We start from the raw sequence: 144179 nt of genomic DNA on the forward strand, positions 1-144179 counted from the left end.
ACACAAAATAACAGTCCTCTACCTTAGTTATTACTTTGTTACGAAATGACTGCCCTGCATGAAACATTTTCTTGTCTATTACAGATAACTGTTTAAAAAGTACAGGATTGCGTTGTACCTGGTCAAGAGTCTTATGCACAGATTTCAAAAATGAGTCATAATCTGTACTACAAGATCCACCCAAATCATTTGGTTTCCTATAACATTTATACTGTACTGTAACATTACACTTGCTCCATCCCACTTGGATGGTATCATTCTTATAAAAACATACAATTCCTTTTTGTGTCACAGGCAAATACAGTGCTACCTTATCATGTGCTTTAATAGCAACTGTGTCAAAAACCAGATTTTCTCAGGTCTCATTGACCCCTAGGGGGATAGCAGTCATTAATAAACCCACGTATGCTGTTGGTATGGCCGTACAGACCCAGCAGTTCGAAACATTAAAAGTCTCAGCGTACACATGCGTAATTGCCTGATAAGTGTTAAAGTTGGGATGCCAGTCTATGTTTGGTTCATTACGTCTAATCAGTTCAACCTTTGTGGCAGGAAAAAGGAGTGGCCACAACAAAAAGAACAGTGTGATCAATATTGCAATAAAAACTATCATACGAGTTTTCTGAGGTTGCTCAATGTCTCTATTCACTCTGTACCTGGCCATTTTGTTCTTGTTGTACAACAGTAACAAAGTTTTTGTCCAGTTCAAAGTTTTTAACCAGTTTACAGTGCGTCAAATGAATCCAGGAAGATCACTCTGCGATCTTGACTGCAGTGGGTGTCGACAGTAGTACCTGGTACGGACCTTCCCACTTCGGAGAACTCCAATTCTTTCGCTTCACAATCTTCACCCAGACCCAGGTGCCTGGGGCTACTGGTGCTTCCGATTTCAGTTGCTCTTTATCTGAAACAGAATTTAACTGCAAAAGTTTGTTATTCAAAAATCGCCTCATATACCCTGCAAGTGAACTCTCAGCCTCCTGCTCTGTAGACATGAGAGGTTTCCACTGAGGTGTATAATATGCCCTCCCAAACAAAGTTTCAAAAGGAGTTAATCCCTTTGCATTTGGAACAGTTCTCATACTCAACAGTGCTAAAGGCAAACAGTGCACACAGTTTTTCTGTGTCTCTGCTATCAACTTCCTAAGCTTATTCTTCAACACCCCATTATGCCTCTCTACTAGCCCTGCAGATTGGGGGTGATAAGCGCAGTGGTTCTTTAATGATATCCCAAAATAGCGACTAAGTTGCTGAATCGTTTGGTTCACAAAATGCGTCCCATTATCACTATAAATCTTTTCCGGTATACCAAATCTGGGTATAATTTCTTTAACAAGGACCTTTGCAACAGTAACTGCATCTGGATTTTTAGTTGGAAACGCTTCTACCCATTTGGAAAACATGTCTATAATAACAAGGCAATACTTCTTATTCTCACATTTATTCAATTCTATGAAATCCATACAAATAGTATGGAACAGATACGGTGGTGTAGGAAAATTCCCTTTCTTAGGCTTCAACGCCCCTTGTGCATGATGCTTGTTACAAACATGGCATGCTGCACAAAAATTTTTTGTATAATTGGTAAATCCATAGGTTGTAAATACTCGATTCACTAACTGTACCATCCCCCCTGTTGAGACATGGCTCTGCCCATGGCTCAACAACGCTGCATATCTAAACAAATTAGATGGCAAAATTGGTTTCTTCTCCTTGGAGATGTACAGTCCCTTTTCGAGGATTGCTCCTCGTTTTATCCACTTCTGTTTTTCTATATTTGTAGTAAGTGTCTGCATTGTTTTTAACATTTCTAAATCTAAAATCTCAGAGGGTTGTAATTCCTCACTCAAATGAAAAGTTTATGTGGCTGAAGCTGCCTGCTTCGCAGCTGCATCGCCTTTTGAAATCTTGTCCTGTTGTTTTGTATGAGCTACGCATTTGCAAATAGCTACTTTTTTAGGTAACTGAATTGAATCTAACAAGTCTAAAATAAATTGCGCATGATTGATCGGTTTACCAGTAGATGTTATCATTCCTCTATTTTTCCACTGCTGCGCAAAAACATGTACACTAGAAAAAGCATACTGACTGTCAGTATAAATGTTCACATTCTTACCTTTTGCTAAGGTACATGCCCTTGTCAAGGCAATCAATTCTGCCACTTGTGCAGATAAATTGTGTGGTAAAGATTTTGCTTCTAGAGTTTCAGTGTCAGAAACGACTGCATACCCCACTAGGTTCTGTCCTGTAGGACCCCTCCTGCACGAGCCGTCCACATAGTATGTCACCTCGGCATCATCCAAGGGAACATCCATAAGGTCATGTCTAGGTAATGTCATTTGCTCAATCTCCTGCAGGCAGCAGTGTGGTTTGCCATCTGCAGGGGTTGGAAGCAAAGTTGACGGATTCAAAGTTGTGCATCATTCAATTGCCATATGAGGTTGGCTCAACAGTATGGTCATACAGGAAAGATGCCTAGCTGGAGAAAGATATGCTACTTTTTCTTGCAGTAAAATAATTGTGACTGCATAAGGCACTCTCAATGTGAGAAGGTGGAATAGCACTACTGAGGCCGAAGCCTGCACTGCCATTGCAGCTGCAACTACTGCTTGTACACAGTGGGGCAGGGATCGCACCACTGGGTCTAACTCTGATGAATAGTAAGCTATGGGGCGTTGTTTGTCCCCATGTTGCTGTGTCAATACTGATGTCATATAACCTTGCTTACAGTCTACAGTTTGAATAAACTGCTTGTGATAGTTTGGTAATCCTAGAACTAAGGATGATGCTATCAGTTGTTTCAGCTTACAGAAAGCTGCTTCTGCTTCAGGTGTCCATTGTAATAAATCCTGTGCTGCCATCGGCTTTTTAAATATTAAATCGGCCAGTGGATCAGATTCCAAAGCATAGTTCGGTATCCAACTCTGACAAAAATAAGTAGTTCCCAGGAAGGACATCATTTCCTTCTTGGTAGTTGGTCTAGGTGCTTGTAAAATTGCTGTTTTTCTATCTTCATCTAATATTCTACCTTCTTTGGATATTACATATCCCAAGTACTTAACTTGTTTTCTCCAAAGCTGTAGCTTGTCTTTATTTACTTTGTGACTTTGAGTAGCTAAAAATTGTAATAAAGCTATCGTGTCATCTCTGCATTCTTGCTGGGTGGGGGCTGCCAGCAGAATGTCGTCTACATAAAGTAAAATCTGACTACCTTTCGGTGGGATAAATCCCGCCACGTTGCTTGCCATTTCCTGTGAAAATATTGTTGGACTTTCACAATATCCCTGTGGTAATCTTGTATATGTGTACCGCTTTCCCTGAAATGTAAATGCAAACCGATATTGGCTGTCAGGGTGTATCGGTATCGAGAAAAATGCATTACTAATGTCTACCACTGAAAAATATTTTTACTCTGGCTTTAAATCATTCAGTAAGGTGTGTGGATCTGGCACCGTTGGTGCCCTGGGTATAACTGCATTATTTACAACTTGTAAGTCTTGGACCATACACCATTCCCCATTTGCTTTCCTGACAGGAAATAAAGGTGTATTACATGGTGAATCAGGAGATTCTATTAAGACTCCTTCCTTAAGTAAGGCTGCTATAATAGGCTTGATTCCTATCTCTGCATCCTTTCTCAAGGGATACTGTCTTTTCTGGGGTCTAAATGCTGACTTTGGCATTATGGTAACTGGTCCTACTGTTTGTATAAGTCCTACATCTGATATCCCTGTTGACCAGAGAGTCTCTGGTATGTCTCGCAAGGCTTTTTCCTCTTCTTCCAATAAGAATAATGCTCAGTTATTCTCACTAGCCTGTGAGTGCACAGCTGGGTGTGTCTGTGTAATCCAATTCAATTTCTGTTTCTGTACTACTTGTTCAGAGAGTTCCAATTCTGTCTGCTTTTTCCACCTTGTGACTTTTTCACCTAAGTCTGCCCATTTCAAATTTTTGTTCTTAGTTAAACTAACATGTGGCAGTCGATTAGATTTATAAAGTGCTAAAAATTCCTGGGGCAATGAACAGCTTGCTACACTGCTCCCCTCTGCATCCCAGTACAAATTTCGCAATACTAGCCTATTTGCATGGTTCTGAAACAATTCCTGTTCATAATCTTTATCAGGTCCTGGTCTATTACAGTAATATAGAGTACAATGCAACAAATACTGTTTGTCAGTGTCGAGGGAGGGGGACTTACTGATGGCTACGTTCATCAGTTCTTCGGTTACTGCCTCTGGACCAGTCGTAACTAAGTTCTGGCTGTACCAATAATATGTTTCACCCTCCGGTCGCACTACAAAAGTATCCATTTGTCACTGTGCTTCCATACCCTGCATGGTTGGAACTACGGCTATGCCAAATATCTGCATCAAGTCTCTACCCAAAAGATTTACTGGGCATTTTGCAGAAACTACAATTTTACTTTTCTGGGTCATTCCTGAAACGGGGTCTGTTATTGCTATGTCATGGGAGAGTGGCTCCCGATACAGCTGTCCATTAGCTGCCTTCACTAGTATATAATCTGGTGATTCTGAATCTTCCGGTAACTTGGAAGGGTGTATCAGGGTCCGTGAAGCCCCTGAGTCACACAGAAATTTGACTTCCCTCCCCTCTACCAGAAGCGTCACTTCCGATTTTGTGTCTGCTAAGTAAAGCTCTAAGCTCAATAGAGCTAGGTCTAAAATTTCATCTTCTTCTATGTCTGCGAATTCATGTACATCCTCTACTCCTTGTGTTACATCCTCTACTCCTGCTATTATATTTGCACTTACCTTTCCCTGCTTATTCTCATCCAATGATTCCTATCATATAGTCATTCCTCATCTTCCTTATTTTCTGTAGTCACCTTCTTGTTTAGCCTGCAATCCCTTGCTAAATGTCCTTTTTTCCCGCACTTAAAACATTCACCTTTTTCTTTCTTTCTTCGAAATCTTCTGATCGCTTGTCAGATTGTTTATTTCCCTGGGTATTTTTCTTACCCTTTTTCCCAGTTTGTACTACAAATACTTCTGACCCATCTTCTGCTGAAAATACTTGAGTTTTCTTTTTCTTTTTACTATTAAAATGTCTTTCTGCACGTCTAGTATATTCAAGTAATGGCTGTAGTCTACTTGTTCGATGATCTACCAAGTGCTTTGTAATAAATCTGCTAATGGGAGTTATACTACCCTTCAAGAATGCATTCTTTAACTGTTGTTCATATGAGGAATCTTGTGTCTGGTTTTCTGGTATCTGCATTCCGCAGTGATTATTAAAACACTCTAACAGTTTAGCATAATATCTATCAACTGTTTCACCTTCCTGTTGAATGCATTGATTAATGCAAGTCCAATCAGTCCTAGGCTTCCACTTTTCAGAGATTCGGTCTGTCAGACCTTTTACTCTGCCATCCAGTTCTGCATTAGTATGTGGGAGTGGTCTAAGTTGTGCGTCACGAGGATTCCAGTCACCACTGATCATGTGCCAATTTGGACCCACAGTTTGTCTAACTACTTTTTCTACTTCCTCTCCATTTAAATGGTAACTTAATCTCATACCCTGTAAATCTTCTAAAAATTTTCTAAAATTCACTTTTGGGTGGGGAATTCCCTCTGTGGCTTTCCGGATATCTTCCGGTGTCCATGGTCTATAAACTAAAAGAGTCGGATCCTGTCCTGCCTGTCCTGCCTGAGGATTCGGTACTTCTATGAGTGGACATATCTCTTCTTCACTCATAGCCTGTGATTGTCTATTTAATTAATTTAATTCAATCTCCCTCCTCAAGTCACATGTTCGAGACCTGGTCTCGATAGGATCCCTGACAAACGGTTGTGATTTTGCAGGAACAGCTGGGTATAGCGGAGGTGGATCAGCTCGTCCACTCGCTTCATATTCTGGTAACGGAAGTGGAGGGGGCAAAGGAGGGGCCGTTGCTATTACTAAGTTATTGTCTTCTTTGTCTAAGAACATTGTCTTTGAATTTTTAATTCTCTGCTCCCTGCGATTTTCTTCCTCAAGCCACCTATGCGCCTGAGGGACTCCTAATTGTCTTTGCTTTTTTAGTTGACCTTTTGCATCTATTTTTAACTGTTTAACAAGTTTCATAAGTGCAAGTTTATCTAAATTACCCTCGAATTTATACTTATCAACCCATTTGGTGTAGTACTTAACATTGTCGGCATGCTGTAATTGCATATACTTCGCGTCTTCAGTTAGGGGTGGGTCTCGGGAACTTTTTGTGCACTGATTTCCCATTGCTGTCTTAGCTAAGCTGTAAATTGTTACGTAACCCTTTCTATCACGTAGTACCACAAATCTATACCTTTTCACAGTTTATCTAGAATAACTGCCCACCTATTCTGTTTCCCTGATCTATGACAAAAACAGTAACCCCTTTTTCTGTCCCTGATCTGCACATGCAAATCTACCTGACAAAAAACAGTTCTGTACTTAGTCCCTGATCTTAAAACAAAAATAAGGTAATTCTTCCTTACCTGACCCTCCGTGAGTTGATCCACCGGATCGTTGACTCTTCCTCCAATCCCAGATCAGAAACAGTGGCTGGCCTCTTTCGAATGACAATTCAGTCGGAGGTCTTTCAAAATAGAAAAGCCGATTTGGCCTCTTATCCGTATGGATGCATGCCACTGGGCCCAATACTGACCTAGGCCTAGAGCGAGAGGTACTTTCCGGTCCGAAGGACCAAACTGTCAAAGGAAAAATATACTTTAAAAATGATCAAAACACGGTAGGTTCAGGTTAAGGCACTTTAATCTTGCAGCAAGGAGACAAAAACGTGATAATACAGAGTTTGTCTAACTAGAAACAGGAAATACTTTCATTTTATACATTCTTAAACTGGTTATGTCCTACCATGCTGATGAAACAGATTACCACCTTTTTCATCATCATCTGTTGACCATCTTTCCCATGAATTTCTGCTGATTTATCAATTTTTATGTGAAACTTCCTGAGGAAAACAACATGGCCTTGGTGACTCCCAGTTAGATACATGTTATGTTACATTCAAGATACTAGAGCTAAATCAAGCACAATGCTAGCAGTTCATTTCTCTAATAATCCTTTGTCTACTTTATCTCTAAATTACTACAGCTGCAGAGGTTCCGCTCCTCTGGACAGAGCTGTTTGTCTGAAATCATTACATTTCTAACATAAGGCATTGTTCATTCATTCGCTTCTGACCTAGCAGATAAAAACCTGCTTCTCAAGTACATTTTCACAAGGCTTAAACAAGAATATTGCTGTGCTAGCAGTTACTAGGTCAAAGGGCAACTTGCAAGTTTCAGAAAGCATACTGCAGTTTTCAAAAAGCATCTTTTTCAGTCTCATATGAAACTCAATTTGTATAAAATACAATGCATGAAAAATAGAATGAAAAGCGTATTAAAATACTTGATTATTAATTTGGCATTAAGCATACACACATTAATACATATTTTTCTAACAGGAACAGACCAAACAGATAAGGCAAAAATCTAGACAATCAGTGAAATTCTGGAGAGTTGAAACTTATTCTTGGTATACAAATATGAAACATATAGCTATATGGGCTCTACAATGAAATGCTGACTTCCTGAATGCCAACCAACTAAAAGGACAAAAAAAAAAAAAAAAAAAAAATTCCAGAAACACAGAGTGGAGCAAAAATACAATTTGTTTTTTGCAGGAAGACAAGCTTTCCTGCAACCTCTGATATAGAGGACAATTCCTCAAACCCTGCTCCAGCAATGATTTCTTAGGGGAAAAAGTGTTGGGCATTAAGCAATCTCTCTGTTTTTTTTTCATGCTACTGATGCTCAAGCAGTGTCGACTTGAGCAACTGTAGGGGATCTAGCCTTGTGCCCTTATAAGGTAAACATGTCATCTGGGCTAATTTCTCTCCCTATCACCATATCTGTTCTTTCTCCCATTGTTTGCTTGTGCAGATTTAATTGCTGCTTCTTATACACAGTTTCAATGTATCAAAGACTATTTTCTCAACAGTAACATATGTTGCGATTTTACCTGAGATATATCATTTGGTCTACCTGCCCTATTGTACTATCCCACAAACTTAACAAGCAATATACTGTTAGCTGAAGCTAAAATATTTTATTTGTTGAAGCATGTCTTTTCTATTTTAAATTCACTTGGGTTCAGCTGCTATTAAAAACAATAAATTTAACTTTACACTTGCAGTTAATCACACAGGCAAGCATATACCAACAATTTGTTATTTCTTCTCTGTATACTTAATAGTTATGCAGTGAAAGTGTAGACACATCACAACTGATCTGTTAACAGGAAGTGGAGGCATAATTTGTCATTTGAGGACTTCATCATACTGTGGTGTGCTGCTGAGAGAAAGTACTGTCAAAATGGCTTTTAAAAATGTTGTACACATTATAGATTAGTTTCACAAAGCTGTCATGAAAAATGACTATGTATTAGACTTAAGCTGTAATTTAGTCCATAAAGTCAAATGATAAATAGAAAATATATACTTACATCACTGCATTCTAGTATTAATGATATTAATACTGTTAATTGCACGATGTGCAGTTGTTTTCTTCCACATCAGTTGAAACAAGATGCTGGACAATAACCAGTACAGTCAGAATGGCTACTATTAATGTAAACGGGCTGGTATTAATGTAAAAAAGGAAATGGGTAAATAGTTACGGTACTGAAGCACTGTTAAAGGGAATGCTTATCTTCTTAAATGTAGAACAATATATCAGATGCAGCCATTTGCAAATAATTTTCTTTTAAGTTTAATATTCTCAACCATTTTCTATTAAGAGGAAAAAATTCTCAGGAAGCAAAAATGTAGAAAACGATACATTTATTATTCAGTTTATACACAAAAAGAAGAAAGAACAATTTTCATCACAATGGAAATGTGCATCCCTACCTCCACCCAGGTATCTTCAGTCTGAGAACATACCCGTGAGTAAAAGTATACTTGCAGAGTTAAGAACATTGTGTGAGACTCCTTCCTTTTGCATTTTGTAAATAGGCTTAAAACATTCTCTTTTTTGTTGTTTAAATGAATTACATTAAGGTTTGTAGCCTACAAATCATTACATGTTATATCACATATTTTTATTCTGACAGTTAAGTATCATTAAACTGCAGTGGGTGTTGTTGTACCTAAGTCACTGCATTCACAGAAAAAAATCTTCTATTTTTGATCTTGTTCAAAGGCAAACCATCCAAAATGCATAGCAAAAGAGCAAATATTCTGTCTGCCATTAAGTTCTAGTTCTTATTACATTGTGGCAGTAATCTATTGCATTTATTATAACAGAGCAGGACTGCCTTAAGTACTTCAGGTCAGTGTCTTATGCCCCCTATTTGATGAATTTTTCAGCTTCTGTGTTGAAGCCGAAATAAGCACAACATTTGCTCTCTGCATGCCTGAGAAACAGAGTGTAAAACTCTCATGGAGAAACCATAGGAAACAAATTATCTATTACTCAAAATAATAACTCATTTCAGTGAAAATTAGCAAAGAAGATTCACAGACAAAATATAGCTGGTCACACACTGTTCCTGACCACAGTAGATCACCTTTAGGTACATCTCAAGGACATGGGCTCAGTTTAGGAAAGTGGTAGATAAAGTCGGTGTACATTCAGATAATTTTCTCTGATGGTGTTTATAAACTAATAATAGAAACTACTGTCATCAATAAACAAAGAGATAAATGAAGCAGTAATGATGATATTTGTGTGTGTGTGTGTGTGTGTGTGTGTGTGTGTGTGTGTGTGTGTGTGTGTATATATATATATATATATATATATATATATATATATATATATATATATGTATATATGTATATGCATATGTATCCATTACTTTCTATATAATCATGGGTCTTTTAACTTGATCTAACCTGGACTGCCTAGCTTTCCATTTTTAATATGTATTTGGCTATCATCAAACTACTTTATGATTACAGAAAGAAACTGTGTAATCAAATTCTTATGAAGGACCCATTTTGTATGCCTTTTGAAGTTCTGCCAAAGGTCATTAAAGTAATCATTACCTTCAAAAAAAAAAAAAAAAAAAAGACTGTTAAACATGCACTTATACCGCATACAGTGTTTGTATTCTATTATATGTCTGAATGTATGAGCAGACCCTCTGTTTATGAAAGTTATCTTATGTTTTAGAAATGTGGGTATTTTGTCTACTCATTTTTCTCTGCTGCTAGCAGTCATTTTGCATAATTTGTGTTTTACATATCTAGTACAGCTTTATGAATTTTTAATTTTTAATTGCACTTTGCCTAATTCTAAGAAGTCAATAGATGCAATTACTTAAGACAGAATACTGTTCATATAGCTGAACATATGACAGTCCCCAGGATTCAGAAACAAACAATGCGATGCACAATACAAAACTGGGTAACAAGCAGTGGTATACAAGATGGGTACATTTCAGATACACAGTGGGTTTCACTGGGCTGTAAAATATCCCAGCTTGCATAGGTTGCAAATCAGCATGCAATGAAATGCAAAAGAAAAAGAATATTATTATGAAGATGATGGTGAATCTAAACATAGGTAAAAGCTATGATGGAGTGATTAAGAAATGTATAAATTTTTTTTATTCATTTCAATCACCAATGTAGCTCTGTGCCATAAGATCCCAATAAAGAGAGACAGAGACTATATGATCATATTACAGGTTCTAGCAGTTTAGTATAAATGTACATCTACATAGTTGTCCTTGCAGCTAGCAATCATGAAGGAGTGTGTCATTGTCCAATGCTTTGCAGAACAATCTGACTGCACCTAACATTTCAACCCCAACATGGCTCAGAAATAGTGGACCACTGTCATGTGGACAGTGACACCATGCAGGAGCTAGCAGATGTGAGTTACTCTCATATGTAGGCTCATGGAATGCACAAAATTCCTGGTCACAGGGACCTTCCAGCAACCAGCAGTGTTTCCGTTGGTGTGTGATATATGACATAACACATTTCTCTAAGGTAACAAGAGCCATTAGCTGCACCCGCATTGACATCAAGACCCCACCTGGCACACAAGGACAATATTATGCCCTAATTAATGTTACTCAGACATCCATCCTAGCTTATTCACAGCTAATACCTCTGTACTATTCAAAATAAAAATTCTACCTCTCCAATGACACCCCCATTATCACACCCTCTACAGCAACTATACCATTTATAGGAAAAAAACTGATAAGTATAACCCACATAACTTGCCAAAGCATTATATCCCAGTGAGGTGATATACAACCCAACCCAGGCCCAACCACCCCAGCCGCAGCAAACCTAGCAAATCTCTCATGCTATCAACCATAAATCTTCAAAGCCTTAGAAACAAGACACCTGAACTCCAGACATGGATTTCACAAAACAATCTGATATTATAGCAACTACCGCAACCTGGTTGAAATCATATGTAAAAGACACCAAATTTCTTTCCCCAGGCTACTCATGCTTAAGAGCCGATTGGCCCCAAAAGAGAGGAGAGGGAGTAGCAGTACTCTTCCCTAGCAAATATACTTAAATTCCCTACTCAAAACCAACACTCAACTTCTCCCCAGCCGAAGTACTAATCTCTATATTAAAACTTAATCATAAAAACATTTGCATAATTGTTCTGTATATTCCTCCAGGAAACAACATACCAATATTAGAGAACATATTTGCCTGGACATCCCAAAACATAGATAATGAAACCATCATCCTAGGTGATGCAAACATTGATTGGCTAGACATTGCCCAAAACAACCCCTCAAAAAACATAAACCTTTACAACTTCTCCCTAATAATTCAAGACATCACCAGACCCCATAAAAATAACAACTGGGGCTTCACAATAGACTGGATATTAGCATCCCACCCTAACAATATCACCATTGCAGGCATACTACCTAATACCATTAGTGACCACCACCGAGCATATCTCCTATGCAAATCTACCTCAACCCCAGGCCAACACGAATACAAATCAACCAGAAATTTGTCTAAGTTCCAACATCCGTATTTAATGAAACCTTAGCGAAAGTAATTTGGGAACCCCTAAAATCCCTACCACTTAATGAGGTTGTTGAATTCTTTAACTGAACATTCCTAGACATCCTAAATAGGCAAGCACCCACCTACCAAAAATGAATAAAACATAACCATGCAAGCTAGCTCTCAAAATCCACAAAAGAAGTCATGTTCATGAGGGATAAAATCTGGAAATCATTTCAGAAAAACAGACCTCTCAACTCTGCTACAATACAAGCAGCTCTGTAACCAGGTAAAACGTCTAATAACCAGAGATAAAAAACACTACTTCCACCTACAAAGCCAACATAAAGAAATCCCCAAAAATTCTGGTCCTCCATTGACCAACTGTTATACTCAGGCTCTCAAAGCAACCCATCCCCTGACCCACACAAACCCCCCCACCAAACTTGCCACCCTCTTCAATTCCTACTTCATTGATACCATCACTAACCTAACCACCACCTTTCCTACAGTTAACACCACCACCACCAAGACAGCTGATGACCAACTCATCCCAGAAAACAATCCTACCCTTGATTCCAAACTAAAATTCTCCCCCTTTCCCTCCACCACAATAAAAAAAACTTTTACTTAAGCTAAAATCTGTACTCTGGCCCTTGACAATCTACCCCACACTTCTTGCAGCTAGCTGCAAACTCTAGAGCTTATCCCATCAGCATGCTCATTAACAGATCAATTAAAGAATCCCTTGTCTCAGACATCTGGAAAAAAGCATTCATTCTCGCCTTACACAAAAGCAACACCAACAGAGACACTACAAACTTTCAGCCCATAGCAATTCTCTCACCCCTCTCTAAAATACTTGAAAAATGAATCCATGCTCAACTCCTCAACCACCTGTTTAAAAACCAAATTCTGTCACCCACTCAGCATGGTTTCAGACCAGGGCACAGCACCACTACTGCCCTCCTTTCCTTCCTTTATACAGGTAACCAGGCATGGGATTTTGGCAAAATAATTGCTTCTCTTTTCCTCAACTTCTCCAAAGCGTTTGATACTATTTCCCACACCATCCACCTCTCTAAACTATCCACCCTACATTTCCCCACCTACCCTACAATGGCTCAATACCTATCTCTCCAATAGGCAGCAATCCACCAAATGGCAATAATCTTATTCTCTCTCTTCCTCAGTACTTCCACAGGGGTATCCCAAGGCTCCATACTTGGTCCTCTCTTATTTAGCATCTTTATTAACAACTTTCACTCCACTGTCCCACAATGCTCATTAATCCAGTATGCTCACAACTGTACAGTAATATGCACTGCAAATTCCAGCTCTGAACTCCAGCAAATCAGTCAGAATGCCCTAACCTCTACTGAATCTTGGATGCTTAACAATCATCTTGCCCTAAATCCAAAAAAAAAAAAAAACTAAACTAGTAATTGTTACCCCTAAGAAAACCACTCTCCTAGATAAAAAAACATTTCACAATACAAGTTCAAGACCATACCACTATAGAAGTTCTTCCACACACTAAACTACTAGGAATTATTATAGATGAAAACCTTAACTTTGACATACATATAAACAATAACATAAAAAAACACTCCAAAAGCTTGGTATGCTCTACAGGCAACGACACTTTTTTAGCCTCTCTACTAGACAAACCCTTGCAACCACCTTTTTATTACCCTCTCTCCTTTATGGTGTCCCTCTCCCCACTAATATCCAAAATTTTACAAAATCCAGACTTGATATATGTTACAACAGAATAGCCAAATTTGCCACCAAGGCCAGATTCTCATCTCACCACTGTAACTCACTGAAACAATTAGGTTGTCTGGAACTCCCCCACCATCTGTCATTCACCCAACTAACTACAGCACACAAAATAATCTAAAGACCCACAGACTGTCCTGCTCTCGACACTACTTGCCAAATACCAACCGGCAGGCAACTAACATCTGAAAATCATCTACTTCTAAAAGTAGAAAAGCCCATCTTACCTGCTGCTCAACTCCTCTACTCTGTCACCATCGCCAAACTATGGAACTCACTTTCACTTCTATAAGAAATACAGGCAGCACCACCACCTTCAAACAAATACTAAAAAATGATGTCAACTCTTCCTGGCTATGTACCTGCTCTATAACAACCCTTCCTGGCTAGGTACCTGCTCTATAACAACCCTTCCTGGCTATGTACCTGCTCTATAACCTAACCTCCTACTTCTCCTTATATAATAACTAAACTCTTATGAGTTTTCTACTGCTGACTGATGATATTTTCTCCATAATTATTATTTTTTCATCACTTGTTGATGCTGGTACAATAATATATCTCTGTTTATACCTCTCTGAATGAATTCATCTGGCAACCAACTAAATTCCTACTTATAGGCGAATGACGTATCATCATGGAACTCATAAACAAAGACATTGGTAACCTTCAAACTCTGGATCCCACCCAGTTTGGGTTTGTGAAAGGCAGATCATGCCTCCTGAACCTGATCAACTTCTTTGAGGCAGTCACCAAAGCCGTAGATGAGGGTAAAATGGTTCACACAGCCTATCTTGACCTTGCCAGGGCTTTCGACACCATCCCCCATTCTGGAATTATAGCTAAACTCATTAAACTAGGTATAAATGCCTACATCACAAGATGGGTTGCCAACTGGCTCACTGACAAAACCCACACTGTAAAAGTTGCAGACTCCAAATCTGACCTCAAAGCAGTGACAAGTGGAGTACCACAGGGTTCCGTCCTGGGACTTCTCCTGTTTGGTATCTACTTCTCTGAAGTACAGGCTAACACAGAAGGCCTCTGGCTAATGAAGTTTGCAGATGACTGCAAACTAGGAACCATAGTCAAGTCCCCAAATGATGTGGACATCCTACAGAAGGGCCTCGCTGAGACAGATGCCTTGTGTCCATGCCATGGCTTCAAGCTCAATGCCAAAAAGTGCAGCATCATCCCCTTTGGTAAAAACTCTGTACCCATGAACTACCACATAGACAGCAATCTACTTAACACCGAATGTGTGATAAGAGACCTTAGGACCCAGGTGGACAGTAGTCTCTCCTTTCATAGTCACATCGCCACAGTAGTCAGGAAGTCCTTCTACATGGCACACCTCATCATAAAAGGGTTCTCATCCAGGAAAAAAGAGGTCATGGTTCCCCTCTACTCGACACTCATTAGACCCATTATAGAGTACAACGTCCCTTTAGGAATATACCTCAGAAGACATCTGCAGCAGCTGGAAAGGCCACAGAAGTACCTCACAAAGAGGATTACTGGCCTCAAACAAATACCCTACACTGACTGCCTCAAAAAACTCCAGCTTTACTCCCTAGCATATCGCCTACTCAGAGGTGATCTCTGCCTAACATATAAAGCTATGTCAAACCCAGAGCTGTTGGACATGTTACACCTAAAGAAATCCCAATCCTTTCGAGCTACATGCTCTAGGGAAATAAACCCTGTCACCACAATAAACCGGACATGCTGGAGGGATAGATTCCTGTCCCAGAGACTTCCCATACTCTGGAACAGGCTACCCATCTATGTCAAACAAAGTTCTTCATTAGCACTCTTCAAGAAAAATCTTGATGAGTGGATGGGAAATAGGAAATACACCCCGGGAATCACTCCTGTGTTTCTGCTCAACAGTGGCACAGGAAAATAACTTTCTTGGGTGGCGTAAGCCAGGGAACCTTTTTGCTAGGCTTACATAGGCCCTTCGGCTGATAGCCTAAATACCTACCTATGAACGTATGAACCTATGACCACTGGGGCCTTTATAAGCCTAGCTATGCAACCCAAATGTATCTCAAAAGTTATTGTGCCTTAGAAGTTCTTTTAAGAAGCGTGTATTTGTTAGGACATAATTTAACAGTTGCCTCTGCCCGTCAGAGACATAGGTGTCAGACCAGGGGGAATTTCTGATTTTGTTTAGGGCTGTGCTTCACATGGGTGGAAAGCCTATTCCAGAGAATGGGGATTCTCTGAGATACATACCCGTCCCTCCAACATGTCTTGTTTAAGGTGCAAGCAAACTTTAAATCCTTAGATCTAGTAGGTCTGGTGCTATTTGTTTTGCAGATATATAAAAGGTCCATCAGAGCAGGATCCAAGGATGCCTTGTATACCAGGCATAAATCACATCTCATCAGTCTCTAGGAAATAGAGTATAGAGCTTGGGCTTTTAGGCAATCTACACAGTACATTGTGTTTACACCATGTATTCTTTTTGTGATGAACCTCTGTAGTTTTTCCAGTTGTTGCATGTGCCTTGTCAGGTACATACCCAAGGGGGCATTATACTCAATGATGGATCTGATGAGGGCTGAGTACAGTGGCACAATGACTTCCCTGGACCTAGATGGCAAGTCCATACTTATAAGTTGAGTGACATAGAATGTCTGCTTCTGCTGTTTAGATGACTGTGGTGGTACCCAGCAGTATGATGTAGAAACAAGCAGCAAAATATTTGTTGTATGTGCAAGTGTTACAAAATATGTTGGTATACAAACAAATACAGCAGAGGATTGCAATTGGGTAGGTGGATGTGTCAGAGGCAGTAGTGCAGGAGATGCCTGATGACAAATGCGTGGAGGATCTAGTTACAGGAACAAGCATGGGTAGATTCAGCATGTACATCCCATCCAAATCTGCATTCTAGATGCAACAGAGTTCCAGCAACACTGGTGGTAAGCATGCAGGAGGTGGTACTATGGCACCTAGACTATCTCTTGACCACCCCACGTGGACTTCCCCAGAAGAAGTGGAAGAGGATTGGCAATGAGAATAGTGATACCACGCTGTGTGGCTGCACAGAAGTACATAAAGATAAAGAATTGCCACGGAACCTTTCAAAAATTCTGCACAAACGAGTAAAGCCTTCACTGAGATAATGATGCAGACCACATACCACTTCAGTCATCTCTGGGGTGACTGTGATGGTATCAGCCTATGCCTGTATGGTGGCTCTGCACATCCACTGTATGATGACTGTGGAGATACTCTGATCATGTGTTGGGTGGGAACCATGTCATTGATAAAGACTTGCACTCTAGCCCCTGCTTTCTTCTGCATGCTTATGGGAGCTGACAGCACCTACTGATACTTGGGCTGCAGAAAAAGAAGGTGAACCATGGGCTTTTTTATTAGTCAGCTCCTGTCTTACTGTGATATCCTGGGATTGAGTGGGGTGGGTTAGACAGACATTAGTGTTTTTGGAAGGGGGAGGTGATATGTCTGACAATACCCATGCCTTATTAGCCCATTGTGGATACTGACTGTACCATGCTGTAGCAGCCATCATCATAATCAGACACAGAATCTTCCCTGATAATAGGCCTGACAAAATTGACAGTGGAAGACACTGAAGCCAAAATACCCATAAAAATAGTCAAACACAACTAAGTATATCAGTGCAGTTTTGTGCCACTCCCAAATCCTACAGAGTCTGCAGATATGAAACAGAATGACTTGCAAATTGTATAGGCCATATACAGTATGCAGACTGACACTGTGACTGAAGCCCTGATGTACATGTAAGAACAAAAAGACCATTGCATTCATTATAGATACCATTCTGCATCTGGATGGTTGCACTCTCTCTTGCACTCTCTCGCTCTGTGTGTGTGTGTGTGTGTGTGTGTGTGTGTGTGTGTGTGTGTGTCTGCAAGGTAATACCCACCAGGGGCATCATCCATTGATACCCATGGTGATGTCAAGTTCTCTACCAGGTATGAGGGACCTGTGGTGTCCCCCAGACAGAGATGGTAGGAACTCCTCTATGTTTGTTAGTGATGACTGTGGCCCTCTTCTCCTCTGCTGCGTGGGGTGCCTTGTAATGTATGTGACAAATTGTGTCAATGGCCTTATGTTACACTTGCATTCATGTACAGTTATAGCCACCAAGATCATTGACATGTGCAACAAAGTCCCACCAGACAAGTTGACAGGAGGCCCGAACACTCTTAACCATAAGAAGCACCTGACAACTGCATTCATGGATGGCCTAGAGCTTGTCATCCTTTTCTGTGAGAACTTCTTCATCCTTTTCCTCTCTGTATTAGGTATCCTACACTGTAAATATGAGGAAATACATATGGTGTGCTGTTGTCCTGCTATACCCCTTGCACTCAAAACAAAGCAACCTACCACAACGTCTGCAGTTACCATGGAACGTGCTACACCTCACCCACTATAAGAAAACCTGTAAAAGTGTCATCCATGTAGCATTTGTCTGTAGCTGAACATAGGCATGCATGTAACACACCACAGAGCAGGATGTACTTGTGAAATATGCTGTTGCAATCAGACTAGATATATGTAGCATGACTAGTGGTTTGTATCTCATGGTCCCATAACATCACATGTGTGGCCTCCACTACAGTTGTTGATGGCTACAACTGTAGTCTTTTATACCCCTTTGCCCATCTTAGTATTGCATTGCTGTGTACTCTCCTGATGTAAATGTATGCCTTTTTGTATCATCTACCATGTCCATGACACATGCTGTCAATCAGAAAGCAGATATTCTAGCTGCATGGCCACAGCCCACTGTTGTGAACTCCCAGATATTTGCATGTGTGGAACAGCATCTCCTATGATGGCCCCCACATAGAAAGGTACATGTATAACAGATCATTGCTCTCCACCCCAGCCCAGAGCAACATATAGCATATGTATTACACCATATTTCACATAATTGCTATAGAGTTCTTAAACCTCTCAAAACAAAAAAATAAATAAAAAGAAGAAACTCATTTGGAAAGGGGATTCCACTCACCCCCAAACAGCAGTACCAGACTTGTAGATGGACATGCAATTAACCACCTAAAAAAAAAAACTAAAGTGAGCAATGATAAAAGGAAATTCCTTGTATCCCCTAAGCAACATCAAAACAGACTAAAGACATTCTGAAATGAATTGTCACTATCACGCACACAACCTGGAGGCATAAGTTAAAAAAGCAGTCTTCCATCCCTTCTAATCATAGCTATAATTATATATTGCATTGTGAAGAGTATAATACACTGTATCACACAGTAACAACTCCACTTGTTTCCATCTCTCCACAGTCTAAAAATAATAGTGGAACAGCAAAAGATAAACCAAGCCACCTTCCCAACATTACCTCAGATTTAGAGGTTGTGAATGTCCAACAGTATTTCACTCCTCTTCACAGCAGTTACTTTGCAGTGTGTTGCAAATTCTGTAGTTTGATGAGCACAGCAATGGCTCCAGCTGTATTTATTATGGCTAATAGTGAGATACTTATACTAATGAGCTAATTTCAAGTACATCTATGTGAATCACACTTTTTAATGTATTGCATGTTTGACCAAGACTGCGGTATGAGTCTCATATGTGGTCTCAAACACAGACACACACAAGTAGCTATAGATGGGTGGGACACTGACCCCCAGTGGTAAAGTATATATATTTAACATATTTTGTGGCCCCTATAGGGTGCTAAAGTTCAAGAAGAGAGCAAGAAGTGAATTTCTTTGGGCTATGCACAGTTATATCATAGCAGTACTCCCACGGACACACAATCTGGCCACTTTATGCATTTACATACAACTATATGGAGGCAGTGCAACATGTCATACTGCATTATTATCCACTGTTGCTCATGATGGCAGCAATATGTGTTGACATGAATGAGCTGACACATTTCCCTGGACTGTGACCTGTGAAGTGGCCATGGCTTGCAAAGGCACTGAAAATGGTGGAGATCCCATGTGGTGTTCTAAAGAAAGTAGAATATTTCTGTACATAATGTACAGAGGTCAATGAAAGGTTCTGCTATTTCTCATGAGGGTCTCCAGTATAGGATGCATGCCTGGCACTGCTTTGCCAGAGTGTGGATTTCTGTGACTGATGTCACATGCTTTGGTGAACAGTGCAGGAGCCACTGTTGTGACCTCAGGAGCTGCACTATTGATCTTCTGAACCAATGAGAAGAAGCGGTCAGAACGCAAGCACTCAGGTCTCTCAACAGCAGGTACAAGTACGACTCAGTCATTGTCCACGCTGGTGTCAACGACCTGAGACGTACCTCCTTGGACTACATGAAAAGGGACATCGAGGAGCTCTCTGATTATGTAGCCCAGGCAGTTATGACCCTGACCTTGAGCAGTATCCTACCTTCACCTAGAATAATGCCACAATACAGTGATAAGATGATCAGCTTTAATAATTGGCTTAAATTCTGGTGTCATTCAAAGGGGATCCAATGTCTGTCTGCCTGGGATGACATGCTGGACAAGCCACGCTGCCAAGGGACGGCTTGCACCTGTCACCCTGGGCTTCCGGATATTGGCAAAGGCTCTTGCCACCCCATAGTGCCTTTTTAGGCAAGGCTCAAATTCTAAACCTACCACCCTAGAACACCCAAAAGGAAAAAAACTAAGGGTAATGCTGCTCAATGCCAGAAGTCTCAATCTCAAGATGCACGCACTCGAGGCCCTTCTCAATATGGAGAACATCGATGTCTGTGCTGTGACAGAAACCTGGTTCAAGGCTCCTGAGAGCACCCCAGCACTAACAGGTTTCACCTCATATCATGCGTTCGGCCCCAAAATCCGGACAACACCAAGAAAGGAGGGGGTGTCCATATTCATAAAGGACACCCACACCTCAAGGTTGGTGGCAACGCACGATGCATCGGAGACCATCCAGGTGCAATTAACCATAGGCAAGACTGCTCTGCAATTTGTAGCATGTTACAGGCCACCCTCTCAAACTCAGGAAACTCACATGGCCTTCCTGAAAACATTGGAGGGATAAATGTATCTCCAAACACCATCATACTAGGTGACTTCAACTACCCTAATATAGACTGGGAACACTACTCAAGCCTGAACACTCTAACCCAAAGATTCCTGGAGTTCATAAACTCAAATGCCATGGAACAACTAGTCACCATCCCCACAAGAGGAGAAAACATACTTGATCTCATCATCACGAACATGGGATCAAAATGTTCAACACCAGAAGTATACCCCTCACTGGTGAGATCAGATCATAAACTAATCTCGCTGGAGGTCCTCATCCCGCCCCCACCTGAAACAAAAAGACCACAGTGAAAAACTTCTCAAAAGCCGATTTCACACTTCTAAAAACTAGTGTGGTCTCCTTTAAGGCCCCTGAGCCAGTGGTAAACATTACTCAAACCGCTGAATCACTTACAAATGCCTTCTACCAGCACCTACAGGACTGCATGGATCAGGCAATCCCAAACAAAATTAAGACTCTCTGTACCAAAGGCAAGCGTCCAGTCTGGTGGACCCCAGCCATAAACAAGCTCTACAACAAAAGGAGGAAGCTACTACAAGATAGAGCAAAATCCTTGAAAGGTAAGACACCTTTGATCATTATAAGTAAAAACTAAGAGCTCTCATAAAATCATCCAAGGCAAATTTTGAGAGAAAAATCGCCAAGGACTCTAAAGACAATCATAAGGCCTTCTTTAGCTATGTTAGAAACCTAGGAGGAAACTCCCAGATATGCTCAGAATTAGTTCAAAATGATGTGAAAATTACTGAACCTACACACATTGCTAACATACTGGCTGACAGGTTCAGTGCAAACTTCTCTCCTCCCAAAAGGAGAGATAGCTATTCCAGAGGATTGTAGCCCCCCAAACATCTCCAACGCCCAGGTGAGAACTGCCCTCACTAAGGCAAAAAACACAGCATCCATGGGACCAGATGGTGTCCCCGGCTGTGTGCTTCATGAACTCAACGAGGAATTAAACCCACAGTTAGGACAGCTGTTTAATCTTAGCCTCACCTCAGGATACGTACCCAAGGAGTGGTGCACGGCGACTGTGGTCCCACTTCATAAGGGCAGTGCCTCCACAGACCCTGGAAATTACCACCCCATTAGCTTGACAAGCCTTATCTGCAAAGCCATGGAGAGGATCATAATGGAACTCATAAATAAAGACATAGGGAACTTGCAGACTTTGGATCCAACCCAGTTTGGCTTTGTCAAAGGCAGATCCTGCCTCTTAAACTTGGTTGACTTTTTCGAGACAGTCACCAAGGCCATTGATGAGGGAAAGGCAGTCCATACAGCCTACCTCGACCTGGCAAAGGCCTTCGACACAATACCCCACTCAGGTATCATCGAAAAACTCATCAGCTTGAATGTAAACCCATACATCACAAGATGGGTTGCAAACTGGCTAAGTGACAGAACCCACAGGGTCAGAGTTGCTGGAGCCATGTCAGACTCAAAGCCTGTCACAAGTGGTGTCCCACAGGGCTCAGTCCTGGGTCCACTCTTGTTCGGCATCTACTTTTCTGAAGTACAAGCAAACACAGGAGGGTTATGGCTGACAAAGTTTGCAGATGACTGCAAACTGGGCGCCATAGTCGAAAACACATCTGACACAGATATCCTCCAGAAAGGCCTCACAGAAATGGATAACTGGTGCCAGAGCCATGGCCTGAAGTTAAACGCCAAAAAATGCATAGTCATACCCTTCGGGAAAAACAAGGTTACCCCTAGCTACCATATAGGTGGCAATCCACTGAGCACAGAAAAAGTCATCAGGGATCTGGGGACCCAAGTTGACAGTAGCCTTTCGTTTGACACTCATGTTGCTAAAGTAGTTAGGAAAACCTTCTATATCGCCCACCTGATCATGAAGGGATTCACATCTAGATCAAGGGAGGTCATCGTCCCCCTGTACTCATCACTCATTAGACCTATGATTGAGTACAATGCCCCGTTCGGAATGTATCTGACCAGACACCTGATGCAGCTTGAAAGGCCCCAAAAGTTCCTCACCAAAAGGATAAAGGGTCTCAAAAATATGTCTTATGCTGCCCGACTGAAAGAACTCCAGCTCTATTCAGTCTCATACCGCTTGCTCAGAGGTGACCTGTGCCTGACATATAAGGCCATGTCAAACCCAGATTTGATGAATATGCTTCACCTCAAAAAATCTAGATCCCTCAGAACCACAAGGGCGGGAGACTTAAACCTTGACACGGTTATAAATAGAACGTGCTGGAGGGACAGATTCATCACCCAGAGACTCCCTATGCTGTGGAACAAAATCCCGGTACATGTAAGGCAGAGCACCTCGCTGGCCTTGTTCAAGAGGAATCTTGACCAATGGATGGGAGATCGCAGATATACCCCAGGGATTACTTCAGTGTCACTGCTTGACAGCGGCACAGAAAAATGATAGGCATACTTTTTTATTCAAACTAAAGGGGTGGCGAAAGCCACATAACTATGGGCTAGGCTTATAAATGCCCTTGGGCAGATAGCCTAGTATGAACCTATGAACCTATGAACCTATGAAAGAATGCTCCTGAGTTCTACAGTAAGCATGCATGAAAGGTGCATAGCAGTGCAATGTAATGCATCACTATCAGGATAATTGCAGGGCATAGAATTCATGTAAATTTTCTTTTTCTGTAATGTTTTTCAGTTTCTAAGCAGATTGAGGAGAGTCAGCTCCTCTTTTAAAAGTATATGGTCTGTCTCTCCAGACCAGAGGGTAAGTACGTAACTGTATTAGTATTAACTTATATAGATGTCATAGTAACCTGCTTCTCTAACTAATAGCAAATTGTGGTTACCTGTAACACCCACTACCCATAGGACTACACACCCCAGGATATAGCAGCACTGTCAATGCCGTCAAAGGTGCTGCCCACCCACTCAACCTGTGGGAGGTGCCTACATTATCAGGGTAGATATCCTATGCCTGGTACTGATTGACCTTGCAGCGTCTCAGGTAGTATGACTTACCACACACTGTGCATTTGCTTCTCTACCATGATGCAAGTCATGCCACAGTGATGCCAATGCTACCTAATGTGACAGATTCTTTACACCATATTTCGCATTTAGTGCCCCAAACAAGGCACATGGCAGTGTCATTTATACATGCCATGCCCAGGGCATGCTAGCTTTATTCCTACACTATCTTGCACTACTGAGTGGCATATGTCATAATATTTGTCTGTGATTTGCTGACTGTTGCCCATGGTTTGGCCACTGGATTTACCATTGTTTATACATAATACTGGCATGTTCAACATGTTGCTCTGCAACTTGGACTTTCTAAGATGGCTGCATATGGATTAACAGCTTAACTTCAGAACTCCTAGTGAGAAAAAAGAAACTGAAAGATGACAAGGACCAGGAACTCTATCACTTTTAGTAAATTCAGCTACTGGCTAGTAAGGACACTGTCTGGATGCCATCAAAGAAGAAACTAGGGGATCCTGAAAGAAAATCAACTAAAAAACGTGAAGAGAAATCACTGACTGGGAAGAATCCTGTAGCTGTTCAGCAAAATAAGCAGTTCAAGCTCCATCTTTGGTGCAAAACATGGCTTCCAGTAATCTAGAGGAAAAAATAAGTCAAATGTGCTCAGAGCTGATTAAAATAAACAAAACTCTGAAGGAGTATATCAACTCAGATAACAAAAGACTGAACAATGGAAGAAGCTTTAAAAAGATATTCAGGTGAGCTGATAAAACTGCAAGAATCGGTGGATGAAATGAAGAGAAGGCTGGCTGAATATGAATCAGTTCAAGAAGAGATGTTTCAAAAAATAGTAGAATTAGAACACAGGGCATGTAGGGAAAATCTGATATTTTCTGCTGTACTATAGAAACTAGAAGGAATCGAATGTATTAATTATATGAAGGCACAAACAGGTACTTGGACTGGTATTCCACAGCAGGAACTGTTAATTGAAAGGGAGAGTGTACCATGTGTATGCTCCAAATCTGACCATGAGAAAGCAGCCAAGACCTGTATTAGTAAAGATACAAAGTTGAATAGAAGAATCAGGAGTACTTTGGATTTAAAGCACAATATGGAGCTGGGAGATGAAGATGAACAGGAAGAAGACCAGCAACATAGAAATTAGTTAATAAATGTAAGACTGCAAAGCATCAATTGCATTTGTGCGAGAAGTTTGTATAAGAAAAGTGGAAATAGTAGACTCTTGACTTGTTAAACATGTGGGGAACTGAAATTTCATGTCATTAATGTTTGGAAGGACACTGGGAACAGGGAAAAGGAAAGAAAAGGGTAACTGTAAATAAAACAATTTCTGTTCTCAACAGTATTTCTATGAAACTTTTCATTATATAAATTGCATATTCTCTAGTAAAACATTTTAGTTGTTCTTGTATGTGATAAAGATATTAAAGTAAACAGCTCATTCTCTCTCTCTCTCTCTCTCTCTTTCTTCTGTTTTAGTATTACAAATGTAGGCAGTACAATGCAAAAGGAGAAAAAAGGCTAGACAAAAGCATGTTTAAGTTAATAGGCTGTATTCTTGGGTTGTTAATGTGGGGGTGGGTGCAAATGTACACAGATCATAATATATGTAGAGCTGATTTGTTTTCTCTACTTTTGCATACATGAATTCCTGGATTAAGACCCTTGGCTTAATCTTATAACAAGTTTTAATTGGAAACAAGTAAATAAGAACATTGAATATAATGAAAAAATTACTTTTAGCAATACTTGTTTCAGCTTGTCTTTAGAAGCCTGCAGCTGATGACTACATTTTTCTTTTACATTTCCAAGGAGACAGGCTTATAATATGGGAAAATACCCCCCCCCCCAAAAAAAAAACAAACAAAAAAAAACATTGGTTTCTTCAAGGCTAAAGGTTAATGTTTTCTGAAAGCATGTAAGTTGTTTTTTACATGTGGGTGGGGAATAAAGATAAAAAGAAACAGATACCAATTAGTGTAAGTAAAAGAACAGGCAATAGCATGCTTCTTAGCATGGATAATCTCAATTATAGATTAATTAAGGCCCGTGTTTGTAGTTATCTAGGGTTAAACATCATTATTTGAAGATGTACATAGTTTTTTGTTTTTGTATTAGGTTAACAGATTATGGAATGTTCTAGGAGGGTTTTTTGTTGTTTGAAGGTTTTCATTAAAAGAAAAAGTCTTGTAAAATGTGATACAGGTTCAAATTTTGTTGAAAAGGATAAATGGTATAAAGAATTAACCTGCAAAACATTAGTGGGTGCATCTATCACAAAATTGGAAATACTCATTTAAAAAAGCCTTCATATATAATAGGTGGGAATAATGACTTTTTATTATAAAGATGACACTTTCCTTATTATCTTGGAGTGTACGTGGTCTCATGGGGATGGCCAAAAAAGAAAATATATTTAATTATATTAAGAAATGCAAATTGCAAATAGCAATCCCACAGGAGACACATTTTGAAAGAAGCGAGCATGTGAATTTTATAAAGAAATTATTTCAGTATGGAAATTTAACAGAATATCAGACACAAAGGAAAAAAATCAGTTCTTATATTATTTTTTAGAGGAGCTCCAATAGTGATCAAGAGGAAAAAAAGATAATAATGGCAGCTTTGTGGTAGTAAGGAGCTACTGGGAAGGAATGAGGATTACACTGGCATTTATTTTTGTTGCACTTAAAACTGCTATTATGGAGGTTTAAAAATTGGGAAAAATAGCTATATTTCACCAGGAAGTATTACTCATAGGAGGGGATGGAATTTGATTTGCAACAATGAAGATGTATCTAGGAGACCTAGAAAGGACAATATAACAAAATAGGCTGGATTTCTGAAGAAATTTATGAAAATATTTGGTATTTAAGAGATGAATGCAGTACTAGGAACTTAGAAATAATTTATATATTATTCCCCCAGGTACAATAACTGGGCTAGACCAGACAGAAATTATATTTCACAGGACTTTGACACATATCCAATAACCATTTCAGATCATGCACTAATAATTACTAAGATAAAAATGCGGGGTAATTAAGTAAAAATGAGACACTGGTGCTTCCCCGCCTACCTGTTAAAAGAGAGGAATTTAAGAAATGGGTAGTAGAAATTATTTGGGAGTTATTAGTGAAGATAGAAAGTACTCCAAAAACTTATAGCTAGTGAGTGGGATAAAATAAAAGTAATGTTTAAAAATAGGGTAGAAATAAAAGAAAAAAATATGGTTAAGATGTAACAAGAATTATTTAGAAGGGATGGCAAAGGTTAAATTATTACAGAACAAGAGGATCTCACAGAATAGGAAGAGACACAATTACAGAGTGCTAAAGAGAAAATAAGAGAGTATCTTGATAATATCCATGAGTTTAGAAAGATTGCTGTTAAGGAACTTTCGTTGATAATATGTCCAGAATGTAAAAAAAAAACTGTTGGTGAAATGACATAGGCAACAGATCAAAAGGGCTGTTGCTAAACTTAGGTAACCTGTAATAAAAACAATAATCAGTGATCCTATAGAGGTATTAGAGATATTTCAGACATTTTATGAAAATGTGTATAAAGCTGAGAAGTGGGGAAATTAAGAAAATGCACAAATGGAAGAATTAAATATGCCAATGTTAAAGGTAGATTAGGCTCAACAATTAACAGTTAAGACAGGAGATGAGATGAGATGAGATGAGATGAAAATGGAGCTGTATATCCAACTTGCAGGAAATTTTCCAGGAATGGATGGTACCTGGAGGAAGTTTGGAAGCTAGGAGGGAAGACAGTGATAAAAATCTGGAAGGTTAAAAGGAGGATGTACCAACATCCTGGAAAAAAAGTGTGGTGGCTGTAATAATTAAAGATGGCAAAGACCCATCAGATCCACATCTCACAGGCTCATTTCAATTTTAAACTATGACTATAAAGTGTTTATGTCTATAATGGCTAAAAGAATGGCAAAAGTATTTCCAAAATTGATATAGATATGGATCAATGTGGTTTTGAGGAGGGGAGGCAAACATTTGACAATATTAATAGAATGATGATGATCCCTAGGGAAACAATGCAAGAAAATGCAGCTGTTGGTGGGTTTTGATGCAGAGAATGCAGTTCCTGATACAATAATAAGATTAATTAGGAGGATGGGTGAGGGATTAGAGGCAAATTCAAAGTGGGAAGATTCCTTTCTGATAAGTTGTGTCTGAAAAGAGGAACCAGGCAGTGCTGTCTTCTTTCCCCTTTTTTACTTGCATTATATTTTGAACCATTGGCAAAGAAAAATAAGGGAGTCAAAAATTCAATGATATAATTGGTATGGTATTCAAGAAAAGTTGGCTTAATTTGCAGATGATATTATTTTGTACCTGACAGAACCAGAGAAGGACATTTCAGTGCTGTGGAACATTCTCAGACAGTTCCATTTTTTTTTATATAAAATTAATGAAGAAAAAACAAAGGCTATAGCTGTAAACTATGAACCCCACACTAACTGGTTCAGCAATACGCATATTCATGGGGACATGATAAAATGAAGTATTTGGGAATATAGGTGAGAAAGGATTTTATTATGACAGCTAAGGATACGAGGTAAGAGAATAAACAGAAGATAGTACAAAAACTGAGGAACTGGAAGCTCTTGCCTTTGGATACAGATAATAAACTACAAGCAGCAAAATGTTTTTAGTCTCTTTACATTTAGGCATATTTTTGTAAAAACTAGAGGAACAGTTGTGAATAGTAATTAATACAGAGTTGAAGGAATTTATCTGCGAAGGGAAGCAAAGAGTAAGTGGGATAAGCTGATCTTTCCACTAGAACAAGGTAGTTTGAGATTATCTGATTTCAAGGGATATTTCAGAGCCATACGATTAAGGCTGTTATACACAACAAAAGCAGAAAGCTACAATTCATAATGGAAATGGAAAGAGTTAATGATGAAACTAGGGAATAATTCAAGAAATAAGGAAAGAGTGGGATTTTTGGATGCATATCCTTAAGGAGAATAACAGCAGTCATACAGAATGGAGAGATGAGGGGTCTGAATAAAGAGATGATAAGTCAGCAAGCAAAGGAGAGTAGTATTTCTAAAAGTGAATTCATCTTCAAGTCCTGGTGAGTACCTTCATGAGATGAACCCTGTTTTTCACAAAATCTTACCAAGATGACAGTGGTGTATAGACTCTGTTTTATATAGCATATATCATGGACAGCAGTAGTTCAAAAATTAAAAAAGATAGCTGGGTGCACAAGACCCAGGATAAAAAAGTGCCCCATTGTGGTAGGCACACTGGTGCCAGGATTGGAGAAAATTACAGTGTAGAATCCTCAAAGTACGGAAACATTCCTACAATGGGGCTAGGCCAGGCCCAGGAGGAGGAAGGCCCCCCTGTTGTAGAAGGAAGTAGCAGTCCACAAAAATAAAAAAAAAACTGATAGGCCAAAGAACAGCCATAAAGATGATAGAGTGGACTATTGAGGATAAGAAAGAAATTATGTATTGTTACTATTTTGCAAAAAGCCCAGAATTTCCAGATACAAGATATACAAAAAGATTAAGAGAGAAATTAGAGGAAAGAAAAATACTTCCACAAGAAAAACTGTCAGAAGCCTCAAATAAAAATTTGTGTTCATTAATGCAACAGATTTGTGAAAAAAACATTATATAGACCAATAAACTTTGACCTGTTTGGAAAAAGAAGCATCTGAGGAAATGCAAAAATATAAACACAAAAACTAGAGATTTTTGAAAAGTATAAAAAAGAAATATGGATGTGGGAAAAAAAGAGAGATTTGATATGGTATAATATTTATGCAAAGTCAAAAGCCAAACTGATCACTACAAAAAAGACAGCCCCAAAGATATTTGAAGAGAAGCATAGGCAAAGGCATCCAGTAATGGAAAAGTTCACAATAAAGAAAATAATATCACAAACAGGGAATGCAGAAAAGAAGATTAGTAAAGTAAAAGTAAAATAAATAGAAGCTGAAGTTACAGAATGCCTGCAAAGTGAAGGATTTTGTGTAGAAGGTCTAACAAAAGTTACATCATAGCATAATGGAATGAGTCCCCAAAGTAAGGAGAAACAGGAAGATCAGGAGACATCTGAAGAAGAAATATGAACATGGGAAAGAAAAAGAGATTTAATATGGTGTAATATTTATGCAAAGGAGAACGCAAAACTAATCAATACAAAAAAGAACAGCACCAGAGACATTTTAAGAGTAATACAGGCAAAAGAATCCAGACATGGAAAACTTTACAATACAAAAAATAAGAAGACTAACAGGAAAAGTAGAAAAGAACATTAGCAATGGAGAAGTTAAAGAAATAGAAACTGAAATTATGGAGTACCTGCGAAATGAAGGATTCAGTGTAGAAAATCTAACCCAGAAAGCACCACAGCAGGATAGAGCAATAGACATCCAAATTAAGGAGAAATCAGTGGAACAGAAAGCAGCCAGTCAGTTGCCATATGAAGATATTTTGGAGCCTTACCACAGGTAACCAGTATAAATGTTCACTTGAAGCTGGACAGCAAGGAAAGCAACAGAAAACTGTGGCAACTCTGGAGCCATCAATGTTGAGGAGTGATAGGCCAGTCAGTCCCCATATGACAGAGCAACAGATGACGCAGGATGAAATTGAAGAGAATGTGTCACGGGAAGATGCTATAGAAGTTTCTATAGAATGACCGCAGAAAATGGAGAACAAAAATGTGCCCACAACTTAGAAGAAAATGAGCTAAGAGAAGAGTTGATGATTTAATAGAGATAGATAGATATATTAAGATCAATGAAAGAAATAGACTGAAGAAGGTCAATAAAACCCAAAAGGTCAGAAGTTTGATAAAAAAATGAACACAGTAATTCAGACTGTCCATAAAGATCCATGCGATATAACAGAAATAAACAGGATATATTACTGTGCATCTAAATTAATAACAGATAAAATTCTACTACAAGAACACAGGGTAGTAGGGGAAAGGAAGGAAATTGAATACCATCATGGAAGTATCAAATAGAGAAAACTATAAAGCAGTTAAGACAAGAGGCGTCACTGTTAGAGAAGTATAGAAGAGGGAACAGATCAACAAAATTACTCAAAAAGATGCATGTGATAAAAGCAATGCTCAGTATTATAACGGATCAGGATCCATCATGCACTATCGCAAATAAATTAAAAATAGCAGCACAGGCAGAAAAACTTGACAGATAAATATAAAGGAACAGTACAAAATAAGTAATTTATTGATGACTCCAAAAAGTTTTATAGAGAACTGGGAAACAAGGTAAAAGGAATTGAAAGACCACCCAAAAAAGAAGAAATAGATACATTTTGGAGAAGTATTTATGAAGATCCTGTGGAACATAACAAAGATGCTAAATGGATAGAAGATGTAAAGGAAAGTATAAGAAGTTTAAGGGTACAGAATATGAAATGGGATGAAGTAATGGCCAGAGAAACTGAGATAAATTTAAGAAAAGCCTCCAAATGGAAAACATCAGGGCCAGATGCAGTACCTAACTTCTGGTTAAAAGTTTTAACATATTTGCACAAAGATTTAGTCATGAGTAAGAACTATTTATATGCACACCCTGAACAGACACCAATCTGGCTAACAACAGGAAAAACAATGCTTCTACTTAAGAGTGAACCTGAAAACTACCCTACAAATTATAGACCAATAACTTGCCTTCCAACTATGTATAAACTATACACCAGAACTGATGCCCATGGAGGTTATAGCTGTTTAGAAGAAAACTCAATCATGGCAATAGAACAAAAGGGCAATAAAAGAAAGTTATATGGAATTAAGTATCATCTGTTGCTAAATAAAGTCATAATGGAGAACTGTAAAAGGGGAAGAATCTAAGCATGACATGGATTGACTACAAAACGAAGCATATGATGGTATCCCACATTCATGGATAAAAGAGTACTTAAAAATGTATAAGATGTATCCTACAGTGATCAACTATATTACAGTGACCACGAAGCAATGGCAGACCATCTTGCAATTAAGCCATTATAAAGGACAAATTATTATTCCAGGGATAAAAATCAAAAGGGGGGTACTCCAGGGTGACTCTATGTCACCTCTGCTGTTCTGTCTTGCTCTTAACCCATTAAGCTGTCTACTTAACAGATCAGGCCATGGCTATAATTTGGCTCCTAGAAAACAACAAAGTGTAAAGATTTCTCATCTTTGTTGATGATTTAAAATTGTATAGCTCAAAAGATGAGGAACTGAAAGCACAACTGCAAGTAGACAAAACTTTTTCAGATGACATAAGAATGTCAGTTGGTCTTGATAAGTGTGCAGAAAGCAACGTTTAAAGCAGGAAAACTGCAGCACCAAGAAAACATCAGTTTGGGACAAGAATGTGATATAAAAGAACTTGAGTAAGAGGAAGTGTATAAATATTTGGGAATTGGTGAAGGGTCAACAATAAAACATGAACCAATGTAAATAAAACTCAGTAAGGAATATTTCAGAAGACTTAAATTAATCCTGAAAACAGCATTGACATCTAGGAACAAAATTCAAGCTATATAACAATTTGCTCTTCCTGTCCTAACTTACAGTTTTGGAGTGATGGACTGGCCCCAAAACATGTTGGATAGATTAGACAGGAAAACAAGAAAATTGCTTCATGCTCACCAAATGATTTATAAAAATTAGTGCATACCAAGATGATATATTCCCCGTTCTGAAGGAGGTATGGGCCTCCTTGAAACTGATTACATGTATAGATCTGTAATCGTGGGACTTCACACATATCTGCTGACCACACAAGACTCAAACATAGTGAAAGTTTTGAAACATGAGGAGAATAAATCTAAGATGACTTCCCTGCTTAGTCTAGCAGAAGTATATCAACGTCAAGCAAGAATGGAAATCAAACCAGAAGTAGATAAAAAGCAGGTGGCAACTGAATGTGCCAAAAAACTAAAGAAAGAATATAAGATGAAGGATCAGATGAGATGGCAAGAAATGTGGAAAATGAATAAATATAACTGCAAGTATAGAAAATTTCTGAAAGAATCTCATGTTGGTCATGATCAAATGCAGGAATGGTTAAGGAGAGAAGAATTCAACCCAAAAGATGAAAGGTTAATATTGGCAGCCCAAGATAGTGGGCTACGCACATGTTGGTTTACAAAGTCCATTGAACATGTGGGAGAAACAGACAAATGTAGGTTTTGTAAAACAGAACTGGAAACAGTCACACACCTTGTTGCTGGTTGTGACATACTAATGGTAGAAGGACTGTATACTGAAAAGCATAATAATGTGACGAGACTGCTGCACTGGAGAGTGTGCAAACATTATGGTATTAAAGTAGCTGAAAGACACTGAAAACATGAGCCACAAAGCATCATAGAAAATTATGAAGTCTACATCACTTGGGATCACCCATTATCAACAGTTCAAAAGAGAGATGTGAGAAAACCAGATATAGGTCCATGAAAAGAAGACAAAAGTAGCATTGATCATTGAAATCACCACACCCAGTGACTACAGTGTCTTGCGTACAGAGAGACACAAAGTCATATATACAACCATAAGAAACTTGTTCCTCACAGCAACACAGTTCCACACCGACACCACCAACGAAAGTTTAAAACTTAATAAAACTTTGCAGAGAACAGGTAGATAGACACAAAGTCATAAAATATCAGGATTTGCAGGCAGAAATGAGAACAATGTAGAAGAAAGATACCCAGACAGTTCCAATAATAGTAGGAGCAACTGATCTTATAAAAAAGAATTTACAATCGTATTTAGTTATGTTACCAGTACATGTAACTCCATATGAATTGCAGAAAGAGTCATTACTGGGCACATTACCGGTGCTGCAAAGAGCACTTCTGGCTGATATTAAAGATTGAAATAATACTAATTTCATGAACTGTAATCATACTTTGACTTAGGAATGGGGTCCATTCCCATCATGGTAACAGAAACCCAAAAAACTTGGAGAAATTAAAAAGAATATTATATTCATAAAATAGCAGAAAGTATGCTAGGAATTAAGAAACATGGGAATAGAGAAAGGAGATTATACCAATAGGGATGACTGCACTTAGGGGTACTGAGAACAGGCAAGGGGGGGGCCTGAATTTACTGGAGGAAGCTGGAAAAGGAATCAAGGTTTTGGGGACAAATAATTAGACTGGGAAAGGTAATAGAATGGAAAGAGGCTAAGAAGACATTTGGAGTGCAGGGTAGTGATTGCCTTCCCTACCGGGCTGATATCAAAGTATAGAAGATATAGGGATAAGGGAATAATAAATGAAAGACCTGCACTGGCTGAGTTTTTAGTTGAATCTAGAACAGAAGCTGATGTTTAAAAAAGAATAAATAGTATGGCATATAAAATATTGTACAATAACTATAGGAATCAATCAGAGGAGGTCAGAAAAGATGGGGAAGAGAGATTAGATAAGTAATTCACAAAGAAACAATGTGAAGACATATGTATGGCTCCGAAATATGCAACAAAATCTAGAAGGTTTAAGATATTTGCCTGAAAATGTTTGCATAGGTACTTTTATACCCAAGTAGACTCCAAAAAAAATTTCCTTAGGTAGATGGTAAATATTGGTGATGTATTAGATAAGAAAGAGATACCTGGGAACATATGTTTTCAGAGTGTAATGAGTTGTCAGACTTTAAAAATTCCCTACAGGTTACTTTGTCAGGAATAATGGGGCAAGCAACTGAGTGTAACCAAGGCACTGATTTTTTGAGCTGGTATACAGGATCTGAATTTTCAAGACATAGTACAACCTTGTTAAGTTGAATTCTGGTGGCTGCCAAAAAAGCAATTGCTAGAAAATGGAAATCAAAGTCTAAACCAACCATACTTGAAACACTGAATGTTGTAACAGAGATAAAAGAGCAGGATGTGGGATGTTTAGGAAGGGTAGGAGTAAATTGCATAGAAAAAATAGAAATTGTGGGAACAATACATGCATAAAAACATTTTGAAGGAGGTATGATTTTTAAGAGAAGCAGGAATTGAACACTTTATGCAATGTTGGTTTTACTATATTACAATATATGTGATATAAATGCTTGTAAATATGAACTTGTTGATATGGTTTGATTACTTTTATATAAATGTAAGTTTGCTTGTGTTACAAGTGATAATTCAATAAAGGTGTTAAAAAACAAAAACAACAAAAAAAGAAATATGACGACTAGAAACAAAAAAGAAACATGTTGCCTGTGACTTATGAGCAGTTGTCCATGTCTCTATGCCCTTTTTTGTCCCTTTGCAGAAACACATAGTGATAGGGAGATCCCCTCACACCTTCTACGGCCCCTGCTGAAAATACTGTACCTCCCAATATGCATCAGGAACATGAATAATATTCAAATCCTACTGCCCTTGCAACCCACTTCCTGCAGCTGTACTTTACCCTGTAGTCTGCCTTGTCAAACATATCCTCCAAATTGCCATTGCATACCTACTGAAATTTTGTATTTCTCTAGCTACTCTGATGCTTGATAGTCATACACGGACCTGCCTGATATCTGTGTTTTCCCTGTTTTGTCTCTGGCTGGGATTCAATAAAACCAAATCACTGTGTCAGAATAGCATAGCAGCTTCTGCACGGAATATGGCTGCCGAGCAATACAGTAAACAAGGCTGGGGGCGTGCATGAGCCTGCCAGCACTATTCTGACATGGACACCACTAAATAATGCTAATTACCTCATTTGCTGGTGAAAACCATGCAAATGAGGTGGATTAGCGATTCAGTAAGCAGGCAGGCATCTGAGTCAGAGCAGTGTCCATTTGCAGAAATGTATTTGGTTAGTAAGCGAGTACATTTCTACAAAAATCAAAACGAGGGCATGATGGCTCAAAGTAAAACATGTATTTTGACTATTAGGTATGCCAATGGACAAAAATATGGCCATTGGCATGGAAAACAGTTGCAAAATTATGAAAATCAAAGTTTTTTTTTTTTGGCCAATTTTGGCCGTTTAAGCATAGTGCATACGAGATCGTGCAGAAAACAAGAAAAACATAAAAAGACAATTTTATGGGAAATATGAATTTTGCCATTATAGTGGGTAGCATGCAGAACCAAAACAATAACAGGTAACACTGGTAGCTAAGGAGATAGGCTCCGGTGTAGTGGTGTAACAAGGGACAAAGTAGTGGGGTATGCAAATGAGCTAAATTTACTGAACAGTAAAATGGGAGACCGTGTTCGCCTGCACCTAACCATGTAGGAGCTATAATGCTGTAGTGTGAGCAGGAAAAGCAGCTGACATGAAAAGGGTGTGTGTCATGCTTGGTGTAAGCGCATTGGAGCTCCGCTGCCTCTATTTGCACTCAGCTAAGCACAGCTAAGCAAGGGGGCGTGTCTGAGCTAGTTCAAGAAATGCTGAGCATATTCATGTCCCTGGGAGGATCCTTTCTGCTCAATACTGTTTACTATAGCTGCAGAGGTTTGCACAGAGCAATGCAGAGCTTAAACACAATGGAAATATAAAAAAAAAATAAAAAAAAACAGAGACTAGCAGAAGTGTTTACATGTGAGAAGTGGGTTTTCTGCGGCGTGCTGTGGGGATTAAAAGGGGCAGAAATTGGAAGAAAAAAATTAGAAATAGCAGAATAAAGGCACACAAGTACAAATAATATAGCTGAGAGGTGGAATGTATCATAGTCAGCCAATCACACAAGCAGCATTTGCAGCACAATAATATAAACTATGCAAACACATTTCAGTCTATTTTTTCCCACAAACTCTGCACCATTGGTGTACACACCCAGGGGTATTTTAACTGACTAAATGTTAGTGGCTGCTGTCACTTTGATACATCAGTATGTGCTAGAGGCTGTGGGCAGTGAGAAGGATAATGCTGACAACCGTCCCAGACTGAGGAGGAGGAGAAGATTGTTCAGACCCAGGGTAACCTACCAAGGACTACATGATCTGGAGATACTAGAGCACTACAGGGTGGACAGGAATTTACTTCAGGAACTCTGCGAGCTGTGCCAGCCTCACCTCTGACTCAGAGGCACCATAGGGGAACCCATCCCATTTGAAACCAAGGTATGTGTAGCCTTAAGAATACTAGACATAAACCATGCAGACTCCACACACCAGGGTCTTGCAAACACTAAGGCCTTACCCCAAACCCCAAACACCTGCCCAACATAGATAGGCTAACAGCAATGTCCCTCTACCCTGTTCCATACAGGCTCTGCTGAGGTGACCCCTGTATGGCATACAAAGCAATCCAGACCCTGCATTGATGCGACTGTTGCACATCTGGAAGTCAATTCCCACTCGATCAACCCGTAGGTGCAGCATCAACCTAGTCTGTGATATCAGTACGACTTGTTGGTGTGACAGATCTGTGTCCCATACACTCACACATCTGTGGAATATGCCCCCTGTCCACATCAAGCCAAGTGCCTCAAAACCCCTGGTGATGTGCTCCCTGTATAAGTGCATGGGAAATACAAAATACAGTCCTGTGATTCCACTTGTGTCCCTGCTGGATAGGTGCTCTGTGTGCTGACATGTCTTAACATGGGCTACACTTCCATATGTGTGGGTTATAAGGGCTTCAGGGTCAATACCCTACTAATGTCATATCAACCTATACATAACTGTCTGTCAGTGGTTCAATACAGTACTCTGTACTGCTCTGCCACTGACATACCTGGAGGTCACATAGTGCTATGTGGAATATACTACACATATAATGGACATTTCTGCAAAGTAGAATGGACTCTGTACCCACACCCATACCTTTCAACCTCTGACAGCAAGACATCTGGGCGAGGTCATAAATAAAAGTGGGAGAAAGGCCCAATGATAGGTATGTGTTGTAAATATTGCTCTTACAAGCTGAGAAAGTTGGTAGAATAATGGGTTTTGCATTAGCAGGCATTGTCTGAAGGTTATGAAGCCTGAAACATTAATGTCTGTCATTATTTTGTAACATCAGTCTTTAATTATTTGCAACTAACTTGCCATAAAAAAACAAGTTTATGTAGACTGGACAAAACTTCTAGACAAACACCTGGACAATCAGTCAAAAACTGTACAGTTGAGAGGTATGGCCACACCAGGATATGACTTTTCAGGTAAGAAGAATACCACACAAGCAGGAGATCCCCAGCCAGTATATCACCAAGGTGCTGGACTGTTTACACAGCTTTATCAGTCAACCGGCTGTAGCCACACCTCTCAACTGGCCTTTTTAGGCAAGAATGTCTATTGTTGGGCTCATAATATTGGTTTGTACATCATACATCTTGTATTCCCCTGGTAAAGCATTGTGATGATCTGAAGATGTCTGTCACTAGGTAATGACACAATACATTCCAGTGTCAGACTTCAGATAAAACAAACCCTGTACCTCTAGCCACTTCCTGTTTACTCCTGAGAGGTATGCCTGTAGCACACAAAACCCCAGACTGGAGTACAACTACCTCTGGAATGGAGTCCCAATCTTACTATAGAAGGTCATACTGGGCATGCTCCTACACTTAGAGAATCACAGCCCATGCTGGAAAGCACATTGGACTATATAACTGTATTGCGCATATATGTCTCTGCATACAGACAGCTATGTACACCTTAACTATCCTTACACACAGCCATCAGACAGGATTACTCTCAGCTAGCTGTAGGTAGCCCATATGTGATATATCTGAATCTGTTGTGTGTGATACACAGACGTATATATATATATATATATATATATATATATATATATATATATATATATATATATAGGCAACATATAACAATATGTCAAGCATGCACACATAAATGTGGGGAAGAGAGAGACAGACAGTGATAGAGAGAGAGAGAGAGCGAGAGAGAGAGAGAGAGAGAGAGAGATACACAGGGAAACACACAGAGAGTGAGTCATACACAGGGATACCCTGACTGGCATAGAGTGGTGTCCTGCTGCGAACAGTGGCATACTGGTTGTAACCAGTCGCACGTGCCAGCATGAAGCTGAGCTCCATTGTGTAATAGTACTGTGTGTGTGTGTGTGTGTGTCTGTGTGTGTGTGTGTGTGTGTTTGGATGAGAATCACATCCTTTGGGGGTGTTTTACAATTTTGAGGCATGTACCACCCAGTTCACTTCCCATTGCCCTACTTTACAAGCCCTGCTGATGTCATTCTCCATAGATGTAACTGTATACACTTATCAGACCTTTAAGCTCTGTGGCATGTGTAATAACTGCATAATACTAGTACAAATAGTTAGACAGGTAGGGGTTCTAATCTCAATACTAACAACTATAATAGTGTGTGTGAAGCCTATCCCCTGTGACTGTTGTGTATGTAGGTTAGAACATTTTAAGGCCTGTTGACCCCCTCCCATGACATTACTTTAAAGAGCCTGTTAATGGCATCTGCCTCACAGCCCATACCAGTCATCTGTACAGATGTACATGGAATATCCACATGTTTGCAACCTATATGTGGTCTGTGTCCCCTAACAATGAGCATTCCTGTGATATCATTTCCAAATATGTCACAGTTACCATAGTGACACACATGCCAGCATCACACATCATACCTGACTGACACATCATGCTGCTACAAAGTCTGACACTCTATCACTTGTGCAGGTTTGTAGGAGCAGTAGATAAGACCAATCACCATTTCTGGTGGGTTATCCCACCATCCATGAAGGCATTTGCAAGATTACTTGCTATAAGAGGTTGAGTGTTATGTCCCAGGCATATAATCTATGGGGAGCATGTTTTGTGTACGTAGCACTATAGTACATACAAGTGGATATGTAGGGTTACTAATATGTCTATTGGCAACTGTGTATGTGTTTCTGTATGCACAGCCCCTGTGGCTGTCTTTACTGTGTGTATGTGATGGTTATACCATTTTGGGTGCCTCTTCCACTCTGTGAATGTCCCCTTTGCCAACCTAGTTTCAGCCCATACAGATGTCATCCACCTTTCTAACACCAAGCCATTGTGGTGCATGCAATAGTCGTATCACTGTGTATTGTACATAAATAGATGGGTAGGTCATCTACTCTGAGAAGTGTCACCTCCATGTCCATATGTGTTTCAATGCATGTCCCCATGCAACAGTGTGTGTGTGTGTGTGTGTGTGTGTGTGTGTGTGTGTGTGTGTGTGTGTGTGTGTGTGTGTGTGTGTGTGTTAGATGGCTCTACCATGTTAAGGGCCTCTAAACCCACCACTGGCAATCATAACAGCCCCTGAAATTGTCACCCACTTACATAGTAGTGGCAGACACTGCAACACTACATTACCTCTGTGCTATTTGTGTTATGTATCTAGTGCTATCATTCATAAGACTGTGCAGGTAGGGGCTGTGCTCAGCCCTTTGACAGCTGCCCCATGTACAGGACTATGACTCTGTGTGCACTACCAGCATGAGAGACCAGATATGCATATGAGTTATCAGACATACATAGTGGTGATTGTCAGGTTAGACTAACACAGGCTGACCTGTGTCAGGAATACATACCCCAAACCTGTCATACACGGTACCGGGCATACCCTCATCAACTGCATAAAGGTTGAGTGGATGGGACAGAACTGGCAGGGGCAACAGGTGCTGATTAGTGAATCTTTTGCAGTTAAAGTAATGGCTAAGCTTGTGAGGGCCCTAGTGCCAGTACTCAAGTAACCTCCTCTGTATGTGTGAGCCTGCAGTCATACAGAACACCCAAGTGACATGTATGAAGGCTAGCTGGCTGTGTCAAGGGTATGTATGCAAGGTCACACTGTCTGCCACAATTGTCCCTCACACACTGTTGCATGTAAACACACTTGGTAAACATGTACATATACAGCTGTACCTTGGCTATGAAAGGGTCACTGTGTTTCCACTCCACCATAATCATCATTGCTACTGTCAGCAGGCATACAGCCTGCAGACACAGAGACACCTGGAACACAAACAGAATACAGTACGTGACACTACAGTCAGTCAGCAGTACTAACAGCAATAATGCATCATGGCTAACAAGGTACATACACTTCGATGTGTACCCATAACAGACAGCATCTTACACAGCATTACATTACTACACTGTACTATAGTCACCCTGTGCATCAGACCCATATAAGTATGTCCCTGCATTGATGGTATGGATAACAGGGTTCTGGCACAGGTATCATCACATACACAGGGTGTGGTGTGGGATTGCCAGAGGCTAGGTTGGGCCATATGGTTGACATTTTGTGTGTGTGTGTGTGTGTGTGTGTGTGTGTGTGTGTGTGTGTGTCTGGAGGGGTGGTGTTCAACTGGGCCATGCATAGGAGCTGTGCGTGTCTGGTGGTAACCGGCCTGTGATAGAGATGTGTGAGTGCTTGTCTGCACACAATCAAGCCATGTGGATGCCCAGCACAGGGCTATGTTGGACAGCCATGAACCGTACATGGCAGGATGTGCGGTTAACCGTTTCCTGGCAGGGATGTGGGAACTGGTTCTGCCAGGAGTCTCACTGGCACCACCAGACCCAAGGACAGATGCAGTACTACTCTCCAATGGTGACTTCTGTCTGCTGGATCCACATCCCTGATGGGACTAGACAGGACCACGTGCCTATGGCCTGCTCCGGTGTGGTGTGGACAGTACCCTCCCTTCGGTAGTGCTGGTGGTACTGTCACTAGGGGACTGTGAATGTACATGGTCACATGGTCTCTCAGCTGATCATGTTGCTAACCTATGTCCACCTGGCCGATGCCCTACTCCCACCACATACTCAAGCACAGACATTACACAGTTGATCAGTGACAATGTCTCACCCCACTGTCTATCCACGACATTGGCAGAATGACATATGACATCACAAATTCTGTAGAGGTCATCACTCATGGCAGGAAGTGCTGCATTCATGACCCTGAGCATCTGTCTGGTTGGGGTCAGTACATGCTTGTGCCTCCATGATGAACTGTAACAAGCGTCTGGTGACACCTGCTGTGGCACTTGCGACAGGGGCTTGATGGGCAGCAGTCCTCTGTTGAGCACCCCAGTCCATCTGCCTGTGTGTGACCTCGCCTGCTGTCTGGCTATGGCTAGTGTCTACACTCACACTTGCCATAGTCATCACAATAGCCTGTTCCATGCCACCACCCTCCAACTGTCCATTATCTGTGGCTGCTGGGGACTGAGTATGTGTGGGCATACTTACTGTGTGTGGGGAAATTGTGAGTGAAAGTGGGATACCAACCAATGGCACAGATTCAGGCCCTGACAACCCCACATGTGCCTCACTATGACCACCATCATCGTGAGAGTCCACTAAGACACTGACATCAGGTTATCATGGGGAGAGACACCAACCCCTACATTCACCTGCGAGGGGAAGACAGCATATGTACATTAATACCCTGCAGTATTATGTTTGCTGAAACACACACACACACACACACGCACACGCACACACACACACACACACACACACACACACACACACACACACACACACACACACACACACACACACACACTCACATTCCTGGTAAAGTCTGGCACAACTTTGCCACCTATGGGCCTTTCAGGCCAAACCTTACTGTAGTTCTGACTGCCACAATCCATCTCTTTAACAGCTACTGTAAGGCCTTCAACAAAGGGTAACAAATCCTACTGCATGATGGGCATATTAGTAGAATGGTAAGTATGACCAAGACCAAGGCTATTGGAGTGAGCTATACAGTGTCACCAAGTGCATATGCAAGTACTGCAAGAGATGACTTACTGCTATATAGACCAGACACAATGACAAGGTTTAACGATATGTGATAATAACTAATGAAGGAACAAGAGAATACTGTATCAGTGCAATACCTACACAGTTCAGACTCACATGGATTCATTTCAGACAACTTTGCAGGACAGTCTGCAATACATACAGGAAACATGTAAAGTACTAGGTGCATAGCTTCATAAATTTGATACCAGGCTATTGGCCCAGATGCCTTCATAAGCCTAGCCCAGACTTTCGCCCATGTCCCTTCAAAGCCATCACTTGCATTCCCTGTCCAGCTAGGACACATGTGGGATCCCAGAGGTGTCTTTTCTGTTTCTTATGCAGTCGTCCAGCTTCTTCTTCAAGAGGGATATACACATACTCTGCTAGACATGGGGAGAGAGCGTATTTTACAGACAGTGTATTGTGTGGAACACTACACTGTCCCGCCAACAAGTACTATATATGTCACAGACCAGGTGAGGGCCTTGCATGCGTGTTGCATGAGTGGGGTTTGCCTTATGAATATGCAGAAACACCATCAAGGCTGGTGTGGAAATGGCCTTGTATGCCAGAGACAGGTCATCTATGAGCAGTCTGTATGAGACTGAGTACAGGGACAGGGCTTTCAGCCTATCTGTATAGGAGTGGTATTGCAGACCCTGGATTTGCTTGGTCTGGAACCTCTGTGGTCTCTGCAACTGCTGCATTTGCTTGGCAAGGTACATGCCAAAGGAGCCATTGTACTCACTAATACATCTGATAAGGGTGGAGTACAGGGATGTTGTGGCCTCCTGGTTCCTGGATGACATACCCATATTTGTGAGGTGGGTCATGTAGACAGCCTTCCATACAATGGTGCCCACATGGTGGGAAACTGTCAGGTTGCTACCAACCTTGGTGCACAAGTCACCTCACACCTGATTGCATGCTCAGCACATTGTTCTTACTGTCATAATTAGTGTGGATGACATCTACCACAACAGGGAAAACTATGCATCTCCTGGGATTCAGTTTGAGGCAATGCTTCTTGCACCAGTCATTAATTTGGGTAAGGCCCTCTTGGATGATGCTCACATCAGTAGGTGAATATAAGACAGTAGCCAGCTTGCAATCATCTGTAAACCTGGTCAGCCACAGACCACTGCTTTTGTTTTGTACCTCAGAAATGTATATCTCAAACAGTAGAGGCCTCCAGACCGATCCTTGGGGTACACTACTCTGTAAGAGTCTACTACTAGAGGTGGCTTCCACTACTTTGACTGAGTGGGTGCTATCATTGAGCCAGTTAGCTACTCATCTGGTAACATATAAGTTGATGCCTAGCTGTGTAGGCTTATGTATCATGGCTGCCTGGGGATTATTGTGAGAGATTTGGGCTAATTGAAGGTAGGCAGTGTGCACCATCTTCCCCTCATCTTTATGTTTGTTGACAGCTTAAGAGACATTAACCAGGTTTAACATGCTGATCTCCCTTTGACAATACCACACTGTGTGGGCTCAAGCATTTTTAGGTTGCCCATGTCCCTGTTTATAAGGTCCTTGATATAGCCTTCCATGCACTTGCAGATCAGGCTAGTTAGGCTGATGTGCATATGATTGGCTTGGTCAGTGGATTGCTCTGCCTTTGTGTATAGGGATGACAGTGGCTGTCCTTGGTGCAGATGGGATGACACTGGTGCTCAGGCTTTGGTTGACTACAGCATGTAATGGAGCCGAGAGCTCATGCCTGAGTTCATGTAGGTCACAGCCAGGCATGATATCCAGCCTATGGAGACTTCTGTGTGTTGCCTTTGAGAGGGCATTATGGACCTGCTTCCTGATGATGAGGGGAGGTAGGTGCTGTGCATGTCCATGTGTACCGATGGAGGGACAGGGTGGTGATGTTTACACTTAACTTGTCTGCAGCAGGTTGGCTATATCTATGCCATATGTGTATGTGGTGTTATTGACCATTACTACAGAGCAGATTTGGGTTTGCAGCCATATGTGTGGAAAGCCAAGTGATCTGCCTTGGTGGATGTGTCCGATTTGCACTCAAAGATAACCTTAGGGTAAATCACCTGTGAATGTATTTGCTTGTTCAGACCAAGGTGACATTGCTTTATATTAGGCACCTGCTTTTTCTTGGCTCCGTCCAGCAATTATTTCCACCTATTATGGTATTTGTGTATTGCTTCTGTCCACCACAGAGGTTTACCCTACCTTGAGGGAGATGATTTTGTCCTGGCAGGTATTGCTGAGTCTATACAGCTATGTAGGTGCTCACGTAGTATTGTGGTGTAGGCTTGGACACTACTGCTAGTTCCAACTGACGGGACAGTGGCTGTAAGGCTACGTCTACCTGCTCTGAGGAGATTTATAGTCAGTTTTGGAAAGTTATTTTTGTTTGACCCTGACAGGGGGGGGGGGGGCAGTGGAGATGGTGACCTCAGCAGTGATGGCTATGTTATCTGATCTAACCAAGGCGGATGACATTGTAGGAGTGCTGAAGTAGCTACTCATGTTGGTTAGGACTGGGTACAGGATATTTCCACCTGTCTTAGGAGTGCTGACCAGCTGATCCAATGCATTGTCATTGACAAAGCCAAGGGATCCCTGTGCATTCATGTTCAGGTAGAGTAGGTCATGCACACTATGGTTGGGTAGCAGGGTAGACAGTTGATTCTTGACAGATTCAACCAAGTCCAGATAGGTGTAGTGGGTGTCCAGAGTTATGGTTGGAGGTCTGTAGCTAGCTATGATTTGAGTAGGTGTTTTGTCAATGGTGTATTGCACTTGGCATGTCTCCCCTGCATCATACTGTTTGGCCAGCCTGGAGGTTTGTATGTATATGATAATGTTTAAAACTCTACCTTCTGTGACTTTGCAGCCCTCCATTTGGGGTTTAAACGTATGGTGGGATTAGTAACCTAGCAAGGTTAGTGTGCTCTCCACAGCTGCAAACCAGGTGTCAGTGACTGCACAAATGTTAGCATCCTCCAGGACAAGGTACGCTTACAATGACATGAGTTTCATGCTAAGTCTCCTAACTCATGTAAGAGCAAGATATCTGCACAAAGGCACACATCAATGGTGGGCAAAGGCCGGAAAATAGTGACACTTTAAAAATCTAGCTGTAACATACTTAGTTGCTAGCAAGGATGGTTTCACATTCACAGGAATACTCTGCAGGCTATGACATCTGACATTCAAATATATGCTATTATGTTATGACTTCAGTCTTTACTGGGTTGCCAGTGATTTGCCAGACAATACACAGTGGTATGAGGCATTGACTGCAAATATGAGGCAAACATGGTCAGTCTGCAACACTCTGGACAGTTGAAAGGTATGTGCTCAGTATATAACATACAGTTCAACACACACTTCTGGGCCTGTTGTTTACTATGCACATACCCTATATAAGTTTCTTACATTTGTAAGACAAGCATATGTATCATAATAGAATTCACAGGTGACATATGAATATTTACAACATCCCAGGTAGCTGGCCTAGCTGTGTCACAGTCAGTACTGGACAACAGACATTCCAGTAGTAGTCATACATGAGCTGACCTTTGCTGGGGTGACTCAGGGGGCAGATCTGTGATCTATGTCACTGCAGACAGGGCCGGCAGGAATGACCATAGGTGCCGGACAGCAACATGTGAGTCCAGCAAGTCTTGTTGCGACCTAGAGTTTAACTTCCTATTTCATTATTGCATCCCCCCTTCTGCATTCCATTACATGCTTAACTGATTGACATACCTGTTATAGTGCTGAAGAATTTCCTCAGAATAATGCAAATGTTTAGATTTGTGTAGTTGCAGTCTGTCTTTGTGTAGACAGATTCAGACCTGTTTTGCATAGGCAGCAGCTTGCCTTTTGTAGGTAATGCTCATGAGCAGGTGATGGCCCATGCTCTAACTGGTGTTTCCCACTTGCTACTTGCATCCAGAGCAGCTGTGTTGTATTTCCATTAGCCAATGCCATAGCAACACAGTGCTATAATTAAGTCCTTTTCTTTGCCTGTGAGGAGGACGTTATGGAGGTGTGGGGGCTACAGCTTCACAGAAGGTAAGTGGAAATATCTTTTAGAACAAGAAATGTGGAGACAGCCCAACAAAATGGGGGACAATGTTCCAGAATTGGGTACAGATTGTAAGTAAGTATTGCTGTTATACATATAGAAGATTGCTAGATTAACAGGGTTTTTCTGGATATGCATTTTCTGTGACTTGACGTCTGACAGTGATATGTCTCTGACATACCTCTCAACTGTCCAGATGTCCACAGAATGCCCAGAGGTTTGCCTGTTATGTTCGGTCTGTTCCTCACACAATTTCTGGTTTTGAGAAATCAGTAGGATAATGTGAGGAGTGAAGTCAGTAAATGTTGACATCCATTTGTGTTTCAGACATCATATCTGTCAGGGATATTATGTTACAACACATGCTGTAACACCAGCAATTGTTTCAGTTTGTGACACCATTATGTGAGATATGTCCCTTTTTTAACAACACTCTCTCCCCCAAGTATGTCAGGCTTTGTCCAGATGTCTTGCAGTAAGAGGTTCAGAGGTATGGTATAGCATGATTTAATGATTTCACTCCTGATATCATCCCAGTGACTTAGCAGACTCCTGGAAGTGGTATGCAGCAGTGGCCATGAATATGGTCCCACACCCTGGACATTCCATGGAAATCTGTACAGTTGAGAGTTATGTATGTCTGGCCATTATTAACAGACTGTCAAGATCGAGTAGCAGTGTAGTGTGTAAATGTTTGTTGGCCTGAGTAGGGAGAGTGGCAGATGTGAGTGTCATAGATCCTTTTCTATCTGACTGTGCATGCTGCTACAGTTGCTGGTGGTCTATCAGGTGTATATGTTTGTAGGAGCAGACTGAGAAATGTCCTGTAACACAGTAAACTGTGACTTGCTGCAGTATATGTCAGTTTAGTGTGTGACTGGCAATCAGGATATGTTTGTTCAGTCATTATACTCTAGAGTTCAGTTGGAGTACTGGTATGTTGCTGTGACTGTGGTGAAAATGGTTGTGGGTGGGCAATTTCTTACTGATGTCTGCTTTTCCCTACAGTTACATCCCTGTGGTGCATGATATATTTGCAAATGCATGAGTAATTCCCCCAAGCTGATTTGGGGTAGTGTTGTGTTGGTCTGACTATAGTTCAGAAAGTGCTGGGTGAAATGGTTGGGAGCTCTCAGTGTTTATTCCCTTCTGTTACATGACTACAGTCATACCTCTCAATTGTCCAGATGTCTATACACTGTCCAGCTGCGTGGCTCATATGTTTGGTCTGTTCCCCATAAGAGTTGTGGGTTTCTGACAAATCACTGGGATGATGTGAGCGTTGACATCAATAAATGATGACAATCATTTGTGTTTTAGACCTGAAATCTATCAGAAAATATATGTTAAAACAAACCATGCTACTCTAGCAGACTTCTACTCTTATAACATTTCAAATATGTCACTATTGTTTGCCATTTATCCCCCAGTTTGTCAGGCATTTTGCAGATGTCTTGCAGTAAGAGGTTCAGTATATATATACTATCTATATATATAGATAAACTTCAGATGATCGAGTTTCCGAAATCTTGAAACTCATATGGTCATATGATCGAGTTTTCAGAAACTCGAACATCTTAAGGGGGGGGTTAAATAAAGTGTGAAAGTACCTTAGGTGAGGGATTCTGCAGGGGGGGGCAAGCCCTCTGCATCCCTGCTACTTAAATATATGAAGTCTGTCATTGTACTACAGCAGGGAACAGGGAAATCTCTCATTCCGCAGTGTCTGCAGAAGCGCGGAATGGGAGATTTCCCTTTTCCCCACTGTAGCGCAATCTCAGAGTTAGTATATTTAAGTGGGGGTGTGTAGGGGGCACAGGGGGACTTAACCCCTGCAAAAACGTCTTTAAATGTGTTTTTTTTATTTTCACTTCTGATGTTCACCAAACTCGAACATATGGTCTCGATCAATCTGGGTTTCAAGCTCCCCTGCACCCCCTACTTAAATATACCAACTCCGAGACTGCACTTCAATGCAGAAAAAAGGAAATTTTCCCATTCTGCATGTACGGAGCCATTGCCTTTCACCTGTGAACTTTTCAAAGTTCGATCATATGGTGTCAACCATATGACATTTGAACTTTGAAATGTTCAATAATTTATTAAGGGCCCTATATATATATATATATATATATATATATATATATATATATATATATATATATATATATATATATATGTGTGTGTGTGTGTGTGTGTGTGTGCGTGTGTGTATAAGAGTACTACAGATATGTATTTTTCTCTTATGTTGAATGACTGTAGTGCCTGATATGTTTGCAAAAGCATTATAAATTCCTACAGCTCAGCTGGTGTACAGGTACATTGCTGTGATTGTAGTGCACAGGGTCCTGGGTTTCAAGACTTGGTAGGGATGACTTTTTTCATTAATGTTAAATGACCGTAATGCATGATATGTTTGTAAAAGCAGTACAAATTCTTATACTCAGATGGTGTAGTGGTATGTTGTTGTGGTTATAGTGCATAGTGTTCTGGGTTCGAGACTTGGCAAGGCTGCTTATTTTGTTGCTGGGCAGAACAAGGGCTGATGGAGACAGAGTGATTAAAGCACTTTTAAGGAGTTGTAAGCAGGTTTGCACAGTTTTGCATGAAGCTAGGCAATGCTAACAGACAGTTAAGTCCTCTTAGCCTTGCTTAGCACCGCTTACACCCAGGCTAATTTTAATTAAAGAAAAGAAAAAAGGGTGATAGGAAAGTGATGAAATGGGGGCAAGCAGGGGGTAAAACAGTAGGAAAAACAGCTAAGGATGTACAGGATGGGTGTAGTTAAGGACAATAGCTCTACATTTCTACTGCTGCAACAGCTGTGACTGATGTGGAAGATTTGAAATTTACAGCCTCACACCCCACGTGGAGGGTTGTTTGCAACATACATTTGTAGAGTAATTTTAGTGTTGATTGATTTATGTCACTGGACATGGGGTGAAATGTAGAGCTATGTATGGGGCAATGATTTTTTTGTGGGACAGATGCCCTTTTTTTATTAAGGTGAGAATGGGATGTTGGGAAAGGGCTGTAGGTATGTTTGTGGAGGTTGGCTGGGTAGGATAGGTTACATTCACAGACAGACAAGACACATAAGACAGCAGACAGGGGAGGTATATGACACATGAGGGGGGTAAACACCTTGGATGGGGTGGGTGGTTGGGAATCAGAGGCCCATGAGCCCCCAAATGGATACAGTGGGACTGAGGTCTCCACCCATGTGAAGTCATCACTGCACCTTCACATCCTTAAAGGTGGCTGTGCTGGGGGCTGGACAAGAGGGGCAGCCTGCCCCTGTAGATGCACCAGGTGGCCCTCCATCTGGTGCAGCCATCCATCCAACTCGGAGTGGATGATGCTGTGCACCTTACTCTGGAACTTGTGGCGGGTGGCAGGGTCCTCTCTGTGCCTGCACCCGGGGGGGGGGGCAGGCCCCATCCCCTGAGGCCGTTCCACCTGAAGGTGGTGCAGGACTAGCGAATGAGGATAGGTTGGGTCCCAGATGTGCTGGGGCTCAGTGCCTGGTGCCATGGCCAGATAAGGCAGGACAGGTGGAGCTGCCGGGATCTGCCTTCCCAAACATGCCATGGTGTTGAGGTTATCCAAGATATATTGGTTAGTCATGAACAAAACATTTCAAAATTAGTTATGACAGCATGCATGGGTATTCCAATTAACCCAAGCCAACAGATTTGAAACAGTTGACTAGCAAACAGAGCACATGCATAAATGGAACAACAGTAAGCATTGTAACAGCATGCCAGTTACATTGACAGCAGTAGGCTGCCAACAATGGTATTTGAACAAGGTATGTTAATATGCAAACAATTAAATATATGAACAATAATAGAACACAAGTCCCAACATTAGGTTTTGAGAAAAACATACCTGTAGTATATGAATAATAATTAGTGATGCAGATGAGGGGTGGATGGTGAGAAAAAAGTCCATTAACAACTGCATTGGCTTCTATTTTTTACAACAGTACTGCTCAATACTCTACAGGTCTGCCCTCTCTTTACATCTACCTATGGCCCATAGCTTCTGTAGCACATACATACGTGTTAAACTGCCAACTGTAATGGTATGGGGCACACTGCGACAGCTATGGGTACATTACTAGAGGGGGCTTGTACATGTCAGGGTTACATATCTACAAAGAAGGGGTACCCTACACTGCTGTTATGTGAGTCTGCTACTGGCATATTTCCCTGGTTTCCTATCTGTGTCTAAGGTGAGTGGCAGCAGTGACCACTAGCCATGACAGTGTGACACTTGAGGGACATGTATTGGGGAGAGTGCATGGTGTATGTACCTATCCTGCATATGGGTTTGAACAGTGGAACAGTTATACACGGTGTATTAGTATACCCTTCATACAGCTACTATACACATTTCCTTACCTGTAAGACGTGTAGAAAATATCTGTTAACACTTTCTGACTGTTTCTCCAGATAGTCAAGATTTTTTAGTGTATATCTGCACACATCTCAGTACCACTCCCTGGATTTGAACCGTGTTTGGGTGTGCTAAAAGGAACCACAGGGCTATTTTTTATCACACAGAGCTACTGAGAAAGGATTTCTCTTGGTTGACTGATTTCTGCCAAATACTCTCTGGGTTAGACAGTCTGACATTGTAATCCTGAAATTTGTGCATGGCAGTTAGTTATTGTACTGTGTATTAATCCTTTGAAATAATACACTTTGGAAAGCAAAGGTTAACACAAGAATGCAATGCTGCAGAGGACACACTGTAATACATTAGACATTACTATTCAGGGTTCAGATCTTAGTGCCTAACATATTACATATGTCCTTTATATCTTTGTTTTACACCTCCACATTATACTGTTTTGCATACTAGCTGGTTCTCAGAACAGCCTCAATTAGTTCATGCTGTCAATGCCATATTTGCTGTGAAGAACCTGTATACATTCTATTTCTACAACAACATACCAGAGTAAACACAACAGTTTGTGGTATAAATCTTTATTACAGTGAAATAACACTTTTATTAATGGATATCCTGTGGATCATTATTAGTGTGACAAACGTAATTTATTCATTAGACGCAGTACACACTATACCTACTAGAAGTAAACAATGTACTCCTTATACTTTATGGCACTATATACTGCAAGATAGATCTGTACTCACCAGCCTGTTGGCGCATCAGTGTCAGTCTGTTGGCATGGGCCTCAATATTGCTAGCCCTCTCTGCTACAGCTGTAGGGGTGAGAAACAAACATTATGCATACCTGTCTCTCACATATTCAGGCTAGAATTTGGTACAGTTATATCTGAGATACTTACAAACTGCTGGAGCATGGTTGTCCCAGGTATCTTCGATTCACTGGGCCAAGAGTGCTCCCTTCTTCCACTTTAGGGCAGCACAGTGATGCCATACCTGCTCACCAGTTTGGGGGATATCAGTGGCACTGGTGAGGTCACATGCCAGATGGTCCCAGGCCTCCGCTTTATACTGTGAGCCTTGGTATTGACCCTGCAGCAGTCTGTTGTCATGGTTTGATGTGAGGAGCCCAGCCATGACCCTGGAATCAAAAATGTCCCAGCACTGCACCTGAAAGCACAAGCCTTCTCCAACACCTGACAGTTCCTGCACAGATCAAACTACAAGTTCTGGCTGTATTCCCACCTGCATGGTTTAAATAAGGCCATATTCCCACCCATTGCCGTAATTGGACCATTTCAAAATTTTCTGAGCGCAGCTTAGCAACTCGCAAATCCACTAAGTGGAGGTCAGTTGTGTTTAAAGGGATAGATACTGAGCAGTGCTTAGCGGTGTGCAATTCCGCTTAGCTGATTTGACCGCCGCTTAGAATGTATGTCTAAGCAATACTTAAACTGGCTAAGCAGAGCTGAGCACTGCTTAGCATTGCTCAGTTTTCATTTAAAAAAAATATCAGGATTGTAGATTAATTCATCATTACTGACATATTATTAAGTGTATATGATTTACTTTACATGCCATCCCCCTATGTGCTTTCATTTCATTACCTTAGGGGTGTGACTATACTGTATGGGACACTTATGTATACATGGGTGATTTCTCATGTTATATGCACTCACACTTCCATTTAGGACCAGCTACATTACCCTGGGTGACAAATATCACTTACTACATAATTTAACATAAAAAAATTAGTTTTAACAATGCTTTCCCATGTAAAAACAATACTCTGGCTACACTTAAACTTAACTTAGAACAGAAAAAAAATACTGAATGAATTTTAATTACATGTATTTTAGGCTTTTTCCAGATTTTTTCCTCTCAGAGGTTCAGAGGTATGGTCATATCTCTCAACATCTTAGAACAAGAAATCTGGACAAATGCAGATTAACAGTGGTAGAATGGGAAAACATAGGGCACATTTTAAATATTGCTCTTACAAACTTACAAGTTGATAGAATAACAGGTTTTGTATTAGCATGGATTTTCTGATGGGCATGCAATCTGGACATTCTGCTGATATCTGTACAGTTGGTAAGTATGGCCTAGTGCCATACGGCATGTTGACAATGCAGGGGGTGTGTGACAGTACCTCTCAAACCCCCCTCCATTGCTTCCTATTGAAATTACTGCTTTGAGTGTCCGCAGACACTGAAAGCAGTTAGAAAGTGCCATATGGCACTTTAGCAATGCAGGTGGTATGTGACAGTACCTGTCACACACCCCCTGCATCGCTTCCTATCTGAATAACTGCTTTCAGTGTCCGTAGACACTGAAAGCACTTAGAAAGTGCCGTACGGCACTTTGCCCGCTGCTGTTAGGGCTATGTGGAAATGGACACGGTTCACTCCATGCAGGAATAGCACTATTCCTGCATGGAGTTTATTGAATCCTATCCGTTGTCTTTTTTGAGCTCCTTTCTTTATATATTTTTGATATTTCTTGCTTTATTTTTCTCCCTGTATATTACAATTTTATCCAGGGTCAACCACAGCTGTGTCTGTGGAGCTAAAGTCTTGCCCTGTCTTCAGGGCTGCTTTTCCACAGGATAATGTAGATCATTCAGAGGGAGGCAGTAACCTGATGAGTTCCACTGTGGTCTCTGGTGGTGTGTTGTTATATCCTCTGCTGATATCACTGGTAGGTGCAAATATGCTACCCAAAAGAAGCTGAAGGGAGTGGTGAAGGGGACAGTGATCCATTGACTTGACATCTACACTGCCTGGAGAATGTCCTTCTGTGACCAGCAGAGTCACTGTACTTCCTGGCCATACCTAGTGTGCCAAAATAGGTGGGACCCAGTGGAAAGAGTTGTGGAGGAGATTGACATCTGGCTGTGTTTTGCCCTGGGTAGTACAAAAGGGAGCCATCCTGCCACCCTGTCTCAAATCATGGCATATCCTTTATGTGAGTGTGTTCCCTCCCCAGTTTGTAGTCCAGTCCTTCCTATCAACAGTTGCCTTTCCAGTGTCCGTCTGTGTCACTCCATTGTATCCACCACTTTTCTGTCAACACCTCCCCTGTTGGTCTTTATCTGTGTTCTGTGCTTGTTTGTCTGCTTTGCTAGTTCCCATGTGCTCCCTTTCCTGGCTACAACTTCCCCTTCCACCTCTACACTTCTTAAAAAAATGGGCACCCATCCCACAAAAAAGATTATATTTCTTCCCTCCATATCATACTGTTTTCTTCCCTGTGTCCTTCTGTGTGTTTTTCTGCTTTTTCTTCCCCCCCTTATGACTGTCATATTCACCCATTTTCTCCCATTGGATATTCTCAGTATTTCCTACCAATGCACTCGAGCAAATCGTAAAACTACCCACTAGAGGCTTTAATATGTGTGATCAGGTCCTTAGTAACCTAGCCCCCACCTGTACCCTGTACCCCACCCTGTAGCTCCTCATTATGGGTTAAATCTGACTGCATATCAGTCATCTTCTATGTCAGGTCTAGCAGTACCTCCCCCCCAACACACACATCAAATGAGAACCTTTCTAGGGGCTTCTCTAGATCAAACCAGCTTCAGCTTGTAGAAGACATACACAAAATTCCCAACATTCCCATACAAATGCACTAATTTTAGAGGACCGCTGTATTCACCTCAGACTTTTACCAGCAACTAAACAGCAGCATATAAAAGACGATACCCATCTGCAGTAAATATAACAGTAGGTTCAGGAATAAACTTCTCTTCTGATGGGGCTCCCATATTAATAAGCTGTATAACAAAAAAGGAAAATAATGAAAGATGTAAGAAATCACAATTCCCTTATCTTACGATCCAGTGAAATGTGCCAGCAAGGAACTTAAGTGTACTATTAGAAAATGTAAAGCAGAGTATGAACTTAAGAGCACTACAGATACAAAAGGAAAATGCAATTCTTTATTTAGTTATAACAAGAAATTAAAGAATAGCAATCCAGAAATTCACTGCATTCATCCATAATAACATCATGCATTTTGATCCCATGGGTGTATGTAGCCAGTGTATTGGCAGACAAATTTAGATCTAACTTTACTCCACCAACAAACATTGTTGCTTCTTCCCATAGCTCTGAACACTAGAATCCCTGTCAAAGACTAACATAATGCCTCCATGGGACCTGCAGTATACCAGGTTGTATTCTCATCTGTGCCAAGTATACACTATCTGAGCCTCTACTCAAACTGTTTGAGCTCAGCCTATCCACATGGTTTGTCCTTTATAATCAGGAGAATAGCCCCTATAACTCCTCTATACAAGGGTGGCCCCTCTATAGGCCCAGGTAACTATAGGCCCATGATCCTCACAAGTCTTATATGCAAAGCCGCTGACTGTATCATAGCAGAACTCATTTACTGAAACATAGGAAAGTTCTCTGAACTTGATTCCAGTCAAGTTTGGCTTTGTGAATGGCAGGTCCTGTCTCCGGAACCAAGGAAGCTTCTTTGAAAAGGTTACTGAGGTTGTGTGCTGTGGTCACTCCATGTTTGCTGCTTATCTTGACCTACTCAAGTCTTTTCCTTCACTCCTCAATGCTGATATTATTAAAAAATAGACAAGGTTAATGTAAATCCCTATGTTTTCTGCTGTATTGCAAATTGGCTATCCAACAGATCCCAGACTGTGAAAGTTGCTGGTACCCTCCATGAACATTGGTAATTAGTATTCATTTTACGGACATCCAAGACAATATCCTATAAGTGTGGTTGACCAAGTTTGCCAATGACCACAAGCAGGACACTATTATCCTTTCATACGCTGATACAAAACAACTCCAACAAGGATTGGAGTATGTACATACCTGGTGTACCAAAAATACAAACATTGCTGTAAAGTGCAGTAATGTTCTGGAAAAAGGCTGCACCCTCATCATATGCTATAAATGGTACTTTTTTTAAGACAGATATAGCCATAAGAGACCAAGGTACTTATGTGGACAACTCTCTCTCATTCAGTCATCACATTTCCACCAAAGTGAGAAATCCTTTTATCTGGTTCAGTTAGTTGCCAAAGGGGCTATCTTCAAGATCCAAAGAAAACATTTTGCTACTGTACTTTTCCCTTATTAGAACCATCACTGAATACACATCCCCCTTTGGTATGTACTAATCCAAGTATATTGACCAACTGAAGTGGCCCCAAAGATTTCTAACTAAGAAATTAAAGGCCTTAAATTCTACAACTGTCCTAATAGATTAAGACGACTTTTCTTACTCAGTAGCCTATCACCTGCTCTGAGGTGAACTGTGCAATGACAGATTCAGTCCTAACTGTGCAATGACACATTCAGTCCAAACTGACCACTTATTTCTTCCTAGAGTCACTGGCTATACAAACACATTCACTAGGGTCCTAAATCTATACTAACTAATAGTTAAAAGTTACTGGAAGGATAGAGTCCTAACCCAATGTATTCCTTGCTTACTTTAGCTACCTTTAAAGTTAGTCTTGATAACTGGATGGGTAGAGACAGATTTACATCTGGGTTATCGTGTACAGCCATGTTCAGTTTTGGAGGTAAGTGTTATTAACTGTTTGTAAAGAATGGCAAGAACTTTTAAGTGAGTCTTCTTAAAGGTGAACACGGTTAGGTATCTTATGGTATCCATGGTTGCTTGCCTAATATTGCTCGTATTCTCCTGTTATAAGAAATAAATCGGTAGGGACTTTGCTGTAAGGCCATTTTTATGTCTCTCAGCAGTTATCTTAGTGGGATGACTTTGTCCATGAAGATGTGCAGAGGTGTTGGAATGCTACATCCTTTCTGTTGGGATTCATGGGTGACATGATCACAATTGTGGTATGTCCCTCAGTTTGTAGACAGCAGAGTTATTGGCAGTGGATTCCTTAAATAATTGCTCATCATTGTGTTAGTTGCCTTCTATAATAGTGTTAATTAGCTTTGGGCCAGACTATGCAACTTCAGCTGCTGGAATTAGCCATTGTGTGGCCATATAAGCAATGTTTCTAAAGCTCAGGGAATTATTTTAGTTTGACAGGAATTCAAATATGTACTAACTATTGCAACAGAAGTCAATGAAGGACAAAATGATTGGTTAAAAGATATATTTGTTTACTTTATTACTGCACTTGCCCACACACACACACACACACACACACACACACACACACACACACACACACACACACACACGCGCGTGCGCGCGTGTGAGCGCACAACAGAAAAACACAGACACATATGATAAGTCTGATTTACAGCTGACTCTTGATAGGTGTTAAAGTTTTCAGTAACTAGAGCATATTTTCTTAAGATGCCTTTACTCATTTTGACATTTTTCATTTTGCCTACATGTCCATGTTATTTTCTTCTGAAATTAATGGTAGGCACATATCTAAAACTTCAAGGATCTTTCAAGGATCCCTATGAATAATTGCATGCCATTTAAGCAACACATGATTATTCATTGCCAAAAGAAGTCTAAACTTTCAAAATGTTCCTTATCCAAATAACAGCACAGCAAACATCTCATAATATTTATAAATTGTACTCCCCCAAAGTGAGGACATGCTGCCACACCCTTGATCTGTATACATACCATCACTGAGTTTGCACAAAAACAGAGAAAAGTAAGAAATTGGAAAATAAAAATAAAGCTAACCTTGTCCCCTTTCTTCTAAGTTCCATAACACTAAAACTGAAAGCACAGCATTTGCAACACAGCCTGTTCCAAAGTACTGAAATGTGAACTACAAGAACACATATTCTTCCTTGGGTGATGTTCTGAGATTTGCTGAAATACTGCACTATTAACCTCTCGTAGTATACTTTTGTGAAATACATTTGAGTTTACATAATATTTTTAGTTTTATATATATATTTTGTGTTTGCCCTAGTGTAGGCCTCCCTGTTTATTATCTGCCTACCAGAACTTAATTTTTTAAAGAAACTGAAGCTTTTTAGTTAAAGAAGAAATAAAAATTGGATGCAACAGGACATAGTGACATGACAAAACATCACAACAAGCAGTTAAATAAAACAATCTGTGCAAAATACAAACAAAGACAAACAATCCTCAAGCTTTAGTGTGGCCATAAGTATGTGATACTTATCTGTGCCTCATATCTAACAGCAAACATTTGAAAGGGATGCTCGTTATGGCTGTGTTTTTTTTTTTGTCTTAAAGCACAACTCTCCAGACAGAGGAGTGTTAGATCAAACAGCCAATATCTGCTCTTTCTCTTGGTTATAAGGAAGACATTGAAAGTTCATAGAAAAATACTCATTATATTAATTCAACCTTCATATCCAGCTTCATTATATTGTTTAATTTATCTAAGCACTGTGCAATCAAATGTTAGAGGAAACAAAAACATAAAGAGAAAAGATAAACATTTGGCATGCTATAAGCAGAACACCAGGCTTCATACAAGCAAAGTCATATCAATATCATGTCATTCTGTTGAAAATAAACAGCTTCCAAAACAAACAAAAAAATATGAACAAACACTGTACATGGATGACAAATACAGAAAATCAGCTAATACGTCTTCAGCGCTAACAGGTAATCTTCAGTGTTAAAAATGTGGACATTAAATTATATATCACACTTTAATACTTATGACAGGTGATGCAAATTCTGAACACTGTAAGTCAAAGAAGAGATGTCACCTCCAGACTTGGAAATGCATCCCTGGAGGCATAACTACTGATGGAGTATGTCACTGATGAGAACGAAAGATCAGCTATCCAGCCGTAAGCCACGTCAGGAAAAGATGGTGGATCACTTTTGCCCTTTGTTGATTAGTATGGAAGCAATTTAGGTTTGTCAAGTAGAAATAGCTTAAAGGAAATCTATAGAACGGTAAAGTGAGATACTTCATGTATGTGCGTTTCCAAATTCTTTTCACTTCTCTTTAGTGTGACAACTTGTATTTCCTTTCAGAGCTCTTTATTCAAGATGATAAGTATATTATAACTGATTGATTTTCAGTGAGAACTATGTCAACTCCGTAAAGTCTGAGTATATAGAATCAGACATGGCATACATCATTACTGACTATATAAGCTCAATTTTTTTAGACTTGAATGACAGAGTATACTTTATGTACCTATTTTCATGTTTTTTGCAATCATCTAGCTTAGAATTATTTATTTGTTCATGGCATAGGCATAACTCTCACACATGTAATTGCACTCCTTCAATGTTCTGCTACTGCTCTATAAATTAAGTACTACAATATTTTCCTAAATTCATCTTACATGGCAGCTTTCTTGATGACCTTGTTACTGTAACAATAATTAAATAAATGAGTTGTGATGGGAGTATGCCTTAACAGTGGATTGAGATATTCTGGATCATTTCCCTGATACTTTTATTGATTTGTTTTAATTTGAAATTCTTTGTAATAGTGTGTGTAAACTTGACTGTACAATATAAAATCTGAGTTACATTACAATATTATATTAATATTCATACTGTACAGATTGATGGAAATTATGTGCCAAATTGCTCTTGAACACCAACATTCAGAATAATTTAATTTGGTTACCTATACTAGCATTTCCTTTTCACAATATCATACTTTAGTGAACAGATACTGCATGCCTACTGACCAGATATTGTAATATTTTTCTACCTTGTACAATCAGTATATGTTTCCTACCTTAACACTAATTGATCTGATTGAGTAGAACTTTAAGAAGTGGTAAACATTGCTATAACCATCCAGTTTTAATTCAAAGTCAAACTAAAAAGACAGGCTGGATTAATAAATTATGTGCAAGACACCATAGGATCATTATTATCATGTCCCTCTCTATCAATAGCAGTTTTAAATCCATCTGAAGTTTATTGTATGGCTTCTTTTAGTTAGCTCTCATTTTAGTTAGGGTTATTTTAATTTCTCTCATGTGTCTATCTCATTTTTAAGAAATATGTGTGGGTTATTATCTTTGTATAGTTGTATGCAAGTTCTGTACCGAAACAATGCATTTTTTTACACTCCTACATTTGAAATTTATTAGAAATAGCAACAGTTAACCATACTTGTCTTAGCTGATATTTCAAGTATTTGTTCATTAAGTAGTTTGATACTGATTAAAATGAAGTTATTGATAATGCTTTTAGTTTTACTTCTGTTTATTTTAAATGCTGCACACTGTATAGCAATTTTAGTTTACTCAGATATTTAAATTTTTGTCCAAACAGAGCTCATGTTTAAATTTTCTTATAGGAGGTTATATTTCTTAACCCAGCACATTATTTGACAAGAAATGTCTCAAAACATTTGGCCTGAATTGTTTATTTATTCATTTGATATTTGTTAACCAGGTTGGTCCAACTGAGACAAAAGCCCATATTCAGTGGAGATCCAAGGAGAAAAGCTCCAGTACAATAAAATCAATTATAAATGTACATTTAAGATAAAAAAATAAACAGTAAGAGGCTGGTGACATGATGTAAACAAAGGTGAGACATAAGTTGTTACATAGCATGGCAAATACAATGAAATACAAAACTGAAATATAACTTAAGACATATGTTGTTACATATCATGGAAGAAATACAAAACTGAAGCATAAATTTTTACATAGATTGTAGGAGAGAAAGAAGCAAAAATTTTTGTGCAGGTTGATATGTTGAATATGTAATCAAGTGGCCATGTGTAACCAGAATGAACAGAATGGATCTAGGATGCAGTATTGTAGGCTTTATCACTGAGGCCTCAGTAAATGAACTCTACTAACTGAAAACACACCCACAATGAAAATTCTGTACAATAACCCATATATTTGTGACAAGCATAAAGCAATAAAAACATGAACAAGTGTTTTTGTAGGAGAGAAGTCTTCATCCATGTAGGTAACTCTGCCTCCAACAAACCTGCTATTTAAGTGCATTAATTCCAAGATTACAGAAACATTAAGAAAGGGGAAACAATAGTAAATATTTGAAACAGTTTCCCATAGTCTGGCTTGTGCTATATCTTTAAAAAGTAATAGCCTCATTACAGTCAATGAAAGAGTCAGTGGGACATGATCAGTCACTTCAGTGACTGGACATGAAGTAATATGCCTTCAGTCCAAACATTACAAAGTTTCATCTACACTGGTTTATTGTTGTGAAGTAAGCAGTGATAGTTATACAGGTGAGGAAATTGTCCAGTATATAAGTAATGGATGCACTCATGCACTCATTAAATTGTATAACACCCTGTACCACATGGCTATATCTTATTAACTAGACAAGTGTGAGACACACAGGCAGTGGTTAGTAATAACAGGAAATGATTAACATGAAAATTATAGCACAGTGTTATAGTGAAAGGGAATAACAATTCTGCACCATTATCACAGTTTGTAGCTTTCTTTTACTGACTTCAATTGTTAAACTTTTCTTTTCCAGCTCTCCTTGTCATGTAAAGTATAAAGTAATAGACGAACACAGTGACACACCTTTCGAGTTTAAAACAGCAATAAATATAGTATCAGTGAAAAGATGCAAAAGATGTGTGTTGTGCGAGTGATAACATGGCAACATAGCAGTGTGCACACGTACATCAAGTAATGCTGTCACTACAGAACTGTAGAGCAGTCAGCAGTTTGATATTGTGGTGTGCACTTCAGCAGTGTGCATGCTATGAATATAACAAAGGCTATGCCAGCCATTGTCTATGAGATATATATTATTCAGAGGACACCATTATTAGTGTCTTGCAGAAAGCACTATCAAGGCACTGATCAAAACACATACTAGGCCTGTAGTGTGATTGCTATAATATCATCCTATGAAACCTAAGCTGTCTGAGTATAATTTATAATTATTTATTTATCCTTTGTTGATGGGGCTAGTCCCACTAAGTTAGTAGTTTCTTTTCAGGGGAGACCCAAGGTGATATTTATACTACTAGGGCAAGTTTGTCCAGGCACCAGAGAACTTCCTCTACTCTTTTTGATAGTGCCACTTGAGGGGAGGCCTTCAGTTTAATTTTTCATCTGAAGGATGGCACACTCAGGGGTGCATCACCCTTATTATGCTACACGGCAGTAACAGCAATAGATCTACCTGATGTGGGAATAAAATCCACAACCTTTTGCACCAAGAGTAAGTGTGCTACCTACTGCACCACTGACAGTGTGAAATATTGTGCAATCTCTTCTGGTATTTTTCTGTATCCCTATCAGGTGCTGTACAGAAACACTTCAACAATCTGAGATGTACTCTTAAACTTTAAAAGAATCATAACAATGTGTTATAAGCACTGGAAGAGGACAGCTTCTAGTTCTTTTCTTATAGCTTCTATAATATTCAGAAACAAGTTTTTTTCTGTCTCAAGATTCTAGAGCCATTTTAACTACATTTACTCACCTTACAGCACAAGAATAGGATGTGTAAAGTTGTTGTGTCTTTCGGCTTATCCCGGTTAGGGGTCGCCACAGCGGAACTCCGGTCCGCTCATGTTTGGTAGTGGATTTTTATGTGCCGAGTTACCAGCCCTGACGCACAACCTTCAGCGAAGGCACATCCATTCACGTATGCCTCCACACAGAAGACGCTCTAGCTGAGAATCGAATGGGACAACATCTTGCCGTGAGGCGACAATGCTACCGCAGCACCACTGCCACGTAATGCTAATAATATGGATACACAGCATATAAGCAAAGATAATACTAAATAATCTACCAAGTCCTCCTGTTTCACTCTATGAAAGCTAGACATTTAATCAACATGTCTGACTACGTGCAAGATGAATTCTAGCAAGTACCTTGCATCCTACAGTTAAATTGCTGGTTCAAAACCCATAGCTTTCGATATAAATGTTCCATTAAGTGAAAAAAAATGTTTTGTTATACTTTAGCTGAACCATCATCCAGCTTTGAAATATGAGGGCCTGTTTCTTGTTTTTTTTAAATAACACTAAGAAATGTTTAAAACTACTTATCTTAATTCAACAATGTGCATTGCTGAGGGTCCCATATGAAAGAAATATTCTGGCAGTTGCATCTATTTCAACTTACTGACATCAGCAATTAGTTTGCCCATTGGACTTGCAGAGCAATATGAATCTCATTTTTGTCATAGATGGATGTATAGGCCAGTATAATTATATGAAAATAGTGTGATACACAACATTAAAAATAGAATTAGATGTTTCCTTGACTAGAAATGTGTATTTGTCAGTCATACTTTTTCTTGTGGGAATTGTATGGGTATTCATTAGTATTTGCCATTCTGCTTTTTTAATATTTTCATTTAAGTGGACATTATCTTTATGCTAGCCTTACCACTATTTTAACAATTTATTCTAATTTCTGTTCATGGAACCTAGTACTTACAGTACATGACCTCAAGCATGGTGGGGGATTTGTTTGAATTGAACTTTCTGTTTATGAAATTGTATTCTCTTTTTCTTTTTCTGATAGGGGTATCATTTCCAGAACTGACATTTTTGTCTTAACCTGGTTCATATATATTTATATGTTTCCCTCCATGTTGACCTAGAGTTGCTATCACATGATAGCCCATTAACCTATTCATTTCTTTCCAGAAAAAAAAATTCTGAGCAAGGGCTAGCATACTCATCATAGTCCAAGGCTTGGGAAGTAATACCGACCCATCTTAATCCACCAGCTAGCATTGAATAGCCTGTCTGGGCAGTCATGTGGCTGTATGGACATGCAGCACATGAGTGAAGCATACTGCCCTCTACTTACAAGCCTACACTTACACATCTCCATGACAGTTTCTTCATGCTTCCTCTAACTAACAGGGTGAATCATACTCTTTTTCAAAGATGGTGAAAACCACAACTTTTCTCTGTTTCCCTAATTGGGTCTACAGCCTCCCAGACTTGATATGTTTTTACATTACACCCTTTTGTATTTTTTACATTTAACTATACACTTTTTTTATGCATTGTGCCATTCTAATACCACATCATTTTCTACACTACATGTTTACAAAAGCATATTACAATTGCAGCCTTTTAGGACTCTCATATTGCATAGAACCCTCTACATAGATAAAAATACATAAAAAGTGCACACACACACTATATATATATATATATATATATATATATGTGTGTGTGTGTGTGTGTGTGTGTGTGTGTATATATATATATATATATATATATATATATATATATATATGTATATGTATATATATTGATCTAAGACTAATTCTTGATGACACTTTTCCAAGGATCGGAATGGCTAAGCACAGGTTTGCTACAGTGCTTTTTCACCGAAAAAGCACTTTCGCGAAACTCAAGTAAAAAAAAAACACCTAACAGCATAAAAAAAAAACAACAGTAATTATGTTTACGCAGGGGGGCAAGCCCCCTGCAGCCCCTATTTTTATATTCTCACTCCGAGATCCCACTACAGTGGGGAAAAGGGAATTTTCCCTTATCCCCACTGTGCCATGATCTCAGCAACATGCCTTTCCTTATTTTTTTTTCTTTAGTACAGTTTCATGAAAGTGCTTTTTTTGGTGAAACTTTCACGAAACTGTGCTCGGGCATTTCTGATTCGTGGAAACGTGTCATCGAGCATTAGTCCTAGACCCACACACACACACACACACACACACACACACACACACACACACACACACACACACACACACACACACATATATATATATATATATATATATATATATATATATATATGTATATATATATATATATATATATATATATAAATGTCCATGCATAGAATATAGAACATAGGTGCTTTTGTGTATATATATATATATATATATATATATATATATATATATATATATATATATATATATATATATATATATGTATGTATATATAGACACACAGAATTGAAAGCATTTTCTGTTTTGAAATAATACATAATAGGGCCATTTGTAGCCAGGGTATGTGGTGCTGGAATGCCAGCCATCCAAAAGGGGCATCATATACAGACTAAATAAAGAGGAGAGGACACTTTTTCCAAGTACTGCTCTAGTAACCAAGATGCCTAGAAACAGTCCTTTATCTTTGTTGTCTGTGCCATGGAGCAGCAAGAGGTAGGTACAGACATGGGCATCATTTAGCTCAGTGTATTTTTATTAACTCGGCATCCAACATTGAGACCTTCTTACTTTGCTAATCCTCCAGATAAAATAAACCACCTACAATACTGTTTACTATTTTAAGAATCCATCAAAGATCAATGGGGGGTTATTTTGAGGGAATTATAATGTTGCTCTTTGCATTTTAACCTTTAGTGACTTTGTTGTACTGCATTTGTTTACATATCTGTTGTGTGCTTGTCACATGACTCTCAGGGTGAACTCATTTATGTGCAGAGTGTATAAAGTGAAACAAATATTTTTTCTCTTCTTCCTGCTACTTTAAATGTACTCCCCTCACCTTTAGTTCTTACATTGTTTGCTTTTCCTCTCTCAGATATTTCACAACTTTGCCAAACTATCTGGGACTGTGATCAGACTGTAAAAAAACATCAGCTGTGCAGTGAATTCTATCCAAACTCTTCCCACAGGCACCTTAGCAAAGGAATAGCAAGCAAAAAGAAAAACACTTAGAATGTCCCCCCACCTTTTTTGCCAATTGTGCTTTATGTCTTATACTTCTACTTTTCTGTTTGATAACGTTAATGCAGGAGGACTATATATGGCTGTTCTTTGCTTCATTCTTCCTTTCAAAACACTTCCATCTCCATCGGTAGATTCCATTTAGGCTTTTATAGCTATAGTCTGTTGTTTCAGCTGAGAAATACCCAGCAGCAGTTATCCTCATGCTCTGTGGAACTACCCTACCCAATTAAAGTAGTGGAACAGCATACCCACGGGTTTACTGTCATACAATTATTAACAGTGCCCTTTTTCTCCAAGCTTTCATTCCTGAATAACTAATCCATTTGCACATACCTTTTTTGAGCTTACTGCTAGGTCCAGGCCTTGACAAGAAAGAGGGAGTTGTGTCCCACTTCGCTCTCCTCCCATCGCCAGTTCCCTAACTACTCCCCAGACCATCCCATATATTTGCCCTGATCTCCACCAGCAGTCACGCCAACAAAACACACCTCTTTAAAGAGGCAATGCCATAAAACCATATACCCTCTTCCCACTGCCCTCCATGTCAGTACTATAATACCACTAGAAGTTACAACTCCCACTTACAACTTCCTATACAAACGCAACATGCATTCAGTTAATAAAATATTCCTCCTTCCACATCTTACCATATTCAGCCTCTTTCTTCTTACCCCTTTACCTCTCTCACCCCTAAAACTAATACCAAACTAGAGACAGTCTACTGAGGAATTTCTTACATATAATGCTGGGGTTTGTACTTCATGTTTTATTTAATCATCAACAAAAAATACATTTGTGGGTTGTATTAATTCAGCCACACAAAGACACACTCCCAAACTCAGTGTAAGCTTTTTCTTCCTTTTTCTGTCAAGAACAGATGATTATTAAAGTAAAAAGCTGCTCTGTAACTCACATGAGCAAAACTTTGCAGTACTATGGAACACCCTGACTATACATTAATTCTGCTCTTTGCACACTTGATTACGCATTCAGATTTACAAAGTATCATATGTAGAACCTGTGCTAATTCAATCATGTAAAGTTGCATTACTGAAGGAGTCTTTTTTTTTCCAAGTACCAAATGCAGTATTTTGCATTCCCATGATTATTATTTTCCGGTTAATATTCACTGTTCCATGGTGCTGGCCTTTCCATGCTTAAATTCTGTATTCATTCAAGCATGCAAATTATGGCATCAAGGGCCAGTAAATGTGGCAGCTGGAGGCTATATTAATTTTAATATATAAATGTGCTTGTGAAAAAAAATGATCATTTCATACAAACATACCAAATTATTGCATTGGTTCTCTGACTAGTTATATTTTCAATACCCATTAGTAATTAGTAATAGTAAAAACAGAGGCAAGTTGTTGTTGTTTTTCTTTCGGCATTTCCCGGTCCGGGGTCGCCACAGCGGAACTCCGGTCCGCTAATGATGACAGCCGATTTTTATGGTGCCGAGGTGCCAGCACGACGCCCAACCTTCAACTAAGGCACGCCCATTCATGCATGTCTTTTGAACACCACTCAACCGTGGGGAGGACATGCAGACTCCACACAGAAGGCGCTCCAACCGAGAATCAAATGGGAGAACCTCTTGCTGTGAGGCGACAACGCTACCGCTGCACCACCACGGCTTGATTTTGCTTTATTTTACACAAGTGCAAATATAATTTGGAGGCATGTATGCTTGTTGGTGGAGAAGTTCACATTTTACTTATATTGCAGCAGGCAAAGGGAAAGAATTATGTGAGAAGGTCTTAGGGCATCTGACTGAAATCCCCTCACTGAACCCAACTCCATGATGCAGCATTTTAATGAAATGGGCATATCATTGACTGTGCAGTACTGCAAGTTCTGTGAACAGACAATTGCAGGCACTTTAACAAGTGACAGGTGTATGTGTGCATCTGAGAAACTTGTATGCCCACACAAGGGGGAGCAGCAGGGTTAGCCACAGAGACTTGAAAACAGACATGTTTTGAAAAAGCATGTATACTGAGGTGCATGCAGAATAGTATTCAGTAAATATTTTGTGTACAAATATCTTCTATGGGGTATATTGTGTCCTGTAATTACAATGAGGCTTTGAAATTTGCATTGGTATGAAGAAGAATTCAAATACTCAGCAACATTCACAGCCTCACCATTTATTGTGTGATCTCTAACAATGTCGCCACATCAGCTAGTGACCAGCCATTACTAAGGGATCATCTATGCTATTAATTTTGCTTTCTTTCTTTCTTTGACATCTTTTTTTTTCATCAGTTGATATGTAGTCTAGTGGTTTGTGATTTTTTTTTTTCTCTTTTTTTTGCTTTGCCGAATTTGACATTTGTGGGCAGGGATCCAGCAAGGTGTTCAGAAACCCAAAATTGTGTTTTATTTCACAGGTTTACATATGTCATCTGGTGCTGTGTTCACATGTGAAACATCATTGCTATGATTCTCCAAAGTCTGCAAGATGTCTCTGTGACTGTGTGATTGTGCCTTACAGGCACAGAGTTTTTTCCATCCTACAAATTTATATTAAACTCTATCAAACTAAACACCCTAGAATATTAGGAGTATTATTATCTAACTTTAGTGCTACAATCTGAACCAGAATCTTGAACTTCACATTTTTATATTCACACGTCAATAAATTTTGACCAAAATGGGCCCAATTCTAAAAAAAAAATGTCTCTCAGTATGTGTCTTACTCTGATGTAAGCTTGCTTTATAGCAAAAAAGAGAACAAGTATTTTAGAATTGGGGCCATTGTCTTTTCTTTGTGTCCCGAATATTATAACTACAGTAGACTCCCTCTTATCTGGTCTCGCAGGGACTGGACCTTAGGCTGGATAAATGAATGGCTGGTTAATCAGAAAATGCATATAAAATAGCATTTATAGGTTATAAATCACCTAGAATAAGAGGATTTGTGCTGGTATGCATTTTTCTAATGAATATGAAGTCCAAAACTCAAATGTCTGTCATTATTAAGCCCAGAGGAAGTGGAATTGTTGTCCTTCTCTGTTGTCTTTTGCTAGGCTACAGCAGAAATTTGATGGCTGGTTAAAGAGGAGGCTGGTTAAAGAGAGGCCTGATAAGAGGGAGTCTATACACATGCACATAGCAGTCATTTTAATGACCTTTCACCCCAAAGCTTCAAAAGTAACTTCAGAAGAAATATAATTTTCTGAATCTTTTTCTAGTTTAAATTCAGCATAGCTTTCAGAATTTCATATCAACAATCTGACTTGTACTTGTGTCTGACTTTTTCTAAGGCATTTTCAGACTTTTATTTATTTTATTTATTTATTTATTTATTACATTTGTTAACTGGGTTGTATCTGACTAGGCCAGAAACCCATTTTCAGAGGAGGCCCGGGGAGAAAAGCTCCACACACGGTCATAAAACATACAACAATAATAGTGGTTTATAAAACAGTATTTAGTTCACAATATGTACGTTGTAGACAGTATCCAAAGTCTCCAGTGAATGACAAGTTATTGTTAAACTAATACAGAAGTATAAAGTGTAAAGACAGTGTGTACAGTATCAATTCAGAGACAGTCAGTTAGTGACAGTGAGTTAAATGTTATTTCAGCTGTGAGTACAGTATGAGTCAACAGAGATAGCAGATGGATGGAGGGAGTGTAGTAGAGGTTAGAGTAGAGGTTACGGTAAGATATAGGGTGGTAGGAAGAAAATTAGTCCGGACGATAGCAGGAAGAGATCCAGTGTTTGGCAAGATAGTTTTTTAGGAGTTGTTTGAATTCATGGTGGTTAGGATTTGTGTAATGGGTTGTGAAAGGGTATTCCATAATTTGGCAACTTTGTGGGAGTAAAGTGAGTCGCCATGGTAACTGTGGGTGCAGAATACCTTTAGCATAAGCTTGGAGTGGGATCTGAGGGAAAGGTATTAGTACTGGGTTGGACAAGGTTTGAGAGAGCGGGGCAGTCGCTGGGTTGGTATATAATTTTGTGGGCCATGGCCATTTGGTTGAGGGGATAAAAGATTAAGGAGATCTAGACAATTAGGTTGGTAGAGTGCTGTGCAGTGGTGAGTCCTGTATGGCTGATTGCTGACAAAGTTGGCTATTTTGCTGTAGCAGGATTTTAGGTTATTGAGCTCAGTCTTACATATGTTTGTGGATATGTGAAATCCATATAGAAAGGTGGAAAGTCAATGTGAATGAGCGGTGGCTAGCCTAGCACTTTGAGTAAGGTAGGGTTTAGCTCTATATAGTGTGCCAAGTTTAGCGTGAATTTTTTTGATAGAGAAATATGCTTGTCAAATTTTAGATTCTCATCGACTGTGACACCTAGAAGTCTGATGTGGTTAGTGGGTTCAATTTTGGTTCCATTAGAAGACAGGATTGTGAGAGGGGACTGAGTAGGTTTGGATATTTTGTTTCTGAAGACTATAATCTTAGTCTTGTTTGAGTTAAGAATGGGTTGGTGTACAGAGAGGTGGTTCTCTGCATCTTGAAAGGAGTTTTGCATTTTTAGTTGAAGTTCATGAAGTGAGGGAGCTGAGCATATGTGAGTGGAATTGTCACTGTACTGGACAATGTGTGCCAGTTGAGTTGCTGAGCTGAGGTTATTTGTAAATATGGTAAAGAGGATGGGTCCAAGGATGGAGCCTTGGGGAATACCTATTGAGATGGGGAGTAGGGGGAGAGATTGTTTGCCCTTTTGGTTGCTTGCTGATGATCAGAAAGATAACTATGAAACCAGGTGAGGGATGCAGTGGTGAGGCCATGGGATGCAGGTTTGTCTAAAAGTACTAATAAAATAAGTAACAAAGGGTTACAGCTCCAAAGGCAAACCAAACCTTTAATCTGTGAGCACTTTTGTTCACTCAAATCAAATGAACTTCTTCAGCTGAAAGCACTATGGCCCTTTGTTACTTATTTTATTAGTGCTTTATTTGTTGTTTTTTCATTTGTCTAGAAGTTGTTGGTGAGAACAGTGCCACAGGCTTTGGACATATCGAGAAAGATGGAAAAAGACATAGTGACCTTTGTTTAGGAGATGATTAATGGTGTTGGTGAAGGATATTAGAGCAGTGCTAGTACTGCATTTAGGTCAAAAGCCATGTTGGGAGCAAGATAGCAGGTTGTGAGTAAGGAGGTGGTGAAGGAGCTGATTGTGGATGTATTTTTCTAGCATTTTAGCTAGGGGGAGAGGATGGCTATGGGGCAGTAGTTAGTTCTCTGGAGGTCCACCTTTGCGGAGTGGAATGATGTGTGATACTTTCCAGAGAAGAGGGATATATTGCTCTGTAATGGAGTGATTGATTAAGATGAATATGGGGTAGTTGATAGAAGGTGCAGTAATCTTTAGAAATTTGTTTGGGAGTTGGTAAGCTGCTAGACAGCAGGGTTTTAGCTTGGTTAGGAGTTTTTTTATGTAGCTAGTTTGAATGGTATGAAAAGTTAGGGAGTTTGGGTTGTCTGGGGTTGGAGTGGGAAGGGTAAAAGGCCGGGAGTTCTGGGAGCCACTAGGGTGGTTATGGACTTGATAAAGTGGGAGTTGAATTGAGTAGCTATAGGGTCGGTGTTGTTGGGAGTGTTAAGGGCTGGGGTTGAGGAATGACTGGGGCAAAGAAGGTACTTTATGTTCTGCCAGAATCTTTAGGGATTGTTTAGGTGGTTTTGTTGACTGTTTTGAAAGTAGATTTGCTTGTCTTTTTTATTTGTTTTTTAGCTAAATTCCAAATTTGTTTATATTCTAAGAGGTTGGATGCATCTTTGGTAATCTGGTAGGTTGACCAAGCTCTATCTCCACGTTTAAGGAGTAGTTTGGTGTCGTTTGATAGCCAAGGTAGTTGTTTGTCTTTTAGACATACTTTTCTAGTGGGAGCAAGGTTAAGCATGCTAAGGTAGGTATTGTTAAAATATTGGACAGCTAGGTCTAGTTGGAGGTGCTTAAGTGGTGTCCAATCACATTGCTGAAGTAATAGGTTGAAGGTAGGGGGGGGGGGTTTGTGCTATGGATGTATTTGTAGGAGGACTTGTTTATCAACTCTTTTGAAGCATTAAGGCTGCCAGCCTAGCTAGATAGAATTTTGTAAATAATTCTGTGTCATTGTAAATATTAATATAATCCACAGGTGTGTTTTTACAAATGTAAGAAAATTGAGTTAGATGTTCTGAGCTTCAAAAATGTAACCACAGTGCACCCTGTTGGAAGAAAGCTGACAAGAGAAGCATTTTGTGTCTGTTTGATCGCAAGCTCGGAAACAGGATGTCTGGACTAAGAAATTATTTCTATTGTCTTAGGACAAGAGTTAATTACTAGGTTTTATATGCAAAGTATCCTTTATTGCTGTGATTTCCTGGCAGATGCAAGATTACAAACAAATGTTAAATTTTGAGTTATGTGAGCCTGGGAAACTTCAGCAGAGGCGTCAAAAATGATGTGATGTGAAATGACTCAGCAGTAATATGCATATCAATTTAAGACTATCTCAGAGAGAAAAATTTGAACATTTTGTATCTTGATCTGAAAACATTCCACTCACCAGCACTTGCTTGCTCTGTATGCAAGTAGTTATTTAGAACTTAGTATTTCTCTTAGAGTTAGAAATATAGCCAGATTAGCCTAGCTGTTTTCTATATTTATGTTAGACTGAATTGATGAGATTTGTCTTGTGTTTCTATTATTTATTATTAAATATTTTAAGCCTTTCAACTGTGGCTGTTTTTTGTAGAGATAATTTAAACTCTTAGAGAACATTGCATGTATTTGGTGATACTGTCTAAGCCACTCCAATAGTTGGCACATTTACTCTTTGGATAGCAGTAATATTACACAGTGAAATTGGTCTCCCTTTGGGAAGGGCCTTATAGTAGCTGATATTATGGTTGGTGACAGTCTGTACTACCTTATAGCCTGGGAAGAAAGGAGGCATAGCTGGAAAACCTGTGCCAGCCTTCCCAGGAGTGTCTGTGTCTTTGTATATAAATCAAATCTTAAAGTGTGTGTGTTTCAGCTACTTGGGCAAGGACACAAAGCACTGGTTGGACAGAGAAGGTGCTGGAGGTTTTAGCTTGATCACTAGGCTGAGAGCTGGACCCTATAGCCATGCCAGTGGGGAGTCTTATTGGGGATCTGGAGAGAAAGGGAGAAACCAGCCTCAGACTGGCTGTGATCTCTGTGTGCTCTTAAGGGAAATTGTACTTTACTGTGTGTCTACTTGTTATCTCCACAATGTGCATTGCCCTCACTGGTGCTAGTGGTGAGGATTGAGGCTTCTTGATTTCTGGGAGACTCAGTCCCCTTACTGGGATTAGTGCACAGGCGTCACATGAAGTAATAGTACAAACAAGCAGATCATTTTCATATTTCTGTCAAACATTCCTCTGAACACACATCTTTCTGTTGATACATTTTTGCAAAATGGTTATTTCTATTACATGTTCTACATAATTCATTAAAACTGAACTTTCAGGCATGCTTTTAACCACACCTAGTGTTTCCAGCTTGTGTTTCAGTAGGGCTGTATTTCGTGCATCTCATCATTATTTTCATTTGTTCTGCATGCACCCAAAGATTTTGATAAGGTCGTATCTATTTTTCTTAATAGACTTGTCCCTTTTTTCATTTCTTTTACCACAAAGTGTTCTGTCATTTATTAATGAATCACACAACATATTCAAATTCCCAGTCATGATTTGCATTTTTTCTCAGTAACTTAAGCACCACCTAAAATCTTTGCATGAACTTAAACCCTTATAAAGAAACAATGGGAAGTAAATGGCAAGTTCTTTTTCTGCTTCACACTGATTACTGAGATTCTCTCTAACTGTTGATATTTTATCTTTCCAACAAAAATAAAAGAATTAAATATTTCTAAAACTTATTTTCCATGGATATGCAGAAAGATGGCATACTGTACATTTTCAATATTTTCAGTGATTCCACACACAACAAAGAGATAACCAAATTATTTCTGGACTCATAGTTTGCAATTTCTGCACAGCCACATTGTTATGAGAGACAGAGAATTCCTTGATGTTGCAGCTGCAGTATTTGTTCACTGATAATTATAATTCTTTTTATTAGAGTGGTACAGTGGCACAGTGGAAAGTGTTATCACTCACAGGAAGAGGTTTTGTAGTTCAGTTCTTGGCTGTAGTACCTGTGTGCATAGTCTGAATGTCTTCCCTGTGTTCACATGTTTTTTTCCTGGGTGGTCTGATTTCCTTCAGCATTTGTTCATTGATAATTATAATTCTGGTTATTTTGATGGCACAGTGGCACAGTATAAAGTGTTATTACCTTACAACAAGAGGTTCTCCAGTTTGATTTTGGCTAGGGTGCCTCTGTGTGGAGTCCCTGTGTTTGTGTGGATTTTCCATGGGTGCCCTCATTTCTTCCCACATTCCAAATACATGTATTAGGTGCATCGGACAATCTGAATCAGGTGTGTGTATGTATGTGTGTGTGTGTGTGTGTGTGTGTGTGTGTGTGTGTGTGTGTGTGTGTGTGTGTGTGTGTGTGTGTGCGTGTGTGTGTGGTATGGAAGAACAGCCATAGCGAGCATTGGTTCTAGATAATAGTCACTTTTGGTGTGACACCCCCATAAGCAAAAATGGGAAAAAGGGTGTGATGGATGGAACTATAATTCTGTACTTCTAAACAAGACAAAGACATTTTTACTTTTGCAGATAAAATTCTCAAATGTGACAACATGAAATGTATGGATGGTTGTCCAAATTCTCAGCTGTCAGCATGCCACTGTGGATGAGCTTGTGGCCTGCATGAAGTATTTATTCACACTGCCTTTCTGGAAGGAATGTGTGTCACACAGCACACAGCTACCTATAACTTGTCAATGCCATACCTAAAGCTGCATACTCTGTATACTGGCTGCATGCTCTGTATACTGGTTGCATACTCTGTATACTACAGCCTGGCTTGATCATTCTTATTGCACCAACCAAGGATGCTCCTAGCCTGATAATTCTTATTAGACTAACCAGGAATGTATATTTATTTATTTTATTATTTATTTATTTTTTGCATTTGTTTAACAGGTTTGTCCAACTGAGTTTAGTCCAAAAAAACATTTTTGGAGGAGACCCAGAAAGAAAAGTTCCAACATATTGCAAACATTTTTAAACAGCCATTTAGTAAAATACCTTAACAGTTATACATTAATTTGCTAATCAGATTAGATTTCATATGAAATAAAAACAACTACTACAGTATAAAAGACACTTATGCATTAGTAGATGCTGAACATTAAGCATTTGAAGATGTGTATTAGAGGGTTTGTCAAGCAGATAATAGATCATGTGATATGTGCCTAAAAATTAAAAGAAATGGTGGTGAGGAAAGGAATTAGGTAAGGTGGAAAATGTTAACTGGGTATAAAGAAGGTTCCTATGGAATTATATATATATATATATATATATATATATATATATATATATATATATATATGTCTATCACAAACCTGCATTACCAGGCTATAAATCATACCACACTTTTCGGCAATCTAACTTGGACCAGAACACCAAAGGCGGAGGTGTGTCTATATTCATTAAGGATATCCGCACCTCCAGGCTAGTTGCACAGCATAATGCAACCGAGGTTATCCAAGTGCAACTAACTCTGGGCAAAACTGCAATCCAGATTGTAGCTTGCTACACATCCCCCCACCATGCCCCAGAAGTCCCACTCCTCCTTTCTTGATATACTGGAAAATATTAGGGTTCAACCAAACATCTTAATAATGGGCAATTTCAACTACCCCTCCATTAACTAGGAAAACTACTCATGTACTAACTCCTTCACTCAATGCTTTCTGGAATTCATAAATTCTAATGCTCTGGATCAACTTATCCACACCCCCACCAGGGGCAACAATATCCCAGACCTAGTCATTACCAACATGAGTGACCAGTGTTCCACACCTGAAGTCAACTCCTCGTTGGTCAGATCTGATCATAAGTTAATCACCATAGATATCCGCATCCTGCCCCCACCCACCATTAAGGAAACCATGGTAAAAAATTTCTCCAAAGCCAACTTCTTGCTTCTTAAGACAGAAGTGGTGAACTTCATGACACTCATGCAGATGGACAATACAGTTATGACTGCTGAATCCTTCACAAATGCAGTCTATAAGCACTTACACGAGTGCATGGATCATGCTATCCCAAACAGAACCAAGACGCTATCCTCCAAAAAAAGGAAGCCAATCTGGTGGTCCCCTGCTATAAACAAACTCTACAACAGAAGGAAGAAAGTGTTGCAAGAGAGAGTAAAATCCCATGTGTGGAGGAGCTCCCTGATCAGCCTCAGTAAGAAGCTGAGATCCATTATAAGATCTGCCAAAGCTAGCTACAAAAACAAAATCACCACTGATTCTAAGGGCAACCACAAAGCATTCTATAGCTATGCCAAGAATCTCAATGGCAACACCCAGATCTGCTCTGAGTTACAGTACAATGGCAAAGAAATTACAGAACCAACTGATATTGCCAACATCCTGGCAGATAGGTTCAATGCTAACTTTACCCCCCCCCCCTCTAAAGGGTCCATATCTATACAGGAAGAATGCAGAGTCCCTGTAATTACATCTATGCAGGTAAAAGCTGCATTCTCTAAAACCAAAAACACAGCATCCATGGGACCAGACAACATCCCAGGCTGTGTTTTACACAAACTTCAGAACGAACTGACTCCCTACCTAAGCACCATGTTCAATCATAGTCTCACGTCAGGCTTTGTGCCCACTGAATGGCACACAGCAACAGTTATCCCACTCCACAAAGGGGGAGCCACCACTGATCCTGGGAACTATTGCCCTATTAGCCTGACGAGCCTGGTCTGCTAGGCCATGGAACATATCATCATGGAACTCATAAACAAAGACATTGGTAACCTCCATACACTGTACCCCACCCAGTTCGGGTTTGTGAAAGGCAGGTCATGCCTTCTGAACCTGATTGACTTCTTTGAGGCAGTCACCAAAGGTGTAGACAAGGGTAAGGTGGTTCACACAGCCTATCTTGACCTCGCCAAGGCTTTTGATACAATCTGCTATTCTGGAATTATAGCTAAACTCACTAAACTAGGTATAAATCCCTATGTCAGAAGATGGGTTGCCAACTGGCTCACTGACAGAACCCACACTGTAAAAGTTGCAGACTCCAAATCTGACTTCAAACCAATGAAAAGTGGAGTACCACAGGGTTCAGTCCTGGGAACTCCCCTGTTTGGTATCTATTTCTCTGAAGTACAGGCTAACACAGAAGGCCTATGGCTAACACAGTTTGCAGATGACTGCAAACTAGGAGCCATAGTCGAGTCCCCAAATGATGTGGACATCCTACAAAAGGGCCTCACTGAGACAGATGCCTGGTGTCAGAGGCATGGCCTCAAGATCAATGCCAAAAAGTGCATTGTCATCCCCTTTAGTAAAAACTCTGTACCCATGAACTACCACATAAACGGCAGTCTGCTTAACACCGAATGTGTGATAAGAGACCTTGGGACCCAGGTGGACAGTAGTCTCTTCTTTGATAATCACACTGCCACAGTAGTCAGGAAATCCTTCCATGTGGCACACCTCATCACAAAGGGGTTCACCTCCAGAAAAAAAGAGGTCATTGTTCCCCTCTCCTCGGCACTCATGAGACCCATTATAGAGTACAACACCCGTTTTGGAATGTACCTCACAAGACATCTGCAGCAGCTGGAAAGGCCACAGAAGTACCTCTCAAAGAGGATTACTGGCCTCAAACAGATGCCCTACACTGACTGTCTCAAAAAACTCCAGCTTTACTCTGTAGCATATCACCTACTCTGAGGAGATCTCTGCCTAACATATAAAGCTATGTTAAACCCAGAGCTATTGCTGCTGAAATGCACTGTATAAGCATATACACGAGTGCATGGATCATGCCATCCCCAACAGAACCAAGATGCTATTGTCCAAAAAAATGAAGCCAGTCTGGTGGTCCCCTGCCATAAACAAACTCTACAACAGAAGGAAGAAGCTGTTGCAAAAAAGAGTAAAATCCCCTGATTGCAGGAACTCCCTGGTCAGCCTCAGTAAGAAGCTGAGATCCTCATAAAATCCTCCAAAGCTAGTTACGAAAATAAAATTGCCACTGATTCTAAAGACAACCACAAAGCATTCTACAGCTATGTCAAGAATCTCAATGGCGACACTCAGATCTGCTCTGAGCTACAGCACAATTGCACTAGATATACAGAACCAACTGATATTGCCAACATCCTGGCAGATAGGATCAGTGCAAACCCCCCCCAAGGGCCCATCACTGTACCGGAAGAATGCAAAACCCCTGTAATCACAGCTGCACAAGTAAAGACCGCACTCTCCAAAGCCAAGAACACAGAATCCATGGGACCCATCAACATCCCAGGCTGCGTTCTGCATGAACTACAGAACGAACTGACATCCCACCTAAGTACCATATTCAATCATAGCCTCACTTCAGGCTTTGTGCCTACTGAATGGTGCACAGCGACGGTTATCCCATTCCACAAAAGCAGGTGCTACCACGGACCCCGGGAACTACTGTCCCATTAGCCTGACAAGCCTGGTCTACAAGACCATGGAACTTATCATCTTGGAGCTTATAAACAAGAACATAGGTAACCTCCAGACTCTGTACCCCACTCAATTTGGGATCGTAGAAGGTAGGTCATGTCTCCTAAACTTGACTGACCTCTTTGAAGCAGTTCCTGATGGTTTATTACAGTCAACTCATTTTTGGCATTCTTTGAAGCAGTCACCAGATCTGTGGATGAGGGTAAGGTGGTGCACACAGCCTATCTTGACCTCGCCAAGGCTTTCAACACCATCCCCCTCTCTGGAATTATAGATAAACTCACAAAACTGGGCATAAATCCCTATGTCACAAGATGGGTGGCCAACTGGCTCACTGACAGAACCCACACAAAAGTGAAAGTAGCCAACTCCAAAGCCATCTTCAGACCAGTGACAAGTGAAGTACCACATGGCTCAGTCCTGGGTCCTCTCCTGTTTGGTATCTACTTCTCAAAAGTCCAGGCTAATACAGCAGGTCTTCGGCTAATGAAGTTCACAGATGACTGCAAACTAGGAGTCATAATAGAATCACCTAATGATGTGGCCATTCTACAAAGGGGCCTTACTGAGACTGATGCTTGGTGTCAAAGTCATGGCCTCAAGCTCAGTGTCAAGAAGTGTATTGTCATCCCCTTTGGGAAAAACACTGCACCCATGAACTACCACATAGGCGGTAGCCTACTAAACACTGAAAGTGTGATAAGAGACCTTGGGACACAGGTTGACAGTAGTTTCTCCTTTGATAATCACATCACCACAGTAGTCAGGAAATCCTTCCACGTGGCACACCTCATCACAAAGGTGTTCACCTCCAGAAAAAAAGAGGTCATTGTTCCTCTCTACTCATCCCTCAACAGACCCATTATACAGTACAATGCCCCATTTGGCATGTACCTCGCAAGACATCTACAACAACTAGAAAGGCCACAGAAATACCTCACTAAGAGGATTACCAGCCTCAAACAGATGCCATACGCAGACCATCTCAAAAAAAAATCCAGCTCTTCTCTGTCACTTATCACCTACTCAGAGGCGACTTCTGCCTAACATACAAAGCCATTTCAGACCCAGAAATGTTGGACATGCTACACTTAAAGAAACCCCAATCCCTCCGAGCCACATGATCCAGGGACCTAAACCTTGCCACCACAATAAACAGAACATGCTGGAGGGATAGAGTCCTGTCCCAGAGACTTCCCATGGTCTGGAACAGACTACCCATTTATGTCAAGCAAAGCTCCTCATTAGTTCTCTTTAAGAAAAATCTCGACAATTGGATGGGAAATAAGAAATTCACCCCAGGGATCACTTCTGTGGCTCTGCTAGACAGGGCCACAGGAAAATAACTTTCTTGGGTAACAAAAGCCAGGGAACTTTTTTGGCTAGGCTTATATAGGCCCCAGGGCCGATAGCCTAGTACCTACCTATGAACCTATGAGTGGCTATGGTATCATGTTATTTCTGTGTGCTTGGTGTTGGCTGGGTAACTTTTCCTGGACTTAATAGTTTATTGATTGAGGCAGAGAACAGTTTTGGATTATTAGTGTATATGTTTTGACTGGTTGAATATTAGGCCTTCATAACTTTAGTGATAAGTTGATTTTTTTTAATTTTGCTGTCTATATGCTAGTAAAATGGGAGATGGTTTATTTTTTTGTCCAGAACTTTCATGCTTTGTCTTTTTGTTTCATGAACTGTTTAGTTACTAAAGGTAGCTGACAGGCAGAGTTGGCTTTGACTTTTTTATTCTAAAGGGGCTAATCTGTTTAGAAAACCTAGGAAGATTTTATTGATCTCGGAGACAGCATCATATATGGGGAGAGTCTTCAGTGACTTCCAGTCAAGGAAATGTAGTGCATCAATAAAAGTGTCTTCATAAAAAGTAGTACGTTTTCTTACTGGGATGTAATGATGTGCAGTGTGGTTGTTACTTTGGAACCTTATGGTGTAGATTGGTAAGTGATCTGTCTGATGGAGTTCCTTGGAATGATATTTTATTTAGAGAGGCTGTTAGGATCCCATCATGAGTTGATTGTCTGGCTATGGCTTTGTGATATTGAGTTGGCGTGGTTATAAGCTGTATGAATTTGTACAGACAAATATCATAGACTGGATTTTCAGATTGTATGGTTTGCCAATCTATATTAACATTACCCAACATTATGGTTTTATGAGGGGTTTTTTTGAGGTGGTCCAGCAGTGAATATCTTTGAGTGTTTTAGCATTGCTCGAGGAACATATATGCCTGTAATTGGGATTTTCTTGTAAGTGTTTAGTTTTACTATGGCTAGTAGGATTTCCAAATTAGAGAAAGTTGGTAGGATGTGGGTAGAAAAGGATATATCTTGTGTGTTTTGTAGCAAGACTGACCGACTTTTTGTTGGCTCTGTTTAATCTGATAATATTTTAGTTTGGTGGGGCAATTTCTTCATTTTGTTTTTTTTTTTTTTTTGTTTTCTTATGTACCCAGGATTCCCTGGCAACTAAGTCTGGAAAGTGTACTGCTATCTATGCATGCATTTTAGGGCATTTTTTATAAATACTTTGTTAGTTGGTATGGTATATATGAAGGTTTGGGTGGGACTGTGGGTGAGGTGGTCTGGTAAAGGAGCTGATGGGGATATGCTCTTTTGAGCCTGAATATTATAAGCTGGGACTTTATTTGTGTGGGTGTCACCACTAAGTTTTATGGTTATGGACATATAATTGTACAGGCATTTTTGCTCGATTTTATGTTTAATACCCAGCTTGTGAGTAAATGGCTTTTGCTTTGGATAATTGTACTTGAATAGCAGGATAAATACACTGTGATATAGCTAGGGTGTGATTGGGAGATGAGGTTCAGACGTATTTTACTTGGAGGACACCACAGAGTTTTTTTGAAATTGTGAGGGTAATGGATATTGTTAGGGTGCTAAGTGTGTAAGTAGGAAAAAGAGGTATTACTATGAGGAACTGTAGGAAAAACATGTTTCTGAAATGTAAGAAATAGAAGTTTTTGAAGGATAGAGGATGAAATTGTAGTTAAGACTGGAAATAGGGAGGGATTATTTAACAAAAGAAAAGGTTCAAATGTAGAATAATAGATTGTGTTTAGTCTGTAAGCTTAAAGGCAATTTTGAGATGTGTGGGTATTTAAAAGTACAGGTGTGAAGAACATTGATATGAATGAGGATGAATTTATGTGGTAAGAAGTCTTCTAATATTATAGAATAGCTATGGTAAGCACGGGTACTATGCAGAAGGATTTAATTGTGTATGGATGTAGAAAGGATGAGGGAAGAAAAGTATATGCAGTTCAGAGAGATAAGGGGAAGACTGTGAGATATAGTAGAAGAGATGAGAGATACATATTAATCTGATTGTAGTATAGTAAAGACTGGTGCGATGAATGGAAGAGGTACTTTTCTCATGAATGACTTAGAGGCACTGTTGGGAAAGGGTCTGAGTAGGTGTGGATATAGTGCAAAGCAGTATGGGAAGGAGAATATCTGTTGGGAATGATGCTAAATGCTAGATGGAAGTAGGGAATATGTGAATAGAAACAGGAGTATTTCTTTGATAGTACTAAAGTTCTTTGGTGAGGTATAGGGAATGGATGTTTTGAGTGATAGCATGTGGGAAGAATAGTGGTAGAGTAATGTGGGGTATGTGGAAATTGGGGATAGGTAGAAGAGTGAATTGAAGCCAAGTATAGTGATGCTGAATGTAATGGGCTTTCAACCCTCAGGCCGTTTATTACAGAGCAATCAGTTTATAACTTGTTCTCAGCAGTTAGCAAAGGGCCACAAAGTAGAATAGGTTTTCTTTACTGAATGCAGACACTTTATTACACATTACTTATACACTGTAATCTAATGGTCAAGAAAAAAGACAACGGTCAATTTGGTATATGGTCCTTAGAGTGCAAGGACTACTCCTTTGGGGGGAATGTCACAGACACTTTCCAATATAGGGCAGGCATGTATTTGACTAGTTAAAGTTAATATACAGCAAGGCTCTTCATGTTAAACTTAGTTACACTGCAAAATGACAAAGTTTTCAGTAACTTTCACAAAGGTGTGCCTTGTGGCAGAGCTGCTGCTATTTTAGGGGAAGGGACCAATGTATTGTTCACAGGCACTGAAAGGAATGCAAAAGAGAAAAATTCTACTAAACTGAAATATTATATGGGGCAATAAAGTTAATGCACAGGTATCTAGGTTATTCCTAGAGATGGAGGAAGGAACACAATAAGTCAGAGCAAGAGATGGGTTATTCTAAGAGTAGCACAAACAAACCAAACAGTAGGTGAAGTGTTCCAAAAAGAAAACCAAATAAACAAAAAATAAGCATTCCTCAAGAAGTACTTGAGAGAATTTAATGAGTAAGCACTTTCATTCCTATTACAAGAACTTAATTAGAATAAAAGACATTCCTGTAAAACAAACTGGAATATGCTAAAAAGGTAGGTTTGGCAGGAACTGTTAATGCTTCATCCTATCAGATCTTTTCTTTAAACCTGCAGCAACAGATGCAAATTAATTCAGGTCAGGTAAAAGATCAGAGTTTAAAAGGTTTTGCCATGATTCTCTATAAAGTAAAGTAGTTTCACCCCCACCTCCCACTGTCCTGGAAGACCTTTCTCAATACAGAAAAGTCAACTTTTTAAAATCCTTATAAGAAAAGCAATATTTAAATAAAGCTTTATTTTCATCACAATTTTAATGTATTGCACATTTGCATAGATTCTTTTATTTAATCTTTCTTTTTTCCCAGTGTAAAAAAACATTGACATGCAGAACAAAGGGCCAGATAGGCCACTCCATTGATGTTCAATGCATATTTGCCTTGGCAAGGAATAACCCTTGGATAGTTTTGAATAACACTATGTGGTCCCTCAAAGATGCAATGACACTGGCTGCATGCACCGCCCTTGCTTATAAGACCATAAGCAGAGGGAGTGGCCATAATGTGCTCAAAAGAGATACCAGTATTGTTCAATGACTTGTATACGAAATGTGGTGTGATGCCATTTTATTAAGACCAGGAAAAATACTAGAAACCTTGGAAAATTTTTCTTAGCAATGGAGTCTATGCCACCATAATCCAAGAAATGATGTAAGACCATAGATAATGCATGGAGAAATAATATTCTTGTTCTGGGGACGTTCGATAAAGGTTTTCTTAAGCTGGGTGCATAACAATCTGGTCTACCTGACCAGAAAACACCAACTACTTCCACCAATAAGGTGTTGGGGAAAGCATAATCAAGAAACATATTCTTAAGCAAACTGCATTCCTTAATAAAATGTTCATCCTCAGATACAAGTCTGGAAAGCTGGATGAATTGACGCTTCATAATTCCCTTTCTTTGTCTGAAAGATTGAGCACTACGAAAATCTAAGTAGTTAGTAGAAAAAGTACCCTTCCTGTAATATAGACTCATCATGGATGTTAGCAAAGTTTTTGTATAAATATGCATCAAGGAAAGAAATGTCCCCATGTTTAATGTTAAAATAGAATTCCAGAAAGGATGTATCATAACTAAAGTATTGAAAAACTTGGTTAAGTCCGACCAAGTCACCACTACAAAAATGAAATACCATCCAAAATCAAAACTATAACTGAATGAAGGTTCAGAACTCATTGGTTCTTAGAAATAGGTGCTCCCAGTGGCATAAAACCAGATTGGCAAAGGGTGGTGAGCAGGATTCCCCCAATGCCACTCAAGAAGATTGCTTAAAAAAGTTGTTAGTACCAAATCCATCATAATACAAATAGTGTTTTACAGCAGAGAGAAGGTAAGAAAGTTTGTGAATGTGTTAGGTAAAATGAGTTTAGCAGGGGGTATTTTGATAGAGAATCACATTAATATACTGTACAGAACTGTATGGTGCAAATTATCAGTACATAGCACTATACTGCTGAGCACATTACAAAATCATTGAATTAATCAGTGAATTAAAGGAATGTTGTACATTCCAAAGAATCAGCAATGGAAATTGCATAAGTACTTGTTAAAAGGCACAGGCTCATCATACTGAAAGTTCAATCAACTAGATTAGAATCAATAAAAATACAATATAATACCAAGGTCTTTTCAATGTTCTGTACATGACAAGATACCTGCACTGAGAAGGAAGATGGTGACTGAGTGGATGTAGAGATATTCTACAGCAGAATTCATTTTTGCAATGAATTCATTCAGTGGTCCATGTCAAGGAAGGGCAGATAGCAATTTAATTAAAATTGTCTTGGCTTTTTTATGGGCAACACATCCCAGAATGGAAACTTTGAAAGATTTAAGTGGGGAAGCTGAAATGCTGCTTGCAACCCACATGTCAGACTCATTTTTTTAAAGTCATCCCTTGATATTTTCTTAAGACATCCTCTTTTCTATTTATGTATGTCATATTTTTACATTTAATATTAGATGTCAGGAGCTTAGATTTTAGTACCCTCCCCAAGGTACTTTATTAGTATCTCTTTTACCTGATAATATGTGCACTTGGCTATCAGTACTTTCATGGCAGTGCACTACTGTAGTTAGCTTTGAAACTTAGCCATTACTTACTTTTATGAATTTGTGTCCTAAATGGCCCCTAAATTGGAATGTTTGTTGATTTTCCTTTCTCTCATTGTTCTTTTTTGCCAGGATGTTTTATTTGCCTCTAGTAGTCACTTTAACTCGCTTACAATTGGTTCACATGGAACCTATTTTTAAAAAAGTATAAGTCTACCAATTTCATTGGCTGGTATGAAATTGCAAATATTTCCTGCTGTCCTCTCTATCTTCTACTTAAAGTCCAAATGGGCACTTGCTTATCATGTTCTTTGGTCACCTACAAGGGTGGCTACCGAAGTATTGGGTTAGTTGATATTTCCCTTGTAAGTGATGATCAGATAATAACTGTAATTGTCTTCCACTCACCTTCTATGGCTCATGTATCATATGGCAATTTGCTACCATCAGCCATGCATGTTCAAGCTCATTTCCTATTATTACTTCATGAAGTCAACTACACTACTAACCAAGTTATCCCATGATAAACAGAAACACTTGCTCTCAGAGCTCTTTCTAGTCCTAGTCAGTACTATTGTAATATATATTTTCTTTTCATGTTATTCTAGGAACTCTTTAGAGGATTCTAGATCTACAAGGGAAAATATGTCACCATATTCCTCTTCCAGTTTTTGTGCTGGCTTCAGCTGATGTGGAAACACATATTTCTTTACTCACCAAAATGCTATAGCAGAACAGAATGGTAATGAACAAAAGGTCAGAGAAGACTGATAAACAAATGAATAAAAGATTAATATAATATGCCAGGTCCCTATTGGATTATCAAAAGTTTCAAAACTTCGAAGATCATATGGCCAAGGCCATATGATCGAAGTTTTGAAACTTTGAAACTAAAATAAAAATAAATAAATAAATGTTTTACATTTTTGCAGGGGGCCCTCTCTTCCTGCTAATTAAATATACCATCTACAAGATCACACTTCACTGAGGAAAACAGTAAACGTTCCATTCCGCACTGTACAGCGAACTCCATTCAAAATGCTTGAAGTTTCAAAACTTTGATCATATAGTCTCAGCCTTATGATGTTTGAAGTTTTGAAACTTTGGTAATTTGATGGGGACCTGATATGCCACAGGTAAGAGCAATGCTTCATGAATTGCAATGAGCTTAGACGTAGTAATAAAGGGGCATGTCTTGCAGTGCTATAATGAAAGTAAATCAACATCTAGTAAAAGTATATGTTCAACTGTCATGATGTATTCCTTCAATGTAATACAGTAGTAGTTTAGTAAAGCAAAAAAAAAAGACTGATCTTTGAGAAACTGGACATTATATACCTTCACTTACATAATGTACAGAATCAAGTGGTGGCACCAATTTAATCGTGTAATTGTAATTTATGTAATTTTTTTCTTTTCCTATTTTAAACAAGAGTAAAATATTTCCTAAAGGGAAAATCTGCCACAGCACTCTTCTGATCAAAGCCTGTAGTACTTGGAATACCTTTAATGTACTCTAATATTGGTCTTTGCATGGCTGAATGCCATATTCAGTCAACCATGCAAAGTAATTAAGGCATCTGGAGGTTGCATGATTCAAATGAGAAAAGGAGAACTACTGAATGCAATGTATATTTCTTCCCAAGATCCAAACAGACATTATATCTGCATGCAAACATGACTTCCTATGATATTTGACATTGCAATTATATAATAGAAATGTGAAATATTCATATTGTCTACATCTGGATAAAATCCTGGTAATCAAATGGGAATACATAAATAATAAATAAATGCATAACTAAATAAATAATTACAGCATTTTGTTTCCCCATGGTATTTTTTCTTTAGAACATGCAAAACTACTTCACCTTGCTTGTCCAATGATGCTGGTCTTTGCACAGTTGAATGCCATTTTTGCTCAACAGAGCAAAATACAGCATGAGGAACCAGTAAAATATGACATGTGGAAACAATACTAATTCTCCTTCATAAATTTACTTCTGAAAAAAAGGTGACAGTGGAAAAGAAACAGTACATTCATATACTGATTCTTTGACAAGCATTATCTACTGATACATGATAGTGAGAAGTAGTTGCCAAATACAGACAAGAAGTATATTTTGCTTTACTTTACATGACCATAAATATCTTTTGCTGCTGTCCTAGTATGTGAATGGGAGGAGCTCACATATTCTTGCTTTATCATCGGCAAGGTTGTTTTACATTATTGCAAGTATGATTTCAGATGGTGTTTTGCAGATGGATGTTAAATTGATGCAGTGCATCTAAACATCTAAAAATCCAGAGTCTGCATTAATTTTGCTACATAAAACAGTTGTGAAAAAAGAGGACTATGTGGAAGCAAAATGAAGCATCTCTGTACTGATTTTTTTTGATAAAATACTCAATTGTGGAATACTGTAGGCAAGAAGTATTTATCACTTAATTGCTCATAATTACAAATATCTTTGAGTGTAATATTTACATGTGAATGTTACAGCAAAGTGGAACAATTTAGCATCTGGAGGCTATATTAAATGTACTCTACAAGGGAAGCAAGATACCACATTATGTTCTTGATTCTTTGACAAGGACTATTCATTGATATGGAATAGTCGAGTTTATACAAATGTAGACAATGTGAATATAATGTTCATTTTTAATAATAAAAAATGTATTTCTACAGAAAAAAGATGACCATAGAGAAGAAGTATACAATATTAAAGTATTGATGCTTTGATAAATGATTTGTCTTTTATCTGAATATAGTTGATTGTGGGAAAGCAATATACAAAGTTATGGTCTTGATACTACCATAATCACTAAATTCTAATTTAGATAGTGAGAAAGTGATCGCCCAATACAGGCACAAGGAACATGTCACTGTAGGATTCCAAATGTCACCTGTTTCTCTGGTTACATGTGGATATTACAATACTGTGGAATACATCAGCACCTAGAGACCATGTTAATTCTATTGTGCAAATATGCTAGTGAAAAGTGATCATGGGAGATAAGTGCATTATTATAATCTTGATTCTTTCACAAGTATATTTTCTGATGTCCATCAGTGAGATGTAATATCTATATCTATATCTATCTACATATATATATATATATATATATATATATATATATATATATATAAAAACCAGAGGAATACGTCACTTTTTTACATGTCTAAAACACCATGGCTGCTGTGTTTTGTGTTTTTTATTTGTCTATTTATTGGCATTTGCATGTGGATGTTACAGTACTGAAAAACACCTTGGTAAAGGTTATCATGGGAAAGCAACATTTACCATTACAATCTTGATATTTTCATAACTGCTGTGTTCTTATACCCTGTAGTAGCAATTAATAGCCAAACATAGTTAATCATATTATTTTACGTTATTCGCATAATTGCAAATTCACTGTCTGTGATACATTTTAATGTAATATTTTACTCCCATCACTGACACCCCAATATATTTACTAAAGCACTGCAAGGCAACATTTGGCATTGACAAATTCTTCCTTTTTGTGTCATTTGCTGGATAATGTGTAAGGTGTTTGGATCTGCCAAAGGTGACATGAGGAATAATCTGTCAAATCCTGTTTTATCTGTCCCTCAATTTTAAGTTCTCCTTTAGCACTATATCAAGATGATTCACAAAACCCACTTAATTCATAGTAGCTAATTAAAACAGCTATACTTGTGCTGTATAAGATAAAAAAATAGTCAACAACAGGAAAGATCCAATTTTATGAATGTATCGAAGATCACCTGCACTCAGCACCATTTGGTGACTGTGACTCACACCATCACTGCTAACTCCAAACTTACTCAGCCATGAGGATAAGTGGAAAATGTCTTTTCCCAAATTTCTCTGGTTGTAGGCTAGTAAAAGGTGGATTAGATGTCTAAAAGTGGGTTTGGCTAGTAAAGCACAACTATTCCCAATTTGGCCAAAGTGAAAGAAAAACCCCCCAGATATTCCTAACCCACTGTACATTCTTGTAATATTACCACCGCAGAGCCATAATATTAGCAGTTTAAACACTGTCACACACTATTGCCATTGAATGAGGCTGAATCTCTGACTCTGTGATCACCACCCATGGAATGGGCACAGGATCAGTATTCTCATTTTTATCACTTTGGGATGGACTTCCTGTGATACACCTCCCCCTTTTCCTGCACTAATTTCCTTTTGGTGTTTCCACTTTGAACCTGTTGTTGTGAGCCTTTATCTGCTATTCTGTTCCTGAACAGTTTGTACCTAATGCATAAACTCATATAGCCACTGCAGTTCCTGTGCCATGACTGAGAACTAAGAGAATACAAAGAACTGTGTTACTTCACTGTTACTTTATACTTTACATTCCTTGAATTAACTTGTCCTTATTATCATAATGAGGATGAATGCCAAATTGTATTCCCCAATATATAACCATTCATAACTTAGTTTTAAACAATAATCAGTAGTAAAAGTTTGGGATGTGTAGAATTTACCCATGGGTGGAGGAGTTAAGCTGTAGCACAAGTTGTAAAATACGACATAGCTCATACCCTCATCTTTGATTATTGGAATTATACATTGATCCAACATTTGTAGGTATGCTTTACTGAATTGTAGTGTTGAATATAGCTGTGGAAGAATACTTGTTAGAAAATAGTTTGCCAAATTTTCTGAGTAATATCTAGTCCTTTCAGTTGACTTAGTGTGGGATTTGTTTAAAATATTTCATGAGCTATTGTTTGAATTTTCAGCTCATGTTGCTCTCTGCTTCATCCTACAGCATCTACTCCAATGCCCCATGTCCGTCAGAGGGTATGGCAACTCCTGCTTACATCCCAGATTTTCTCAGATTCAGGCTAGGGCAAATGTGGAACTTAACTTCTTTCATTGCATATCAAACACCTCTAACAGGATTCTCTCTTCATTTCAAGCACTGTCATCCCTATCTCCCTATCTATATACTTCTGAGTATCCCATTTAGTCCCTACATAAACCTACTGCCATCAATGTCTCCCATTTCCCATTGCATCTACTTTCACTGGTTATTCTCCAGCCTTTTCAATCTTTGAATCATGTTTATTGTTGTCATATACCTTACAAAATCTAGCAACCCCGCCTTTTTTTTCTTAACCATTCTCAGCCTTTTTGCAATCTGCCTTTCTTCACCTTCATACAGATTCATTACTCAGAGCTTGAATCCTCTTCATAACTCTACCTCGAGAAATTATACCTAGAAACTTATTCAAATAAATTGCATGTGAGAGAACCATTGCTCTTATTACTTCAGTCATCCCTCATATAGAGAAAAAAACTCATATTTCACATATCGAGTAATTTACTAGTCCTTTACCTTAGTTCCTCCCAGTTCCTCTTCCTTATGTCTTCTACCTGTCTATAATCTTTCAGACCTGAATACATATTCCTCCCCTTTAACCAAGGTAGCCATACCATGTGCTGGTTCCACTTATCTATTCCTATCACCTCTGATAACAAGACCCTGAGAAACCCACTGAACTCCTCAAAAATCCTTGCTGCTGCTAGAAGGTGCCATTGTACACTATCCAAAAGAAGCATGCAATCATCTGCAAAGCAATGAATGCTGCTTCTCTTTCTGTAAGGTCCTCCACACATCCTACAACTATACATCATGCTTCTTTCCAAATCTACATACCCTGATCTATCCTTGTTTACCAATACCCTGGTCCATGGACTGTTACAGAGGGCCTTCAAATCTATAATGCATTTTCATTTTCTGACCACCTGCTCTAAGAGTTCCCATTCTCTTTCATTAGTATATTGAGTAGACTACACTGTATTGCACCTTCATATGGATTTCTACTAAACTTAAAAAAGCTTATATTGTTTCGGTTGTGTATCAGTGAAGTCAGGTAACATGATAAGAGACACTCTATACATTTGTTTTTTGACTGTTGCCTGCCAACCTTCAAGTTCTTCTCTATTAATTGGTCCCTTACTGTCCAGTGGGTGAAAGTTGATTACCAGAAGTGTTATTTAGACAGCCACTGGGAAGGTTATTCCTTAGGCCTGATAGTGCCATGTGCATGCCCATAGCATCCACGAGGTGGCATGCCATAGGTCATGCTACTGAGGTTCATATCTCAGTGAGCAATATAATTATGGTCCTATATCATTGTAGACAGCACCTTTGTGTGATCTTCAATTTGCACAGGCAGATTCTAGCATGGACCATGTGCCCTCTCACACACTCCCCTCCCGCCCCACAGGGACATGTAAGTTTTGACATTCTACACCCCCGCCCCCATATCAGTGCCAACCTGCATCTGTTCCAAACCTCTACTTGAGCCTGAGTCGCTGTGGTTGCAGTCAAGGCTTTGTCCCTGTTCCAACAGAACTGGCATAAGGGACACAGAATCTGGTATAGTGTTATACAAGCCCACCTGGTACCACATAGTGAATGTACAAATAATCAAACAACTACAAAAATAAAGCAAAGGCAGAAGCCATAGCTATAGCAAGTAAAGGAAAGGTGTGTTGCCAAGGCTGAAGCTTGAAATAAACTTTTCTGCATATGGTACTTCATTATAAAATACTCCACAGATGTAAGAGTAGGTTTAAAAGTAGCATCAAAAGATCAGTGACAGGGACAGGATTGACTTGCTTACCCTGCTTTCCCAATTGTATAGGTCTGTCCAAATCCAAATCTGTCCTGCCTCACAATTTTTTTAGCGTGATGACTAATGAAGTTTAAAGTTTCTTACTGTATTTGCCTTGTATTTTATTGTGATTTAACAACATCAACTCCAAAAGTTAAGGATGAGATACTTTGTTATATGCCATCAGAATATTACAGGCATTTTCACTTACAATAAGTTATGGGGGTTCTTACAAGCTGTGAAGAAAATGTGATGATTTTTTAGTGTGCATATTTGTCTTTTAACTTATCCAGGGATCTCTTAACATATATTAAAGCTGTTAAAATGAATGTCATCAACCGAGACCAGCCAAGTAAGAATGTTCATTACAGCTGTCTTACTTGAAGTCACCAAAGGGTGCACACACACTGGAAGTAAAGTATATCAAATGCATGATCCATATAAGGTTATTTGGCTTATTTAAATATTTCTTGTTGTTTAGCCATTTAATTGAGTCTGACTCTTTGTGACCCCTGGGACTTTAGCATTTAATACCATGAGTTTTAGTAATACTAATTATAATGTTCCAGACACAAACACACACACACACACACACACACACACACACACACACACACACACACACACACACACACACACACACACACACACACACACACACACAAAGATAGTTACTGTGTAAAAATGTTCCTCCAATTATGGAGCTTGCAAGGTTTGAGTTTAAAAAATGTATCACACTGTGATGTAATTGTGCATGTTTTGTATCTGTTTTGCATTAACACTTCACATAACTGCAGATTTCTTTGTATATGAGAACTGAGAAGTAGATTGGCAGTCACGTTACTGAATAACTGGAAGGCTTTTGCACAATGGTGACATTTTCATTTCACGGTGATAATGCAAAAGTAAATACTGTTCTAGACATAAATTCTGAATAAGGTAATGAATGACACCATGAACTGGATAGTATAATTTAATTTGTGCCGTGATGCTTTTATGGCTAAATTAATAATCAATGGCACAGAGACTGAGAGAATAAATATCACAATTACACGCCCTAGTATGATAAAATATCCTTGTGCATACAAAGCTTATTAACACAAGCATAGGCCACTGTTATCTTCAGTCCACTGCCACTTTTTGACCTCATACTTGCAGCTGTGTTAATTCACGTAGACAGAAGGTGTTAATGCACTGGTGGCAAATCTACTGTAATAAAGTGCTGAAAATGCAGCCAGATCAGCACATCGGTCACTCTAAGCAAAGAATGTATAAGCAGGGAGTGCAAACGACCAGTGTCAGGCAGTGGATATTTGCTGAAACACATTGAATATGAGCATGCATGGACAAAGATCAGTGCTTTGATCAGAAGGATAAACCCCACTACCCTTCTTTACAGGTATGTTTCTTAGAACATTATATAATAGTAGATATAGCACACTTAACTCATTAAATCTAGTGACACCTTCAGGCATTTCTGCAATTACATCCTAGTGATGCCTCTAACCATCAAATGTTGTTTGCTCATATTTGCATTAATAATTCACAAAGTCTGCGCCATACAAGGTATCAGAAGATTCAATCTTAAAACTTATGATGGCAAACACATTTGTATTGATAGTTCACTTTTGTGTAGTGTAGCTAAAGATATGTTGAGTATTATTTGTATTCTATTTATTTGTACTTTAATCATTTTCATATTTCTCTAAATCTCTCAATAATCAGTCGACACATAACTGCTTAGCCTCATATGAATGCTTAGAGCTGTATAAAGAAACTGCTGCTGGCAGTATGTTTGTTGCTTGAATCATTCCTGAAATAGCTAAGCTGTTTATATAACATTACAAAAAGTAATATTTACTGTATTTATTGTGGCTTATAAAATCAAGTACAAAAGGAAGAAACTGTTGTCCAAGGGTAAAAGGGAATAATTTCCAAATTGGAAAAACTCCCTCCTTAGCCTCAACAAGCAAATTAGATCACTAGTGAAAACCTGCAAGGCCAATTTTGAATCGAAACTAGCCTCCATAACAAAGGGAAACCATAAAGCCCTCTTCAGTTACATCAGGAACCTCCGTGGCAAAGCCCAGGTCTGTTCCCAATTAGTACTTAACAGTAGGACTTACACTGATACTGTTGACTTAGCCAACCTGCTAGCACATAGGTTCAGTGAAAACACCTCACATTGACTTAGATCAAGTGTTACAGGCCCTATCCAAGGCAAAAAACACAGCTTCAATGGGACCTGATAGTATCCCAGGATATATTCTGCACCATCTCCAGCAAGAACTGGCTTCACCATTGAGCACCCTTTTCAACCATAGCCTAAGTACTGGCATCATTACAGCAGAGTGGAGAACTGCCATTGTTATCCCCTTGCACAAAGGTGGTGCCACTACTGACCCTGGAAACTATCACCCCCATTACCTTAACAAGTCTGATCTGTAAAACCATGGAGTGTATTATTATGTACCTCATAAACAAGGACGTAGGCAATCTCCAAGCACATGACCCCACCCAATTCGGATTTGTCAAGGGCAGATCTTCCCTGTTGAACCTGGTTGACTTCTTTGAGACTGTAACTAAGGCCCTGGATGAGGGAAAGTCAGTACATACAGCTTACCTTGACTTGGCCAAGGCCTTTGACACAATCCCCCACAAGGGCATCATCAAAAAGCTAACACAACTTGGCATAAATCCCTATCTCATCAGGTGGGTGGCCAACTGGATCACCGACAGGACTCTCAAAATAGACACCTCCACCTCCAATAGCAGTCCTGTCATTAGTGGAATTCACCAGGGATCTGCCCTGGGACCCCTACTCTTTGGCAAAAGGCCTGTGGCTGACCAAGTTCGCTGATGACTGCAAGTTGAGTGCCGTCATTGACTCCCCAAACAATGTTAACATGCCACAAGAGGGTCTCCCAGCAACTAATGACTAGTGCCAAAGTCATGGCCTCAAACTAAATGGAAAAATGTATCATCATACCATTCGGCAAAAACATGACACCTACTGATTGCCACATCAACAGCAACCCCCTAAGCACACAACCTGTGGTGAAAGACCTGGGCACTCAGGTTGATAACACTCTCACATTTGACCATCATGTAGCAGCAGTGGTCAGAAAAGCCTTTTATTTGGTTCATCTCATAAGTAAAAGGATTGCATCCAGAAAGAAGGAGATTATCACCTCTCTGTACTCCTACCTCATTTGACCAATAATTGAGTATAACGCCCAGTTTGGGATGTACCTCTCCAAACATTTGCACCAACATGAAAGGCCACTGAAATACCGCACAAAGAGAATCCATGGCCTTCAGCACCTGTCCTATGCATACAGGCTAAAATCCCTATCACTCTACTCAATGTCATACAGATTTCTCAGGGGTGATCTGTGTCTCACCTACAAGGCAATCTTGGACCCTGCCCTACTAGAGATGCTCCATATCCATAAGTCTAACTCCTCATGCACTACCCGCTCAAAAGACTTGAACCTAATATATGACATTAACAAAACCTGCTGGACAGACAGGTTTGTCTCCCAGAGGCTGCCCCATCTCTGGAATAGGCTTCCCATACATGTCAAACAGGGCACCTCACTGACCCTCTTCAAGTGCAACCTTGATGGGTGGATGGTAAACCACAAATTCACCCTAGGGATTTCACCTGTGTCCCTCATTGACAGGGGTGACAGGTGCTGATTGAGGTTTATTTTTGGGGATAAACTCTTAGCTAGGCCTGTAAGGGCCCCAGGGGCATTAGCCTAGTAACCTCCTATGATCCTATAAAATCTAAAATAACATGAATGTAACCATTGTAAAGATTAATTTATGATGAATAGTTTGCCATGTATAGTTTTCTAGTAACACTTGTGATTTTAGACATATGAACATTAGTCTGAACAGTATGGTGACAATTTTATTTTTTTAAAGGCCCATGACACATCAATTGGAAGTTAGCATACAAGCTCAAAAGACCTCTACTGAAAGGAATGCAGGACACCAAAAGCTGAATGACATCAGCTTCCTTACAGTTCTATATGTAGCAAAGAGCAAAATAAACCAGATCCAAACTTACTATTATCTTAGCCTATATGCAGGCCCCACACTTCCATTTGTCCGCCACACTGACTATATCACTGATACAGCCCTCAGTCAACTGAAAGATTTCTGTTTTGTATGTAGGCACCTCACCCCTGAAATCAGAGAATCTCTTGATAAGGGTCTACTACTACTCAGAATGGAATATAGATATTCCGTATTATTACTTAATTTCACCAAGAACACCTCTTTACTCTGTATTACCTCTAACAAAATCTACCGGTTCCTTAATTTGTCTCCAAAGGCAGAACACTATAGTGAAATGCTCTGGAAAGCTAAATGACTCCATGTCACTGCTAGAGTCACCATTTTTGCTATTATAGCTCACCTTCAAATGTATAAACTGCATCTTCTGCCCCCCCCCCCCATAATAAACTTGAGTTAAAAACACATACTTATGGCTGAAGAGACAGTATCGACAGGTCAGTTATTGTTGTTGGGCCACAATTTATAAAAACACATTGGGAAAAGTGTTCTTAAAAAGAATTTCTTCCATCTGGAATCTATTATACTCAGAGCAGAAACCATCTACACCAACTTCAGAAATAAACTTAAATCACACTTTAATGAAATGAACACATTTATGTGTTACAGAGAAACAGGTGACTGACACAACTAAATGCATCCTACCTAATAACATGTTTATTTATTTACATTTGTTTACCGGGAAATCCGACTGGGCGCAGGTCCTTTTTCAGCGGATGCCTGGGGAGAAAAGCTCCACATCATGTACATGATAGAGATACAAAGTTGCAGCAATAGTAAACAACATTACAGGTTGTTGGCTTTAATACAATAACAAGATATTGATTATCAACAGTATATACAGAAAGTGTTGCAAGTTAAGATAGTTTCTTGTCATTTATAATATTAGTGACAAAGTTGTCAGACAAGATATTAAAATATGTAAAGACAACTAGCTATTTCTGACTGTGGTTAGTAGTGGTGGTAGTATAGTTGGGTTAAGAGTCTAGATGGAAGGGGGATAAGTGTGGGGTTGTTAGTCTGGATTAGAACAAGGACAAAGCCAGTGCAAATTTAAGTGGAATTTGAGTGCAGTCTTGAAAAGGCTGCTGGAAGGTAGAGTAGTTATAGTAGGTGGAAGACTGTTCCAAAGTTTACATATGGTACATGAAAATATGGCTTCTCCTGCTGAGTTTTGGGGTTTGATAACAGTGAGTTGATTTTTGTTGCTTGATCTTAGGGGCCTAGTGGGGTGATAGGGTTGGAGAAGGGTTTGAAGGGAAGGGGTGTTAAGGGGGTGGTTAATAAGTTTATGAGCGAGGGTGAGTTGATTAAAGTGAAGGAGTTGTGGGAGTTCTAGCCATTTTAGTTCTTTAAGGGAGATACAGTGATGGCTGTGGTAGGAGATTCCAGTGGCAAATTTAGCAATTTTGTTGTAACAAGCATCCAGCTTGTGTAGGTCTGCCTGTCTAAGGTTGGTAAGTATCGGGGATGCATAGAGTAGGGTGGAGATTAGCTGGGAATTGGCTGTGAAGATTCTAGCTGTCTTGGTTTGGAATTGGTGGCTTTGATATAATGCACCAAGTTTCTTGTGAACTTTTTTATTGCGAGAGATATGTGGGTGTCAAATCTAAGTTTGTTGTCTATTTCCATACCAAGTAATTTTGTGTGTTCTGATGTAGAGATGATGGCATTGTCTGTGGCGAGAATGTTGAAGTGGGGGGTGTTTTGGGTGGCTTTGGAATGTTGGAACACGAGAAGTTTTGTCTTACTTGGGTTGAGTAGGAGCTGAGCATTGGATAGCCAGCTTTCTACAGAAGAAAATGATTCCTGTGTGATTTGTTGTAGTTCTGGTAGACTGGGGGCAGAGCATATGAAAGTAGAGTCATCTGCGTATTGTATAAGAGATGCTTGTGTGGTGGCAGTATGTAGGTTGTTAGTGAAAAGTGAGAATAGCAGAGAGCCAAGGATAGACCCTTGGGGAACTCCAAGAGTAACTGGGAGGTGAGGTGGTGATGTGTTTTGTCCAAGATTACTGACTGCTGGCATCCATGTAGATAGCTGTGGAACCAGTTGCAGGCTGGTTGTGAGAAGGAGAGGTTGGGGAGAGTAGTAGCTCATGAGATACCATGTCAAAGGCCTTTGAGAGAGCTAGAAATACGGCAGTAGAGAAGAGGCCATTATTTTTGTGATGAAATATAGTGTTGGTGAAGGAGAGCAGAGCGGAGGTAGTGCTGTGATATGACCTGAAACCAATTTGGGTTTTAGAAAGGAGATTATTAGCTAGGAGGTAGTTGGAGACCTGGGTGTTGATACATTTTTCAAGTATCTTGGATAGAGGGGAGAGGATAGCAATGGGGCAGTAATTGGATAGGTCAGTGAAGGGGGTGCCTTTGTGGAGGGGAATGATGTGGGATATTTTCCATATTGAGGGAACATAGCCTTCTGTTATGGAACGGATGACTAGAATTGAAACTGGGTAGGTTAGTGTATCAGATGCAATTTTCAAGTATTCAGAGGGGAGGTTGTCAGCTGCGAGTTTGGTGGGTTTAAGTTTTGACAATAGTCTTTTTATGTTGGAGGTAGGTACTGAGGTGAAGAAAAGAGGAGTGGGGGGGTTAGTGTTAGGAGTTGGGGGGGCTCTTATAGGGAAGTGTTATTTGTTTAGAGATGTTATAGTTTCAGTGAAGTGTTTGTTGAAGGATTCAGCAATACTGCTGGAGGAGGGGGGAATGGAAGGCTGGGAGTATCAACCTTCCCTGGGTGGAGGATATTGTTTATAGTGGACCAGAATTGATTAGGGTTGTGGTTGGTAGAGTTTAGGGTGGATTTATAGTAGAGGGATTTGTCTAATTTTATATGCTTTTTGGCTTTATTGTGCAGCTCAAGGAATGATTGCCTATCTGAGTTATTTTTTGTTAATCGCCAGTGCTCCCAGGCCTTATCTCTGGATTTCATTAGGGTTTTGGTGGTCTTTTGTAACCATGGGGCATGCCTGGATCTGACTGGCATTTCTTACAGGAGCATGGGTGTTTAGGATGGAGAGGAAGGTACTGCTGAAGAAGTGGACAGCCTCATTTAGGTTGAGGTATTTTAGTGGTGACCAGTTAACTTTTTGCAGGGAGGAGAAGAAGGAGTTGGGGATGAAGCTGGACTTGTTCCATATTTGCCTGTGGATAATGGGCTTCAGACTGTTTGTGTGGTGCCGAATTAGGAAAGTGGGGGAGTGGTCACTAAGGCTGTCAGGTAAGCAGCCTGCTAGGTAAGAGTGAGGGGCTTTGTTGATTAGGATCCAGTCAAGTAAGGTATGTTTGTTAGGGTTTTGTTGATTTGGGTAGGGGACTGAATGAGTTGACTGAAACCATGGAGATTAAGGTGAATGGTTGGGAGACTGTTATTACAGGATAGCCAGTTGATGTCAAAGTCACAGAGAATGATGGTTTCCTGGGGTAGAGATAGAGTAGCCCAGCTCAGGAGATTTTCTAGGGGTGTGATATTTTGCCCTGGTGGGAAATAGCATCCTATGATATTGATTGTTTTGTATGGGTTAAGTTTGAGATTGGCATAAAGGATTTCTTCATTGCTGTGGTGAGGGGCAGATGAGTTCAGGAGATGAATATCGAGGTGGTGTTTAAATATCAATGCTACACTACCTCTTTTTTGGACAATCTGTCTATGCGAAGGATGTTGTATTCAGGTGGAAGTATTTCCTCACTTTTGATGTGAGGTTTGAGCCAGGTTTCAGTTCGGAAGAGAATATCTGGGGAATGTATGGTTATGCTGGTGTGTAGTTCTTGGATTTTATTGAATATGCTTCTTATGTTTAGGGACATTATAAGTAGGTCTGTTGTTTTCTTGTTGGCAAGGAGTTGAGTTGTGGGGGTGTTGCTTGGACTAGGGTTTGTGGTTGGGTTGGATTTGGGAGGACCAGGATTTGGATGGATGTTACCAGCGAGGGCTAGTTTATAGAGTGTCTTTAGGATATGTTTTATATACATAGTAAATTGCTTATGGTATCTTAGGGATATTTTATCTTTGAGTGTGTTAGGCGTTTGGTAATGGAGTGTGTGTATTGGGAGGATGGTTTTGGTGGCAGGGGTTGTGTGGATATAGTGTAAATGTTTGAGGGAGGGTGTTGAGAGAGTACAGTGGAAGTTGTTGGGGCATGTGACTGTGGAGTCTTGGTAGGATGTAATGTGAGATAGAACTACGCAGGTTAGGATTGTTATTATATTAGGTAGTAGCATGATTGTGTTGGATGTAGGGGGAGGGGGTGAGTAGTGGTGTAGCCTAATTGCTGGCAATTAGGGGTGGGGTTAAGGCTAAGAATAAATGTAGAGGTACTGGGGGCGGTGGGGCAGAGAGGGGAGTGAAGTGAGCGTAGTGAACGGAGCGGGCTAGAACCCCCCCAGGCTAAAGATTGCAGGGTAAGTGTCTAAATAGCCAAGTTGTTAGGAGTTATTAGAATCTAGTAGGGAAAAAAACAATCTATAGACCTGATTTCAGCTGTGTCCTTTCTGGGTAGATACCTAGTTTGAAGCAGACAAAAAGTGGCAGTTTAAGTAGCTTCACCAAAATGCTTTACCATGTTAACAAAAATATTGTCCTTAACTAACTATAACCTCCCTTCTAATGGCCTCTCACTAAATTAACTCCTCCATAAATTCCAAAACTATGTTTTTAGCTTTATAATTTTTTTTATTATACTAAAGCCACAAGGATTACTTTAGATGTGGTTCCTTGCTGCTCATTTATTACGAGGTGTCATTTTGGATATTTGGATGAGAGACCACATGACTTCCTGCTTCATTTTCATGCACAGTTTTACACATTTCTCACTATTCAGTTACAGACTAACTGCACACTCAATGGTTAATTTGCAGCATACACGACTTTGACTTTCTCCATGGTCGAGTCAGATTGTTGTAAAAATCTGCATCTTGTTTAATTATTTCTTGCACCACAAAATTATTCTATTTGATTTAAGAATCCCACAGATGCCCAAAATTCACAGTCATGCTCCTTGTGTCCCAGATGACTACCATATGCATTAATGCTATCCATTGATATCTACACATGTGCATTTACAGAATCCGGGCGTATGTGTACAAACAGTTAGTCAATGTTAACAAACATTCCCTCAACAGGTATACCAGGTTAAAGGTGTATACTTTAGCAGGTAAAACCGGTTCATGTGTAATGATGACGACAGCCATATCACTGTCCAAAATAAGGTTATAGGGTAGTGTAGTAAGACTTGTAAGGTACAGATAACAGCACTGATTAGGAAAGCAATGTGGACTACAGGAATATACAACTTGTTAATTGACATCTTTCTCTCCCCCTCACCTTATCTCCAACAATAATCAACATACCCACCCCAACTGGTATGAAATGACTCTGTTAATGTCCAGTTGTTTGATAAATATTTTGATGGTTCCCATGCATGTGCCATATTGAATTATTCCAACATTGCTGGCATGGTGCCATCAAGGTACCTGCATGCTGTTCTTATTACCACTGTGGTCCCATATATGCATGTGTTTTGTTTGCTATGCAACTGTTGTGTATCTGGTGTCTGGGTTAATGGGAATATCTATGCATACTGTTATACCTAACCCTGGAATATGTTGACTATTACTAACCCATATATGATGATGAAATTTAAACACTATAGCACGTTTGGGAAGGGCGGTCCCATGGGACCCACCTGTCCCACCTCAGCTGGCCATGGCACAGGACACCAGCATGTCTGGGGCCCAACCACAGACCTCCCTGTCTGTTGGTCCTGCACCACCTTCAGGTGGAACCACCTCAGGGGATGGAGCTCATCCCTCCTGGGAGTGGGTGTGGACAGGCACCTGTCACCCATCGCCAGGTCGGGGTCATGGTGTGTAGAGCGATCAAGAAGCAGTTTGTGATCGTCTACGCCAGCTCGAGGGCCACATGTCCTAATTAGAGAGTCAGCCTGGCTCTGTGGCTCAGTCCCCAGCATAGCCACCTTCGGCGCTGTGAAGGTGCAGTGGTGACTGAACATTGGTGGGGACCTCAGTCCCACTGTTAGCACTAGGGTGCTTGTGGGCTTCTGATATCCCAACACCCCTCCCCATCAAGGTGTTTACCCCCACATGTGTCATATACTGCCCTGTATGCATCTTGTGTGTCTTGTCTGTTAAGCTACCACACCTACCTCCCCAAATATACCTACTACCCCTTCCGAACATCTCACGCTCACCTGAAAAAAAGAAAAAAAGGGCAATCTGTTCCCACAAAAAGACTCTCCCCATACATAGCTGTCCATTTTGCACACATGTCCACTGGACACATGTAATCTGTTCTAATTGGCATCGCAACTTATCATTGTTGTCCTCACTCCTCTCCCAGGGGTTTGAGGGTCCAAATCTACCTCCAAATTCAGTGTATATACATAGCTGTTGCTGTAGAAGAAATAGGCAGCTATGGACCTTCCCTCACCCTTCCTGCACATCCCTAGCTATTTTTCCTGCTGTCTTTCCCTCTTTGTGCCCCTTTTTCACCACTTTCCTATCAACCCTTTTTTCTTTTCTTTTAAGGAAATTAGTACGGGGTAAGCAAGAGTAAGCACTTTTAAGCAGCAGTAAGCAGGTCTAAGCCTGTTTGCACAGGGGTAAGCAATGCCTACACTGGTTAAGCAATTTAGAAGCTAACTGAGTATAAGAAACTATAACAGGAAGTTAGCAGTGCTTACCTCTGTGCAACCCCATGCAAACCCACTTACAACAGCTTTAAAGTGCCTTAATCACTCTGTATCCAATGGCCCATGTTCTGCCCAGCAACAAAATAAACAGTCTCTGCAAGACTCCAACCCAGGACCCTGAACACCATAGAGAAAGTGATTTACTACTAAGCCATGCCAGATTTACATAGCCCTGATGATTTCAAAAACATGTCATCAAGCCCAGTCATTAAACAGTACAGAGAATGTAGTCCAACATGTAGATGTATTTGTGTGTAAATATATTAATATCTAAACAGATACAACATATCTATATATGTATATATATATATATATATATATATATATATATATATATATATATATATACATATATATAAATATATATGAACATATATTCATGTGAATGGCTACATCAACACATATATATGTTTACACTTATATGTCTACATATACACAGCGAGTTACATATATGTAAGCAGATATATATCTATGTAGGTATATACGGACATAGTTATATATATGTAAGCAGATATATATATATATATATATATATATATATATATCCATATAGGTATATATGGACATACATGTGTAAATATCAATGGGAGATTAGCTAAATCATATGTGTCCACATGCACCGTTAATGGGGTTGACAGGCCCAAATTATATATGTCTTGTACGAATAGGTATACCTACCCACCCACCCACAGCCAAACATGTCTGCCCTGCAATACACTACCAAGTGTTGCAGATACCACAACCAGGTCCTGACACAACATGGGCACAAGATGTTAAAAGTACTACATCCCACCTGTATGATGTCAGGCTGGTATTGGTAACATATCATGCAGTACAGTCTGGCTCCCATAGGAAATGTTAAATGTGGAAGCTATCAACATCCCCACGATACATATACACAGACACATATATGCAGATACAGATATACACACACACACACACACACACACACACACACACACACACACACACACACACACACACACACACACACACACACTCTCACACACACACACACACACACACATATATATATATATATATATATATATATACATATATATATAGATATACATGTGACTACACATACACACACAGAGATATGTACAGTAAGATACTTATGTAGTAGGGGCACACAATATGGCACAGCTACTATGCCTACAGTTGACACCATAACAACTGGACCCTGGATGAGCCACCCATACAAATGATTTTCAGTGCCTACAACATATACCCACAGAGAGGTCATAGGATAAAACACCACACACAGGTTTGCAGAAATGGAAAACCTTTATTTGTGTACTATTACAGGTTTATATGCCATGTCATATAGCTGTTCAGACACTGACATCCATATAAACAGAGTAATGCAACTGTGAAACAGTTATACTAATACAGTAGTCTGGAAAGGTTCACAACTGTTGCTGTCTAGGTCAAGCCCTCCAAATTGTACAATAGTGAAGACAGACTGGGCCACAGTATACCACACAATCAACAGTAAGTGATGCAGGTGCATAGTCCAGCAGCCTCTATCTACACTCTGTACTTAATCACTAGGTGGTAAAGACGTCAGTTGATCAAATGGGATGTAACTGTTACATAACAAGGCATATGTTATTATCAAACATAGTTTCAACTTTTCTAGGAAATCTACAGTGTCCTTAATTACTGTTTTACACTTAGATAGCAATGGTTGTAATTGCTTCTGCAGGTATAAAGATATTGGCTCGGTAATCCAGCCTTTGCCGGATACTATCGGCCTCATAGGAGGTTTGTCTAAGGATTTGTGTACCTTAGGGACACCATACAATTGTGGAATTATAGGACATGGCACTGTGAAAAAATGAAATAAATCAAGAGTTATATCGTTTGACAATTGTAACTCATAAATGCACATGTTCACATAAGCTATGTGCTTTTTAACATCTAGATTTGTTATATGTTTAAATGCAGACTGATCTTCTAACAATACCATGACTGACTGTCTATAAGTATAATCATTCATAATCACTATGGCACCACCTTTATCTGCTGCTTTAATGACAATATGAGTATTATCCATAAGTTCCCTTAGTGCTAAATGTTCAGAGTAAGTAATATTAAAAGATTGATTAGTTTTCTTATTAGCATATAATCTTCTAATATCATATTCACATAGGTTATGAAATGCCACTAGTACAGGTGGATAACAAGGAATAAATACACTGCGTCTTTTACAAATATTCATATCATAGTCATTGGTTTTAAAAATTAGCTTAAGAGCTAAAGATCTAACAAATAGTTTTAAATCAGTTAAAACGTTGACCATATCTTCCATTCGCGTAGGTATAAACCCCAGTCCCTTTTTTAGTATAGCAATATGCTCCATACTTAACGTGAATGCTGATAAATTGATTATACCTGCCATTACCTCCTGGCTACTTTCTGTTGTTTTTGCGGGCTATCGCTTTTTCTTTTTAAATCCACACGTGGACTGTTATATCTCGTAGTAGTTCTTCCCCTTGATATGGATCTATTTCCAACTCTTTTATCTTCTTTTTCCTTTACGCGTTCTGCCTGCTGTAACTGGAACGGCTTGGCGAAGTAGCTAGTCAGGGTTTTCTGCGTAGCAAGTGTTGTCTGGTTTGACCGTTCTACCTGTTCACCATCCGCTAATCCTACATGGGTTTCATCCACATCATGTTCCAATCTCGACATCCCCTCGTCAACCACTGATGACGTTGCTGGCTTCAGAGGGCCACCCGCCTCAACTGATGAGGTTTGTTTGTCAGACGTTGCTGGAATTAAAGGTACAGTTACCAATTCTGGGAAATCATCAAGTGAATCTAGCGCTATGGTATTTGATGTTTGCTTAACAGGAATAGATGTATCGTTTGTTATCAAATCAGAGGTCACATTTTTATTGCCTCTGAAATTTGAAGATGTGTCAATCTTCGGCCAAGAGAAGATGTTACCCGACTGATAGTCGGAAATGTCTCGTATCAATTTTCTCTTTTTCACGACCTCCAAACGGTCGTCTAATCCACTTAGTCTGTCCATCATAGAACTATAGAGTGTTTGCACATTTGAAAAGCCCGGTAGTGCTAGCAGTTCATCCTCCTTTGCTATAATCTCAGATTTTAACTGGTTTTCGATATCAAGGAAAAATTTGTTCATTAAAAGCATATAATCTTTACTTAGATTTAAATTTAAGGTTTGCCACTGTTTCAAAAGTTCGGGATATGCATTCCCATAGGAAGGCATTTTCGTAATTCTTAGTCCTCGAGGGGCTATGCCCTGCTCCATGTATGCATCAAAACTAAAGCGCTGCCACTGCAGGCGCTTATACGCACCAACCTTCCTTTCTAGTGCCTGTATCCGACGTTCAAAGTCTAGCATACTTATAGAGGAGGTATTCTCTTTCATCACAGCTGGAATAGCGTTACATGTAAGCTTCAGAAGTGGATTTACTTCTTTCTCGAACAAAGATTTCAATCGGTTTTGATAATCCATGACTGGCTGGCTGCAGTGGGCTGTTAGAACACCCAACCTCAGTGCAAAAATAGAATCACAGTAGAAAAAGCACTGAAACGAAGTCCAAAGGAATCCAAACAACAAATAGTTGAGTTAAAACACTTACATAACAAGGCATAATTGACACCATCACAGGCACACTGGTAAACAGAACAGTCTGTATTGCAGGAGGCAGTAGGCCTGCAGTAACCCACTTTATGTAAGTAATGTCAAGATAGGTGAAATGTATGGTACTGTACATTCAGATACCTTAAGGCAGCTCACCCCTGATACCCCCACATTTTGTAACAGCCTAGGTTATATATGGTGCATCACCCCCTAGACTCAATAATACAGGGCCATATACCACTGTTACATACACTGGCCTGCTGAGTGCATATGGGCACACATTTATTGTGTAGGTGAAGCCCACAAATATATGACCCCAGCCCCACCATATGTGTGGAGGATACAACAGCAGTGGACTGCTGGCAGGAATGGCAGCGTGGTATACGTATATGTACATATGAATCACAATGTGTATATGAGTAGACATATAATGCTCTGTATATGTATATATCTGGGTGTGTATATGCATATCTATGTACATATACACACCCATCTATATATATCGATATGTACATGTGTAATTATCTATATAGATATCTGGATAATCATATGTACATATATATTTACCATATGTCCTGAACATGGGGTGTAGCCCTACCTCAGCCCCTATAGTCCCAACTTCATAGTGCAAGGGGATGTCAGGTATGTACAGCAGGTTTAGTAGTAGACTATTGCCACTGTAATAGGGATTGTCTTCACAGACATGGTGTGTGTGGGAGGTCACATCTGCTTTTCACATGTGTGCCATTGGCTACTGACAGACATCCTAAGGACTTCATAGTACAGTACCGCTGCAAGCATGTAATGCTCCTGTAGACTACAGCAGAGATATTGGCCAATAGATGTGGACATTCTGACACACTCTGTACAGTCCAGAGTTATACACAGAACCCGTTAGTGCAGAACATGTGGACCAAGCCTGACAATATTAACAACCATGTAGATGGGTATAACACATAACGACCGGTATACATTCACCCCCATAGGTTATGCATTCACACACCTCTGTCTGTCCTGACACATAATAACTTCTGGCACAGAGGTACCATGGCTAGATACTACCCACTAGATGTTGACATACATCTGTACAGCATCCCGCTGCTCTGTCTGACATACATGACTGTTAAGGGAGGCCTGGCAGCAGTACATCTGGCAAATATCTGGACATAAAATCTCACTGGGTAAATACACTAATCTGCTAGGCATGTAACAAAGCACTGCAGGCTACAGGCAGACTGGCTCAATGCTGGCCTACATCTCCTATGGGGGAATGCACATGTACCTGCATATATAGCAGGCTCTACAGGCATGTCACAGCACAGGGTAAGATACACCTGTGTGAAAGTGCATAACCACAACCAATGTGAACACAGCCACAGCCACATATGGTAAGCTAGCATAATATTACAGTATATGGACTATCTGTCCAACACAATCCTCATATGTGCCACTCACACACTAACCCTTACATATACTGGGCAGCTACACAGTGTGGTCTGATGCCTGTCTGTGGTGTGGAACATGTGTGTGTATGGCCCTACAAACATGTAAGCCTATACAGTAACATACAGTGGAGTAGCATGTAGCATCAGATAGGACAGGACCTAGAACGATGACATCTACCACAGTCTATACACAGGCCAAGGTACATATTAACACTACACACTGTCGACATTCACCATGTGTGTGTGTGCGTGTGTATGAGACATGGGTTGAGAGTGTGCTCTGGATAATACTGGGGTTGCTAACTGTGATTGCCTGGCCTTGATGTCGCATGTATGGGCATGGATTTGCACTCCAGCCTCTCAGCTATTTCACATCTGTTATCCCTGTATGGTGGACATTGTGATATATACTAGGGCCACCATATAAGAAATTTGCAAAATCCGCTCCACATTGGGCCCAGGTGTCACACACTCACACCAACTCCACACAGGATACGAGTTACAAACAAACACACACACACACACACACACACACACACACACACACACACACACACACACACACACACACACACACACACACACACACACACACACACACACACACACACACACACACACACACACACACACACACACACACACACACCTGTCATGTCTGGGAGTAGAACCCCTACCTAACTAGTTTATTACACTACAGCACTATGCAGTTATAGTATGCACCACAGAGATTACTGGAGTACTCTTTCCCCAAAGGTGTATATCACATTGGATGACATCAGCAGGATTGCCAAAGTAGGACATTTGAATTGTACTGAGTGTGGCTAGGCTAAAATGCATTGCTCCCTACACAGACATTGAAATGCACAGAAAACATACACAACCGACATGTGTGGGTATAGAACCCCTAGCAGAGGTCTATATCACACTCACACTACAGCATGGAGCTGTTATAGGATGCACCACAGGGATTACTGGAAAACTCCTTCCCCAAAGGTGTATTTCACAATGAATGACATCAGCAGGATTGCCAAAGTAGGGCATTTGAAATGTACTGAGTGTGACTAGCCTAAACTGCATTTCTCCCTACACAGACATTGAAACACACACAGAACATCCAGAACTGCTATGGGTGGGAATAGAACCCTACCAGAGTTCTTTATCACACTACAGCAGGACACAGTTATGGCACACGTGGCAGAGATTACTGGGCTACAACCTTCACAGAGATGTATTTCTAGGTAGATGACATCAGCAGCCTTGCCAAAGTTGAGCATTTGAATTGTAGAGAGTGTGATTACCCTAAAAAGAATTGCTCTCTACACAGACAGAGTCAGACAGACAGACAGACACACACACACACACACACACACACACACACACACACACACACACACACACACACACACACACACACACACACACACACACACACACACACTTGCCAAGTCTGGGATTAGAACAACTACCTAATATATCACATATCACACAGTAGTACTCAGTTATAGGATGCGCTATGGAGATTATTGGGCTACACCCTTCACAGAGGTGTATTTCTAGGTGGATGACATCAGCAGTCTTGCCAAAGTTGAGCATTTGAATTGTAGGGAGTGTGACTACCCTAAAAATCATTGCTCTCTACACAGACAGAATCAGACAGCCACACACTTGGCAAGTCTGGGATTAGAACACCTACCTAATTTATCACACTATAGCAGTACGCAGTTATAGGATGCACTATGGGGATTACTGGGCTACAATTTTCCCAGAGGTATATTTCTAGGTGGATGACATCAGCAGCCTTACTAAAGTAGTGCATTTCAATTGTAGGCAGTGTGACTGCCCTAAAAAGCATTGCTCTCTACACTGACAGAGACACACACACACTTGCCAAGTCTTGGATTAGAACTCTTACCTAACTAGTTTATCACACTACAGCAGTAAGCAGTTATGGGATGCGCACAGAGATTACTGGGCTGCAATTCTCCCAAAGGTGTATTTCACAGTGGTTGACCTCAGCAGGCTTGTCATATTAGGGCTATGGGGAGAGCAGTGTGTGTGCATGGGCCATAACCCATTCATCTAGAGGTTGACACACCACATGCGGGCACACATAGGATCATATTTCACAGGTACATATATACAGATGCTAGATGACACCTTCCTTGTACAGTCATGTTGCACAGCTAATACGTGCACCACATAGTCTGTACTGCTGACAGATACTGGTGGCTAGTATCTACAGTTTGTGACATCTGAACCTCATGTGGTTGTGGCCCTTTGGCTGTGTACTGGGTGGGACAGGCCTGGATGGCTCCTTATCACAGTCACCCACTTCCACACATCTATGTATGCCTACCTGTGGCTTATTATAGTGTGTTGTTCTTAGATATATGTCTGTATTCCTGTCCACTGTGTGTGCAAAGCATGTGTGGTGCATACTGAGGAGTGTCTGCACTAACATCTGCAACTGCCAGTTATGTCTGGTCCACTGGTGTTTGCAGACAGGGCCTTCATGTGTTTAAGTGTGTGAGCATGCCCAGTATGACCTTTCAGTGTGTTGTTGACTGACATTGCCTTCAATTTGCCTTCAATTCTCTAAGTGAGTGAGAATGCCCAGTATGCCCGTCTGTATTGAATGTGTGTATCAAGTCCAGGTAGTCTGTAATGCAGTGCTGACCTATGTGTTGTACACCTACAGGTAGCATACTGTTTCTGCATGGTATCTGTCGATCACATGGCATTGACTACATTTCTACATGGGATGGTGGCGCACACCTGACTGTTACTGCATTTCTATGTAAGATGGGGGGCACACCTGACTATTTCTACATTTCTATACAGGCTTTGGGGGGGGCACACCTGACTGTTACTACATTTCTACATAGGATGGGGGTAGCACACCTGACTATTTCTACATTTCTACAAAGGATTGGGGGGGCACACCTGACTGTTGCTACATTTCTATGTAGAATGGGGGGCACACCTGACTATTTCTACATTTCTACACAGGCTTTGGGGGGGCATACCTGACTGTTACTACATTTCTATGTAGGATGGGGGGCACACCTAACTATTTCTACTTGTCTACACAGGATTGGGGGGGCACACCTGCCTGTTACTACATGTCTACGTGGGATGGGGGGCACACCTGACACTTGTGCACATTTGCTATGACTGCACTGGTAGGTCAGGTGCTCCATTTCATTCTGTAGTCTTAGCTATGACTCAGTCATTGTCCATGCTGGTGTGAATGACCTGAGACGTACCTCCTTGGACTACATGAAAAGAGACATAGAAGAGCTCTCTGAGCATGTAGCCCAAGCTGGTATGACCCTGACCTTGAGTAGCATCTTACCCTCACCAAGAATGATGCCACAATATGAAGACAAGATGATCAATTTCAACAACTGGCTTAAGTACTGGTATCATTCAAAGGGGATCCAATGCCTGTCAGCTTGGGATGATATGCTCGACAAGCCACGATGCTTCGCTAGGGACGGCTTGCACCTGTCACCCCTGGGCTTTCGGATATTGGCAAAGGCTCTTGCTATCCCCATAGTGCCTTTTTTAGGCAAGGCTCAAAAGACAAACCCACCTCCATAGGTATCACAAGGGATAAGAAACTAAGAGTAATGCTACTCAATGCCAGAAGTCTAAACCTCAAGATGCACGCACTCGAAACTCTCCTTAGCATGGAGAACATCGATATCTGTGCAGTAACAGAAACCTGGTTCAGGGCTCCCGAGATCACCCCAGCACTACCAGGTTATACCTCATAACATGCTTTTACCACAAAAGGAGGGGGAGTATCGATATTCATCAAAGATACCCACACCACCAGATTGGTGGCAAAGCACGAAGCATCAGAGACTATCCATGTGCAACTAACAGTGGGTAAAACTGCCTTCCAGTTTATAGCCTGCTTTAGACCACCCTCCCAAACCCAGGAACCCCACTCGGCCTTCCTGAGAATACTGGAAAATATGAAGGTCTCTCCAAACACCATTATATTGGGCGACTTCAACTACCCAAACATAGACTGGGAGATTACTCTAGCTCCAACACCCTAGCCCAAAGGTTCCTAGAATTTATAAACTCAAATGCTATGGAACAACTTGTTACCACTCCCACAAGAGGGGAAAACATACTGGACCTGATCATCACCAACATGGGGACTCTATGCTCCAGACCAGAAGTGTATCCCTCACTGGTAAGATCAGACCATAAACTAATCTCATTGGATATTCACATCCCGACCCCACCCGCTGCCCATAAAACCACAGTGAAAAACTTCTCTAAAGCAAATTTCACACTCCTCAAAACCGAGGTGGAATCCTTCAAAGCCCCCGGGCCTGTGGAAAATACGGCCAAGACCGCAGAATCCTTTATAAACGCATTCTATGAACACCTTCAGGAATGCATGGATCATGCAATCCCAAATAAAACCAAGACCCAATCCTCCAAAGGCAGACATCCTGTCTGGTGGACCCCAGCCATAAACAAACTATACAATAGAAGGAGGAAGCTACTAAATGATAGAGCAAAATCCCAAAAAGGGAAGGCATCACTGATCAGTATTAACAAAAAACTACGGGCAATCATAAAATTGTCTAAGGCCAGAAGTGTATCCCTCACTGGTAAGATCAGACCATAAACTAATCTCATTGGATATTCACATCCCGACCCCACCCCCTGCCCAGAAAACCACAATGAAAAACTTCTCTAAAGCAAATTTCACACTCCTCAAAACCGAGGTGGAATGCTTCAAAGCCCCCGGGCCTGTGGAAAATACGGCCCAGACCGCAGAATCCTTTATAAACGCATTCTATGAACACCTTCAGGAATGCATGGATCATGCGATCCCAAATAAAACCAAGACCCAATCCTCCAAAGGCAGACATCCTGTCTTGTGGACCCCAGCCATAAACAAACTATACAATAGAAGGAGGAAGCTACTAAATGATAGAGCAAAATCCCAAAAAGGGAAGGCATCACTGATCAATATTAGCAAAAAACTACGGGCACTCATAAAATTGTCTAAGGCCAGCTTCGAGAGAAAAATTGCACAGGACACTAAGGATAATCACAAGGCTTTCTTTAGTTATGTTAGGAACCTGGGTGGTAATTCCCAGATATGCTCAGAATTAGTCCAAAATGACAAAAATACACCAAACCCACAGACATTGCCAACATCCTAGCTGCCAGGTTCAGCAACCCCCCACCAAAAGGGCAAATATCTATCCCAGCAGAGTGCTGCTCCTGACATCTCAGATGCTCAGGTAAGAGCCGCCTCCAAAGCAAAAACACAGCATCAATGGGACCAGACGGTGTCCCTGGCTGCGCCCTACATGAACTCCAAGAAGAGCTAAACCCAAACATAAAACTACTGTTCAATCTCAGCCTTACTACAGGATATGTGCCCAAAGAGTGGCGTACAGCAACAGTGGTCCCTCTCCATAAAGGTGGTGCCTCAATGGATCCTGGAAACTATCGCCCATAAGCCTGACTAGCTTGGTCTGCAAAGCTATGGAAAGGATCATCATGGACCTCATAAATAAAGATATTGGGGACCTACAGACACTGGATCCTACCAAGTTCGGCTTTGTTAAGGGCAGATCCTGCCTCTTAAACCTGGTTGATTTCTTTGAAACAGTCACCAAGGCCATTGACGAGGGGAAGGTGGTCCACACAGCCTACCTGGACCTCGCAAAAGCCTCCGATACAATAACCCACTCGGGCATTATAGATAAGCTCACCAGCTTAAATATAAACCCCTATGTCACTAGATGGATTGCAAACTGGCTCAAGGACAGAACCCGCATGGTTAGAATTGCTGGAGCCATGTCAGACTCCAAACCAGTTACAAGTGGTGTCCCACAAGGCTCAGTCCTGGGACATCTCTTGTTCGGTATATATTTCTTGGAGGTACAGGCAAACACGTAAGGACTGTGGCTGATCAAGTTCGCAGATGACTGCAAACTGGGCGCCATAATCGACTCTCCAGCCGACACAAGCATCCTCCAAAGGGCCTCATAGAAACAGACAACTGGTGCCAGAGCCATGGCCTCAAGCTAAATGCCAAAAAGTGTATAGTCATCCCCTTTGGCAAAAACAAAGTGCCCACAAATTACCACATAGGTGGTAATCCATTAAGTACAGAAGAAGTAATTAGGGACCTGGGGACCCAAGTTGATAGCAATCTCTCATTTGACAACCACGTGGCCAAAGTGGTTAGAAAAACATTTTATATAGCCCACCTAATCATGAAGGGATTCACATCTAGATCAGGGGAGGTCATCATGCCTCTTTACTCATCCCTCATCAGGCCCATAATTGAGTACAATGCCCCTTTTGGGATGTACCTTACCAGACACCTGCAGCAACTGGAAATACCCCAAAAGTACCTCACCAAGAGGATCAAAGGGCTCAAACAGATGCCATATGCTGCCCGGTTAAAGAAACTCCAGCTTTACTCAGTGGCATACCACCTGTTCAGAGGCGATCTGTGCCTGACGTATAAAGCCATGTCCAACCCAGAATTAATGGACATGCTGCACCTCAGAAAATCCAAATCCCATTGAGCTACGTGCTCGAGAGACTTGAACCTCAGCACTGAAATAAATAGGACATGCTGGAGGGACAGATTCATAACCCAGAGGCTCCCTTCACTCTGGAATAAAATCCCAGTCCAGGTTAGGCAGAGTCCCTCATTGACTCTCTTCAAGAGGAATCTTGATGAGTGGATGGTAGATCGTAGGTTTACCCTGGGTATCACTTCTGTGTCACTGTTAGACAGAGGCACAGTATACTAATCTCGAAAAAGGGCATAGCAAAATAAATTTAAAATGGGTGGCGAAAGCCAAACACATTCTGGCTAGGCTTATAAATGCCCTAGGGCAGATAGCCTAGTATGAACCTATGAACCTATGAACCTGTCATGCTGCCTAGAGGCATACCAGAGTACTACAGATCTTAGCTTTTATTTACCTACATATTAGTTTCAGACTTCCTACTCTTCAGAACTGACATCCCACTGCCTGACCTGCTGTCGTCTGCCTGTGTAGGCTGGGGGTTACCCATAAGAATCATTCAGAGGCCATAGCACAGCCTTTGTTTGTGTTTGTCTACATCTGTCCTGCTGGCTGTGACTGTTGTTGGGTATGTTAAACCCACTGATTGGCATGTGTGAGTCAGTTACCTTGTGGATGTCCCAGTATTGAGGGTGGTGCTGCAGGGCTGCCTATGTCGGATGCACATAGTACACTCCCTACACATGGTTGAGCACAGGTAGTGTAATGTTTGGCATCCCTTTTACTGTATGTGAGAGTCAGACAGAGTTGTCATTCCCTGGGTTCCTCCTGTGTCAGTGTATGTGCTATGTGTTGCCTCCTTGCCAAGGCCAGGGCATACTGGGCACGCCTCCTTCTGCCTACTGGGGCAGGCTCAGGTTGTTCCTCCTCCGAGTCACTCTGTGCCTGTGCAGGCCTTGGCAATGGTGGGGGGGCTGTGTGGCCCTGCCCTGTGCTGTTCCTGCTGCAACTATTTCCGCAGGACCATATTGTGTAGTATGGCACATACGAGGACAATTTGGATACATGTAGTTGGTGAGTACTGCATGGCTCCACCAGATGTGTCCAGGCACCGGAACCATGAATTGAGCATCCCAAACACATGCTCTACTATAATTCTGGTCTGTGCATGTGCCTCATTATGGAGTTCTTGTTCGGGTGTTTGTGCATTTCTGATGGGCGTCATCAGCCATGGCTCCAGTGCGTATCCAGCATCCCCCACTAGGTGACCGGCAGGAATGTCCCTACTGGCAAATCTCTGGTACAGTTGCATCAGATGCCAGATGTGAGAATCAGGATAGCTTCCAGGGCAGCCAGCAAACACATTCATTACTATGCCATGGGCATTGCACATGACCTGGCAGTTGATGGAGGGAAAGCCCTTGCGGTTGATGTAGACCCTACCCTGCTCACCGGGTAGTGCTTTGATGCGTATGTGCATGCAGTCTATAGCACCCACTACCTCAGGGTATTCTGCTATTTGGTGAAACAGTTGCATATTGCTGGCCAACATCTCACGATTGTTGAGGAAATATATGTGCTCACCGACATGTGTTGACATGGCATCCAGGAACTGGTGGAGTACCCCGGATGCTGATGCCTGTGAAATCCCCATCATATCCCCAGTTGGCCTTTGGAAGGTACCTGTAGATAGTATTGTTAGGCCTACACATACCTTGGTCATAGTTTATAGTAGTGTTCTGGGCTGGGCTGGTCTGCTACCAGTGTAATTGGCTGATTCTGATACATTTCACCTGCCAGCTATGCTAGTTCTCCTTATTTACCTTCCTCCTGCTGTTTTCCCTTCCCATTGCCTTCCTGTTTAAGCTCGAGGGTGTGCCGCGCAAACAGAGTGCACAAATGTGCACACTGCTGCTATTTCCTGGTTTAACTGTTTTTTTTTTTTTTTGCCTTTAAACCTGATGCGCGGTGCACACATCTGCTTAGGCATTGTAAAGAATGCTAGGCAGGTTTAGACACACCCCCCTAGCTTAGTTGTGCTAAGCTAGGAGCAAACCCGACCCACAGGTCTCCAATCCGCTTACAGTATGCCTGACACCCCCCCCCCCCCATGATGTCACCTACCTCCTAGGCTTGCACCAAGCTATTCCTACTCTTACACTGTTGGGACCTGACTCACATGATGGGGAAAACAGGGATTCACTATCCTTCCCCTCATTTGCATAGGATTGCCTGCTAATGCATAGTTACATGTCTCACACTGAGCCTCCCCCCTTAGCAACCACTACTCACTGGCCATGTTGTCTTCTGCCTGCCATTGACTTGCATGGCAGAATACTGATTTTAGTTAGAATGCTTAATTTAGGTTTATTTTGTTATTTTCTCCCCGATCCCATTTGCGCACCACTGTCCTATGCTTAAACAGCTGAGATTGGCTACAAAAAAAAAAGTTAATTATTTTATTTTTTTCACTGTTTGCAATGCCAGTGGCCTTATACTTGGCCATTGGCATGCTTACTACATGATATGCAGCATTTATTTGGAGCTGTCACAGCTCTGTTTTGGATTTTGCAGAAATATACTCAGTTATTAACCAAGTACATTTCTGTAGATTGCACTAGTCCTGCATGGCCGGGTGCAAGCTTCCTGGATTGCTAAAGAACCTTATTTGCATAGATTTCTCCTGCAAATGGGGTGATTTGCATACAGGGGCTTAGTCCATGCAGGATTAGTGCAGGAGCGCTTGTGCACGCCCCTGCAGGCTGTTCCTGGACCGCACGGCAGACATATTGCTCCTGCACTGATCTTGCATACCGTGCAAGCTATAGAGAATCCGGGGGATTATTTCTAGTGCTGAGTTTATTTCTCTCCACTTCCTGCATGGAAAATGTATTTAAATTCATTGATGGCTTCCCCACCTGATCATGCGTTCCGGCCCCAAAACCCGGACCACACCACAAAAGGAGGGGGTGTATCCATATTCATAAAGGATACCCACACCTCCAGGTTGGTGGCAACGCACAAAGCTTCGGAAACCATCCAGGTGCAACTAACCATAGGCAAAACTGCTCTACAAATTGTAGCATGCTACAGGCCACCCTCTCAAACTCAGGAACCCCACACAGCCTTCCTGAAGACACTGGAGGGTATAAATGTATCTCCAAACACCATCATATTGGGTGACTTCAACTACCCGAATATAGACTGGGAACATTACTCAAGCCCTAACCTTCTAGCCCAATGGTTCCTGGAGTTCATAAATTCAAATGCCATGGAACAGCTAGTCACTGTTCCCACGAGAGGAGAAAATATACTAGATCTCATTGTCACAAACATGGGGACAAAATGCTCCACACCGGAAGTATATCCCTCATTGGTGAGATCTGATCATAAACTAATCTCACTGGAAATCCACATCCCGCCCCACCCCAAACAAAAAGACCATAGTGAAGAACTTCTCTAAAGCAAACTTCACACTACTCAAGACTGGTGTGGTATCCTTCAAGGCCCCTGAGCCAGTGGAAACCACAACCCAAGCTGCGGAAGCCCTTACAAATGCCTTCTATGAACACCTCCAGGACTGCATGGATCAGGCAATCCCAAATAAAACCAAGACTCTTTCCACAAAGGGCAAACGTCCAGTCTGGTGGACCCCAGCCATTAACAAACTTTACAATAAGAGGAGAAAGCTATTACATGATAGAACAAAATCCATAAAAGGGAAGTCACCCTGATCATTATTAGTAAAAAATACGAGCACTCATAAAATCAACTAAGGCCAATTTTGAGAGAAAAATTGCCATGGATTCAAAGGACAATCATAAGGCCTTTTTCAGCTATGTTAGGAACCTGGGTGGAAACTCCCAGATATGCTCAGAATTAGTCCAAAATGATACAAAAATCACTGAACCCACAGACATTGCCAACATACTGGCAGACAGGTTCAGTGCAAACTTCACCCCCCCCCCCCCCCCCTAAAGGAGGGATAACTATCCCAGCCGAGTGTAGCCTCCCGGACATCTCAAATGCGCAGGTGAAAGCTGCTCTCTAAAGCTAAAAACACAGCATCAATGGGACCGGATGGTGTCCCCGGCTGTGTGCTACACGAGCTAAATGAGGAATTAAACCCGCACATAAGGCAGCTGTTTAATCTCAGCCTTACCACAGGATACGTGCCCAAGGAGTGGCGTACGGCAACTGTTGTCCCACTCCACAAAGGCGGCGCCTCTACGGACCCTGGTAATTACCGCCCCATAAGCTTAACAAGTCTAGTCTGCAAAGCTATGGAGAGGATCATAATGGAGCTCATAAACAAAGATATAGGGGACTTGCAGACATTGGACCCGACCCAGTTTGGCTTTGTCAAGGGAAGATCATGCCTTTTGAACTTGGTCGACTTCTTCGAAACAGTCACCAAGGCCATTGATGAGGGAAAGGCAGTCCATACAGCCTACCTTGACCTTGCAAAGGCTTTCGACACAATACCCCACTCAGGTATTATAGAAAAACTTACCAGCTTAAATGTAAACCCATATGTCACAAGATGGGTTGCAAACTGGCTTAAGGACAGAACCCACAGGGTTAGAGTTGCTGGCGCTGTGTCAGACTCCAAGCCGGTCACAAGTGGTGTCCCACAGGGCTCGGTCCTTGGCCCCCTATTGTTTGGCATCTACTTCTCAGAAGTACAGGCCAACATAGGAGGACTTTGGCTGACAAAGTTTGCAGACGACTGCAAACTGGGCGCCATAGTGGAAAGTGCATCAGACATGGATATCCTTCAGAAGGGACTCACGGAAACAGATAGCTGGTGCCAGAGCCATGGCCTGAAGTTAAACGCCAAAAATGTATAGTCATACCCTTCGGGAAAAACAAGGTAACCCCAAGCTACCATATAGGTGGCAATCCACTAAGCACAGAAGAGGTTATCAGGGACCTGGGGACCCAGGTTGACAGTGGCCTTTCTTTTGACACTCACATTGCTAAAGTGGTTAGAAAGACCTTCTACATTGCCCACCTGATCATGAAGGGATTCACATCCAGATCTAGTGAGGTTATTGTTCCCCTGTACTCTTCACTTATCAGACCAATGATCGAGTACAATGCCCCATTCGGGATGTATCTCACCCGACATCTGCAGCAATTGGAGAGACCCCAAAAGTTCCTCACCAAAAGGATAAAGGGACTCCAAAATCTGTCATATGCTGCCAGATTGAAGAAACTCCAGCTCTATTCAGTCGCATACCGTCTGCTCAGAGGTGACATGTGCCTGACATACAAGGCCATGTCCAACCCGGAATTAATGGACATGCTCCACCTCAAAAATCCAAATCCACCAAAACCACTAGAGCAAGCGACTTAAACCTTAGCACGGATATAAATAGGACGTGCTGGAGGGATAGATTTATCACTCAGAGACTCCCTATGCTGTGGAATAAAATCCCGGTCCATGTGAGGCAGAGCACCTCGCTGACTCTGTTCAAGAGAAATCTAGACCTGTGGATGGGAGATCGTAGGTTTACCCCGGGAATCATCTCTGTGTCACTGCTGGACAGAGGCACAACAAACTAATGGGCACAGTATTTTTTCATATAAGGGGTGGCGTAAGCCACAAAAATTTGGGCTAGGCTTATAAATGCCTTAGGGCAGATAGCCTAGTATAAACCTATGAACCTATGAACCTATGAAGTGACATGGCACACTGTAGTTTTTCTGTCTTGCTGTAAAATCACTCATAGTGAACTCAGGTTAAACCTTTGAACTCTGGACTCCAAATCATCTGCAAGGTTATCCTGTAGTTTCAGAATCATTGGTGATGGAATTGCTGGCATAATGTGTCAAAACTGAAGAAACATATTTTCAAAAATTGAAAACTGATTGCAGGCACAAATATATATTTTCTAGTGAACTGCTACAGACTTCTTTGCGTAGTGAACAAAGATTACAAATTTTCAGTAAATGTGTGTAAATAGAACTCAAACAAATAACATTATGTACCCAACTTTCATGTAGCTGCTCTGTTCTGTCACAAAGAGTGAAATAAATGCTTCGGCAGTGCACAGGCAAATAAGCTATATTTGGTTCTTGTCCATATGTAATATTAGTTTAATTTCTTCAGTGATCTATTCTCCTCGGCTGTTATACTGAACTATTCAGTCTGTCTGTAGAACACCGTTTGGAAACTGTCCTACTCTGATCAGCTGCTTTTGTTTTTATTTTATGTCTGTTTGCAAATAGCAGCTAGTAATTGTCCTTGTTTTGCATTCTTGGACTATTTCTTTTATTGAAATACATGCTTTTATCTCTTGTATGTTTCATCATTAGTAGGAATTATGCTATCCCAACTGGGAGTTTTCACATGATAACTTTCCACTGGAAGGCCCCGTCCGCCTATCAGAATTTTAAATATTTACTCAGTAACATATATCATGATGTAATTAATACATTCATCTGATGAATCTTCCTGTTGACAAATTTTGTACTTTCTTAATTTCTAAATAAGTGACTGGACAGTTGCCTGAGTTTATTTGAGCCCATATTCATTAGGTATACATATTTAGATGGTAGGGATCAAACCTAGGACTTCAAGATGAAGCCTATTTGCAGCTCAGAACTGTAACCATCCATGCTTTAGTTTCAGTTCCTTTCTTTGTGTGTGTTGGGGAGGGGTTATGCCTTCTTGCTAGTGGCTTATCAGAAGTTTGAGGCCTATAAATATGAGTCTCATTGCTATGACAAACAAATTGTGACCAGTAAAGGAAACCACAAATTATGAAACTTGACATAAGACAAATTAAACATTTTATACCCTCATAGTCCTGCTACTTATCATACCTCTCAACTGTCCAGATTTTTGCCTCATATTTTTGGTCTGTTCCTCATAACATATGTGGTTTTCTGGCAAATCACTGAAGTGATCTGAGGATAAAAGTCACTAAATAATGAGATACATTTGAATTTCAGATATCACATTCTTCAGAAAATTCATACTAACACAAATTTTGTTATTCTAGCAACTTCCCAAGTTTAGAAAAGCAAATGTAAAATCTGTCCCTATTTTTGGGCTTTTGTCCTCCCATTATATCAGGCTTTGCCCAAACTTCTTGCACTAAGAGGTTGAGAGGTATGCTACTTAAAAATATCTCTAAAATATCTAGGGTCTATGATACTGGATTGAAAACTGATTTCATCGAACGGCTTTTACACCGAAAATGCCGTTGATAGAAATATTTTTTTTGGGGGGGGGCTGTGCCCCCCCACTAAATATATCTACCAACTCCGAGATCGCGCTACAGTGAGGAAAGGGCAAATTTTCTGATCTTCACTGTACCGTGATCTCACAAAACCAATTTCTATCAATGACATTTTCGGTGTAAAAGCCGCTCGATGAAATCAGTTTTTGATCCAGTGTCATAGACCCAATATCTATACTTTGGAGTAAGAAGAATGCACTGAGGCACTGCAAACTTGGACATATGTATCCTTTTGTGTACTTTAAGTCTTTGTGTTTTAAGCATCACAGTAATGGGCCATGGAATTTCAAAAGGAACTCCAATGAGCTAGTATACAGAGCCTCTGAATTTGACATAATATGGGCTCCTGCCTATGACCTGAGTCCAACATTCTGTCCTAGTTGCCTCCATTCAAATTCCACATAACATACATCTGACAAAAGTGATGTGAACAAGTCATCCACTTCAATCTACCAGTTGTACTTTAGACTTTATTTATCAAAGTGGAAAAGGACAGTTTCACAGACTTCTAAGTCTGTATGCTGATTAGGAAACAGATGTTTTAGTAAGAAATGGAGAGCAAATTTCCCAAGAATTCACAGCTTCTGGTCTTCAATTCATCAGCTTTGAACTATTGACAATAAGCAGCACAATCTCTACGCAGCTCAATTTTGTGTCATCTTCTAACCCTCTTGGAAGGCACCTATACTTGAAACTAAAGTCTAAAATCAGAATTCTCTTTTCCTTATTTATTTATTTTTTGGGATGCTTCAAATTGCATTGTTAAATATGCCTGTGTACCATAAACACACACCCCCACCCCCAGTTTTTTCCATTAATAGTATAGCTCTTGTTCCAACTGACACTGCGAGTGTGTATAGGTGGGCACCTTTTAGTTCTTCATGAGCTCTTCCTGTTTCTCATATAGCAACAAGGAGATCCCACTGACAGGGACAACACCTGCTGACAAGCCATAACAGTTATTGTTGAAACGTGTTTTTTTCCCAGGAACACATTCTACTTTTAAGCCATGGACTGTACAGAGCATTGCAGCTGGGCTGGTAATGACACACCTTTTCTCTTCCTTTCACAAACCTTGGTTAAGATCATTCATTTGAAGACTGATTGCATGAAGCAGAATATGGTCTCAAATTACAAAAGACAGCCAGGCTTGAAAGTGCAAAACTAACCATTTCTCCTTATATATCCAAGCTCTACACCAACTCATCACACAGACTACTTGAAAAAACAAATCTGGGCAATTAAAGCCAGCTAATTAGTGGGAGGAGCTGAGAAACAGCATTCCTCTTTAACTTGAAATTTTTGGAAGCATCTTTATTTGGCACATTTGACTTGCTTGCTGTTCTCTGCCTGACTATTGCTGATCCCTGTCTGCATTTGATTTTTCACACCCACCTGCCCAGTTGTTATACTCTTAAACTTGGTGGTGTTTGAGTTGCCTACCCCTGCTATTAATCTGATTTTGGACACTCCTCCCAGTCCCATCTCATCAGCTCATTCTACTGAGTATGGAGAGATCAGTTGGGAAGGCCCACCCTCTACCTTCTTAAACTTGAATTATCTTCTGTTTTCACCTTTCCTACTTACTTAAAAAAGTTACACTTTATTCAACTGTTTTACTGTATCTGTGCTTCTTCCTACTATATTAATTTAGTTTGCTTTTTGCTGCTTGTTCTTAAAAGTGTTCAGTTGCATTTATTTTTCTGCTTTTTTGCTGCTTGTTAGTAGCCTGATTAAATTGTTTTATTCTAAGCCTCTTAGTTTTGATTTAAGCACTTGAGCTTCAAACTAGTTATCATACATAAGAAAGGCTTAATGTCTGCACTCTTGTGGCAGGAGAGGTAGCTTACATTCTTCTAAGTTTGAAATTGCTGGTTGAAGGCTTACTGTGTCTATTATTCCAAAGGTGTCTCCGTTCTGGTTTAAGTGCTTGGGCTTTAGGCCAGTTATTTTACATTAAGAAGGTTTGTGGTCAACACTCTTGTGGGATCAGAAGGTAGCCTCCACCCTTCTAAACTGGACATTGCTGGTTAAAGGCTTATTGTGCCTGTTATTCAAAGTGTCTTTGTTCTGGTTTAAGCTCAATTAACTGGAGCTGCTCTGCATTTGGCATCCTTTGCCAGAGGTCCAGAGTGTTTCTGCTTGAACCCAAGCCATCTAAAACTAAGAAGCAGAAGTTAAGCTTATTTTGAGTTTGATCTGCACTTTTCATCTGTATTTTACTGCTATACTGTATTAATTTGTGCCTTTTGACTGTTTTTACTGTTTGTGCCTGCTTATTACTTTCACTTGGTTTGCACTAAATATTTCTTAGTTAGCATAGACTAGATCCAGGCTTGCTAAATCTAGCCTATTTTTCATACACTTAAACTCAAATCCAGTCATCTTAAATGAAGAAAGGCCCCCCTACATCATTGTGGCATAATAGTGTGGATATAGACTTGTCTGAGCTAGGGATTGTTGGAGGAAGTATCATTGTGTGATTTCCTCATTGTGTGATTTCTTATTGGCAGACTAGTTTAAAACTGTTTAATTTCACCTGTATATAAGCCTTGGGTTTGCTTGTAACTGCACACTGTACAATGGGGGTTAGCAGTGGACTGCATAGATGTAAATGCCTAGAGACTATTTTTTCCCCAGACACCAGTTAATGAAACTCTTCTAGGTTCTGAAATGTGGGCAATGCAGCTACACACATCTGCACTGCAGGCAAATCAGGTGAGCAACTAGCAGTGTCACCCCACTTTTCGTCCCTGATCCCCTATAGAATAAATCCTCTTGTTAATCCATCAAATTAGGACTTAAGACAGTCTATGACAGACTATGGACAGTCAGTTTCCCAACATTTCTCCAGACAGCCTGATTGACATGGGCATCCTGAGCCAATAAAGCACTTGCCTCATGTATACTAACAACCATTTGCTCCTAAAGCAAACAAATACAGTATGTGAGAGATGTAACTATACATTTTAACTAGAATCAGTCTTCTAATATAACAATAAGCAAGCCATCAAATAGGGTGTCAGCACACACACCTCTCCACTCACACAAGATAAGATCAAGACACATAAACCAACATATGCAGAGGTACTCAGTAAGAGCCTACCAAAAGACCAGATACCTCCCAAGTGGAAACAATCTACACATACTGGTAAATGAACAGAATCCACCACTGCACATAGCATCACACATATCAGTGGCTCAACAATTAAGCCTTTAAGGCAAAACACCTCAAAACCTAATGTCCTAGTCACAGGCAACTCAGTAGTGAGGCACACAGATGTCCCCCCAACCAGATTGGACAAGGAGAAGGTCTTGGTCAGCTGCCTCTCAGGTGCCAGGATCTGTCAAATCATGCACGCACTCTAGTCACTCAACAGCAATTATTGTTATGACTCTGTCGGAGTACATGTTGGAGTAAATGAACTGACATGTACCACTCTGGACTATATAAACAGAGACATGACGAACTCTCAGATTATGTGTCCCAGGCAGGTATGACCAAAGCTCTAAGCAACATTCTACCTTCACCTAGGATGATGACAAAATACCAATGAAAAATGATTGCTTTCAATAAGTGGCTTAACTTCTGGTGTCATTCCGTGGGTATCCAGTATCTGAGATCCTGGGAAGACATGGTGGACAAACCACGCTGCTTTGCTAGAGATAGCCTTTACCTGTCTCTGCAAGGGTTTCAGACACTGACAAAGATGCTTGCTCCTTTTTTAGGTAATATCAAAATAACAAAACTTCTGACATAAATGAAATCCACTAGAGACAAACTCAAGGTCATGCTGCTTAATGCTAGGAACCTTAACAGACAACTGCACTCCCTGGAAGCACTCCTCACCTTGGAAAATGCTGACATCTGTGCAGTCACTGAGACTTGCTTCATGGTCACAGACAGCACCATGGCTGTATAAGGCTACAATGCCTTTCACACATTCATACCTCAAAACGAGAGTGAAAGAACCAAAGGTGGAGGTGTATCCATCTTCATTAAATCCAAATAATCCTCAAGACTGGTAAAACAGTATGATTTTCTTGAGCCAAGTCCAAATAACTATAACCAAAATACACTACCACATCTTTGCTAGCTGCAGGTCCCCCACCATGAACCAGGGGAAGCACACTGCCTACCTGGACTTGCTAGAGTCGCTCAGTATGCAGCCAAACACCTTGGTCATGGGAGATTTCAACTATTCTTCCATTGACTGGGTGATTTACATGAGCACAAACAAGATCACTCTGAGGTTCCAGGGTTTTGTTAATTCAAATGCCCTGGAACAGTTTGTCTGCACCCTCACAAGGGCTCAAATGTTCTAGACCTAGTGCTCACCAACATGGTGGGGCCACTGCACAACTCCATGTGTATTGTCCTCCCTGGTAAGGTCAGACCATAAATTACTCTTGTTTAAAGTAAAGATCAGAACTGACAACTGTACAGGAGCAAACAAACTGAAAAAATTCTCCAAAGCAATCATAGTTTACCAAGCGATAGTATAAAAAGTTTCAAAGCCCTTGCTAACACAGCCAACAATGATTCCTATGTGGAACCGCACACAAATGCCTTATATAGCCACTTAAACAAATGTATTGACTCAGCTGTACCTAACAGGATTAAAACCAGGTCTTCCTGAAAAAGCAAGCCACCCTGGTAGATTGTAAGCATAAATAAGTTATATAACAAAAGAAAGAAACTTATATCTAAGAACAAGAGGGAACTTACTCAACAGAGGAAGAATACCCTCCACAGCTTGAACAAGAAAATCAGATATCTTGTAAAGTCCTCTAACGCTAGTTATGACACTAAATTAGCATCCAAGCTAAAGAAAACCATAAAGCATTCTTTAGCTACATCTGAAAGCTAAAAGAGGATGCACAGACGTATGCCAAACTTATAGTGGATAGTACCATTCATACTGAACATGAGGAAATTGCTAACTTGCTAGCTGACAGATTTGACAATAACTTCAACCCCCATCCTCACCAGCCATAACCCAAAGCAATCCTAACACCAGTCCTCTACTGAGTATCTCCAAAGAATAGGTTATACAAGCATTCTCCAAGGCCAAAAACATGGCATTTGTGGGGCCAGATAATATCCCAGGTTGCATACTAAACAATCTAAAACAAGACCTAGCAGAACCACTCGGCACTCTCTTTAACCATAGCCTGAGCACTGGCTTTGTTCTGGCAGAGTGGAGAACAACAACAGTAATCCCCTTTCACAAAGGGGGCCTATCAATCAACCCTGAAAACTATCGATCCATAAGCCTAATCAGCCTTATTTGCAAGGCCATGGAAAGAATCATCATGGACCTTATCAACAAGGACACAGGTGACTTTCAAACTCTTGACACAACCCGATTTGGTTTCATCAAGGGTTGATCTTGCTTATTAAACCTGGTGGACTTCTTTGAGAATGCCACCAAAGCCCATGAGGGCAAAGCAGTACATACCACCTATCTTGATTTAGCCAAGGCTTTTGCCACAATCCCCCACTCAGAGATCACTGAGAAACTTTCCCAGTTGGAGATTAACCCATACATCACTAAATGGGTTGCCAACTGGCTCACTGACAGAACACACATACTGTCAAAGTTTTGGAGTCCACCTTCACGAGTAGACCAGTTACCAGCAATGTAACACAAGTATCTGTGCTAGGACTTCTGCTGTTTGGAATCTATTTCTTTGAGATCCAGGCAAAAGTAGATGTCCTGTGGCTTACCAGGTTTGCAGATGACTGCAAACTGAGTGCAGTCATTGAGCCCCACAGTGATATAAACATATTCCAGAAGGGGCTGACACAGGCAAATGATTGGTGCTAAAGTCTTAGACTAAAATTAATGCAAAGAAAAACCTCATTATCCCCTTTGGCAAAGAAATAGCTCCTGCTAATAATGATATAGATAGCACCAGTCTAAGGTGAAACCAAGTGGTGTGAGACTTGGGAACACAGGTTGATAGCAATCTAAACTTTGATTACCATATGTCCATAGTGGTAAGGAAAGCTTTCTATATTGTGCATCTCATACATAAGGGTACCACATTCAAGACTAAGGAGGTTATAACTCCACTGTACTCAATTTTTATCAGATCACTAATTGAGTATAATGCTTCCTTCTGTATGTATCTCTTCAGACACCTGTAGCGACTGGAGAGACCACAAAGGTTTCTAATCAGGAAAATACAGGGCCTACAAAACGTGACTTACATGAAAAGACTTAAAACCCTAACACAGTACTCTGTATCATACAGACTACTGAGAGGCAACCTGCACCTGCGCCTACAGAGCAATCTTTGACTCTGCCCTAATGGAAATGCTACACACCCGCAAATCAAATGGGAGAAGAATCACTCACTCCAGGGATTCTCAACCTAGCCTGTGACATTAACAAAACGTGTTAGAGAGATAGCTATATCTCCCAGAGATTGCTACTCCTCTGGAATAAGGTATCCAGAAGCACACAATACAACTCCAAAGAACAAGAAATGCAGCCAAAGACAGGACCTCAGATAGAAGCAGTTCTCTTTACTGGATACAACCACAAGAAATGTTAAGCGTTTTCATCCCCCATAAAATTACATGGGACTTCTTCAAAACAAAAACCATCTGAGTAAGCCAGGTTTAAATATTACTATTCAAACACATGCTCAACCAATCAAAATTAAAAAGCAATGAAACAATTAAAAAGGGTTATTAACCCTTAAAGTGCCTGAGTTTTAGTAAACAGTTTATGCTAGTATACTCATTTAGGCCAAGATGCTTAAATGCATTTAGCTTAAATTCCCACCTTAGTTCACATAATTCTAAGTGTTCTGGTAAAACCTTCCCTTTAGCTGTCTAAAACTATCTGCTGCAGAACAAATAAACCAAATACATGCTCATTATGTTCTAGTATCACTTAGAATTATGTGAACTAAGATGACAATTTAAGCTAAATACAATAATCTTAGGAGATGTAAATATAGACTGGCAAACCATGGCTTCCAGCTTCCCCACAAATAGTATAAATCTGTATGTTTTTTCTCAGCTTATCAATGCTCCAACAAGATACAGTAAAGATCTTACCTGCCAATCCACCTTTGACTGGATTCTAGTATCCCACCCTGTTAATTACCCCTCTTTTGGTACACTGTCTAGCACCCTGAGCGATCATCTGCCAGCTTACTCCGTTAGATCAAACTCCCAACAACTACGAGTACACACTATGAAATCAGTTAGGAACTCAGTTAATTTTTGCCAGCATAAATTCAACAATCTCCTACAGGAAATAGACTGGACACCCCTTAAACAACTACCCCTTAATGATGCTGTACTGTACTTTAATAACACCTTCCTTCACATACTTAATACACCAGCTCCCAAACTACCCCTTAATGACGCTGTACTGTACTTTAATAACACCTTCCTTCACATACTTAATACACCAGCTCCCATTCGTATGAAAAGAATCAAAAAGAGCTCAGCACCATGGCTCTCTAAGGAATGTAAACATCTGATGAAGCAAAGAGAGCTAGCCTGGTCAACCTAGAACCCCCCCCCCCAAAAATGAACAAAATCATATTCATTTCAAAACACTACGTAACAAAGTGACAAAACTAATCAATTGAGATAAGAAGTCATATTATTCCCAGCTTCAACTTCAGTATAAAATCAACCCCAGTAAATTTTGGCACTCCATATCTTCTCTACTTAACCCTGGAAAAAATGGAGAGCACACCCTATCACCTGATAACTCTCCATCACAAATAGCCAAAAACTTTAACAAGCACTTCATAAAATCACTTTCAGACCTACTAACTAACACCCCTAATGCTGGACCTCCCCACCCTTCAACCTATTCAGACACCAACCCCAGGCCATCAACTATTTCTAACCCTGTCATTACTAACCCCCAAACTCAACATAATGTCATACAAACCCCATTCTCCTTTCAAGCCATACCCACTGACACCATTAAGAAACTGCTACAAAAACTAAAACCCTGCGCTACTTCAGCTGACAATCTCCCCCCATACTACCTCAAACTGGCTGCTAACTCAAGTCACCTACCCAATCAGTATCCTTATAAATAGGTCTTTATCCGAATCAGAAGTACTTATCATATGGAAACAATCTCACATCACCCCCATCCACAAAGGAGGCAACTCTTTTGATCCATCCAATTTCTGTCCTATATCCATCTTGTCACTCATATCCAAAATTCTCGAGAGAGGTATCCATCAGCAGGTAATGCAGTATCTATTGCAAAACAATCTTTTAACCAAAACACAACATGGCTTCCGACCTAGCCACAGCACAGCTACAACCCTATTGTCTTTTACAGACACCGTGAACAAGGCCAGAGATGCAGGATGCTATACAGCTCAGTATTCCTTGATCTCTCCAAGGTCTTTGACACAGTGTCTCACCCCTTACTTTTGAATACACTGTCTATCTTAGGCTTCTCACATAACACAGTAAAATGGTTTCAGCACTACCTCAAGGATCGTAAACAAGCAGTGAAATGGTCCGGCAACCTCTCACCCTTTCTCCACAACCCTACTGGAGTCACCCAAGGTTCCATCCTAGGACATCTACTCTTCAACATTTTCACAAACAACCTTCACACTGCCTCTCACCCTGGGACTCTCATTCAATACGCTGATGATTCCACCATAATCTGCACTGCTCAATCACTGCCAGAACTAATCTCAAAAACTCAACAGTATTTTACAGCAGTAGAATTCTGGCTAAGGAATGCCCAACTCTTTCTTAATCCAAAGAAAGCAAAACTAGTACTCTTTCATCCCCAAAATACCTCCCTTATCACTGATCATTTCAACATCCTTGCATCTGACAACACTGCCATAGAAATAGTGCAGGAAACCAGTTATCATTGACAATAAACTTTCATTTGACCCCCATATACAGCAAAATATAAAGAAAACTCATCAAAAACTGGGACTCTTGTATAAAAGCAAACATTTCTTTACTGCAGCAACCAAAACTACCCTTTCAAAAACATTTTTACTTCCCTGCCTTCTTTATGGTGCCCCTGTCTTAACTAACTTACAAAATTCTACCCTAAGCAAGTTGGAACAAAGGTTCATAGGTAGGTACTAGGCTATTAGCCCTAGGGCCCATATAAGCCTAGCCAAAAAGGTACCCTGGCTTTCACCACCCAAGAAAATTATTTTCCTGTGCCCCTGTTGAGCAGAGCCACAGAAGTGATTCTTGGGGTGAATTTCCTATTTCCCATCCAATCATCAAGAATTTTCTTGAAGAGTGCTAATGATGAGCTCTGTTTGACATAGATAGGTAGTCTGTTCCAGAGTATGAGAAGTCTCTGGGACAAGAATCTATCCCTCCAGCATGTTCTGTTTATTGTGGTGACAAGGTTTAGGTCCCTAGAGCATGTAGCTCGGAGGGATTGGGATTTCTTTAAGTGGAGCATGTCCAACAGCTCTGGGTTTGACATAACTTTGTATGTTAGGCAGAGATCGCCTCTGAGTAGGCGATATGCGACGGAGTAAAGCTGGAGTTTTTTGAGACGGTCTGCGTAGGGCATCTGTTTGTGGCCAGTAATCCTCTTTGTGGGGTGTTTCTGTGACCTTTCCAGTTGTTTTAGATGTCTTGTGAGGTACATACCAAAAGGGGCATTGTACTCTATAATGGGTCTAATGAGTGATGAGTAGAGGGGAACAATAACCTTTTTTTTCTGGATGAGAAACCTTTTTTGTGATGAGGTGAGCCACGTAGAAGGATTTCCTGACCACTGTAGCGATGTGATTATCAAAAGAGAGAGTACTCTCCACCTGTGTCCCAAGGTCTCTTATCACACTTTTGGCATTAAGTAGACAACCACTTATGTGGTAGTTCATAGGTACAGAGTTTTTACCAAAGGGGATGACAATACACTTTTTGGCATTGAGCTTCAGGCCATGGCTTTGACACCAGGAATCTGTCTCAGTGAGGCCCTTTTGTAGTATGTCTACATTGTTAGGAGTTTCGATTATGGCTCCTAGTCTGCAGTCATCTGCAAACTTTGTTAGCCAAAGACCTTCTGTGTTAGCCTGTACTTCAGAGAAGTAGATACCAAATAGGAGAGGACCCAGGACTGAACCCTGTGGTACTCCACTTGGCACTGGTCTGAAGTCGGATTTGGAGTCTGCTACTTTCATAGTGTGGGTTCTGTCCATGAGCCAGCTGGCAACCCATGTTGTGACATAGGGATTTATACCTAGTTTAGTGAGCTTATCTATAATTCCAGAGGGGGGGGATGGTGTCGAAAGTCTTGGCGAGATCTAGATAAGCTGTGTGAACCACCTTACCCTCGTCTATGGCTTTGGTGACTGCTTCAAAGAAGTAAATCAGGTTTAGGAGACATGATCTGCCTTTTACAAACCTGAACTGGGTAGGGTCCAGAGTTTGGAGATTACCAATGTCTTTGTTTATGAGTTCTATGATGATACGTTAAATGGCCTTGCAGACCAGGCTCATCAGGCTAATGGGGCGGTAGTTCCCGGGGTCCGTCATGGCACCCCCTTTGTGGAGTGGGATAATCATTGCAGTGCACCATTCAGTGGGCACAAAGCCTGTGGTGAGGCTATGATTGAACATGGTATTTGGGTAGGGTGCCAGTTCATTCTGTAGTTCATGTAGAACTCAGCCTGGGATATTGTCAGGTCCCATGGATGCTGTGTTCTTGGCTTTGGAGTGTGTGTTTTTTACCTGTGCAGCCGTGATTACAGGAACTTTGCATTCTTCCGGTATAGAGATGGGCCCTCTAGGGGGTGAGAGGGGGATAAAGTTAGCACTGCACCTATTTGCCAGGATGTTGGCAATATCAGTTGGTTCTGTATATTTAGTGCCATTGTGCTGTAACTCAGAGCAGATCTGAGTGTTGCCACTGAGATTCTTGACATAGTTATAGAATGCTTTGTGGTTGTCTTTAGAGTCAGTGGCAATTTTGTTTTCGTAACTAGCTTTGGCGAATTTTATTAGGGATCTCAGCTTCTTACTGAGGGTGACCAGGGAGTTCCTCCAGTCATGGGATTTTACTCTTTTTTGCAACAGTTTCTTTCTTCTGTTGTATAGTTTGTTTATGGCAGAGGACCACCAGATTGGCTTCCTTTTTTAGGAGGATAGCATCTTGGTTCTATTAAGGATAGCATGATCCATGCATTCGTGTAAGTGCTTATAAAGTGCATTTGTATAGGATTCGGCAGTCGTACCTCTATTGTCCATCTGCATGGGGGTCAAGAAGTTTGCCACTTCTGTCTTAAGAAGTGTGAAGTTGGCTTTGGAGAAGTTTTTTATGGTGGTTTCCCTAATTGGGGGTGGAGGCAGTATGTGGATGTCTAGGGCGATTAGCTTGTGGTCAGATCTGACCAACGAGGAATTGACCTCTGGTGTGGAACACCGGTTGCCCATGTTGGTAATGACCAGGTCTAGAATATTGCTGCCTCTGGTGGGGGTGTGAATAAGTTGATCCAAGGCATTGGAATTTATGAATTCCAGAAAATGTTGAGCAAAAGAATTGGTACATGAGTAGTTTTCCTAGTTAATGGTGGGGTAGTTGAAATCGCCCATTATTAGGGTGTTGGGTTGTACCCTAATAGTTTCCAGTGTATCAAGAAAAGAGGAGTGGGAATCCTGGGGCATGGTGGGGGATCTGTAGCAAGCTACAATTTGGATTGCGGTCTTGCCTAGAGTTAGTTGCACTTGGATAATCTTGGATGCATTATGCTGTGCAACTAGCCTGGAGGTGTGGATATCCTTAATGAATATGGACATGCCTCCACCTTTAGTGCTTCATTCCGGGTTAGGTGGCCGAAAGGTGTGGTATGAATTATAGCCTGGTAATGCAAGGGTGCTCTCTGGAGCTTTGAGCCAGGTCTCTGTCACTGCACAGAAGTCGATGGTTTCCATTTTATGGAGTGCCTCGAGCGAGTGCATTTTGAGGTTTAGACTTCTAGCATTGAGTAGCATCACCCTCAGATTTTGCTTGCTTTTACCTGTTACGGTGGTGAATTTGTCATTTGAACCTTGCCTAAAAAAGGCACTATAGGTGTGGCAAGAGCCTTAGCCAGTATCCGGAATCCCAAGGGAGACAGGTGCAGGCCATCTCTGGCAAAGCATTGTGGTCTGTCGATCATGTCATCCCAGGCAGACAAATACTGGATTCCCTTAGAATGACACCAGAAGCTTAGCCAATTGTTGAAGTCAATCATTTTGGCCTTGTACTGTGGTATCATTCTGGGTGATGGCAGGATGCTACTCAGGGCTAGGGGTCATACCTGCCTGGGCTACAAGATCGGAGAGCTCCTCCATGTCTCTTTTCATATAGTCCAGGGAGGTACATTTCAGGTCATTCACACCAACATGGACAATGACAGTGTCATATTTGTACTTGTTGTGGAGTGACCTGAGTGTGTGCATTATGTGGTGGATCCTGGCACCTGACAGGCAGCTGACAGTAACTTTGTCCTTGTTTAGCCTGGTGAGTGGAACATCAGTGTGCCTGACCATAGAGTCACCTATGACTGGAGTGTTGGGTACGTTATGCCTTATGGGCTGTGGTTGAGTGGCACACTGAGTTTGTGGGCTATGTGTCATTTGGGTTGTGTTGGGGGGTGGAGTTTGCTTGCGTTTCTGCTTTGGAGGTCCCTAATGCTTGGGCAGGTTTTTATTGAGAGCCTCCGTGAATGTAGGGGTGTGCTTTGTGTTTCTGCGTGTGTGTTTTGGTGGTGTAGGTTTTGAGGGACTATGTGATGAGTGTGGTGTGGTGCAAGTGTTTACTTTCTCCTCTTGACTGTCTAGTCCAGTCTTGGGTGAAGAGACCTTTGCTTCCAGTTTGGCTATATAAGTGCATCTCTCACAGGTTGTAGTGTTAGGTGGTAGGAGGAGAGGGCTGTCTGTGTACATGAGGCAATTGCTGCATTGCCCCAAGATGCCCAGATTCATCAGGTAGACAGGAGAAATCACCGGGAGCTGACCCTTAGACATGCCTGGATAGGTGCTTATTTATTAAGTACTAAAAACTGCTTTCCTCTACACAAGCGAGGAAAGTTGAGTGCTGTAGTAATTTACAGCTTATTTAGTGCTTACGAGTTCTGAAAAAGTGCTGAGTTCAAAGAAACAGATTTGAGTGCTGAAACTAGAAAACTGGCTAGTTCTAAGAAACAAGTTTAAGCTAGAAGGCTTCTCTCCAATATAGAAAGGCTCGGAGGCTCAGAAGCCTACAAACAGTCTAGACCACTTACAGGAAAGGAAGGAAACAAGCTTCAATTTTTTTTCTTTCCCAGATCCTCTCTTTGTACAGTGTAGGAGTGCCTGAAATCAGAATATGATCTCACTGCACTCAGTTGAGTGAGCAAAAGAGATGGTCTCAGAAGGAGTATTCAAATACAAATTTACAAGAGGGGCGGGCTGTTTCAAAGCCACCAAGATTAACACCAAAGCAAAACCAGAGAGGGTGGGTTGGGAACTAATTGAAATAACAGAGTGAAAACTTCCAGTTCAGTTAATATTCAATGCAACACAAATCAATTAAAATGCTGTATTATTTTAAAAAAGTGCAGATAAAAGGTACTTAAACTCTCCTATATGTCCAGTTGAACACAGCTAGATCTTAGCTGGCCAAAGCTCAGGTTTTAAGCAGAAAAAAATTCAAAATGTACCACTTAAATAGGCAGTAACAGGATATCAATGAATGAGACTATCCCTGACTGCAATTACTGTCTATGCAGTATGTCTAACAGGCAATAAAATCTAGCAAACATTAACTGAAAAAAACAGAGCCAAAACTTCCAGTTCAGTTAATATTCAATGCAACACAAATAAATCAATTAAAATGCTGTATTATTTGAAAAAAGTGCAGATAAAAAGTACTTAAATTCTCCTATACGTCCAGTTGAATACAGCTAGATCTTAGCTGGCCAAAGCTCAGGTTTTAAGCAGAAAATATTCCAAAATGTACCACTTAAATAGGCAGTAACAGGATATCAATGAATGAGACTACCCCCGACTGCAATTACTGTCTATGCAGGAATTCTAACAGGCAATACAATTTAGCAAACACTAACTGAAAAAACAGAGTCAAAACTTCCAGTTCAGTTAATATTCAATGCAACACAAATAAATCAATTAAAATGCTGTATTATTTGAAAAAAAGAGCAGATAAAATGTACTTAAATTCTCCTATACATCCAGTTGAATACAGCTAAATCTTAGCCAGCCAAAGCTCAGGTTTTAAGCAGAAAATATTCCAAAATGTACCACTTAAATAGGCAGTAACAGGATATCAATGAATGAGACTACCCCCGACTGCAATTACTGTCTATGCAGGAATTCTAACAGACAATAAAATCTAGCAAACACTAACTGAAAAAACAGAGTCAAAACTTCCAGTTCAGCTAATATTCAATGCAACACAAATAAATCAATTAAAATGCTGTATTATTTGAAAAAATGCAGATAAAAGGTACATAAATTCTCTTATACGTCCCGTTTAATACAGCTAGATTTTAGCAGGCAAAAGCTCAAGTTTTAAGCAGAAAATATTCCAAAATGTACCACTTAAATAGGCAGCAACAAGATATCAATGAATGAGACTACCCCCAACTGCAATTACTGTCTATGCAGGAATTCTAACAGGCAATAAAATCTAGCAAACACTGACTGAAAAAACAGAGTCAAAACTTCCAGTTCAGTTAATATTCAATACAACACAAATAAATCAATTAAAATGCTGTATTATCTGAAAAGAAGTGCAGATAAAAAGTACTTAAATTTGCTTAAATGTCCATTTGAATACAGCTAGATCTTAGCCAGCCAAAGCTCAGGTTTTAAGCTGAAAATATTCCAAAATGTGCCACTTAAATCGGCAGTAACAGGATATTAATGAATGAGACTACCCCCGACTGCAATTACTGTCTATGCATGAATTCTAACAGACAACAAAATCTAGCAAACACTAACTGAAAAAACAGAGTCAAAACTTGCAGTTCAGTTAATATTCAATTCAACACAAATAAATCAATTAAAATGCTGTATTATTTGAAAAAAGTGCAGGTAAAAGGTACTTAAATTCTCTTATACGTCCAGTTGAATGCAGCTAGATATTAGCCAGCAAAAGCTCAGGTTTTAAGCAGAAAATATTCCAAAATGTACCACTTAAATAGGCAGTAACAGGATATCAATGAATGAGAGTGCCCCAACTGCAATTACTGTCTATGCAGGAATTTTAACAGGCAATAAAATCTAGCAAACACTGACTGAAAAAACAGAGTCAAAACTTCCAGTTCAGTTAATATTCAGTGCAACACAAATAAATCAATTAAAATGTTGTATTATTTAAAAAAAGTGCAGATAAAAGCTACTTAAATTCTCTTATACGTCCAGTTGAATACAGCTAGATCTTAGCCGGCCAAAGCTCAGGTTTTAAGCAGAAAATATTCCAAAATGTACCACTTAAATAGGCAGTAACAGGATATCAATGAATGAGACTACCCCGACTGCAATTACTGTCTATGCAGGAATTCTAACAGACAATAAAATCTAGCAAACACTAACTGAAAAAACAGAGTCAAAACTTCCAGTTCAGTTAATATTCAATGCAACACAAATAAATCAATTGAAATGCTGTATTATTTGAAAAAAATGCAGATACAAGGCACTTAAATTCTCTTATATGTCCAGTTGAATACAGCTAGATCTTAGCCGGCCAAAGCTCAAGTTTTAAGCAGAAAATATTCCAAAATGTACCACTTAAATAGGCAGTAACAGGATATCAATGAATGAGACTACCCCGACTGCAATTACTGTCTATGCAGGAATTCTAACAGACAATAAAATCTAGCAAACACTAACTGAAAAAACAGAGTCAAAACTTCCAGTTCAGTTAATATTCAATACAACACAAATAAATCAATTAAAATGCTGCATTATTTGAAAAAAACATGCAGATAAAAAGTACTTAAATTTGCTTAAATGTCCATTGGAATACAGCTAGATCTTAGCCAGCCAAAGCTCAGGTTTTAAGCTGAAAATATTCCAAAATGTGCCACTTAAATAGGCAGTAACAGAATATCAATGAAAGGAACTACACCCGACTGCAATTACTGTCTATGCAGGAATTCTAACAGGCAATAAATTCTAGCAAACACTAACTGAAAAAAACAGAGCCAAAACTTCCAGGTCAGTTAATATTCAATGCAACACAAATAAATCAATTAACATGCTGTATTATTTGAAAAAAAGTGCAGATAAAAGGTACTGAAATTCTCTTATATGTCTAGTTGAATACATCTAGATTTTAGCCAGCCAAAGCTCAGGTTTTAAGCAGAAAATATTCCAAAATGTACCACTTAAATAGGCAGTAGCAGGATAGCAATGAATGAGACTAACCCCGACTGCAATTACTGTCTATGCAGGAATTCTAACAGGCAATAAAATTTTGCAAACATTGACTGAAAAAACATAGTCCAAACTTCCAGTTCAGTTAATATTCAATACAACACAAATAAATCAATTAAAATGCTGTATTATTTGAAAAAACGTGCAGATAAAAGGTACTTAAATTTACTTAAATGTCTATTTGAATACAGCTAGATCTTAGCCAGCCAAAGCTCAGGTTTTAAGCTGAAAATATTCCAAAATGTGCCACTTAAATCGGCAGTAACAGGATATCAATGAATGAGACTACACCTGACTGCAATTACTGTCTATGCAGGAATTCTAACAGGCAATAAAATCTAGCAAACACTAACTGAAAAAACAGAGCCAAAACTTCCAGTTCAGTTAATATTCAATGCAACACAAATAAATCAATTAAAATGCTATATTATTTGAAAAAAGTGCAGATAAAAGGTACTGAAATTCTCTTATATGTCTAGTTGAATACATCTAGATCTTAGCCAGCCAAAGCTCAGGTTTTAAGCAGAAAATATTCCAAAATGTACCACTTAAATAGGCAGTAGCAGGATATCAGTGAATGAGACTAACCCCGACTGCAATTACTGTCTATGCAGGAATTCTAACAGACAATAAAATCTAGCAAACACTAACTGAAAAAACAGAGTCAAAACTTCCAGTTCAGTTAATATTCAATGCAACACAAATAAATCAATTAAAATGCTGTATTATTTGAAAAAAGTGTAGATAAAAGGTACTTAAATTCTCTTATACGTCCAGTTGAATACAGCTAGATATTAGCCAGCAAAAGCTCAGGTTTTAAGCAGAAAATATTCCAAAATGTACCACTTAAATAGGCACTAACAGGATATCAGTGAATGAGATTACCCCCAATTGCAATTACTGTCTATGCAGGAATTCTAACAGGCAATACAATCTAGCAAACACTAACTGAAAAAACACAGTAAAAACTTCCAGTTCAGTTAATATTCAATGCAACACAAATAAATCAATTAAAATGCTGTATTATTTGAAAAAAAGTGCAGATAAAAGGTACTTAAATTCTCTTATACGTCCAGTTGAATACAACTAGATCTTAGCCGGCCAAAGCTCAGGTTTTAAGTAGAAAATATTCCAAAATGTACCACTTAAATAGGCAGTAACAGGATATCAATGAATGAGACTACCCCGGCTGCAATTACTGTCTATGCAGGAAATTTAACAGGCAACAAAATCTAGCAAACACTAACTGAAAAAACACAGCAAAAACTTCCAGTTCAGTTAATATTCAATGCAACACAAATAAATCAATTAAAATGCTGTATTGTTTGAAAAAAGTGCAGATAAAATGTACTTAAATTCTCTTATACGTCCAGTTGAATACAACTAGATCTTAGCCGGCCATAGCTCAGGTTTTAAGTAGAAAATATTCCAAAATGTACCACTTAAATAGGCAGTAACAGGATATCAATGAATGAGACTACCCCCGGCTGCAATTACTGTCTATGCAGGAATTCTAACAGGCAATAAAATTTTGCAAACATTGACTGAAAAAACAGAGTCCAAACTTCCAGTTCAGTTAATATTCAATACAACACAAATAAATCAATTAAAATGCTGTATTATTTGAAAAAAGTGCAGATAAAAGGTACTTAAATTTGCTTAAATGTCCATTTGAATACAGCTAGATCTTAGCCAGCCAAAGCTCAGGTCTTAAGTAGAAAATATTCCAAAATGTGCCACTTAAATAGGCAGTAACAGGATATCAATGAATGAGACTACCCCCTACTGCAATTACTGTCTATGCAGGAATTCTAACAGGCAATAAAATCTAGCAAACACTAACTGAAAAAACAGAGTCAAAACTTCTAGTTCAGTTAATATTCAATGCAACACAAATAAATCAATTAAAATGCTGTATTATTTGAAAAAAGTGCAGATAAAAGGTACTTAAATTCTCTTATAAGTCCATTTGAATACAGCTAGATCTTAGCCAGCCAAAGCTCAGGTTTTAAGCAGAAAATATTCCAAAATGTACCACTTATATAGGCAGTAACAGGATATCAATGAATGAGACTACCCCAGACTGCAATTACTGTATATGCAGGAATTCTAACAGGCAATAAAATCTAGCAAACACAAACTGAAAAAAACAGAGTCAAAACTTCCAGTTCAGTTAATATTCAATGCAACATAAATAAATCAATTAAAATGCTGCATTATTTGAATAAAGTGTAGATAAAAGGCACTCAAATTCTCTTATACGTCCAGTTGAATACAACTAAAACTTAGACGGCCAAAGCTCAGGTTTTAAGCAGAAAATATTCCAAAATGTACCACTTAAATAGGCAATAACAGGATATCAATAAATGACACTACCCCCGACTGCAATTACTGTCTATGCAGGAATTAACAGGCAATAAAATCTAGCAAACACTAACTGAAAAAAAGAGTCAAAACCTTTAGTTCAGTTAATATTCAATGCAACACAAATAAATAAATTAAAATGCTGTATCATTTGAAAAAAGTGCAGATAAAAGGTACTTAAATTCTCTTATACATCCAGTTGAATACAGCTGTATCTTAGCTGGCCAAAGCTCAGGTTTTAAGCAGAAAATATTCCAAAATGTACCACTTAAGTAGGCAGTAACAGGATATCAATGAATGAGACTACCCCCGACTGCAATTACTGTCTATGCAGGAATTCTAACAGGCAATAAAATCTAGCAAACACTAACTGAAAAAACAGAGTCAAAACTTCCAGTTCAGTTAATATTCAATGCAACACAAATAAATCAATTAAAATGCTGTATTATTTGAAAAACGTACAGATAAAAGGTACTTAATTCTCTTATACGTCCAGTTGAATACAGCTAGATCTTAGCTGGCCAAAGCTCAAGTTTTAAGCAGAAAATATTCCAAAATGTACCACTTAAATAGGCAGTAACAGGATATCAATGAATGAGACTACCCCGACTGCAATTACTGTCTATGCAGGAATTTTAACAGGCAACAAAATCTAGCAAGCACTAACTGAAAAAACAAAGTCAAAACTTCCAGTTCGGTTAATATTCAGTACAACAGAAATAAATCAATTAAAATGCTGTTTTATTTGAAAAAAGTGCAGATAAAAGGTACTTAAATTTGCTTAAATGTCCAGTTGAATACAGCTAGATCTTAGCAGGCCAAAGCTCAGGTTTTAAGTAGAAAATATTCCAAAAGGTGCTACTTAAATAGGCAGCAACAGATAATAAATGAATGAGACTACCCCCGACTGCAATTACAGTCTATGCAGGAATTCTAATAGGCAATATAATCTAGCAAACACTAACTGATAAAACAGAGTCAAGACTTCCAGTTCAGTTAATATTCAATGCAACACAAATAAATCAATTAAAATGCTGTATTATTTGAAAAAAGTGCAGACAAAAGGTACTTAAATTCACTTATAGGTCCATTTGAATACAGCTAGATCTTAGCCAGTCAAAGCTCAGGTTTTAAGCAGAAAATATTCCAAAATGTACCACTTAAATAGGCAGTAACAGAATATCAATGAATGAGACTACTCCCGACTGCAATTACTGTCTATGCAGGAATTCTAACAGGCAATAAAATCTAGCAAACACAAACTGAAAAAACAGAGTCAAAACTTCCAGTTCAGTTAATATTCAATGCAACATAAATAAATCAATTAAAATGCTGCATTATTTGAAAAAAATGTAGATAAAAGGTACTCAAATTCTCTTATATGTCCAGTTGAATACAACTAAAACTTAGATGGCCAAAGCTCAGGTTTTAAGCAGATAATATTCCAAAATGTACCACTTAAATAGGCAATAACAGGATATCAATAAATGACACTACCCCCGACTGCAATTACTGTCTATGCAGGAATTGTAACAGGCAATAAAATCTAGCAAACACTAACTGAAAAAAAGAGTCCAAACCTTTAGTTCAGTTAATATTCAATGCAACACAAATAAATAAATTAAAATGCTGTATTATTTGAAAAAAGTGCAGATAAAAGGTACTTAAAGTCTCTTATACATCCAGTTGAATACGGCTGTATCTTAGCTGGCCAAAGCTCAGGTTTTAAGCAGAAAATATTCCAAAATGTACCACTTAAGTAGGCAGTAACAGGATATCAATGAATGAGACTATCCCCGACTGCAATTACTGTCTATGCAGAAATTCTAACAGGCAATAAAATCTAGCAAACACTAAATGAAAAAACAGAGTCAAAACTTGCAATTCAGTTAATATTCAATGCAACACAAATAAATCAATTAAAATGCTGTATTATTTTAAAAAGTGCAGATAAAAGGTACTTAAATTCTCTTATACGTCCTGTTGAATACAGCTAGATCTTAGCCGGCCAAAGCTCAGATTTTAAGCAGTGGTACAACAAAGTTGCAAAGTTTTCCACAAACTCTAAATATCACAAACACCACTGTAAACCACTCCTAGAATTAAACTGGCTTGGGCTACCCAACCAACTTGCCTTTATTCAGCTATCCACCTTACACAACCTTATTTTCAAGCCTACTGCCTGTCCTGCATTAGTCAATCTACTCACACCTTACACACCAAATCAATCCCTATGCTCAGAAGACAAAAATATCTTTGTATCTCAAAACCCACAAGAAAACCTGGTCACTCTCTGTATTTATACTCTGTTTCTATACATTGGAATTCACTACATCTAGCTACCAGGTCTATGCCTACCCTAACCCAATTCAAAGCCTCTTTAAAAAATTGTCTCAAAAATACATGGCTCTGCTCTTGCAAAAAGCCTGTCTAGTGCTCAGGTCTTCCTCTTCTGTCACATTTCAATCCCTCACAGACTGCAAGTGTCCTAAAACTCTTTTAACTCCTTCTCTGCTTCTATACCTTATCCTTAATCTACTGCTCAGGCTTTATTGCTTCTAGTTTTATTAACTCTCTCTCACTATATGTCTGCATCACTAACTTTCTGCTTGCTATTTTCCTAACTGAAAGTAACATTCTATTTTGCATGTACTATAACAGTCAAAGTCACACATTGCACTACCTGCATACTTTTTTTTGCCACTATCTACATCATGTATGATGAGAGTGACTATTATCATCTTTAATGTTTTAACTGTATAGAATTGTCTAGATGTGTAGTAATATATTACATCTTGTAGCAGTTTGTTCTTTCAACTTATTTTTTTATAGTATTTCTAATGTAATCTTTACTCTATTGGATTATACTGTATTTGTATTGTACTGTATGTGGAATTTTTCTCCCCAGGCCTCTGCTGAAAACTGGTTCTGTAGACCCAGCCAGACCACCCTGGTAAACAAATGTCAAATACACACATACATACATACATACATAACTAACTAACTAACTAACTAACTAACTAACTAACTAACTAACTAACTAACTAACTAAATAAATGCATTTAAGTATCCTGGCCTAAATGAGTATACTAGCATAAACTGTTAAGGCACTTTGAGGGTTAGTAACCCTTTTAAATTGTTTTATTGCTTTTTATTTTTGATTGGTTGAGCATGTGTTTGAACAGTAATATTTAAACCTGGCTTACTCAGATGGTTTTTGTTCTGAAGAAGTCCCATATAATTTTATAGGGTATGAAAGCGCTTAACGTTTCTTGTGGTTGTATCCAATAAAGAGAACTGTTTCTATCTGAGGTCCTGTCTTTGGCTGCATTTCTTGTTCTTTGGACTCCTCTGGAATAAGACACCACTTCACATAAAGCAAAGCTCTTCAATGACCTTATTTAAGCGCAACCTTGACAATTGGATGGGTGACCGTAAATTCAGTCTGGGGGTGGCACCTATGTCCTTCAAGGACAGGGGTAGTTGGTGCTGATTATAGAATCTGTCTGCTAACAATGACCATCTACCTATGGTCAGTTAGGGTACATGTTTTTTTTTACACAGACTTGTAAACGCCCTAGGGCCATTAGTCTAATAAGTTCTTATAAAGCTATGGACATATTTCTCTACATTCTTTACCCATCCTCATAAAATATCTTTATACCATCCTCTCCCACACCATCACATTCTCAATACTAGCTTTAAATAATGCTTTACATACAACACAGGTACACAAACAATAGCTAATTAACTGCTATTGCTGCTTATAACTTAACTTTATTTCTATATTACCACCTCTTCCTAGCCTTGTTTACCTATCAGTCTTTCCTATATATTCTCCAGTCCTATTTCCTTACTTACCATTTTTCACTTACATTTCATTTATGTTCTGCATCCATTTATACCCACTTCTTTATTGTACCACAATATTCTGACCAAAACTCTTCTATAGGTATAATAATGTCCCTCACTATAATATAATATACTGCACCCAAAGGGCCTGTAGCCTGCTTCCTGCTCATATTTTTTTATTTTAGTTTACATTTGTTTACCGACTGGACAGATGGCCCTTTTTCAGTGGAGGCCCTGTTAGAAAAGTTCCATTACAAAGAAATTAAAAATACATTGAAAAATGATTACATACCATAGAATAAAAACATTATAGAACATGGATACAAATGCAAAAATATTACACAAAATAGTTCAGAATCTAAAAGCTCCATTAAAGAGAAGAAAAAGAAATTACTTTACTAACTTGTAGTTGTATATACTAAGGCAATCTTGAGGTGGAGAGCATGGAGAAAAGAAAAGTGGAAGTGTAGGAAGTTTGAGATAGTTAGAGTGCAGTCGGAGATGTAGGAGGCATGTGTTAAGCATAGAGGGATTATTTATTTAATGAACCAGGATTTCTGTAGGAAGAGAGGAGTAGAAGAATTTAAGACTTAGATAACTGAT

The sequence above is a fragment of the Protopterus annectens genome, chromosome 8.part0 (assembly GCF_019279795.1).
Source record: "Protopterus annectens isolate FY-2018-M chromosome 8.part0, PAN1.0, whole genome shotgun sequence".
NCBI classification, from domain to species: domain Eukaryota; kingdom Metazoa; phylum Chordata; order Ceratodontiformes; family Protopteridae; genus Protopterus; species Protopterus annectens.